This window comes from Periplaneta americana, chromosome 4 (assembly GCF_040183065.1).
Source record: "Periplaneta americana isolate PAMFEO1 chromosome 4, P.americana_PAMFEO1_priV1, whole genome shotgun sequence".
NCBI classification, from domain to species: Eukaryota; Metazoa; Arthropoda; class Insecta; order Blattodea; family Blattidae; genus Periplaneta; species Periplaneta americana.
Genome location: NC_091120.1, coordinates 120,824,679 through 120,938,598, shown reverse-complemented (window position 1 = coordinate 120,938,598; position 113,920 = coordinate 120,824,679). Strand labels below are relative to the sequence as shown.

Sequence of the window (113,920 nt, the reverse complement as noted above, 5' to 3'; positions counted from 1 at the left end):
AGGTTATACTATTGCATGTTATTGAAAGTCATACTACACATCATAGGATTTTGTAAAATTTTTAACTCCACAGAAATGCTACTGGGGAACAGAGACAATAAACAATTTTATACAATCAGAATATTATGAAATATACGAAATTACTAAAAAGGTAAGATTATGAAAAAAATTATTATGACATATATTCTTTAAATGCTATATGAATTAACACCATCCAATTTATTAAAGATAAACTCAATGTCATATTATGAATAAAAATACAATATTGATCGAATACTAACACTAGTATTAGAAAATACGAATAACATTAGTATTGAGATGTGAGTACACCATTCAATTAATGAAAGTTGTAGCCTACCAATAACAAATGAATAAAGAAAATACTGCTAAAATAACTGACAAGAACTTACATTATTTGGGGGAACTTTCGCACTCGTCATCCTTTGTTGTATACTCAAAATCACTATCTCTCAGCGACATTCGTGATACATTTTTCCACATATTAATATTAATTTGTCTGGTCCTTTGTTTCTAGATTTATTTAATCGGTCAGTATTTACTGTAGAGTCCACACCTGTGGAGTAACAGTCAGCGCGTCTGGCCGCGAAACCTGGTGACCCGGGTTCGAATCCCGGTCGGGGCAAGTTACCTGGTTGAGGTTTATTCCGGAGTCTTCCCTCAACCCAATACGAAAAAATGTTGGGTAACTTTCGGTGCTGGACCCCGGACTCATTTCACCGGCATTATCACCTTCATTTCATTAAGACGCTGAATAACCTAGATGTTGATACAGCGTCGTAAAATAACCCAATAAAGTAAAAAATAAAAATCTACTGTAGAAATCGTCACTGTCTTGCAGTCGTCCATTTTATGTAATAGATTAACCGAAATATAATACACAGAGTTTAAGTACCCAGTATTCGTAAAGAGAAAAAAATCCCGTGCAATAACTCCCGATACGATGTAAACAACTGGATACACTAGAAGTGACTAGTGACATAGACCGCTGTTCCAGCCAAGAAATTCATGGTTGTAACTCGTGTAGAAGCGTTTCTGATACAGATATTGAAAAACTATTTTTGTGGCAGCTGTGTAAGACTATACAGAGCATTATTCTATTAAAAGCTCGATTAAAAAAATTGTAACAGACCGTTAATCGGCCCAACGCTTCAATTATCATTTTCTTAGTTATATTTATAATGTGCCAAATGAAACAGTAAGCCCAGGTGCTTACCTAGCTACACGTTGGTCAGGAAACAGGAAGTTAGGAAGTGAGAAACCACGTGAGAAACGAAGAGTCGGAAAAAATCTGAAAATTTCGTCTCGAGTCACGAGCATAGACAAGGTCACGAGTCATCCAGCGAATGTGTCCATTCGGAATGGTCACTTCTGCAATCTACAGGCAAATACAAGAACTATATGCTTCCGGTTGTTGAAAGAGCTGTGCCGCGACCAGCTGTGTTAACTGAACTGAGCCTACCTTCAATACCAGCCGCTACACGAATCTGGCTGTTGCTTGAGCCGCACAAGGACCACTTCTGAAGTATTCACAATTTGATGAATTTTATAAACGCTGATTATTTTATACTCGAATTTTTGAATGATATATAAATAAAAAAATGTATATATTTAAATTGGACGAGAAGGAAACTTAAAATCCGTTTAGTTATTTAATATAAACAAAATATTAATGTGCGGGAAAAATTTGGTCGTTGTGCAACGCTGCAACATGATCAGCGGCCGCCACTGATTAGTGGTATATAGTAACACTTTACAACACAGCATTTTAGGAGACAAACTTATAGAAGACTGATTATCGACGCTATATAACTTAAGCAGAGTTACGAACATATGAAACTCACAAATGTTAAAAACCTTAGTGCGTTCAGAATTGTACTATGTTCGAAAATGTACGCCCTTACCTTTTACTTTCTACAGAAGATGTTAATAAGCGTTGTTCCTCGGCTTGTGTTTAATGCTGACATCTGTGAAACGAGTTTTCATTGTCTAGGAGGAGTACGTCTTCAGAATTTAATAAAATTTTGTGGTGAATTATTTCTTTTAGTCCATCCTTACTGTGCGGGTTTGACTTATACCTTTTAATTTTCTTCACGGATGAAAATCATTAGGAACTATGATCGGGAGCGGACTGGCCAAATATTAGTCCTATTTCGTAATTGCTCTCACTTGAAAAACTTGAGGTAAACATAATTTGACTCACGCTCTGTATGAACCATCGGGAATGCATTCGTAATAATAATAATAATAATAATAATAATAATAATAATAATAATAATAATAATAATAATAACAATAATTTTAATCTATCGACAGAACCTACCATTAGATTGTCGTTCATATAATATGTTAACATTTTATCATTAGCCTAAATTTCGAGTTTTTCTATTCAAAAATGAGAATTATAAGTTATTGTACAAATATTTAATCTACAGTAAAATGAGTTACTACTTGAAATGTTTGATGCACATTCTTGTTCCAAGAAAAATTTCTTATTTTTAATTATGCCGTATTGCCACATGAAGAAAAATTCTCGATCATAACTTTTAGAATGAGTGTATGTAAGTTTTCTACTTGTAGTTCTTCTTATGTCGTAATCTTATTATTCATTGGATAGTTCAACTTTATGAGCTTTAATAATGGTCTTGGGAATCTTACCTCCGTTGATTTCTAGTCTTTGGACACTCCTCTATCCCTTTAGAATCCGAACATTGCTGCAGTACATACATTGCTTTTCCATTGTTGGGCTTGATACTGAGACCATCCTAATAATAAGAGGACCGTAGGATCTATTCGCGGAAAGGTTATGGTTGTCCCATAAAAAAAGTAATTAGTTACTATTCACTAAATAATTTAATAACAAATACATATATGTGTAAACAAAAGGAGCATAAAAGTTCTAACAATGAATATAAAATACAATAAATGTAAAATGTTGTAAAAGGAAAATTAGCTTTAAAAATAATAACAAAAACAATGTCTAGGTAGCCTAAGAATAATTGGAATAATATCGCCAGAAACACGTATGCATTCACAAAATCAAATGTACACAGTATCTCTTGTTACAGTCCACCAAATCTTGAAAATAATATTAGGTAGATCGGGGAACAAACACACTGATGAAATAAAAAGTGTGGAGTAATCCGATCACAAGAGAAGATCCCGTGATTAATAATACAAACTGAGAATGGGAACACAACAAGTTAGTATCTTGTATAACAAATAGTCCGGGGGAAAACCACTCAATATGTGCTGTATTTTTGGTCTAGTGAAAATACTCACCATTGTGACAAAACTCTTAAAAATACTATTATGTTCTGTGGACAAAAACATTGATTATTCCCGTCATAGAAAACAATTATATCGGAATGAAAATAGTGTTAAATGAACATCCTCTTATTGTTATGAAGGCCGTCTTAAATAGACGTAGGGGAGAGTTGGTCAAAACGGGATACTTAACACGGAATCTTGTATATTTCCTGTTGAAGTGATAGGAAATAATTAAGTTTTTACTTATGAATCCACTATTCTATGTACTTTCATAATACATTTTGATTTTCACTTCTAATGATATAGCTAAACTGGGAAAACAATTTTCTTGGAAAGTGCGCAAGTATCCCGTTTTGGCCGACTAGTTGGGTAAAACAGGATACTTATTTAAAATAAAGAAAATATTGTTAAGGAACTGAAAAAAATGTGTGTGTTTTTATTATAATGCATAATAAACACACCAAAAAGTGTTTTGCATCACCTGTTAACCAGATCTTCAATAAAAGATAAAAAGAAGGAAAGCTAAGTAATGAAAATGTATTTATTTTTAACAGTTGTTGATAAAATTATAGCAATGTGTGGATGGCCAAATGGAAATTGAGTATTGGCTGGAGTACTTCAATAGAGAGTAGTGCTTCCTCTTGCATTGATATTGCTTGGATTCTTCGTGGTATACTGTCTAACACCACATTTATCAACTGTTGATCCATTCTGTCCCATTCTTCAACAGCAACTCTGCATAGGTCTTCGAGATTGCGTGAGGGGTCAGGGCGCGCAAGAATGGCTCTCTTTAGTTGAACCCAGACATGCTCAATTGGATTCATGTCTGGAGAACATGCGGGCCATTCAAACCTGGCAATTCCTTCACGATTATGAAAGTCATTGATAACAGCCGCACGATGGATTCTGGAATTATCGTCCATAAACATGAATCCTTTTGCGAAGTGCTGATTAAACGGTACTACTATGGCTTGAAGAATGTTGTCCCTATACTGTGGAGCCCTCAGCATTCCTTGGATCGACACCAATTTTGTCTGCGACCCCACATAATGCCACCCCAAAACATCACTGAGCCACTACCTTACTGCATTTGATTGTAGGGGTGTCTGAGTCGTGCAGCATTACCTGATTCTCTCCAAACACGTTGTCGATGATTATCTGGCACAAGGCATATTCGGTATTCGTCCGTGAATAGAACTTTCTGCCAGTTTTGTACAGTCAATTGGTGATGATTTCTTGCCCAGGTGTAACTTGTCCATGGTGCCTAGGTGTAAGAGTTGGGCCTCGCCATGGACGTCTGGAGTGCAGTCTGCTATCATGTAATCGGTTTCGTACAGTTTGATTGGATACGCATCTCCCTGTCGCAGTTTGAAAGTCATTGTTAATCATGCCAGCAGTATTCTCAGCGTTTCTCGTGGCAATAATTCGCAGATATCGGTCATCACATTCTGTTGTTGCACGTGGATGACCACTACGAGACATGTCGTCGACAATACCTGGGTTTCGGAAGCGATTCCAGGTTCGTACCACATCATTCTGGTTCAATCCTAAGCAGCTCGCTACTTCCCTTGAAGACAGTCCTTCCTGATATAGAGAAACAATCCTCGCACGGTTGAAGAAGTTCATAATTGACCGCCTTGCTATTGTTCAATCTCTTTAGAATGAAATAAAACTGTTTTACCCTGAGTTATTCGCTGAGAGATGAGATTTCTTGTACTTCTGTTTACATCTGTTTACTTTCTCAGTCGGTTTCTAGGATAGACTTCTACTGTTTCTCAACATTGTTTACGACAGTTAAAAGGATAGCTTTCAAATGTTTTATGGATATTTCTAGAAGTGGAGTGTAAATACTACTTCTACAGGTGATGCAAAACTTTTTTTGATGTATTAGTAGTACTAAAATATGTATGTGGGCTTAAATGAAGAATATCAGATTATTATATGTAAGGTCTATCCTGTTTGTTGACATTGATTCATAGTCCTAATGCAGAATTTTTCATTTACAAAAGCTACAGTAGAATTATTCGCAGTCTTCCGATTCTATACTACTGCACGCCTGATGAGCCCATTCTTGGCATTGAATACACTTATTTCATCATCCCTCTTCAGGTTTTGAATTAGGGAATTCGTCGTTGTCTTCATCCTCTTCTTCCTAACCACTGTCATTGTTGGTTGTCATAGCGAGAACATATTCAATTCAGAATTTAAAGTGAAATCCCACACATACAATGAAAGTTGGATAAAACGGGATACTATCCCGTTTTGCCAAACCATAGGGTATCCTGTTTTGTCCGACTAGGAGTTGTAAAGAAAAACATGGCGTCACAACAAAACGGTAAAAACTACAGCGGTTTTCTTTACAAAGAATTAAAGACTAATAATGTTTTATTTATATAAGAGACTTACCTCTTCAACTCTGCGAATTTAATCCCAGAATGTGCCAATTAAAATCAATCGAAGCAATTTAGTTAAGCAGCTGATTTTAAACTTTTCTCTACACAACAAAAATTAACGTGTTCGTTCTGCATGTGAGCACTGCATAATGTCCCCTTCTAGTCTAAGAACAAAGTCCTCGCATCATTCGGTAACTTGCAGCACTTTCCAACGAAATAAGTCGGGTATCCCGTTTTATCATACCATCCTATTTTATCCAACTCTCCCCTAGTCATTTATTTTCATTATACCTATTAGTCTGAGGCGGCGCTGATAAAACACATTCTTATTATAAAACTCGTTAAATATTAGTCCTAGCAAAATTTTACATAGAATAAAACTTATTGGAAAGTGTTTTTTTTTTCAGAAACTTTTGTATGCAACATTTTTCACAAAAAATCAACAATAAGCGAAATATTTCGGGCCCCTTATAACTCCCCTTTTAAATGAAGTATTTTGAATGATATAATATAGCCTAAAATCTAAGTTAGAACAAACTTAACTTATAATATTCCAACTTTCATATAAAACGTATCAGCCATTATCGCGTGAAAAGGTAACAAACATCCACACAGACAAAAATGTCAAAAAAGCAATTTTTGGTCTCAGGATGGTTAATTATACATGTTAACACCAATTATGTTTGGAAAAGTGAAAATTACCAGAAAAATTTCGGTTAGATATTTATTAGTAGTAGATTACTTGAAGTGTCAAACACTTACTGAGAGCATTGTTTACGGTTCTGTAACATTTCATTCCAATTACGAAGATATGTTGTACTAATAATTTAAATCTGAACTTTCGTGTAAAGTTAACACATCTCGTTTATAAATACTTTAATCGGGTACAGAGGGCGCAAATAATAACAAGCCATACAGTTCCCGTATGTAGCTATTCCTATAACATTTTTCAGAGCCGATACATGTAGCTTGTCAATTTTGGTAGCTACAGTCTCCTTTAACTAAATCCTATTTATCAAACAATTTTAATCATGTACAGAATTTTCTAGAAACAAATGAACATCTCTAGTGTAGTCATAGTTATCTATACCAATAATGAATCTGTAACCGAAATTTTTCTGGTAATTTTCACTTTTCCAAAAATAATTGTTGTTAACATGTATAATTAATCAGTTCTAAAAGTGCAGTCGAAGCGAGCAATCGAGTTATAAGCAGAGTTAAAAGTAGGTCAGTACTGTGAAGAAAGTATGGGCGATGAACTAACTTCATACAGGTCGCGTATAGGTAGATATAATGCAGTGAAGATCCGAAGAAGTACAAAAAATGGAAAGAAAGCAGTATCCGACAGAAATATAATATTTATGACAGCAACTGTTATATGAATACTATTAATAATTGGAAATGTGGAGCTAAATCCGGGACCTGGCAATAGAGAAGAAACAGACCATAATGAGAAGATGTTTCAAACCGAATGGATGAACTACATGAAGGAAACGAGGGAAGATAGACAAAAGGCAAGTGTTCTCCTAAATAAAGTTTCTAATGACATAGAGGAATTAGTCAATAGATATATGGATGTGAAAAATAAGATAAAAAGGTTATCCAGGAGCAGGCTACGCCAAAATCAATGATTAGAAAATGCGAAAGTGATAGTAGACTCAATAACATTGTAATCTACGGGGCTGAAGAGGACACTAAAGAAACAGGAATCGACAAGTGTTTACTAGTGCTACAATTATTAACCAAATATTTCAAACTAAACGTGGATATAAATGCAATAAACAACGCATATAGAGTCGGGAATGGAAAGAATAGACCAATACTAGTTAAATTCAATTGTTATTTCATTAAAGAACATATTGCAAATAGGAGACAATTTATAGGCACAAATATCTACATAGAAAATGATTTCGCAAACGATATAAGAGAGAAAAGAAAAAAAATAATTACACTGTTAAAAGGAGCTCGAAGCAAAGGATTTAGAGCAAACTTAATTAAAGACAAAATCAAGATCAACGGAAAGATAATCGGCTCAGATATCTGGAATAATTATAACATTGAGGACATACTTAGTAGCTGCAGCAGAAACAAGAATAAACAAAGCTATACAAATAGTAATAGAGCAGCATCTCCACATCAGCGAAACAGAAGAAGTAGTATAACACGTAACAGAAAAGATAGAAGCTTAGAGAGTACAAATCGGAATGGCAGCGGAGCAAGTAAGCATGAGCAATCCGACAAGATTAATATTAAAACTGGTGAATTTACAAGTGTGAACGCTATACTAGACTACCTTAGAAAAATTGAGAACTATTATTTCACAAATCTCTCAAGAAGAAACAAGAGTGAAGAAAGAAGATCGTGCAGGGAAGAAGATGCGGAAACCAGAGAAGAGGCGGCTTGTGGGGCGGTAACACAGACTGAGAGGCGATCGAGTGAAAGTGCTACAGATAGAAGCATCTATGGTTCATCCAAAAAGTGCAGTGAAAGTGAAAGTCGTGTACAAATATTGCAACAGTCTTTGGGTAGTTCGAGGCGCGCTAGAGGAAGTAACACACCAACACTGATGAAGTTAGCGAATTCTACCGAGGGAGATGAAGTTTAGGACGATCACTTAATTAGAGGTAAAAGGCCATATAGAAACATTAGCAGAAAAAATTATGAACAATAAAATACAAATAATGGTAGAAATACTGAATAAAACTATTTACTAAGAGGTAGGCAACAACAAAAACTTAACTTTCCTATAATCAAAAAAATATATATATATCTGAACAAGAAAGATGTATTTAGTAGTACAATTCTTTGTTTATAAAGACAACATCAAATTAATGTATATATTCAAGACTTTAAATTTCAATAAGATTACACATAAAATAAATTTAATAAAAAGTAGAATAGAATTAAACGAAAATGTGAGCATGGAAAAGAATGTTGTAACTGTAATTAATATGTCAAGTATGTTTGCATGTATGCTGCAAGATGTATAAATAAGCAAATAACTTGCTGACAAGCATGTAGCAGGAATTTAGACTGACCTACTGTACTCACTGAAAAATACCGATTTAGCTATTGCAGTGTGCTGGCTATTTGTCAATAACTGCTAACCTGAAGCAGTATGATAACACGGAATAATTAGTTAACATGCATAAGTGAACCTATAATTAAACATAAATATGAAAGTTATAGAATAAATTTAGATGTTTAAAGTAAAAAAGGAAAAAAGAAAAAATCATTTAAAAATGTTTATGGTAGAAAATTGTGAAGAGGAGCAGATAAATAAGTTTTAAAGTTTTAATGGTTATCACGATTGGTTTAAACAGGCACTAAAACTAGACGTAAGTGCAAGTTTGAACAACAAATTACTGAGATTTGCGATAAATTACTTAGTTTAGGAAATTGTATATTTATTATGTATATAGATCATTTTTTAAATTATTAAGTTTGTACTTTTGTGAACTAATATCAATAAATCTATCAAATCTATCATGTATAATTAATCATCCAAAAACCAAAACTTGCTGTTTTGAAATTTTTGTTTCATGTCTGTCTGTGTGTCCGTTCGTCTGTCTGTCTCTCTGGGTGTTTGTTACCTTTTCACGCGATAATGACTGAACCGATTTATATGAAAATTGGAATATGAAATAAGTTTGTTCTAACTTAGATTTTAGGCCATATGGTGTTCAAAATAGTTTATTTAGAGGAGGGTTATAAGGGGGCCTAAAATAAATAAATAATTCGAAATATCTGGCTTATTATTGATTTTTATGAAACATGTTACATTATAAATGTATATGATTTCCGATAAGTTTTATTCTAGGCAAAATCTTGATAGGGCTGATAATTAAAGAAATACACAAGTTTTAAAATAACAATGCGTTTTATCATCACGCACCTCAGACTAAGAAGCTTAAATGAAAACAAATGACTTCGTCTAAAAGGGGCCTTGCACGACAACAAACACAAAACTATTCATTTAACACTATTTTATACGTATATAATTCTGTAGTGCTCGGGAAAAGTAGCACAAGTAAAAAATATTAATTTTACAGGAGAAGGTAAAAACTGTCTTCATAACTGGTTTATGTCGATTTGATTTTCTTCTGTATTAATTATTCTAATAGGAGAAATATTTATGTATCTTTTCCCAAGCGAAAAGATTTTCCGCAAGTTGTATTAATAAAAAAAAATTGTAGAAACTGACTTATACCACTTTTCCCAAGCATTGCAGAATTATTCTATGATGGAAATATATAAATGTTTATCAATATTAACATACAGAAAATGTTTGTGTGTTTGTATGAAGTAATCTCATAAGCTACTTATTCGATTTGTATTATTATTATTATTATTATTATTATTATTATTATTATTATTATTTAACCATTTGAAAGTGTCGTCTCTAGATGGACATAATTCTATGTGATATTACGGTAAGTCCTGAGTGAATCGAGGACAGGTAAGATTAAAATCGATTCTTACGGACAGAAAACTTGATATCCTGGTGAAATATTATATTACTTGATTATTTAAACTTTATTTGGTCCACATAAAATACTCTAATTTTGCACATTTCAGTTTCCTTTTTGTCTACAGAACATAATAGTATTTTTAAGAGTTTTATTGTAAAGATGAGTATTTTCCTGGGACAAAAAATACAGCACATACTATAGCCTATGGAGTAAAAATCAGTATTTTATCGTTGAGTGCGCCAGAACTAAGTTATAACTCCCAAGAAATAGTGTTCCTGCGCTCATAATTTACCTATATTCGTGTCCTGTGTTTCTTAAAATAATATTTATGTACAGTTGTCAAAAAAAAAAAAGTGGCCGTACTCGTGAACAGCGAATATTTTCAAAGTCCACTTCGGTTCGCGGCGATGTTACACGATGCATGTGCTTGTACAAGCAGTTCCGGAACTATGAAAGTGTACCATATCTGCGCCTTGTAGATCAGCGGTAGAGTGCTTGTTTAATGATTCAAAGGTTGTGGGTTCGGGCCTTCTTCAAGTTTTCATTTTATTTTTTAATCGTTCTTTAGCGATGTAAATGATATTCAAATTATCATTTATATCCAGTTATCGTTCTTTATGGATATCACGTTATTTATATTTTGTTTTGGTTCTTTAGAGATATGAATAAAATTCAAATCATTATTTGTATTCTGTTATCGTTTTATAACGATATGAATAATAATTATTATTGTATTTCCAATGGGGGTTAGCCGTATTTTACATATGTATGTTAGGGCTATAGTTTTATACACAAAAAAAGATGAGCATAAAGAGAAATGGAAAAGAAAATTAAATTAGCTTACGCGATGTAAACAAAACATAACCAATCCGTAAATTAGGCATTGCGATTGCAAAACAAATATCATTTATCAATTTGAAACATACAAAAACATTAACAACACATACGTAACACTTCTATAACACAAATATGCAGCTTTCCGTACCATACATCATAAATTAGTACACAATAGTTACACAAACACAATCAAACTATAATTACGACATTGCGACGACATCAAGCATCCCATAACTGACTCACATACATAACAAATCAAGCATCTGTTGCAACACATACACTTCAACATAGTAACCACACTTTTAAAAGTTACAAATTTGGCTCCAAGAAGAATAAATAGGACGCTGTTACTAATTACTATTCTTCTACAATTTCTTAAATACATCTGTAATAAATCTGTGAAATTTCGATATGAATGATATTCACGTTTTTATATTGTTATCGTTCTTTAGCGATATAAATAATCTGTATTTTATGTAAGTAATTATTATAACACAAATAACCATCTTTCTTTGTAAAATAGGTTATTTTATTTAGATAATTAAATACGTATTATATAATATTTTATATTAATTAAACAAACCGATATTTATCATTTATATTCTGTTATCGTTCTTTAGTGATACTGTATAAATAATATTCAAGTTATTTATATTGTAATCGTTCTTTAGCGATATAAATAACGTAAATTTAATATTAGACTTGGAAAAATCCAGTTGCATAATACTGGCATTAGTTTTTCTTTTCGTATTATTACATTATACTATCTTGAACCACAATAAAATGAAAAGGAGTAACGAGGAATTGAACCTGAGACGTTGACATTTAAATTCCGACGTTCGTCCGCTGACCTACGAGACCAAAAGTGTGGAAACAGTTTCGGAAAAATTGGCCCAATCACACTCTATAAGATGTTGTGATGATTCGTAGTAGCTAGTCCAGGATGCTCGGGGCAAAGGCTAATTGAGATTTCCCGGTCTCTGATCGGGTCAAACATCCTGATAGAATTAATATTTAACCCTTGCCGTGACTTTCGGTGAAGTCCGGAGGGCCCAATTAGTCAAATCCATTTTCCTCATCTCCAGGCTTGGGCCCCCTGGAATTTAATAAGATGCGAAAGAAATAGTGGTGTACGGAAAGCAACGGGATGTTACCGCATTTAGACCTATCCTTCCCAAGAAAAACTGCGAATATGAACAAAGGAAGCTTTTAATAGAAGAAGAAGGATCTTCTGCGGACCTCTGGAAAAAGAACTAAGGAAGAGACTAGTGAAGTGCTTTGTGTGGAGTGTGGCATTGTATGGGGAAAGAACATGGACATTACGACGAAATGAAGAGAAACGAATTGAAGCATTTGAAATGTGGATGTGGAGAAGAACGGTGCGTGTGAAGTGGACAGACAGAACAAGAAATAAAATTGTGTTTGAAAAAGTGAGTGAAGAAAGAATGATGCTGAAACTGATTAGAAAGAGAAAAAGGAATTTGTTGGGTCTCTGGTTGAAAAGAATAACAGACGACATTAGGATATGTGGATCATATGCGGAGACTAAGAGGAAGGCAGAAAATAGGAAACATTGGAGATTGCTAGGTTTGCAATGAAAGACCTGCCCATGGACAGAACACTTATGTATGTATGTTCAGAATGCCTGGAATATCGTGTCTAAGAACAGTCGCTATTTGCAGAGACTAGTCAATTCCATGCCCACTCGACTGCAAGATGATCGAGATAAGAGGAAGATAGACTAAATATTGAATTGTGGCTTTTTGTTTTGTTTTTTGAACGCTTAATTGTTTGAATGTTTTAAGGCCGACGCCAGTAAATTAGTTTTTTTTATGCCACGAAAGATATTTTTATTGAGAATAAAATCTTTTTACTTTCCACTTGCAGCCACAATATCATAATGATAAAGTCATGGCATAATATATTAATGAACCTGATGTTAATTACTAAAATAATCATAAAAGAGAAAGGAGCCATTATGTATAGTTTGTCTCTCTCAAAAACAGAAGAAAAAAGAACATAAAAAGCACGAGGTTGTAGTCGAACGCAGGACCTCATGAATAAGAGGCCTGAACGCTACCATTACGCTATCGAATAACACACAGAATACTTTCAATTATAACTGTAGATATCAGGCAACGTGGTCCAACAACATGTAACATCGCCTGTCTCCGAATTGTAGCGAAGATACCCGAAGGGAACTTTGTTTCAGGAGAGCGGCCACTTTTTCTTTTGACAGCTGTACATACCACATTCATTTTCATCTCAGAGAATTGACGAACAACGAGACTGTATTGATTTAATATGCAGTAATATTAGGCGACCTTAGCTTAGCATTCCATTATTTTATAATCCAAATATTGATTAAGCTCATGCTCATTTGAATTGTGTTAAAATGAGTAAAATTAATAAACTATGCAATAAATGCAATTCAAAAAATGGCGTAACGAACCAAACGGATTATTTGCGCATTTGAAAATGTAGTTCATCCTGAGATTCAAGAGTCCCCAGAACCAATTGAAACCTTACTTATCGTAGTACATCCATTATCAGAACACTTTTTAAATAATAAAAAACAGTACAAAACCTTATTCCGAGTGGCATGGTTTGATGCAAAAGAAATACGTAAAATCAATTCTACGTCATTTAGGTTGATGTTCAAGCCTAGGCTTATCATTTAATTGGAAATCTTCTTCCAGCTGAGAGTACGGGCCTTCAGTTCTTATAAGTGCTTTTTTTCAGACGCTAACAAATTTTCTATAAAGTCTAATATCAATCTTAAAAGTAGAATTGATTGAACAACTCCAGAAAGTATTGCATAGTTTTTGATATAACTCTCAAATGATTCAGGGGCAAATGAATTACAACATACAAAAAGTTATTATTCACTAAGTAATTAAAAAACTGTATTTATATTTAAGTCAATATTTATTTCTAACATGTGCAGAGAAGCGCACGGGTATGGCTAGCATTAATAAAAACATTAAACTTTTACGGTTTAAACAGAATCCCTATATTATGTATAAACATTTATGTCCATATCATGGATTACAATGATGTCCATATAATAAGAATAAGAAGATAATATCTTCCTTCTTGTGCAAAACCGCATTAAATAAACGTAGAGACGTTTTCTTCCCACTTCATTGGATTAGTCTGATCAAGGTGGCACTGACTTATAAGATATACTGTTATTTTATTAGTTATCAGTATTGAAAAAATGAAGCAGGTCAACTCATAGTAATGTTTATACACATATACAGACTCCAGTAAACCCTAAAATTACAACAAAATTTATGAAAACGTGCTAATTATCTGACCAATAACACCAATAAAACTTCAATCTTGCCAGAATTTTGAATGTAGGTACAGCTGTCAAAAGAAAAAGTGGCTGCTCTCTAGATACTAAGTACCCTTCGGGTATCTCCGCTACAATTCGAACACAGTTGATGTTACATGTTGCTGGACCACGATGTCTGCTATATCCAGTTATAATTAAACTATTCTACGTGTTACACTTGTAGTGTAATCGTAGAGTTTCGGGCTGGTATTCGTGAGGTCGTGCGTTCGAAACCATCCAGTGCTTTTTATATTATTTTGTTTTTAAGGTAAAGAGAAAATATAATTGCTGCTGTGTCTTTTATGACTGTTTTAGTAGGCCTAATTAACATCGGGTTCATGAATGCGTTATGCCATGACTTTATCATTATTTATTATGGTTTATGGCTGCAAATGGAAAGAAAGAAGGAAAGAAAGAAAAAAAGAAAGAAAGAATGAAAGAATGGAAGAAAGAAACAAACAAACAAAGAACGAAAGAAAGAAAGAAAGCAAGAAAGAAAGAAAGAAAGAAAGAAAGAAAGAAAGAAAGCATAGAAAGAAAGAAAAATTTTATACTCAACAAAAATATCTTTCGTGGCATAAACAAAACAAGCAAACTGGCTTCTGTCTTAGAAAATTCAAACAATTAAAAGTTAAAAAATCAAACCAAAGCCACGATTGAATATTTAGTCCATCTTCCTCCAATCTCGATCACAATTTTTCAGTCCAGTGGACATGTCCTGGACGAGCTTCCACAAATCATTAGGATGTCTTGCAGGCGGATTGGGCCAAATTTTTCGCATATTATTATACTTTTTTTCCTTGTGCCCTGGTGGCTCAATTGGAAGAACGTCTGAATTCAGATGTCAACGTCTCAGGCTCAAATCCTCCTCGTTCATTTTCATTTTATTGTGTTACGGGATAGTATAATGTAATAATATGAGAAGGAAAGCTATCTTTAGCATTATGTAACTATATTTTTCCAAATCTAACATTAAATTTATATTATTTATAGAGCTAAATAACATAACAGAATATAAATGATAACTTTAATATTATTTATACCGCTATACCCTAGAATATAAATGATAACGTGAATATTACTTATATTGCTAAAAAACGATAGTAGGATATAAATGATAACTTGAATATTATTTATAACGCTAAAGAACTATAAGAGAATATAAATAATAACTTTGTTATTTATATCGGTAAAGTACGATAACAGAATATAAATGGTAACTTTAATATTATTTATTACGCTAAAGAACTACAACAGAATATAAGTGATAACTTGAATATTATTTATATCGCTAAAGAACGATAACAAAATAAAATGATAACTTAAACAAGGCTCGAACTCACAACTTTCCAATCCATAAGTGAACACACTACCGCTACTCTACGAGACGTAAGTATCGAATGTCTCTATAGTTCCGAAACTGCTTCTACAAACACAGTCATCGTGTAACATCACCGTCATCCGAAATGGACTTAGAAAATATTCGCTGTTCACGAGTGCGGCCACATTTTTTTGGCAGCTGTATAATACAATCTAATCAATTTAAAACTATGCAATGTGATGATAATAATCAATTCTACTACAACAAAATACTTATTTCCATTCACATGACGTATAAATCACAACAGTGGTTAAACAAACGTATAATTTAGAAATATAAATTGTGTGTGAAGAGTTCTACCTAAATTTAAGAAATGTCTCACTGATAACGTATATCCTAGATCATATATGTAACAGATAGATCATCGCTATGTTAAAATCGTTTGCACCAGGATCGCCATCCATCCGCCGTAAACGAACACGAGATTGCAGTACAGTCGCTAATGCAATTCAAATGGGAATTATGACGTGACTCCTTATGTAACAACTAGATAGCAGCGTTGTAAACCTGACAAAGTTGTTAACGTCAAAGCCTATAAGGCCGACCTATCTGGTGTATATATGATCTAGGCGTATATCTAAAGAAAATAGTGTTCACGAAAAATATCAAATGGTGTAAGCAATGGTCAATCAAACTTAACAAAATAAGGAATTAAGATCAAGATTCACCTTTATGACTTTTTCTACTTACAATAGTCAGCAATATCGGCGACTTAAGTGAAACCACCTTCTTCATTGCTACAATATAATGAAATTCGTGAGGATTACTCACCACATTTATTTGTCTGCAGCCATAACGTGGTGGCATTGAAAATAGTATATAGCCATATGGAAGCATAGGCTGTACACATATCACTGACATTCGATTCTTGATTTTTTATGCATGTGCAATAAAACTTCACTCTCAAGTCCGTAAGTTTTTATGGTTTTAATTATAAAGTTAACAATTTCGAGTGAATAGATAAACATTTATATACTCCCATCATAGAATATTATATCCGTATAAAAATGAATAACTTCCGTTTGTTGTCATGCAAGGCCCCTTATAGATGAAGCCATTTGTTTTCATTTCATTTAAGACGGCAAAGGCATAAAAACATTGTTATTTTAAAACTCATTTATCTCATTAAATATCAGTCCTATCAACATTTTTCATAGAATAAAACTTATCGGAAATCATTTTTAAAAACTTTTCTCATGTAACTTTTTCATGAAAACCAATAATAAGGGAGATATTTCGACTTATTTAATTCAGGCCCCCTTATAACTCCCCTTAAATAACATATTTTAAATGCCATATAGCCTAAAATCTAAGTTAGAACGAACTTAATTTATATTCCAATTTTCGGTTACAGATTTATTATTAATATAGATTTGTAAAATACCATGTCTTTTAAGATTGATAGTAGTCTATTTATTTACATTTCGACTGAACGTGAATGCCATTGCCAATAATTTTGCGCTCAAAGTATACATAGCAGAGTAAAAAACGACTGCTTCAGCGTACGTATTGGTAAAAGTAAATAATGATTGTCTATATTTCTTTCAAAAACGTTAGACTCACAAAACACATTTCTTTTTCTGGCAAACCTTGACAGTTACAGAAAAACTTTATTTGCCTTTTCTTCGGTTATTTATGTCCCATAATCAGTATTTTTGGCAGTTTATGACGTCTACACGCTGTATATATATCTGTGTTTGTGTCACGTAATTTTCCAGCTTTTTTGGAAGTAGATATTCTAGTTCCTAAAGATTTATTCACAATGAAAATAAAACAAAAACCTAATATAAATGCAGAAGATTGCGTCATGTTATTTAATGGGAGCGTGCACAATGATTTACATACACAGTGACATTAATATTACCGTTAGACGTTAACATGAAAGTTTGTAAACTCGAAACTTTTATGTTTATGCTTGTATGATACATAATCGTGGAGTGCTGAAATATAAAACAGAATATGGCGAAATTACGTCGTTTTCATATCCCAATAGCATGTTACTAATTATGTTTTCGGTTATGTTTATGTTCCAATCGTGAATGATGACATGACAGTTTGATTTTACGGTAGCATTTACATTCTTAAGTTAACGTTAACGTTATGTTTAATTTTCATTGTAAATGTATATTCAAATATGAAGCTCATGCATAGGAATTTATAACCCATCCTCACTTTTTGTAGAACAACTGAATCATTTGTATTTCTGAGTTAAATTTAATTACATTTTGTACTATTACTTTCATGTAATTTATTAGGAATGTTGTTTTTATATTATATTCGAGACATGGTGACAAACCGTAGCCTTGTTTTACTCCTTACATTCATTATGGAATTCACATTTGCTAGTGTAGGCCTATATGATTACTTGAGAGACGACATTGTTTAATGTTTTATATATCCAATAATTAATGAAACGCAGCTACATTTCGTTCTATATTAATTGAGGAATAAAAGAAATGTAATGTTTATGGTATTATAAAAATTATTGAATGCATTTGATAATTGGAACGTCTCAATTACTAGTCATACACAAAATAGCATATAATTGTCCTCCATATTTGGTACTTTATTCACACCTTGTATATTTCGTACATAGATCTACATGTAATTAATTTATGTATCTGAAAATTTTAATTTGTAGTTATTTTTTTACTACACAAATTAAGGTACTAAGATATTTTTACATTTGGCAGAGATTTACAGGTAATTTATCGCACTGTAGTTGTGTGATATCGGAGGTAGCTTACAGACAAAATTAATCAATGTCCAGTTTACGAAATGAACCTTCAGCACCGCCCATTGTTTCAGAAAACGGATGCTTTTTACCCTGACGCTTGCTTTCATCCACCTTCAACTTTTCCTGTTCTTGAAACCAAGTTGAGTATTCAATCATCACAGTCTTCACCTTGGCTGAAAATTGAAAATATTTTTACGTGAGTTACATGGGGAAAATATGTAGGGAATTGAATAATTGTAAAATATGTAAACCATTCGTATTTTCACATCTCTTCCATTTGGTTTCCTTAATGAATGCCGATTGTTTGTTCGTAATAATTTTTCGCGAATTTCATAAAAATAAGAATTTAATGTTTTACACAGATGTCAACAATACTTAATAGACATACATAGAAGGCATAGTTTGGAAATTAAAAGTAAACAGAAATATATAAATTACGAAAAACAATTTTACATACATAAATGAAATATTATGCACTGATAACAATAGTATTCTAAAAACAGAAGAGATAATTTTTTTACAATTAATTTATTAATATAAAGTGTATATTACAAAGGTCAACAGAGATTACATTACGATTTTTATGAACTGCGCCATGTTAACACTTTGTAAGGTGTCCATATTTAACAGTTAATACAGAAAAATCTTTGAAATTAAACACTCATTCAAAGTAAACTGACTTCACTAATGGTTAAGGTTTTAAAACAGCATTTTTAACATTTAAATGAGGAAATTCTGCATGTAATTTTACAACAAACTAAAAAGGTTAATTTGACAGGCTTTAACTTATAACTGTATCTTAATCTCAGGCTTCATGATGCCTGCAAACCACGTGGTTCCGAAAACTTCGCAGATGCACTGCGAATTAACATTTATAAAAGAACACACAATCACATATTCAAAGGAGTAACTATTCTTCCGTAAGAAAGTCTAAAATTTGAAGTTTTTTCCTAACATGTACATCAGTTTGTAGATATACCCTTCTGAGTTCTTTAATAAAGTCGGGTAAGGATTTTGTTTTCATTTGCAGCATATAATAAATAAAACCCATGACAAGCCACAATATACTAAAATAATGAGGAGTCTGTGGTAAGTCCAGGTAAAAACGATCCGCAGATTCGTGTTCGGGTTCGTTGCCTTATGCACATTATTTAACTGTTGCTGAAGCCATAGCCAAATACCCCTTGAAACATCTGAACATCTTGTTAGTCTGTGGCTAATTGTATCAATAGTCCCACATTTATTGCACTGTGGAATTGGAACAATGTGATACATATATTTTCTTTCTTCTGTCATAATTATCCCATTAATTAGCGCATATGACTCCCATTTCCAATTTGATGGTATATGCGGTATTTTAAAATATGACCAAATCTTCTTCCAGTTCTTATTAGGAAATTTAGATTGTACATTAGGTAAACACCTCACTTGATCTTGTAAATAGCTGTAGATCAGTTTAGTTGTTATTTGTTCTGGTGCAATATTTGTGTCTTCCAAAAATTTGTTGGCGTCAGTGGTGAGTTTTTTCAAAGACCTAGTCATACTGGATGCATGCAATGAAGAAACATAGTTATATATGAACACTAAGGTGTCTATACTGTGGTCAGCGCGTAATATATATTTTATAAAAAGAGCATCACATTTAGATTTTACATTAATTAACTGTAAATCTCCTTCCTTGATCGACAATCTGCATTGAGTTCGTGCGATACGAAATACGAAATCTTTCCACAAATAGAATCCTACCATCTTTTCAATTTGTTGAGCTGTCTGTTCGGGTATCGGAAGAACTTGTGCAAGGTACCATATTTTGGATAAAATAAACGTGTTTATATGCCACACTTTTTGAATAACATTCAAATTTCGACTGAGGTGTCTTTGGATTCCATACCTGATTTTGTTAACAATATCCTTCCAATTTATCTCAATAACATCCAAGATATTGGGTGTAAATAGTATCCCTAAAATTATCATTTCATTAACATCAGTAAATCGAGTTGTTATCGTTTGTCCTCTTGGAGTTAGGGCCATGAACGTACTCTTCGTAAAATTAATGACAGAGTTTGACGCATTTCCAAATACTTGTAGAACTTTTTGAATACGAGGAGGATCTGTTGTTTCTTTGCATAAAATAATCACATCGTCGGCATAGGCATAAACCGGGGGTATAGTCACCATCTGTCTGTTATTACACAAGGAAAAAGTCAGCATCCTCAGCAGTGGTTCTAATGCACATGTAAATAATATCATTGACATTGGACAGCCTTGACGTACGGATCTTTGTATGGCGATTGGTTTAGTAAAATACCCGTTTATTTGTACACGTGAATGCGCATTCTGATATAATTGTTTGAAGGTATTGATAAGTTTTATAGGTATATTCAATTTACATAACACTGCAAACAGATAGGAATGATTTATATTATCAAAGGCTTGCTCAAGATCTATGTTAAGTAACCCAGCAATATCATTATCTCCTTTTTTAAAAACCAAATCCCTAATAGTAGAGAGGATATTGGTGATCTTTCTTCCTGGCACTACACACGTTTGTCCTGTATCTATAAATTGAGGAAGCAGAGTTTTTAGTCTATTTGCAAAAATCTTCATTAGAATTTTGTAGTCGGCATTTAGAAGTGTAATCGGTCTATAGTCTTTAATCATTCCAGTGCATTGCTTTTTTGGAATAAGAATTACAATGCCCTCAGTATAGCTTGTACAGTCTAATTGATACTTAAATACTTCATTAAACACTTTTAAGAGTTGCTCTTTTACGAAGTCCCAATAAGCCTTGTAAAAATTATAGGTAATTCCATCTGGACCTGGAGCTGATTTGGAACTTGCAGAAAATATCGCTCTTATAATTTCCTCTTCAGTAATGGGTTGTTCTAATAGTTGTTGATCATCAAGTGATATGGCTCGTTGCAAATATTGAAGTACGCTATGTTGATCTTGCTCAGAGTGTCCTCTGTGGCGAAATCTTGCTTGGAAATATTTGAAAGCTTCTTCCAATATTAAGGGGGTAGCTGTGATATTTTGGTTATCTGGTGTTTTTAAATGATGTATAAACTTTGTTTGATCTTTATTTTTTTTCTGTAGCAATATGAAAAAGCGCGGCTTTTTCTTCAGAAATGATAGAACTATTGATGCTTCGTGTTAAGGAACCTTGAAATACACGTTCTTGAAGTAAGTTGAGTCTCCTCTTAGCAGCTTGCATGTGTTTAAAAACATCTTTACCGTCACATTGTAGTTGATAGATGTTCTGCAGAAATTGATAACGATAGAGCAGCTTGTTACGTGCAGTACGCGCCCTTTGTATTCCTTGGGATTTAAAAAAATTCTGAATAGCTGGTTTAACAATGTAGATCCATTTATGAAGAATGTTAGATGAAGACCGTCTCACTCTATCAGTCACTGCCTCCCAAAAAAATTTAAAATCTTCGGTAATTTTGTCATCACGTAATAACTGAGAGTTCAGTTTCCAATAACTTTTTCCGATCTGTGGTACATGATGAAGTTTTTCCACTTTCAACATTACGCAATCATGGTCAGTAAAGGAAACTGTAATCGTACTGACCGTTTTAAGTTTATCTGTTGAAGCTGCGTTCACGTAAATTCTGTCGATACGAGAAGCTGCATTCAGGTGATGATACGTACGAGTTGAAGGGTCATGCGGTCTAAGGCTATCGATGGATTATATTCTCCAGTTTGGTCTTTTGCATGGAGCACACAATTAAAATCTCCACCAAAAAATAGATGATCAAAATTATGTCTTACATAATAAGGTAATTCATGTGTAATAAAGCGTTCTCTTTCTGCTCTTTTATTCGGACCAGACGGGAGGTAAACATTTACGTATAGCGTATTATCATTTGTTAGCAGCGTTGTTATTCTGCCGCTTGGATGGATTTCGAATTGTTGAATTTCAATACTGGAACGATACACAATGGCAGTACCTCTTTGATTTTCCCCAGGGTTGCATATCGCATGAAACCGTGGACCCAGAAAATGCATATTATCCACATTTATTTCTTGTAACAAAAAAATATCGATATCATTGTCATTAATAAATCTTGTTAATTGCTGTTGTTTAGATCTACTGCGAAGAAGATTAACATTGAGAGTTGCCACTACATTTAAAGGGAGTGACATCAAAAATAAAATGCACAGGCAAAAATTCATTTTATAATAATACAACTAATTATAATATTATTACCCTTCCACTTTGGAAGTTACGGTTTGTTTCTTTTTTGCAAGACGAGGATCTCTTGAATTAACCTGCCTCTTTAAATACGGTCGAATTATTAAATCAGTCGTTTCACTCTCCATCAGCGTATACGGAAACATTGCATCATAAGAATCATCTGTTCCGTGTTCTTGATTCACCGTACAAATAGGAAGGTCATTCACACGATCGACAGGCATACTGTCTTTCGTGTCTTGTTGTGAGGTAGTTTGTATACTGACCTTGACATTGACATCGTGCGCAGAAGGATTATTCTGCGCTGAAGCGGTGTTTAGATGTGGGGGAGTGCCATCCTCGGGTATCTTGTCTGACGTTGTCTCTGTTGTTATGGTTGAACTGTTAACTGGTAAATCCATAACTTCAGATACGTCTTCTTTGTTTACTGATGACGTCGAAGCGGTAGCTTTAGTTTCCGTCGTATTGCTGGATATATTATTTTTGCTAACATCCACTTCCAGTTGTTGAGAATTATTATGCTCTCTTTCTGCAGGGTCGTGGTTATTTACATCCATCTGAAGCACAGATCGTCTCGCCGGCAGCGTCTCAGCTACCAACTTAGACCAAGCAGGTTGATCACTTTTATTACGAGAAATCATATTCGCGAGGTCTTTTTTGTTAGGACAATTGTTTCGCAGATGGTCAGTTTGATGACAGTATGAACAAGTAGTAGGTTGATTTTCATAACTTACTAAGGCTTTAAATCCACAATCATCAATGTATGAAGGGATATGCGTTTTCAGACACATTTTAACTGTGCGCACTCCAGTCTTAATCTTATATCTAAAAGCCTGTCCCCATGAATCATCTGTAACTGAATAAACCGTGCCGTATTTTTCAAGAACAATACTTATATTAGTATTAGAAAGTTCCGGAGGAAAGTTATAAATTTTGACAGATTTAATGCCGGGTCCTACTTTCTCTATTTTCACTTTGGTTCTCTGTCCATTAGAAAATGTGAACGATAACATTACTCACCTTTGGTTCTTTCTAATATTTCTTCAACAATGTTAGTGAAAGTACATTTAATGAAGACTTTCCGTGTCACTCCATTCAGTTGAATCATCTCTAGTTGTTTTTCCATTCGTCGGAGAGCTTCATAAATCCATTCGTGAAGTAAATATGGTTCTGGTCAAGGAATATCTTGCTCGGTGAAGGATATGACAAGCGTTTGTTTCCTTTCTATCATCATAATTCTTATCAAATAAATATCAGGAGACTTGGTCAAACGCAAACTTGTGCAGGAACACTTAACAAAAATAATCACAGTTTCACAGTTTATAACTCTCACAAGAGTCACTGTAATATAATATGTTACTTATGAAACTGAAACACTCACTATTCAGACAGTACAATCGCGTGCGTACGCTACCAAAGCTTGCTCGCAACTGGTAATTGAATACCTGCCCAGAATAATGTTGCATAATCTATTTTTAACGAATTTGAGTTAAAGAGAAAAAATGTTGCATATTCTACCATGTTAGAATTGTAGTCGCAGAATACCGAATTATTAAGTGTGGAAGATATTACAAGACTTTCAATTTGGGAGTCCCTAAAATATTGTTGCATATGATGAGAAACATGGCGGGCGTAAACAGCATTTCCCTACCGTAGGGCTAATTAAATCATTTTAATAAAGGAAAACATCGGACGGTAAATATACAGAATTGGAGGGCTGTGAAAAACAAAATGCTGAGGAACATCGTGAAGGAATATAAAACACGAAAGAACATTATAGTACCTCGGTACGAAGTATTTGTACAAACGTTGCATATCCAACATGGATTTTTATAAGTTACATAAGTTTATTTATTGTTGGCTTGTTTTTATTACATTTTAAACTTTAAATATTTAGGCCTAATGTGTCAATTTCTTCTGACATTGTGAGGCGTTTGTTTTAAAATAAATGTAGACCCCATTATTTTCCTGTCAAGTGACAGGAATTTCGCATTGATTCAAAAACGAAAGGGAGTATGCTCTTCATATGTTCCTGAACATTGGAAACATGTTATCGAGTCAGCAAACCCAAGTAAGCCATGTGTTATTAAGGAAATAGATGGAACACATTTTCTAGATATTTCGTTTCTGGAGAAAAATCTGAAGAAAAATGCAGATTGCAAAATTACATAATGAATGTGGCTACAAATATCTTCAGACGACCCTACTGTCCTCCGATTACGAATGGAACACAACGTATTAGAACACTGGAGTGTGTTTGATATAAGTGAACGTAAAAGAGGCAAAGGTAAAACGTATTAATCATTCCATATCGTTCCAGCCAAGCAACTCCGTCCAGCAGATGTAGATATTCTTCCAAGCACTAAAAAGGAGAAGATTGATCTGATGACCATGTGTGACTATTTGGATCCTCAGTATAGAGAATTCTACCAGAGCTTAAAAGTGCAAGAACACTGGTTAAAAAAACATAAAATTATTTTTGCTACAAATTTTTATGGGTATTCACTGAATTATATTATTTATAATAGCTCCTGTAAAGTAGCTCAAACGGATTATGCGACATTATTCTGGGGAGGCATTCAATTACACTAGCCTGCGAATTTCAACTTTGTGTTTGTTGCCTAAACTAAGTAATGTGATTTTATATAATGGCAATGTGCTGAATCCGAATTTTCAATCCGTTTTCTTCTATCACGTCAGGTTTGTTTGCAAAATCACTTTAAATGTATTTTATAAATACTTGAATTTCATCACAAACTTTTTCATTTCACATTTTTATTTCAAATTCAAAAACAGTATTTAAAAGACACAACTTGCTGAAATTATATGTATGATTGTTCATACATGTCACAAGAGTGTTTTTGTTTTGTTTTGTTTACTTCACTATTGGATGTATAAATTAGCACAATGTATCACACAAAAAATTACACAACTTGCTTCTTAGTTGAGAAAGTCCTCCTGTCCTATCACGCTTTAACATCCAACAGTAATCACCAAGCATACTGATACTCCCGCGTCCCTGGTACCTTCTTTCGAACTCCTGCAGATCCTTGTGAAATCGTTCATCTTACTCTTAGCTGAAAAATCCTAGATTTTCGGCGAAATAATATATCTGAGAAAACAGAAAATTTTGATACTCATGTTACAACCAAATTCCTTGTATGCTTCAAGCATGTTAGCCACAATATTTCGGTAATTAGGATCCTTGTTGCCAAGAAATTTTAAAACAACATCCATGCTGATTTCTCCTTTTCATCCATACTATTTCTAAATGCTGCACCAGACATGTTTTCTTATGTCAGGACCATTAAATATATATCTTTTTTCAGTTTGCTTCAGACAGTAGTTGAAATTTCTCACATATATACTTAAAACAGCCTCCTTCCTTATTGAAAGCTTTTACAAGCTGTTTCATTAAGCCAAGCTTGATGTGGAGAGATGCCAGCACAACTTTAGAAGAACTCACAAGGCTTTGGTTCACAACATTCCTACGACCGACTTCCAAATTTGTCGAGGTGGCCAGTCTTTCATAGTCCAGTGATCAACTCGTGCCCTACTATCCCACAGGCAAAGAATGCATGGAAATTTGGTAAAACCAGATTGTTGACCCAGCAACATAATAAGAACTTTGAAATCATCACAAACTTGCCAGTTGTGTTCCTATAGTCTAGTCGCAATAACAGCAGTTGCAAATTTGTGTATGATTTTTTGAGGATCACTGAATAGGCAACGGGCATTGAACCAAAAATGTTTCCGTTATGAAGGAGGAAATCCTTTAAACTTCGCTTGGATGCAGCAATGAAGAGTCTCCATTCATTTAGGTCATAGTTTGGAAGTCCAAGTTTTAGCATTAATTCTTTCACATTACTGCAATATACAAGATTATCATCTTCGGAGAAAAAGTATTTAAAACCTATTTCACGTTGTCAGTACCAATAGAAAGATGTTTGTTTAAGATTTTCTGGTCGCACAGGGATTGGTACATTAGGCACAGGTAAAATGGATGACCGAACAACTGAATACACGATTTGATTTTTATATTTAGAATCGTACCCCTTCACATCACACGAACAGAAGTAGCAGTCATTACTATGGTTCGACTGCTCTCTCCAAACCATAAGTACTCCAAAAGAATAGCAACGGTCTTCTCTAATTGATCAAATGACGAAGCTCTTCAGTGCATAATCTACATACTTTATGTGGTGCCCAAGCTTTACTTTGGTCTACAAGTTTTGATTCCAAAATAGGCATGGTATAGCTTTTTCACAAAATCTGTAATATTACACCTCTGCTTAGGCAATGTGTATATCCTACATAAGTTATATAACGAAAGTGGCCTCGATTATTTAGACATCCTCGATGCAACATGGTAAATACTTTCTTACTGAACTAAAAACTTTCAACATTCTACTCCACAATAAAGCTTCAAACTGATTTCGTTTCGTTTCCAGGTGAAACGCAGACTAATGAAATGTGAGAGGAACTACACAAGTTGAGTTCAGTCTCTCACCAAGGAGTGGCTGACATTTCTATCTTTCACAAATAAAAATAATGACAAGGCTGCAAGTTATTTCGCCCTAACTTCCTTATGTGCTTGCACTCCCTATCTGCTAAACAAACATCCAGTGTCCTTGGTTTTTAATATAGACACCTTAAAAATATGTTGAATACATTTGGTTTTCGTATCCTAACATACTAAACCTACATATGTTAAAGTATTACAGTTTAAAATATGAATTGTCGTAATATATTATAAGAAAATTAAAATAACAAAAAAATGGTACGTGATAGGAAATTTTTGGCTTTGAATTTGATTATAGGATGCTAATAATGCCCTAAAAACATTAAAACTTTTGAGGCAGGAATTTCATCGCAGACTAGTGTTATTAATCAAGAAAGATAATTATGCCGTTTATGTCAAATAAGCGAGAATTAGGAAGAAATGTAAAATCAGTCAGTTAATTTGAAATAGTAGATTAACTCTCCATTGAAGAACAAAAACAATATTTAAAAGCGAGTTATAGAACGAGTTTTAAACTTTATTAGGTACATAGAATGTTACGCATCTTCTATTATTCTTATATTTAGAAGTGAAGAATTAAATAGGTTAAATATTTTCAATTACTAAGTGGAGTTGATTTGATCCATTAAGGAAGAAGACACTAAAGAAGTGGTCAGATTATATCAAATAAAATTCCTACGACACTGCTTATTCAGTTTGGCTCTAAATTTGGAGCAGAAAAAATATTTCACTTCTGTTTAGTATATTCTGCTAGTATCCCAATCAGTTAAAAAAAATGTGATGAAATTCGAAGAGAACAGATAAGACTAGAACTGAATATAAATTAGGATATATAGTGGACAAAATTCTTGATGCATTTTAAAAATGAAAAGTACATATTTTACCAATACATTATTGAACATCAAAATTAAAGGAATGATTTACAAGACAAAAGGGAAATGAAATATTGGCTGGACACTTGTGCAGAGGAACGACTCTTCAGATTGAAACAGAACATAAATGGGAAATCACAACATTTTGTATAATACAAAACAACCTCACGTTCTTAGTTCTCAATGTTTGTAGTTCGGTTAGAGTGTGTTAGCAAAAATGCTAATTCAGTTTTCCAATATCCAGTACTCATATTATTGATTTATGCCTATGACTTTGTGGTGTGAATGCTAAAAATGCTATAGACATATATCGTGAGAAGATTTTCAGATCGTAGAACGCCTTCAAGTGGTGATTTTGTTCGCATGTTTCAGTCACTGAGGGATGCTAATTCAATCCCCAGTGTTGTGATGACATAATTATGAGCGTACTGTTCCTGAGAATGAAGAAGAAGCGAAAATATTCTTTGTATGGTGCAACGAAGAACACACACTAATACCAGGAGCATATTCAGACGACAGGATTCCCTCAAAGTAGGTTGTGAAGGACATTGAATGATGGGGGGATGCACCCTTATCATTTACGGTGAGTTCAACATTTTCAACTATGTCGAGCACTATGCAAGACGAATACAGTTTTATATATGTACATTAGAGGAGGCAAGACCTGTCCTGTGACTTTATCTTGTGCAGTGGCTGTATCACGAAAGGGTATGGGATGGAAAGTTAGATTTTAGCCCGAGTTGAATTTCCGTGTCGGTAGATTCGTACAATATTAAGAATCATGAAACAAACTCTCTTTCTGATATCTCATTCTTTCCCCTCTCTCGCAGCTCATATGCCAGGTCTTACCTCCTCCGTCTTTTACCCCCAGGAAAGACTGGATGCTCAATTTTACAGGAGGCTGAGTGAACCTCGGGGCCGTTCTGGAAGTTTGGCAACGAGAAAATCCGTCACCAGTTCATAGCCAGCTGCTCTACCAACTGAGCTGCCCGGCCGTCGGTACAACATCTGTATGTATCTATAAAAAATATTAGCCGAAGAGATTCGTTGACAGGAACAGAAGTTAGGGAATGCGGTGCACTCTGAATACGTGCATTGCTGAAGAAGGTGTGGTCTTTGAAAACAGCATTTAATACTGATTTTTCAAGTGAGTAATAACGTGAATATTCTTCACTGAATTTGTAATACACCCAGTATCATTTCTGTAGATAATTCGAATGCTTAAACCTTCATTCATTTCCACGTTTATGTTTAGCATTAAGAAGGATGAAACTCAATTTAAAAAATGGCCTACGTTTACATGAAGTTTTCTCATCACATTAAACCATTCATAGTGTTTTGTCCAAGGGCAGTCTCCAATCTTTCCTATTTTCTGCCTTCCTTCTGCTCCATGATCCAAATAACTTAATGTCGTCTGTCATCTGATATCTTCTTCTTGCATAATGACAGAATTTCCTTCTTTACTTCATCCAATCATTTCACTAATTCAAAGGGAATTCCTTCTACTCCTGATACTTTCCTATTCTTCATTTTCCTAAGAGCTAGTTTAACTTCTTCCCTTCGTCTTCTATAGCTAAGTCATTTTGGGAACTGCACCTACAAAACTTGAAGACTGTCATGCCTTCTTTCTTCGTTTGTACACATCTATGTTAATACAGTGTTCTCAGCATATTCCACGATATCTTGGTAACATCATCCTGCTACACGCATTTTAATGGCATATTGCTCAGACTGTCTTTTATACCTGTTTTTAATTTTTAACGATTGTGTTTAACTGGAATATCTTAAGTGTTCATTTTATGTTAATATGTTTTAATGTGACCTGAAGATGCCAAATTTATTGGCGAAAACGTTTGTCATAATTTGTAAATGTTACTTCATGTAATAACATAAAGGTTCAATGCATGTAATATTGTTAAGTAATTGACTGTAAAAACTTACACTATTTGATTTTTACAAATTTAGATAAAAATATGAGTTTACAACGCTCTTTCTTTGACGAGATTTAACACACTAATGACGGATTTTAAAACACAGTGCACCTCAAGTGGTAACAAGCAAGCAGAGTAGCCATTTGGCAATACCTCTTCTAATCCGACAAAGATACCACTTTGATGTTCCTTCATTTCGTGATATTGTTGCACCATATGCTTCAATTTTTGTTGTTCTTTGGGTGGTGTCCAGTGGTTTTGAGTAAAATTATTGTAATTTTCGATTGTACAAGAATATATACTTTGCGAATGGGATTAAGAAACTGTACGATATATGGGGAGAGTGGGTCGAAAGCAAAAGTCTCGCCGAAAAGTGGGTCGTGCCTTCAAACAGTTTGGAAACCAATGTATATGGCACGTAGTTGTAGGAAAAGATTCCAATGAGTATAACCGAGTGAAATGTTAAAGGTTTTTAAAGAGGAATGTTAGTATAGGGATTTTAATTATGTTAGCCAATTAAAATTTAAGAAAGATATTTTGATAAAATAATAATGCTCAACAGAATAATATCTTGAATATGTAGAACGAGTTAGATGTAATGTAGAAAGACGGAATTATATATCAATTTAGTTAGCAAGATTAGAATGCTGAAAGGAACTTAAGTGTGGAACGAACAGATGGTGGAGATTTAAGATAATTATAAACAAATTTGCTGTTTGAAATTAATAGCGAGAGCCGAAGAGTTATTAGTTTAACAGGCTGTCGGGATTGCATGTTAAATATAGGTATATGTAATAGAAAGTTATGGTGAAACCCGTGTAGCCTATATATGTTTTGGTACACCATAACTAATATAAATATTGATGACAAATACCTACCTACCTACCTGTCTGTCTGTCTGTCTGCCTGTCTGTACGTCCGTCCGTCCGTCTGTCTGTCTGTCTATCTATGGTACCTAGCTGAAATAGGATACACAGTTCATTTAAATAATGTGATAGATGATCCAAATTTCTCCCAAACACCATGTCTATGCAGGAATTGGCTTTGGTTGATAATACAACTCAAACCGATTGCATCTTGCATGAAAGTGACGAGTTCTGAATAAACAAACGAATTATCTATTAAATATTCTGTAAAATATTTATTTGCTTCTCTGTTACTGCATTTTGTTCTTGATTAGGTCTAGAGCTCATTTTTTCCGTTAAAACTTCTCTGTTGTTCTTCCATTCGTATTCTATATTTAATAATTCTATCAACTTCAGCTTTTTGTGCTGAAATTTGTTGTTGTTATTATTATTATCTTTTTATTTTTGCGTTTTCTGCTTTTGGGTTGTAATTCAGAATTGTTTTTGGTGCCGTTTACGTTTCGGCACTTTCTTTTTCGATATTCTCGCATGTATTGTAACATTGTTTCTTTGCTGCAATTAGCCATCTTTTAGTTTGTTTACGCCACCTACCATGACATCACATTCAATGCGATTCGAGGCTATTATCAATTAACGAGCCAAAAAAAAGATAGTGAAACCACTGCAATCTTAGTTCCGAATGATTTGACGCGAATACTTCATTAAATATTACTTCTTAGACATAGTGACCCTTCGATATAGATGTCTTTACGTTAAAATTGTCTGAATATAGTCCCTGATGAAATTTTGAGCCAATGGACCCTGAATTAATAAATGGATAGGAGAAATGGGAAGAGAAACATTTAAAAGACAGGCGAAAACGCGTCCTTGCAACGGAAATTGGAATGGAGAGAAAGTGTCTAAGTCAGCTCCATATATGTTGGCCACTTGTCTCACTTCGATTTTCTCTGTCCCATATGAAGAAACATTAAAGAGCTAGGGAAAAGCCGAAAATGAACGTAGGTACGGTAACCTAATAGCTATTCTACTCATTCATTTATTAGAGAATGGTGCGAGTCGGACCGTGTGGAAAACCACGAAGCACATTATGGACAGAATGCAGTGAGCGACCTGAGAAGTGACTATACAACTATTGCCTGTTCGAGTCGCAGGATCACGACTCTTCCCAGTCTATCATTCCCCGATATTATGTCTCGTTGTAAGCTACAATTCGGGCTATTATACACACCAGAGATTCTCTTCTTTATCCCTGCACGTCCTCAAATTTCGGGATTGGATGACGGGGCTGAATTCGATTTTCAGCAACTGAATAATTTATATTCATAATGAGGATGTCAAACATGTCCCACTCCCAACCAATCTCAAAGCCAGGAACACACATTCCTCTATCTCCTTAGTAAGTATACATACCCTCCCCACATTATGCCATTTTTATTAGAATCATCTCACAGTCAATTGGCTAGTCTCCTAAATTGAGACAACTCATCCTGCCTGTGGATTTCCTAAGACGTTAAGTCTAATGTCGGGCTAGGCCTTGAAAGAAATGAGCCTCGAATCTAATCTACTACCCTCTCCACATAAGTTTCGGAAATTTCCGAAGTTTCTGAAAATCGGAGTCTTAGTTTTCGTTCGTCGTCTTCGATACAAGAGCGAGCTTGCTCGAATGTGACTCGCACAGCACATGAGCTCAGATCTCTTCTCTTGAGAGGACTGAGGCCTCCAACGTCCCTCCGCTATCTATGCAGCCTTCTAACATATTAGGCGATCCTGTCCTGTTGCTGTTCTGTTGTGTTTTGGTCTCTACCCCTCATGTGCTAGCTATTTGCTTACATCCACTTGCGCCATTCTCTATTTTGCGCCATTCTCTATTTACTGGATACGGTAACTAATAGGTTACCTACGTAGGGTTGCCAGATCTACGGGCGCCGCTCGGAATGCCCGGTTTTATGAATATACCTCCTGCCGACAGAAAGCTTATGCCCGCGGAAATTGCATTTGAAATATTAATAATTATCAATGTTGTTGTGAAAATTCACTGTCCATCAAATAAGTTTAAAAATGAGCATCTGTGCCAGGCTTACAATGATGCAAGCATATAACTTTAAAAGTGAGCGTCTGTGGTAGTGTTGAAGTTTCAGCGAGCTTCTCTTTTCGCCAATCAGATACTAGTCTCTCACACTACGCCAACAATCACCAACAATGAAGGATAACGTAAATAGAAAACTAAAACAGATAATTTTGATATGATGATAATATATTTCAGAAATATGACTTCAAACAGCTACAGTATTTTCAATTAAATTTTGTCGTTAATAAAAGTTTTGTATCAGTATTTTAACGAAACCTGAATGCATACTAATGGAACAATTTCAAATTTAAAACTCAATATTAACTTCTTCACAAGTCAGTTCTTACAGCTTTTTTATAGTGCAGTGCAGTCTGTTATGCGAAGTGTGGGAATTTGTGCGACTTTTTTTTTTAATATTGTATTGTGTTCAATATGAATCCGGAAAAAAGATGCTTTAGTTCTTTTAGTTATGAACGGTTGACAAATGATAGGAACAAGGACTGGCTAGAAAAGGGAGAGGACGAACTTTCTTGCTTGTGTAAAGTGTGCAATGTTTCATTTACAGTAAAGTATTGATGACGATAAAGCTGTTAATAAACATTTTGAATCAGAGAGGCACAAAGAACATTACAGAGTACATAGTAGAAATAATTCTATTCTGATATTTATGCCCCCACAATATTCAGTTGAACATGATAAAGTTATAGCAACTGAGTTGGCTTTAACTTTTCACGGTGCAAAATATCACCACTCCTACAATTCACAAGATTGTGGTAATAAACTTCTCTTGTGTTTTCAATGACTCTTCAGTAGAGAAAAAAATAAGTTGTGCGCGAACCAAAAGTGAAGCTGTAGTTACAAGCGTTCTTTTACTTCGCATCATACACCCCCGTCAATTGCCTCAGTAGAATCGCCCACAACCATTTTGTAGTTATGTCAATATTGAAAATATGACAGAGTGATTTTTATGGATGGATACATTATTTCTCGTGGTGTATTTTCATGTCATTTGGTTGCCAGCCGTAGCCACAGCATATAAACAGTAAACGCACATTGAAATAAAGAAGTTTTGTAGAGCAACACGTCTGCTTGATCTACACGATTTGATTGAGTAATTTGCTTCTCAAAAGGCCAGAAGGAGAAACTGCTTGTTGAACTAAGCTTCACATTAAATTTATCTTAGGTATTATTGTGTAATTATAGCCTTAGTAAACTAGTAGTTGTATTGAATTTTTTTCACATCTGTTCACTTAATTGTGTTAAAAATGGAGTATTTTGCTATGCTAAATTGTTTTATTCAAATTAGATGTAAAACTAAAATAATGACAATATGAAAAAATGGCAGTAATAAAAGGGGCCCGATATTTTTGCTGGAGGCCCCAGCTGTAAAAAGTTTCGCCACTGGTTGGCAACATGCAAAATAAATTTAATTGTCGCTAAACAAATGACACGTAGCCTATAATGCGATATGTCATCTTTATGGGACGCATTAGTTTTGTTCCCGAGTCTAAAGGTGCCGCAAAAAGAAAACATTTTAGTAGAAATGAAGGCATTCAATGCAATCTGGGCCACCGAATGAGCGAGAAATTGTTACAGGATTTTCAGAACGTTTTCAAGGACCAGTACAAACAACGTTAAAGGTGGTTTTAGTTGAGGACAATAAAGTTATTATGTTGAAAGTTCGTAATTTTAACTTCACAATATATTGGGTCATTCTGTAATTGATTTTTTTCCATTATTTTAGCGAGTGCATTGTGTACATACACCCTTCCGAAAGAGAAAGTAATATCTTGTTTGTTTTAGAAAGTTAATACAATTATCGCACTTTATCTAAGTTTGATTTCTAAACGTACTTCTTGTGCTTCGATGTAAGAGAAAAATAATTTCCTTGCGAAATTGTTGTCGGGAGGCTTGGCCGATTGAAGTGGTCGTATGTTAGATTAACACAATCTCCAGGAGACTTGCTGATAACCTTTTTAAGGACTTGCTAGTTTATCCTATTTTTATCTACATTCGAGACGTAAAAATAAATACTGTAGCTCGACAATATACATTTCAAAATGCTCAGGAACCTTAGAGTTACTAAAGTGAACTAAACCGAAAACTCCTACTTGTCAGACTAGAGTGGGGTTTAACCGATTAAGTCATGTCGAACAATGACGTCATGCGAGAGTCCATAATGAAAGCGCTATCGTTTGAATGTTGTCTGGCTATATGCATTGTAGTTAAGATATCCAAATGCAGTTTATTTTGTTTTTCCTCATTTAGCCTGCAACATCCAAAATGTCGTCTAGTTTGCGACATTACACACATTTTCATTACGTATATTGTTCTTGTTTAGTCAACTGTCCGAAGAAAGATCTAAACCTCACAAATGATACCTAGAAGCACCGCCAATAAACGGTTACAAACGCTCGATCTCCCTGCTAATAATATTTGAGGTAATAATAATGCACGAAGTATAGCCTAGAAATTTAGCTATAGCTAAGCGCCACTTTCCTGACTATTGTTAGTGTTATATACGAGTCGGTACCATTTAGTATTGTATGTATTTTACTCTACTATATGCATGCGTACGCCTACTTGCTTACCATGAACAGCAACTGCACTTTCTGTCTTCCCTCCATATTCTTCTGGAAGACTTTCTAGAGGTATAAACTTTGCAATTTCTTTAGGAGGACCATGAAAATGTAACTGAAAAGAAAAGTAGACTTGATATGAAATGAAATAGCGTCATTTTGGGAGATCTGAACATTTGGGAGATGTCGACACTTTTAAGAAAAGTACCTAGCAATTGCTAGCACTGTTTCTAATGAAAAAATCGAACTACATTAATCTATGTTCACTGTCACTGTAATCTCCGTGTAAGTGAATCTCGTGGTTTCAAATTGTGTTTTATGTTCACAGAAGACAATAAACAGAATTATTATATTTACATATATATATATATATATATATATATATATATATATATATATAGGCTGTATAATGTATATGTATATAGTCTATAGCGAAGGCTATGTGTGTGTGTATTATGTCTAAGTAAGACTGGATTATAATGTGAAATATTCATACTCTGATACAAGAAGAATTACATTTCAAAGAAAATTATTGCAACTTAATTTTGTAAAACAACTTTAAACTCGGTATTAAATAACAAATATAAAATGTTACTTACCGGTACCGTAGTACTAGTAACTATATCATATTGACCAAAAGAGGAAAGATATTATATATACATATATATATATATATATATATATATATATATATAAAACAAAAAGTTATAACTGGCTTTTCTAAGGTTACCATGAAGATAAAGCCTACTGATCAATCCAAACAAAATAATATTTTAAATTTATGTATGCTAATAATTTTAATGCATTAGTATAATAACTGTTTTTGTTCTGTTTATGGATTTTATAGAATTAAAATGAGACTTTACAAGGTGATAGCAATGTCTATGCTAACTTATGCGATTAAAATTGAATATTATATCGAAAAAATAAGTGAAAAATCAAGTAAGCAGAAATAAAATTGTTAAGTTCTGTAAGATACATACTTTTAGGTAAAATTAGAAGTGCAACTATAAGCCTGCATAAAACAGGCTAAATATAAACTGGTACATTCTAGTTAATGAGGGGATAGGAAAGAATAATTGAATAAGATTGGTGGGAAAACTTGTTTTTTTTTTTTATTTTTTTGTAAAGAATGTTAAGAATGACTTTCCAACAGAATACTAAACGTAAATAAAGAAACCCAGAGTATATCGAGATTTCAGATGTTTCTGGTAAGATGGAAGGATGAACTCTTTTGAAGCTTGGGAGAAACCAGCAGACCTAAATCCATGACAAGTGTACGCAAGGAAACAGATTTCGCTTAGTACGACACCGTTCGAACAGTGACCTGGGCAAGTAACAGACCGTTGAGCGATGTTTCAGCTCGTCAAATTTGGACTTTCACATTGCATCACATTACATTGCAGATACTATATAATTTATTTGTGAAGGGTCATCACGATCGATGTAAGCTGGTGAAAAAATTGTATCATATACAATTTATTAGCTTACCTTACAATTAGACGGCGGGCTCTTGGGATATCTTTACGGCAACAACGGAGCTTAGATTTTATTTATTTTATTTTATTGGGTCATTTTACGACGTTCTATCAACATCTAGGTTATTTATCGTCTCAATGAAATGAAGGTGATAATGCCGGTAAAATGAGTCCGGAGTCCAGCACCGAAAGTTACCCAGCATTTGCTCGTATTGGGTTGAGGGAAATCGCCGGAAAAAACCACAACCAGGTAACTTGCCCCGACCGGGATTCGAACCCGGGCCACCTAGTTTCGCGGCCAGACGCGCTGACCGTTACTCCACACGTGTGGACACGGAGCTTACACATGTGACGATACTCTCGTAGGCTAGGTACATTTTGTTACGAACGCAAAATGACCTGGCAACCGTTCCGTTGCGCGCTGTAGGAACCGAACCTAAGCCAGCAGAGTACTGTGCACAGCATAGTGAACAGTTGTCTGACGTTAATGTCGAGGTTGTTTGTCACAGTGTTGACGTGTGCAGTAGAGCGTCTCGTTTAGGCACAGTGAAAACGTAAACAAAGTGCAGGTAACGTGTGGGGGAGGTCGAGCTGTACGATAAGCACGAATGTTATGTTATACGAATGTTATGTTTTATTTACGACGCTCGCAACTGCAGAGGTTATATCAGCGTCGCCGGATGTGCCGGAATTTTGTCCCGCAGGAGTTCTTTTACATGCCAGTAAATCTACTGACATGAGCCTGTCGCATTTAAGCACACTTAAAAGCCATCGACCTGGCCCGGGATCGAACCCGCAACCTTGGGCATAGAAGGCCAGCGCTATACCAACTTGCCAACCAGGTCGACGATAAGCACGAGAAATGCACAAGGTTTTAGTTACAATTAATTATATTAATTAACATTAATTGGCATTATATTTTCCAATAACACACAAAATAAAAGAACACAAATTGCATTACATTATCATATACACATTTTAACAAACAAGGAATTGTAATGTTGATATAATTCAATATACCAAATCAAATTTTGCTACTTAGTCTATATGATGTTGTTTTCAAGCTGCATTTTTACGGTCATGAATTTCATTCTCTGTATGACTAACATAATATCACCGTCCTCTGTACTGTACTTGAATAAATTGATCTTTGAGAAGGGATAATTATTATGTTTATGAAATAGTTTTGTCACTTCAGACCAATATACTGTAGTTTTGTTCATTCGACCACAGAAGACGGTGGTTTTATGTTAGTCATACAAAGAATTAAATTTATGATCGTAAAAAATGCTCCTTGAAAGCAACATCATATAAGTAGCAAAATTTGATTTGTTATATTGAATTATTTCAACATTACAATTGCTTGTTTGTTAAAACGTGTGTATGATAAAGTTATACAATTTGTGTTCTTTTGTTTTGTGTGTTTTTGGAAAATATAATTTCAATTAATGCTCCGCCATAAATATTGTAACTAAAACCTTGTGCATCCTTCGTGTTTATCGTACGGTTCGATCTCTCCCACACGTTACCTGCACTTTCTTTACGTTTTCAGTGTACCTAAACGAGACGCTATACTGTAGGCCTATATGGTAACGTGTACAAGAGTAATGTCGAAACACCAGTCGTATTACCATTGACATCCTGTGCTGTTGTACAGGTCGTTCTCAAAATATAAAAACTGTTTGAATGATCGCCGCAGGACGTTTCAGTTCGCAAATCTTCGGATGTATTTTGTTGTTCATTGTAATGCTGGCAACGAAACCGAAGAAGACGGAACCTTACATGTGTAAGGTATGTATTCATGTACTTTATTTTCAATCATAACCAGACTGTACTACCTTTGTTTATGTCCGCAATGTGTGCCCAGTACCGAGTGTGTAAAAGCCATAGTAAATGCTTGTGTACATTGATTACTGAAGTATCTCGGTTCCACCCTCTACTTATAATAAATGCTGTATCTGTCGTCTGTTGTGCATATAGCACGACACTTTTTGTACCATTATGTACTTTGAAGATTCGCTCTTGTAATGTGTACTGCAGTGCCACGGATTAAAGTGCACTGCACTGAATTGTATACTAAATGCTCCAACTATGACGTCTCATTATCTGTTCATACTCGTCTGTGACTCAGTGCTAGAGCGGGTTCGATCCCCGGCCAGGTCATGATGAAATTTGTGGTAGACAAAACAGACGTTGCAGAGTACTTTTCTCGCGGCTATTTCCGTTTTCCTCTATCATTCCACCAATATTCTCCACTTCATCTACATTTCCTCTCTTTCATCATCTACGTTTATTTCCCCTGTTTCGAACTTATGACCGATGCAGATTCGGTTGCTGGCCGTCACCGAACTTGGACCCCATGGGAAATGATCATTAGTTGTTGGTGATATTGTGGTCTTTACCCAGGGCTCATTGGACCTCGTGAAAACAGGGTTAGGGGACCGCGGTGATATTTACGTGGAAAAATAAAGGAATTCTCCAGACTGTACGGGAGTACGGAGTCGGCCCATAGGGGAATCTGAAGAGCGGGACGGCCTTATAGCATGTAGGCCTACATCATTCTATTCCGGGTAGCACAATGAGCCACCCAAGCAACCTACGTTTGAGGGCATTCCTAGCCCGTGTCCCTCTCTTTAATTGGGACTGATATACCCATATTATAGTACAAGTCTATACTACGCAACACCAAATCTTTTCACGCAATTTGAGGGGAAATGTACACACTATTTTCTCGGCGGTTCTTTCGATCTACTAGGGTATTCGATAAGCAATGGCAACAATGCTGGAAATCAGTGCTCCTATAGGTGATTTCTAATTAACCCTGCGTTGGTGATGTGGGGTTTGACACACCCCACCTTGCTTTATTTTTTGTTTGCTACTAATCACTCTGGTTTGTTACGTGGGGATTCATCTAGCTGCTTGCAATACTTCCTTCAGTATGTTTCATGTCATATTCAGTAAAAAGCCAAAAAATTAAATGGGGTACCTCAAACCCCACGTCACTACTGATGTAATTTTCTTTCAGGTCATCAGCGCAGGGTTAAGAAAAAATCATTGGTTTCATGCGACTTACCTAGTACAATGTAGAAGCTATGTGGCAGGTTGGCTTTTATATAGCAACTGATCATTTGATGGAATAGCCCCATATGCTCAATGCTTTTTTCTTAATGTGAAATATTCTACAGCGGTGACCATTGAAGTCTTGTCTACGAAATAGAACAGAGGTTGTTTCATAAATTTTGCAATATTGAAAGTCTCGAAATAGCCATATTTTTTAAAAATACAGTGGTTGTTTCTGATTTGTTGTAAACAATACAGCCCTAAAGATATGAACAAAGGTGCTTTATAAAAATCCAAAGTTGCAAGAAAAAAAAATGCAACTTAGTGCTTTAGAGCATTACAAGAAACATGTGGGAGAGAAGTTCTACCATACTAAACTATTGCAAGTTGGGTGCAAGCGAGACATTCGTTTTGAATCAAGAGTTGACATCCGAAGAGCTTAAATTGATCAGTGAAAGAGATATCCAAAAAAACTGCTGCAAATTGAGTCCGCCGTCTTCCAAGAATTTGACAACGTATTGCTGACATGGCAGGGGACTGTATTTGAAGTAGAGGTAATTTCAAAAGTAACCTAAATAAATCTAGTGTGAAACACTAACTATATTGCCATTACTTTTCGAATGCCCTAGTATAACAATAAAATGCCGACTGCATTTACCGAAGCGAAACCTGTTTCCCGGCGAAGACCATGTAGTCTATGTTGCCACTATTTCCGTTAAACCCACGCTTACATACGTACGCACATTTGTATGTGGTGTGCCAACAGAAAATGAATAAATTGTGTGTTGAGTGTAGTAAATCTGTGAAGAACCATACTTGACACTTACCATTTCCTTGATTTCATTTTTTAGGAATGGTTTTATCAGAAGCATTACTTTATCTATGAATGGTGCAGTGTTGATGACATGGACACCTTTCAGTGCTGAAGGTTGGCAATCCTGCAAACATGTTGAATGTTAATTAATGGCACATATTTAGAATCTATGACTTGTGCAAAGACTAGTCAGTTCAATGAACAGTCATAAAATTCATTATACAATCGAATCTTAACATAAGAAAATAAAATAAATTTCGATAGACTAAACATTTAATGAGAATAGCTAATTAAAGACTTTGGGGACAGTCAGAAATTACAGAAAATTGGAAAACGAGATCGAGAAAAATACCTAACTAAAAAATAGCAACTAAGCAGCTAGTAATCTTATTCTTGGAGTTACGGAGGAGAAAAATGAAGACATATACTTCTCATAGAAATAAGAATGGGAATTTTTATGTTATGAATTCTTTAGGCTATATCATAATTTCAAAATATAAACTTTTTTCCTTGATTTATGAAAACAACTTGTTAAGTAGAGTATGCAATTTTTTTAAATTGTCGTGAGAGAGCTGATAATATTGGACGAGTATTCAGTTCTAATATTAGGCCTACTTTACATTTCATGAAAATTAAATTATGGTTTATTTAACGACGATCGCAACTGCCGAGGTCATAATCAGCGTCGAAGGTGTGTCAGAATTTTGTCCCGCAGAAGTTCCTTTACATCTCAGTAAATCTACTGGCATGAACCTATAGCATTTAAGCACACTTAAATGTCACCGACCTGGACCGGGATCGAACCCGCAACCTCGAACACAGCGCTATACCGACTACGCTATCCAGGCCGGCTATACTTCATGAAAATCGCTGTACAAAATTGATAGCAATATGAAAAGTGTTAGCTAGTACTTTATTTTTGAAGAAATATACTAAGTGAGCATTTTTATTTATGTAACGTAAACAGCGGCGCTGCGATCTTCTATTGTTTCTCTGTGAGGAAGAGAAATACCGATAGTTAGGCCTAGTCTATGACTAGAATAAGAGAGCGATCGTACTGCACAAGTCACGTAACAGCAGTGCGCTGTGTATTAATAGACAACTGCCGTTCCACAATCAAAATGGTCTTGTAATATCTCAGATTCAATGTTTATTTTTATAATTTAAATGTCTTTTGTTGCTGTATTTCCGCAGCTTCATTTAAAGAAATGTTTTACACAAAGTATTAAGTTCCTAACATTGTTTAGGATTCCCAGATAAAAACACGTCGTCACTTACGCTTCACGCTTCAAGTTTGTCTTTTAATTTTCTAGCAGGATTATCCATATGTACTTCAGAGCGACTAAATTCTCTGCATTTGTAGAAGAAAAACATAAATTCTCGCTTTAGTATTGTAGCTATTAATTCGAACAATAATGTAACTTTATTGTCACAACAATAATCACCTTCTATAATTAAATTTAAACACTCCCGTCAACAATGGGATTTGCGCTCCACACAGCAACACAGTATTCGTTATTTCACTCCACAGACGACAATGACAATTCACTTGGATTATTGAAAACAACAATGTACTGCTAATCTCAACTAATGTTCACAAAGCACTATTTACAAAACAAAACTATCAGTTCTCAGTTCGTTTGCCTTTGCTAGTTATTCTAGCTCATTCACTCAAGTTCACAGTATCTCGAACCCGAGACTTTCAGAGACAGTCCACTGAACTTCGAACTCAGGTCCCCCAACTGCGGTCCACTGCACTCGAACCAAAGGCTCCGGATACGCCGCACTGGCCAGGACGCTCCCACAGTTGCGGACACACTCAAGTCGAACTCCGGTCTCGAAGCTGGCTTCACTGCTACACAAGACTGACTGGCTTGCTGACCAAAAACTGAACTCTCTTCTCCTCGCGTTCTGTATTTATTACTAAATTACGCGTTCTCGTCTTTTCGATTTCCAGACGGTTTGCTACAACAACCAGCTCGCGTAACTTCTCGAAACGGCCAGCCTTCCTTTACGTCCGTCGCAGTCGGTTTTCTTCCCCTCTCCCTTCGTCACGTGCCGCGCCGCCTCCTCGCGACCCCTCTCTTCTGCCGGACGCGCACGAAATTCCCCGAAGCGGCCAGGAACGCCGAGAGTATTTGGCCTACCGTCACAGTATAGAAAGCGTTTTTAATCGCACGATCACTGCTGAAGAAATATTCTGTCGTACTAATTGCCGGACACAACTGGAAACTGAACTTCCTTCCAATTGGGCTTGGTAACTATTAATTGCCTTGTGTTATCCCTATTTTATCTTGTTATTTCAGACCTTGATGTTACATTATATGGCGTGATGCACATAAGGGAAACTCATGATTAAAACTGTGACATGTAAGCACTAAAAATGAAAAATAGACAGGCAATAAGACACTAAAATGATTGAAATAGGCATTTATGTATACACTAATAGTATAAAATAGATAGTTAATAGGCACTTATTACAATTCAATTATTAAATATTTTCAATTTAATCTTGTCATGCTCTTATCAATGTGCAAAGTTACTGTTGTCGTGAAAACAATGCACAACAATAAATTTGTCTAAATTATCCATTGCAAAGGACGTTCTTCTATTTTTAAAAATGTTCTTAAACGTAGATAATGTTCTTTAAATCCCACAAGACGTGAGTGGAACATATTCAAACAAGTACCCAGATGCGGTTACGGTTCATTCAATTCCTGTACCTTTCGAAATAGTATAGCTGCTATTTTATACGGATAATAATAATAATAATAATAATAATAATAATAATAATAATAATAATAATGATAATAATAATAGCCTAATAATAATAACTTATTATTATAGCCTAATAATAATAAGTTATTATTATTTTTATTATTATTACTATTATTATTACTATTATTATTATTATTATTATTATTATTATTATTGTTATTATTATTATTATTATTATTATACATTCTATGATTGAGGTTATGGCTGATATGTACAGCTGTGAAAAAAAAAACAGTGGCAGCACTCGTGAACAGCGATTATTTTCTAAGTCCACTTCGGATCACAGTGATGTTACACGATGCAAGGCACTTGTACAAAGCGATTCGGATCTACGGAGTTCTTCGATATCTGCGTCTCGTAGGCCAGCGGTAGAGAGGTCACTTAATGATTCAAAAGTTGTAGGTTCGATTCTTGTTCAAGTTAGCATTTTATTTTGTTATCGTTCGTTAGCGATATAAATACCTTAATATCCAAGTTATCATTTGTATATTGTTACCGTTTTTAGTGATATAAATAATATTCAAGTTATAATTTATATTCTGTTATCGTTCTTTAGTGTTATAAATAATATTCAAGTTATAATTTATTTTGTTATCGTTTGTTAGCGACATAAATAATATTTGCGTTATCATTTTAATTTGTTATAGTCCGTTAGCGATATTAATAATATTCAAGTTATTATTTGTGTTCTGTTATCGTTCTTTAGCGATAAAAATAATATTGAAGTTATCATTTCATTTTGTTATCGTTCATTAGCGATAAGTATAAATCAATAATATTCAAGCTATCATTTATATTCAGTTACCGTTTTTTGAGCGATATAAATAATACTCAAGTTATCATATTTCATATTCTGTTATCGTTCTTTATTGTTATAACTAATATTCAAGTTATCATTTATATTCGTGTTATCGTTCTTTAGATTATAAATAGTATTCAATTTACCATTTTATTCTGTTATCGTTCTTTATCGATATAAATAATAATCTTCTGCTATAGTTCTTTAGCGTTATAAATAATATTTTAATTATCATTTTACTTTGTTATAGTTCGTTAGCGATATAAATAATATTCAAGTTATCATTTCTATTCTTTTATTGTTCTTTAGCGATGTATATAATATTCAAGTTATCATTTGCATTCCGTTATCGTTTTTAGCGATATGAATAATAATTCTAGTTATCATTTAAATTGTGTTATCGTTCTTTAGCGATATAAGTAATATAAATTTGATGCGGTCCGTAAGAGAAGGGCGATCCCGCCAAGCGTCGAATTTTTGTGTTTTTTACTCCTCCGAATATTTAAGACATATCTACAACATAAGCCTGGCAGACGTTGGCGGGCTCGCCCTTACTACATCGAAATTATCATTGTTTGTAAGGTTGGAGAAACTGCGTAGCCTGTGACAGTTTCATAATATTCATATTACTCCGTACGAGAATGGCGAATACGCCACTCTGTCTAGAGGCTCGAGCCATTCATTGTCTCAGTGTTGTTGCAACCACACAGATTAGTACAGGGACATCATTTCATTTTTACTAACATTTTTAATATTAACCTGGCTATACCTTTGGATTGCATTTGAGAAATGGAAACACCGTTTTCTACCTCCTTCCACGACTGGAGTTCGATGATACTGGCGTAAAATACAAACAAGTCACTCTATTAAGTATAGGAGGGAAGAAAAGTAGTTCATCCATTTACGTAAACTAGGAAATATCGCAATTTTGAGTTTGATAATTTTCATTAGGTTTTATTTAATCAAAATACAGTACAGTATTAACAATAAATGTTTTTACTCACGAACTGAGTTATCCATGTGAACGTATTCATTATGCAATGTATATTACACTGTCTACAGCACATTAGCGTACAATATGGAGAATGAAGTTAAAATGAAAAATAATCATAATATAGATAATTAAACACATTTTTGAAAATGGTGGCCGTTCATTTCGATACAGGCTTCAGTTCTTTTATACATTTTGTCGCACTATAGACTATTGCATCTAATTCCGATTACCAGTTTCGTCCTTCATATTTAGTAACTCATGTTGAAATAATTCTGTACCTACTCTATAAAAATTACCTTACGTACTGTAAATTCAATCTTCACTTCTGCCAGACCCGCACAGATTAAATTACTCAGACATGCTATCTACTGTCCGTCCAAGTGGTTTTGTCGCAGAATCGTAGAAAGGGGGGAAATCACGTGACAGTTAATTACTTAACGAGGCGCTTTTATTTAAGTTATTTTAAACAGTTGTATAATATTACGTAGACGTCCAATTAATTCCTAATTAATGTTTTCAGAAAAGAGCTAAGACAGCCCAGCCACTAGTCTTTACAGTGGAGCGAGCAGAAGCAGATGGGGAAAATCAGGATGCGACGTAGGTAAACGGACGACAGTACCTGTGCGAAAATATGGTTCAATTTTGGAAGTTTTCGTCACTGGAAAACGCGAACATATTTCTGGAACGTACTGTACTCAGTAACTCAGTACTGCTTACTATATGCGGGCTTGGTTCTGTGTGGAAGACAGTTGGAATTTATTTGTCTATAGTTGGAACTTAAGTAGAAGGGGTGGGAGTGAAGTACATTCAAAAACTCAGGTACAATAAAAATTGAAGTAAAAATAAAATGATCTCCCTGTACAACCATAGTGAGGAATTACGTCTATTAATGGACATTGTAATAGCATATTATGAGTAATAGTGACAGTGATAATCAACCAGGCATATCTATAGTCCCGACGCTGTTATTTCCGGCGTGACTCCGCCCCTTTGCTTACGTTTTAGAAAGTAAAGGCTCTATGAAGTCTAGGTAGGTAGTATCGTTCGCCATTTTTGTTCTCACATTACCGAGCTACCATACGAGGAATCTATTTGCCGCACTGTTAAACATGATCATGTCGTAGCTCCTATGATAATAAATCAAACACAATGTAATTCAGCAAATAATTGAGCTGCAAATAACGTCTTCGTGTGTTTTCTGCGAACGCCAAAAAAAAAAGCTAAAATGGCGGGCGATCATATTAAGTATTTATCGAGCCTTAAGAACTGAATCAGCGAATCACAAGACGCACACGTTTAAATGTAGGCGACCTGCAACGCGATTGGCTGCCGGAAATTAGAGCGACGGGACTATAGTTATTGTAGGAAATGTCAGAGGCATGTCGAAAAATGGATAAACGTACAAAGATTAAAAGGAACAAAGGTGAATCGTACATTATTACGAAAACATCTCGATATGTGCAAGCTAGCGGTACAGGCCGCCATGTACTTGTAGATGCTTCGACGCATTAGGTATGGAGAAAATACAACCTGTGTTTGGTAATTTTCGGGGAGTTGAGTGCTTATGATCTCCAGAATACCTATATTTCTAAGCTCGTAACCTATGTTGTTGTGAACAGATGTCGCTTTATGAACAGGCCGATCTCTCTCAGCTGGTTTTGCCAAAGAGGTATGTCACACCAATAAAGCTCACTTTTAAGTAACTAAAAGATCTGAAAGCTCTTCTTATCTATGTGCCACAGAATGTTTATGGACGACGTGATCACTTTTTGTAGCAAGGATAATAACATGATAGGCATCTACTTATTTTTGTTTATTAATAATTTCAGACACTTTGTAAATGTTACATCACAGTGCGATTAAGTGTTTTTATTTATTATTATTATTATTATTATTATTATTATTATTATTATTATTAATATTAATATTAATGTCTGCCACTATTGAGTTTATTCTACGCCTTTTGCTTTTTCTAATATACTGTTTTCAAATAATTCCCATAGTACTGATGAATTCAATCCAGTCTGCTGTCAAAAAATCTGAAAGTTAGAATTTATAAAATAGTTATATTACCGGTTCTTCTGTATGGTTGTGAAACTTGGACTCTCACTCTGAGAGAGGAACATAGGTTAAGGGTGTTTGAGAATAAGATGCTTGGGAAAATATTTGGGGCTAAGCGGGATGAAGTTACAGGAGAATGGAGAAAGTTACACAACGCAGAACTGCACGCATTGTATTCTTCTCCTGACATAATCAGGAACATTAAATCCAGACGTTTGAGATGGGCAGGGTTGTAGCACGTATGGGCGAATCCAGAAATGCATATAGAGTGTTAGTTGGGAGACCGGAGGGAAAAAGACCTTTAGGGAGGCCGAGACATAGATAGGAGGATAATATTAAAATGGATTTGAGGAAGGTGGGATATGATGATAGAGACTGGATTAATCTTGCACAGGATAGGGACCGATGGCGGGCTTATGTGAGGGCGGCAATGAACCTTCCGGTTCCTTAAAAGCCATTTGTAAGTACGAGTAAGTATTGATGAATTCAGAATGTCACCTATGATCACTGTTAAGATGGATTATTTAATTGCAGTTTTCAATAAAGGTATTCGTTTTTCAGTATACAAAGTAATTATCCTTATTTACAGAAGCTGATTCGCCCTTATCTCGTTTACAGGTAAAATACTTTGAACATTATCTATACGAGTACATTTGGCGCCCTTCTCTTACAGAACGCCTCATTTGAAATAATATAGTTACATAATAGTAGTGTTAGTTTTTGCTTCTTATATTATTACATTATACTATCCCGTAACAAAATAAAATAAAAAAGGAGTGACGAAGATTTGAATCTGAGACGTTGACATCTATATTCGAACGTTCTTCTAATGTTCCAACGTTCTTCCGACTGAGCTACGAAGGCACAAGTAAACTTCGGTTTTCTGCGAAGTGCGAGGTGCGAGGCCCGCTTCTCACAAATTTGTACTATACGAGAGACAATCGGTTCAGAAAAACCAAGGATTAAAGAAGCATATGCGGAAAAATTAGCCCAATACTCCTCCAAGACATCCTGATGATTTGTGGAAACTCGTCTAGGATGCCTGGGATGCCGAGGCTAAGAACTGAAAAGACTAGTCGTTTCCATGCCCATTCGACTGCAACACATGATCGAGATGGGAGGAATATGGATTAAATATTGAATCATGTTTTTAACTTTTAATTGTTTTAATTTTCTAGGGCAGACGCCAGTAAGTTTGTTTTGTTTATGTACGAAATATGTTTTTGTTCAGAGTATAATTTTTCTTCATTTTTCCAGTTGCACCCATAATGACATAATAAATAATGATGAAGACATGGCATAATACATTCATGAATCTGATGTTAATTACTGAAACAATCATACAAGAGACAGGAGCAATATATTTTCTCTCTCTCTTAAAAACCAAAAAAAAAAAAATATATATAAAAAGCACTACGGTGCGATAGCACACACGACCTCACAAATACCAGCCCGAAACGCTAACATTACTCTATAATAGTAAGACGGAGAATACTATGTTTATCATTGTAGATATCGGGCATCGTGGTCCAAAAACATTTAACATCGCCTGTCTCCGAATTGTAGCAGAAATACCCGAAGGGAACTTTAATTATAGAGACAGCTGTACATTGGCCAAGTACAAATGATCGGGATGAAATTCAAATACAAATTGCTCATCCATTTATACCCGAAACCACACATCCTGATGTCGATATTGCGATAGAAAAGCTGAAAAGTACAAGCCTCCACGTATCGATCAAATTCAAGCAGAATTAATACAAGAGGTTGGAAGCGCATTATCTAGCGAAATTTATAAGCTTGTACAGTTGTCAAAAAAAAAAAGTGGCCGCACTCGTGAACAGCGAATATTTTCAAAGTCCACTTCGGGTCGCGGCGATCTTACACGATGCATGTGCTTGTACAAGCAGCTCCGGAACTATAAAAGTGTTCCATATCTGCGCCTCGTAGACCAGCGGTAGAGTGCTTGTTTAATGATACAAAGGTTGTGGGTTCGGGCCTTCTTTAAGTTTTCATTTTATTTTTCAATCGTTCTTTAGCGATGTAAATGATATTCAAATTATCATTTATATCCAGTTATTATTCTTCATGGATATCACGTTATCTATATTTTGTTATCGTTCTTTAGAGATATGAATAAAATTCAAGTCATCATTTGTATTCTGTTATCGTTTTATAACGATATGAATAATAATAATTATTACTGTATCTCCAATGTGAGTTAGCCCTATTATACAAATGTATGTTAGGGCTATAGTTTCATACACAAAAAAAGATAAGCATATAGAGAAATGGAAAAGAAAATTAAATTAACTTACGCGATGTAAACAAAACATAAACAATCCGTAAATTAGGCATTGCGATTGCAAAACAAATATCAATTATCACTTTGAAACATACAAAAACATTAACAACACACATACGTAACACTTCTATAACACAAATATGCAGCTTTCCGTACCATACATCATAAATTAATTCACAATAGTCACACAAACACAATCAAACTATAATTACGACATTGCGACGACATCAAGCATCCCATAACTGACTCACATAACAAATTCAAGGATCCGTTGCAACACATACACTTCAACATAGTAACCACACTTTTAAAAGTTACAAATTTGGCTTCAAGAAGAATAAATAGGACACTGTTACTAATTACTATTCTTCTACAATTTCTTAAATACATTTGTAATAAATCAGTGAAATTCTTATATGAATAATATTCACGTTTTTTATATTGTTATCGTTCTTTAGCGATATAAATAATATTCAAGTTATCATTTAAATTCTTTTTCCTTCATTAGCATTATTTAATAATATTCAAGTTATTTATACTGTTATTGTTCTTTCGCAATATAAATAATCTGTATTTTATGTAAATAATTATTATAACACAAATAACTATCTTTCTTTGTAAAATAGGTTATTTTTTTTTAGATAATTAAATATGTATTACATAATATCTTATATTAATTAAACAAACCGATATTTATCATTTATATTCTGTTATCTTTCTTTAGTGATACTGTATAAATAATATTCAAGTTATTTATATTGTAATCGTTTTTTAGCGATATAAATAACCTAAATTTATTATTAGGTTTGGAAAAATCCAGTTGCATAATACTGGTATTAGTTTTTCTTTTTGTATTATTACATTATACTATCTTGAACCACAATAAAATGAAAAGGAGTAACGAGGAATTGAACCTGAGACGTTGACATCTAAATTCCGACGTTCGTCCGTTGAGCTACGAGGGCAAAAGTATAGAAACATTTTCGGAAAAAATTGGCCCAATCACACTCTATAAGATTTTCTGAATATTCGTAGAAGCTAGTCCAGGATGCGGGGGGCAAAGGCTAATTGAGATTTCCCGGTCTCTGATCGGGTCAAACATCCTGATAGAATTAATATTTAACCCTTGCCGTGACTTTCGGTGAAGTCCGGAGGGCCCAATTAGTCAAATCCACTCACCTCATCTCCACGCTTGGACCCCCTGGAATTTAATAAGATGCGAAAGAGATAGTGGTGTGCGGAAAGCAACGGGATGTTACCGCATTTAGGCCTATCCTTCCCAATAAAAATTGCAAACATAAACAAAGGATGCTTTTAATAGAAGAAGAAGGATCTTCTGCGGACCTCTGGAAAAAGAACTAAGGAAGAGACCAGTGAAGTGCTTTGTGTGGAGTGTGGCATTGTATGGGGAAGGAACATGGACATTACGACGAAATGAAGAGAAACGAATTGAAGCATTTGAAATGTGGATGTGGAGAAGAACGGTGCGTGTGAAGTGGACAGACAGAATAAGAAATAAAATTGTGTTTGAAAAAGTGAGTGAAGAAAGAATGATGCTGAAACTGATTAGAAAGAAAAAGGAATTGGTTGGGTCTCTGGTTGAAAAGAATAATATTCGACATTAGGATAAGTGGATCATATGCGGAGACTAAGAGGAAGGCAGAAAATAGGAAAGATTGGAGATTGCTAGGTTTGCAATGAAAGACCTGCCCATGGACAGAACACTTATGTATGTATGTTCAGAATGCCTGGAATATCCTGTCTAAGAACAGTCGCTATTTGCAAAGACTAGTCAATTCAATGCCCACTCGACTGCAAGATGATCGAGATAAGAGGAAGACAGACTAAATATTGAATAGTGGCTTTATGTTTAGTTTTTGAACGCTTAATTGTTTGAATGTTTTAAGGCCGACGCCAGTAATTTTTTGTTTATGCCACGAAAGATAATTTTATTGAGAATAAAATCTTTTTTTCTTTCCATTTGCAGCCACAATATCATAATGATAAAGTCATGGCATGAACCTGATGTTAATTACTAAAATAATCGTAAAAGAGAAAGGAACCATAATGTATAGTTTGTTTCTCTCAAAAACAGAACAAGAAAGAACATAAAAAGCACGAGATTGTAGTCGAACGCAGGACCTCATGAATAAGAGGCCTAAACGCTATCATTACGCTATCGAATAACACACAGAATACTTCAATTATAACTGTAGATATCAGGCAACGTGGTCCAACAACATGTAACATCGCCTGTCTCCGAATTGTAGCGAAGATACCCGAAGGGAACTTTGTTTCAGGAGAGCGGCCACTTTTTCTTTTGACAGCTGTACACTTAACGGCAAAAAGAATGGGCCGGCCGACAATTTCTAAGTTCCAGAAACATAACATTGCGCATGCTCGTCTCGTGAAAGCCATAGTTCACCAGATAACACATAATTAAACCATTTAAACTTGCTGTATTTTGCTTAAGAGTCTAAAATATGTATTAAAATCTAATGGGGGGGTTGATTCTAGATACATCAGGGCCCTTGAAGAGTGAAATAATAATAAAATTGATAAATACAAAATCAACCGGAGCGAATATGAACAGGAAAACCACGTATTATGCCGACCGATATTAACAGTCACAGTAGCGTCAGTCGTTACGGCATTGGTCTATAGTACATATTGCACAAGTTGGTACTAGTAACTCAAGGTTCGAATCTCCCCCAATCTTCTTCTTTTTATTACAAATTTGCCATTATATGTGTCTCGCATAGCTATAATTATGTGGCGATATCACTTAGAATATGCCCAAACTCTAATAAATAATAAACCTCTCTCTCTCTTTCAAGCAATACTGCTATCAGTTAATACAACGTTCTGTCTCGTCATTACGCTTGAAGATGGCACAGAAAAAATAATTCATTGCCCTGGTTCGCATAGGTTATTCTGCGTATGCTACTCTCCGACAGGACTTCGATTGGAGAAATGTTATTTTCTCCGTCAAGGTAATTGTCTCCAATAGCAACGATAGTACTGCACTTAGTTTGAATTAACAAGTCGGGTTGCGTGAGGGTTGCGTGTTGGGGTGGATGTCATACGATGGGGCAGGACTTCTGGAACGCATCCACGGGCGGTTTACGGTAGAAGTATACGAACACATTTTGGCAAATGTAATGATCCCTTCCGCCCGAAAACGATATCCAGAAGGAACACTTTTCTTCCAGCAGGATAATCATCCGATACACACCGCCAATCGGATTCAGAGATGGTTTACGAGGAGGCGTGATGTCGACCCAGTCGACTGGCCTCCAAATTCACCATATATATATCCAATTCAAAATTTGTGGGCTGTAGTCAAAAGGATTCTACGCTCTAATTGGGCAGAAGAACCACCCGTTCGGACACCTGAGGAATTGTGGGACAGAGTTCTATATGCGTGGGAGGAGCTGCCAAGAATCTAGACTGTTCCATATTCTTGTGGACTCCGTGCCTCGCAGAATGAGGGCAGTTGTTGACGTAGGTGGTTTCTGGACAACATACTAGTCCCCGCCACGTGCCTTATTTTGTTAATATATTAAAAAATGGTTTGTTTTTGTTAATTTAATTATTTATTTGCTTGATATGCGTCCGGTTTCTTAGGATGTGAAACATGTATTTTTGAAAACATAAAATTTACCTTGTCATACGTTAAAAGTGTTAAAATTGTTAAAAAAAAAAAAGGTATTTACCTTCGACAGACGGCCCGTTTCGACGCTATGTGTCGTCGTCCTCAGTGTCTCTTTAACCACTGGTGAGCTTGAATCTGCGATGTGCAGTTGTCGATGGTAGGGGTGGGGGTGTGTTGCTCCTATGGTGGGGGTTGGCTGTTTCTATGTTACGATTTATTATGACGTCAAATAATGTGTGCGTATCGAACTGCAGTTGTGTGTTAAGTATATATTGTGGGTATGCTATTGTATTCTTATATATTTCGTACTGTTCTAGGACGTTTAACTGTGAACTTTTTGGTGTGATGTGTAAAATTTCCATATCTGTTTCTATATTATTGTAGTCATGATTATTGTTGATAATGTGATCTGCATGATTTGATGTGATGTAGGATTTGGTTGTAGCTTTAATACGTTCATTATATCTTGTGTGAAAGGATCTTCCTGTCTGTCCTATGTAAAAATGTGGGCAACTATTGCATTTTAATTTGTAAACTCCAGTTGAATTATATTTATTTGAATGTTTAATGTGGTTATTTGACTATTTCTGTGTTGTATTATTTGTTTTGTATGCAATTTTGTACTTTAGTTTTCTGAATGAAGTTGCAATTTTGTGGGTATTGGTATTGTGATATGTTAATGTTATGTATTTATTCTCGCGTGCTGTTTGTGTTGGTTTATTCTGATTTTGTTTAGCCTTTTTTATTAGTGTGTCTATTACGTTAGGGTTGTATCCATTGTCTTGTGCCATATATTTTATTGTGTTTAATTCTTCAGTGTGGTTGTCATTGTTCATTGGTATATTAATTAATCTGTGTACGGAAAGCTGCATGTTTATGTTGTATGGGATGATTTGATGAATTGTGTATATGTGTTGTGGTTGTAGTGGGTTTCCTGTATATTTTGAATTCGTGTCTGTTATTTGTTTTGGTTATGGTGCTGTCTAAGAAGTTTATAGCTTGGTTATGTTCCATTTCTACTGTATACTTTAATTTGGGATGTATTATTAACTAGAATAATGCACCAGCATATAAATTAGCGAAATATGTAGACAACATTATAAGAAATAGTTTACAATTTGAAAACCCAACAACAATAATCAACACCACAGACCTAGTTAACAAAATAAAACACAAACACATTCCACACAATACAACACTATCATCATTTGACATCGTAAACCTATATACAAACATACCAGTAACAGAAACACTAGAAGTACTTCGGAAAATGCTTATCAAAATAACATACCACAGACTCACATTAACGAAATTATACACATCACAGAAATTATTACTAAACAAAATTATTTCACACATAACAATAAATACTATACACAAACTGAAGCATTACCAATGGGTTCAGCTATATCAAGTATATTAGCTGAAAACTTTATTCACAATATAGAACAAACACACATACTAAACACCGACAACAACAATCACGCAGAGAAAATAATGTACTGGCATCGATATGTAGATGACACAATAGTCTTATATAATGGAAACAAAAGACAAATAGAAAACCTACATGAACAACTCAACAAAATACATCCCAAATTAAAGTATACAGTGGAAATGGAATATAACCAAGCTATAAACTTCTTAGACATCACCATAACCAAAACAAATAACAGACACGAATTCAAAATATACAGGAAACCCACTACAACCACAACACTTATACACAATTCATCAAATCAACCCATACAACATAAACGTGCAGCTTTCCGTACAATGACACACAGATTAATTAATATACCAATGAACAATGACAACCACACTGAAGAATTAAACGCAATAAAATATACAGCACAAGACAATGGATACAGCCCTAACGTAATAGACACACTAATAAAAAAGGTAAAACAAAAACGGAGCAAACCAACACAAACAGCACGCGAGAATAAATACATAACATTAACATATCACAATACCAATACCCACAAAATTGCAACTTCATTCAGAAAACTAAAGTACAAAATTGCATACAAAACAAATAATACAACACAGAAATAGTCAAATAACCACATTAAACATTCAAATAAATATAATTCAACTGGAGTTTACAAATTAAAATGCAATAGTTGCCCACATTTTTACATAGGACAGACAGGAAGATCCTTTCATACAAGATATAATGAACGTATTAAAGCTGTAACCAAACCCTACATCATATCAAATTATGCAGATCACATTATCAACAATAATCATGACTACAATAATATAGAAACAGATATGGAAATTTTACACATCACACCAAAAAGTTCACAATTAAACATCCTAGAACAGTACGAAATATATAAGAATACAATAGCATACCCACAATATATACTTAACACACAACTGCAGTTCGATACGCACACATTATTTGACGTCATAATACATCATAACATAGAAACAGCCAACCCCCACCATAGGAGCAACACACCCCCACCCCTACCATCGACAACTGCACATCGCAGAGTCAAGATCACCAGTGGTTCAAGAGACACTGAGGACGACAACACATAGCGTCGAAACGGGCCGTCTGTCGAAGGTATATACCTTTTTTTAACAATTGTAACACTTTTAACGTATGACAAGGTAAATTTTATGTTTTTATCAAAGTGTTAACGAGAACTTTATCAATGAAGTATTTTTGTTTATACAGGTCAGGTCTCACCAATTAATAGCCCACAGGTGATGGGCAATAATATTTTCACAAGGCAGGCATAACGAAGTTTGTTAACAAAAGCAATTCCACATTTCAACTAATTAATTAAGTAAAATTTAAAATAAAGAAATAATAGTTTTGCCGTACCGGAAGGCGAACTCACAACCTCTGGTAAAGATGTCAGACTTCTTACCACTGGGTCATATACTGCTCGTAAGGTTTACTACATTATAGACGGACAACTTTCAATGAAGAGACACCTCGCAATGCCTTGCAGTGGATTACGTTTACACGAGTGAACCGCAGGATAGAATTTAGCATTTCTATCGGCCCATTCTTTTTGCCGCTAAGTGTACGTGTTATTTGGGAAAAGCAAATTGTACCTATTTTTAAGAAGGGGGCAAGACTATCTTTAGCAACTTTCGAGGAATATCACTTTTTTGACGTCGAATATAATATTCTCCAATATTCTTGTGAAAAGATTAACTCCATATTTAGATAAAATTATTGGGTACCATCAGTGTGGTTTTAGGCGTAATAGATCGACTACTGATCAGATTGTTTGTATTCGACAGATATTGGAAAAAAAAAATGGTAGTATTAGGTACAGTACATCAGTTATTCATAGACTTCAAAAATGCATATTACTCGGTTAAGAGTAAAGTATTATATAATATTCTAATGAATTTGATATTTCCGAGAAACTAGTTCGATTAATTAAAATGTTTTTCAGTGAAACGTACAGCACAGTCTATATCGGCCATATTCTGTCGGATGTTTTTCCAATTCACTACTGTCAAAGAAAAGAGATGTACTGTCACCTTTACGTTTTACCTTTGGTCTAGAATATGCCATTAGGAAAGTTCAGGATAACAGAGATGGTTTGAAATTGAACGAGTTACATCGGTTGCTTGTCTATGCGGATGACGTGAATATGTTAGAACAAAATCCACAAACGATTAGGGAAAACACAGAATTTTACTTGAAGCAAGTAAAGAGATAGGTTAGGAAGTAAATCCCAAAAGACTAAGTGTACAATTCTGTTTTGTGACCAGAATATTGTAAAAAAAGGGAATATAAAACTTGGAAATTTATCCTTTGAAAACGTGGAAGGATTCAAATACTTTGGAGCAACAGTAACAAATATAAATGACACTCGGGAGGAAATTAAACGCAGAATAAATATGGGAAATGCCTGTTAGTATTCGGGTAAGAAGCTTCGTCATCCAGTCTGCTCTCAAAAAATCTGAAAGTTAGAATTTATGAAACAGTTATATTACCGGTTGTTCTGTATGGTTGTGAAACTTGGACTCTCAGTTTGAGAGAGGAAAAGACGTTAAGGGTGTTTGAGAATTAGGTGCTTAGAAAAATATCTGGGGCTAAGAGGGATGAATGAAGAAAGTTATACAATGCAGAACTGCACGTAATTTATTCTTCACCTGACATGTAATTAGGAACATTAAATCCAGACGTTTGAGATGGGCAGAGCATGTAGCACGTATGGGTGAATCCAGAAATTCATATAGAATCTTAGTTGGGAAACCGGAAGGAAAAAGACCTTTGGGTGTCCGGTACGTAGATGAGAGGATAATATTAAAATAGATTTGAGCAGTGGCGTATACTAGTTAAAGGGTTTGGGCTACCGCTGACCCTATTATTACACAAAATATATCTAACAATTACTTTAATTTTAATTACTATGGTAAAATTAATAATACAAAATTATTACATTATGTTATATTATAAACTTTTTCTTTTGTAATTCCTTGGGCTACCGCCGGTAGCCCCGGTAGCCCGCAAAATACGCCCCTGGATTTGAGGGAGGTGGACCATGATTGTAGAGACTGGGTTAATCTTGCTCATAATAGGAACCTATGGCGGGCTTATGAGAGGGCGTAAATAATCCTCTGGGTTACTTAAAAGCCATAAGTAAGTAAGTATGTTTTCAATGGCTTTTTGGTGCCCTAAATAATTCATCTACTTGAAGCAAGTAAAGCGATAGGTTTGGAAGTAAACGCTAAAAAGACAAAGTATATGATTATATCTCGTGACTAGAATATTGAAAAAAAATTGAAATATAAAAATTAGAAATTTTTCGCTCCAAGTGGTGGAAAAGTTCAAATATCTTGGAGCAACAGTAACAAATATAAATGACACTCGGGAGGAAATTAAACGCAGTATAAATATGGGAAATGCCTGTTATTATTCGGTTTAGAAGATTTTGATATCTAGTCTGCTGTCAAAAAATCTGAAAGTTAGATTTTATAAAACAGTTGTATTACTTGTTCTGTATGGATGTGAAACTTGGACTCTCACTTTGAGAAAGGAAGAGAGATTAAGGGTGTTTGAGAATAAGATTCTTAGGAAAGTATTTGGGGCTAAGAGAGATGAAGTTAAAGAAGAATGGAGAAAGTTATACAATGCAGAATTGCACGCATTGTATTCTTCACCTGACATAATTAGGAACATTAAATCCAGACGTTTTAGATGGGTAGGGCATGTAGCACGTAATGGCGAATCGAGAAATGCATATAGAGTGTTAGTTGTGAGGCCGAAGGAAATGAAACCTTTGGGGAGGGCGAGACGTAGATGGGAGGATAATATTAAAATGGATTTGAGATAGGTGGGATATAATGACATAGACTGGATTCATCTTGCACAGGGGAGGGAACGATGGTGGTCTTTTGTAAGGGCGGCAATGAACCTGCGGGTTCCTTAAAAGCCATTTGTAAGTTGTAAATATTTCATCATTCTTTTATTGTTTACAGACTTTCATTTGTTTCACTGTAGAATTCATTGATTTCTTCTCTACACCAATACTTACACGAATTTCTGGGTCTAATGTCCATTTTAGTTTGAGGCGATAATATTATTGATTGTTGTTGACTTGAAGAAACTGGAATATTTGCAAAAATATTATACATATTTTCTCAATTCATGTGCATTATTAAGGTAATTAATCTTGAAGCACTCACACCAAACACGAAAAGTAATATTTAATAGACTTTACGACGAAGTGAACAGAAACGATTAGATGCATTTGAAATATGGATATGGAGAAGAATGGAGCGTGTGAAATGGACGGACAGAATTAGAAATGAAGCTGCGTTGAAAAGAGTGGGTGAAGGATAAATAATGCTGAAACTGATCAAGAAGAGAAAAAGGAATTGTTTGAGTCACTGGCTGAGAAGATATAACTAGAAGGCTGAAAAGGATCACTAGAAGGAATGGTGAACGGGAGAAGAGTTCGGGACAAAAGGAGATATCAGATGATAGACGACATTATAAGACAGAATTGCGCACAAACTTGCAATTAGTTTAATATAAGTTATTTCTCTTTACTATATTCCACCAATAACGTCGTTCTATTAGCACATTTACTAAAGTGTTATTTTGGACACGCTTCGTTGCACAGTTTGCACACGCATTCGGTGGAAGGTTCGCGGTATTCTGATCTTCTGCACAGTTTGTGATGAAAACCGTGACCTGCTAGTCTTGTTATTGCGGTTCATAACTTGTTGATCGTCCTTGACCAGTTTCGGTTGATCATCGCATCCGTTCCCTAGAACTCACTATTTCCGTCTTCTTCTCTTGCATGTCGTACGTAGTCGGGTTTCTGTTGCGGTAGATGTCAGCATGACCCTGATTCACAGTCTCTCTATCAGGTAAGATTCTCGCGCGAGTTCGTATACCATTCTGGAGGGTACATACTTTGAGATTCCCAGTGCTGCTTTTAATAACTTTGGTTTGACTTTCTCCATGGTCTACAGGTCACTGTAGTTTATCCGGGTCCATGTGATGTCCAGTCCATATTACAGTATAGGGAGTAACTTGGCGTAGAAAAGCTGGATGTCTGTTGAGTGTGCTAGTCCTGGCTTCAGCGTAGTAGTGAGGGCTATTTGTTGCTCTTGCCAGATGTAGTTCCTTGAGAGTACGGTTTCTTTGACAATGGCATTGGGCGTCGAACCACAGTTTAGCTTTTATCTGCGACACTTGTGATGTTGCCGAGCTGAGTTTTTGATCTTTGGTGTTTCATTTTGTGGACTGCGGGTAGGTGGATCTTGAAGGTGGTGACTATCGGAAGGTGTTTTCTGAGTGGGGTCAGAGGTGATGTAGCGAGGACCTCTTGTCTTTGTACTTCTATGTCGTTTCCTCTTACACATACCTAGTCTGCTCCTACTGCTGTCGCTTGAGACGATGTATGTTTTCTATTCAGCAATTTTAGGAGCGTGAAACCTTCTTTTTCTTGTGTTTATGTTAATATCCTGGTTCTCTTGTTGGTTTATTGTATCCGCAGTTGAAATAGCTTGCTAATATAGTTCTTTCATTTGATGAAGTACTTTTGATGAAGTTCATCGTTGTGTCCATGATTTGTGCGACATTCGTTTGATGCCTGAAATAGAGGATTATGATTGTGACTAAGTTGCTCTTCATGTTTACTATGTTTTCCAAAAAAATTTTGGCCTATTCTGGAGCTGGTATAACAGGATACTCCTCCTGGAGGCCTGCCCTCCGATTTCTGAATTGCTGGTGAGGGGTGGCGTATTTTCCTGTAATTTCGACAGATTCCTTTGCTAGGATTTCTGTAAAGACTAAAATATCGTAATTTTTATATCTTTTTCAAGACAATGCTCATTAAGTTTCTTTTGCCTTCTATATTCCGCAAAAACATACTCCATTTCGATCTTTCATTTTCTTGTCTATTTCGTGGCGTGGTGTGGATTCTAATCGAAGTGTGTCCCCCCGCCTCTCCGAAAGAAACGAAAGCACCTCATATTTTTATCTACTGGCCAAAACTCTTCCTTGCTTACCGTCTCGAGGGTGTTGAAAGGAATTCCTATCTTGAAAACCTTGGTGTTTCCTCTGCTTGGTAGTTCCTCGTATGTGAGTTCATCGGTGATTCCCTTCCTACTTAGAAAGATCTTTACTGGCTCGGAAGTTGATTTCTGTCTCAATCTTCCCACTAAGAGCGAGGCCTTTCTCTCTGCTGTCGCAGGACGTTGTCTTCCGTTCCAATGCCTGTCAACGTACCCAGACTTCTAGATTGTTGCTCTCTGCTCCTGGGTCTTGCTCCCGTCCATTACTCTTCGTCGCTGTTCTCCATTTTTCTTGGGCGTCATCTTCGATTCCAGTTGTGGTCATCCCGTGTCCCGCTCTTGTTATTGGTGGGAACTCTTCCCTTTCCGTGATGACAGAGTGTGTTGTTTCTACCGGCCTCTTCTTCTGCTCTGTCATCACTAGTGGTTTTAGGACTGGTGGTTTGTGCTTACGTGTCGCGTTTTGAATTTTTATCTCAATAAATTGCTGCGTCTAGCTTATTTTGTAGGACGTCGGCATGACTTTCGATTTTTTTTTTGCGTTAGCTCCTCTATTACGGGGTTTTTGGTTGTGATCTCGTCGGTTTTGTCATTAACTGTTGCGTTATTACCTCCTGGTCTATCATTTTCTGTAGCGCGGTTTTGCAGCATCTATAGAGTTTGGTTAGGTTACATGACGTGTTCTTGTACATTTTATCAAATTCTCTCTGTTTAAGATATGCGCAGGTTTTGTGGAACCATTAGTTACGCCAGCAGTCATCAACACACTGCACCCTCGGGCTAGCGTATCTTACCCGCGGAGAAGGCACTGCAATATGGTGCACTCGTAGCTGTTGGCGGGTATGCTCTCTACCTCTTCCTGCTGCACGACGGGCTACAACACGTTGCTCCAGCGAGTGGTGACGACCACTGTGTTACGCGTTCCTTCTTTCTCTTTTGTGTTTTCTTGTTGGTTGATCTTTGCCGACTGCAGCTTCTGGTGTTGTCCGCTTAGCGTCGCCTCTCTCCCGTTTCTCGCACGGACTCGGTTTCTCGTACAGTCACTGTAGTTTCTCGCTGTCAGCGCTTCCTCCTTTGCGTCAACATAAGGCGCCACTTGTTCTCCGCTTCGGCGTGGCACGTCTGTGTCCTCTTAAGCATTGGTTTTTCTGAACCGACGCATGCGACGTGCGAGGAGCGAGGCGGGCCCCGCACGTCGCATGCGTCGGTTGAGGAAAATCAAGGCTTTAGTTGCGGCTGTCTTCTTCCGTTATTTTTAGCTTTTTGTTTTCAGCTCACATTTCATCGCTCATAGACAACATTAAGATAGCCTATATGGATTTATTTTATTTGGTTATTTTACGACGCTGTATCAACATCTAGGTTCTTTAGCGTCTGAATGATATGAAGGTGATAATGCCGGTGAAATGAGTCCGGGGTCCAGCACCGAAAGTTACCCAGCATTTGCTCGTATTGGGTTGAGGGAAAACCCCGGAAAAAACCTCAACAAGGTAACTTGCCCCGACCGGGATTCGAACCCGGGCCACCTGGTTTCGCGGCCAGACGCGCTGACCGTTACTCCAAAGGTGTGGACGCCTATATGGATCATATGCGAAGACAAAGAGGAAGCCAAAAAATTGGAAAGATTGGAGAAAGCTGGATTTGCAGTAAAAGACCTGCCCTTGGGCAAAACATTACAATTGATTGAATTAATGAAGAGTTAATCATAATAGCGTATTTGTAAATAAATAATAAATAGTTATAGAATAACGAATTTATGGTCACTACTGAGTATTAAATGTACTCTGTGCACTCAATTTATATTAATATCACTGTAACAAAATAACAACATTTATAAACGGCGTCATCTACAGTAGCGTGCGAATTAATCCGAACAACGTAATTACTTATGCAAAAACACTCAAACGGGATTAAAAAAAAAAGGATCTAAGACATACCTCAGTAATCTATGTGGCCTCCCTTGTTCCTAATAACAGCTCTGAGACGATTTGGCATGGATTCCACTAATTTCCCACAAATATTCTTCATTTCTTCATCGCGAAATCATACTCCAATGAGGGCAGAAATCATCTTCTCCTTTTTAGAACAATCCATTTTTTGCATTCTTCTTTTGCAAATTGACCACAAGTTCTCAATGGGGTTGATGTCGGGTGAGTTGCCTGGCCGGGGGAGTACCTGAATATTCTTCTTGTTGAGGAATTCTGTAGTTTTTTGAGACGTATGGCATGGTGCCAGGTCTTATTGGAACACACCTCTGCCATCCGGAAATGATTTTTGCAGCTGGGGTACGATTCTGGTTTCCAATAAGTGAATATATTCGTCAGAATTCATCATTCCCTTGATAGGTATTAATGCCTCCAGGCCCTTCATGTGTAAAACAACCCCAAAACATTACTTTAGGGAGGTATTTGGGTGCTTGTTGGAGATGAGCTGCTGTTACTTTTTCGGATCCTTTCGTACGTAAGAAACACGGTGGCCGTGGATCTTGAAATGAGACTCATCGGAAAAAAGTACATTCTTCCAGTCATTCACTGTCCAGTGTTGATGTAATTTTGCCCACATTAAGCGTTTTTTGCACATAACAGGGGTTAGCAGTTGCGTCTTAATAGGCTTACGAGCCCTTCGTCCAGCTTCCAAAAACCTACGCCGCACTGTTGTGACGTGAATATTCGCCCCAGTGGTAGCCATTAACTCGCGGGTTAAGTCGACAGCAGTTAGTCTAGGATTTAATTTACTTTTCCTGACAATTAAACGATCATCTGCAGGTGAAGTCTTCCTTTTCCGGCCACAGTTTCCTTTTTTCTGGGGTGTGATGGATCCAGTCTCCCTGTATCGTTTTATGATCAAATTAACAGTAGCCAAACCGATGTGACATTCTGCAGCAATTTGCCTCTGTGTCATAGAAGAATGCTCTGCAAATGTTATAATTATAGACCGTTTTCGTGGCGTTGTATCCATTTGTGAATACAACAGAATGTACACAGGATTGCAGTATTAAGTCTTCAACACAACTGAAATGCTTAGAAGTACAAAACGACAGGCAAAATGTCGCATATTATAAAAAAAATAATGACAGACCTTCAACAATGGAATTACACGTACTACAGATGTCAATTAAAGCGGTATGAGCAGCTGTGAGGCCAACAATGACAGAAAATGTAAAAATATGTCGTGTTTGGATTAATTTGCACGCTACTGTAATTTTCACCAATCTTTGCAACTCTCACATTCTACAAACGTAGCTACCGACTATGACGCAATCTGATGTCAAGTGTTAAAACAACGAGATCTAATTACCATAGAAACGAGCTAAACATTGCCACAACATTAACCACAATAATCTTTCAATCACATTCTTTTTTAGTTCCTTCATTGATAATGGATGAAGGAAGGAACCGATTTTAAACTTTGAAAAGTTAAAAGACAGAAATAGACATTTATAGGTTTCATTATCAGAAATAGGAACTTATCACCAAAATAGACAATTTTAGGCACTATAGAATTGCAGTATCTTAATCCTAGGACTGTACAATCGATATTTAATTGAAGTGCCAAGAACTTTGAATAAAGGAATAAAATAGGCAAAAAGGACAAAGTCACAGCTCTAATCATAATATAGCTGCAGGAGTAATTGCCGCTTACAACCAAACATTCTCGTGGGGGCAGATAAAAAAGTTATTTTTATTCCACCATGTTAATAATGTCAAAACAAATGCGTATGCAAATATTGGTCACTCGAGCGCAATTACGAGGGCCGTAAAAAATAAGTTTTCCTGGGACCATTTACAGAATAAAAATACAATTTCATTGGCAAAATTTATTGGAACAGACACAACAATCATTGTTGAGGTATTACTCAACATATTCCCACCGGAACTGAGACATTTGTCACATCGTGGGATCGTCAGAGAGGTGCAGACGGCTGTCACACACTGGTTCCGATCACAGGCGGCAGACTTCTACGACGCAGGGATATAAAAGTTGATTGCACGGTATGACAAATGTCATTTCCGGTGGGGAAAATGTTGAAAAATAGCTTAAAAATTGCTCTATTTGTTTCAATAAATCTATCTAAGAAATTGTGTTTTCTTCATGTAAACTGCTCCAGGGAAACTTATGTTTTTACGGCCCTCGTGATTGCGCTCGATTGGTCAACGTTTGTGTAAGCACTTGTTTTAACATTATTAATATGTTGGAAGGAAAAAAAATAATTTCTTTGTCTGCTCCCATGAGAATGTTTGCTTGTTACGGGTGTGGAAATAAAACGGGACACTGTGTGACATAAATACTGCGAGTGTTAAATAACAATCTACCTTTGGAAATGCTGAGACATAGCTAGGAGGCTAATATTAATATGGATTAGAGGAAGGTAGGATATGATTGTAGAGACTGGATTAAACTTGCTCAGGATATAGACTGATGTGAGGACGGCAATGAACCTCCGGGTTCCTTAAAAGCCATTTGTAAGTAAATAAGTAAGTTAAATAATCATTATCGTAAATGAATTAACTATTATTGGAAGATGCTTTGTTACACAAGTGAAATTCTGCATGTTGCGTCACTAACATTCTCCTTTCAGCTTTTCTCTTCTTAATAATAGACTAACGGATTTTCTTTAAAATACACAATTGGTTACACATATTAAACCATTTCGAGAAGTTAAAGCATCAAAAATATAAAAGATGCATTATTGATATAAACGCTGTTTAACCAACGTAGACTTACTTTCCTTGAATGTTCAGAATATGCATCAGATCTCACAGCATTGACAGCTGGCTATAATCCTAATTAGTATGAAGTTATGTGATTGATTTGATATTTTTTCTTTTTTTTCAGTTGGTTATTTAACGACGCTGTATCAAATTCTAGGTTATTTAGCATCGATGATATTGGTGATAGCGAGACGGTATTTGGCGAGATGAGGCCGAGGATTCGTCATACATTACCTGGCATTCACCTTACGGTTGGGGAAAACCTCGGAAAAAACCCAACCAGGTAATTCGCCCAAGCGGGGATTGAACCCGCACCCGAGCGCAACTTCAGACAGGCAGGCAAGGGCTTTAACCGACTGAGCCACGCCGGTGACGTTGCTTTGAGAAAATAGTAAAGGAGTCAAATTACGCAATTTGGGATGCAAAGGTAAGAGGTATTTTCTTCCAATCCACCTACCAGGAAGCAGACCTTCAGGCTACGGATATTGCAAAAGAATCTATCAGAGCGTTGAAACCTATTTATAAGATAAAATCGCGGGTGCTCGTGTAAAAGGGGGTTAAGTATGATTTGTCTAAACTGGGATAAGTACAGATTTGAACTAGCCACAATTACTTTTCTCTTGTGTTAAAAGGGTTAAGTTATTCTTCCATTTATGATGCAGTTACAGTGCTCCATATTTTGTGACAAAGGAGTTTTGTTCAGTACTAAAGGAGAGAAGTTTACATACCTTGCAATTTGACTTAATCCCCTTTACACGAACATCCGCGAAATGTGCTGGGTTTGAGCATGTAAACAAATGTTTTAATACAGAAGTTATAAGAAGATCCATGATATGGAAAATTATGGTTATAAAATGTTAGCATGAATTTTTTCGAATTTTCGAATTTCATAAAATTTATTACATTATTCGCATTTTAATTTTTAGTCATCCACATTTGGTACAATAACAATTCCATCAATTCTCAGACTTTTAACTATTTTCAACTTTCGTTTCAGAAACTTCACTGAATATGTTTTTTTTTTAACCTGAATACGCCAAAACACACCCAGATCGTTTCAAGAGTATACTTAATGTTATTTTAATTGTATAATCACATAGACTATAAGATAGGTAAGTTTTTCTAGGATACAATAAGTGAATGGGTTGCAGTGTAGGCCTATTCGGAAATACAGCGAGGTAGATATGTGGAAGCACACTGGTTATGAGTAGGCATACTCAATACGAGTATCAACATGGATTGGACTTTTTCCGTGTCATACATAGAACATAGGGTCTATATAAAAAAGTTATAATCTATCTTCCTTGGTTTTTTAATAACTTATTTGGCGACACTGTATCAACTACGCCATTATCTAGAATGGATCGAATTAATTTTTATTTCGCTATATAACGGCACTGTATCAACTACTGGTTAATTTAGGGTCGATGGAATTGGTGATAGCGAGATGGTATTTTGGCGGGATGAATCTAAGAATTTGCAATGGGATTACCTAACATTCACGTTATAGTTGGAGAAAAACCTTATGAAAAGTGACAGGGTATTCATTAGATTCTTGTAATTGCGTGGAACGTTTGTGCTCACGATTGGTTATTATTGTAATATTTACATTTTAAAGAATCCGTCCTTATTTATAACGATTGTGAATATGATTGAGAGTGGAATAAATTTAATGAAATTTAAGTGTTTATGTGTTATTATTATTATTTTCCTTCGTTTATTTATGAAATATGTAGGCCTATCTCATATCTGCACAAGTATTTGGAATGAAATTACTGGTTTTCATCTGAATTGGTTTGTTGGAAAGCCGTTAGTATGCTTGTATGATACGAGAAATAACTGAAAAATAATTCATGAAAGAAACTCTTTAGTTCATTGTTGTAATAGTTTATTAGAAACCAACTAACTATATATATAATTAATTTAAATAATTTTAAATACCTGAACATAGTTCATGAATGTCTTGATTGCAGATACACTTGCTCTTGTAAAGTGACCAATGGTTGTACCCTTCATATCGAAGACAATAATATACCCAGGGTATAGTCCATCTTCTGCCAGATACACATCGAGGAACATGAAGAACATTTTGATAACTTCTACAAAGTTGAACTTCGCTGCATCGTAATCTACCAGTCGACACACCACCAATTTGTATCCTTCAGGTGAACTCCAGTTGACAGGGACCAAGTTGCTGCAGTGAAAAGTTCGTATTTATTACATCTATGTTACTACAATAGTGTGCACAGTATACATTAGCAAATGGTATATGACCCGCGACTCTATCACTGAAAGGGAGACAGCAAGTGATTTTTACTAGAACTGAAATAATAATGCATTTTCCATCTATCCATAGAGACAAAGAGTGACATCGAGTAATTTTCAAATGATAGAAGTACAGTAAAACTCGATTGCAACGTCATTGAAGGGGCCTCAAAAATTGTGTTACTAATGAATGTTGTCGTAATCGAGATGTATGATGTAGGTAGTAGCTAAGGGAGGTCACATATTTCAGGTTTTCGCAATCGCTTCATTCTCGATCCATTAAGTTCAAAATGCACTAACAATTCTGGTTGCGATTTTTTGTATCGTTTGGATATAGATCGGATTCACATCTCGCATTATTTATTTTCTTCCATTCTATTTATCGTATCACTTCCACTTTTTCTGTCATACTAAATACTTTTTTACTATGTTGTTTTTTACAAGTCTTCTGTACTGCTCTAGATAGATACGGATTTATTCAATAGCAGTGCTGACCTTACGCTCCCCTTCCCATATTTCCTCCTTTGAAATATGTTTTACTCCCTTCTATCTTGATCCCTTCAACCGTCATTTAAAGGATGTTTTTATGTTGAGGAAAAAGTAAATACATAGGTTGGATAAAAAGTAATGGCAACACTGCTGTCACGTGACGATGGTGCGTTCGAGAGCTGCCAGCTGTGTGGACATGGACAAGGACTGTTAGATGAGTTAGTGCAGCCAGCGGCGACAGTACTCTGTCAATCTACTACAGTGTGTAGAACGTTCACTTTCATAGGGATAGTGCCAGCGCCCTAAGACCATGCTTACAAAACTAGAGAAACGTTTCTGGATCAAAATTGAAATGGCACGAGGTCGTAGTGCACAAGAATGTTTTCAGGGACTGTGTGAAGCATGTGGCGATGCAGCGTTGCCATATCGCACAGTTGCACGATTGGTTAAAGCGTTCCGGGAAGGCCTTGTTGCACCGGTACCAAAGGGAAGGTGACGACTTTCTTGGACGAATCGTCGCTATGAACGAAACCTGGACTCGCTCGTATGAACCAAACTTGAAACGCCAATCAAATGAATGGAAGCATCCCGGTTCTCCTCGTCCAAAGAAAGTGCGCCCTACACAAAGTGCTGTGAAGGAGATGTTCATTGTGGCGTATGACATTGATGGGGTAATACTGCACCACGCTGTACCTCCAAGGCAGACGGAAAACGCGGACTACTGGAACATCCACCGTACTCACCCGATATGATCCATGCGATTACGATCTTTTCACCAAAGTGAAAGAACTACTGCGAGGGACCCGGTACAAACCAGAGATGAACTTATCCGTGCTTTAGGGCGGTCAGTACGGAACATCAACAAAGGTGGACGCGCTGATGGTGTACGAAGCCTTCCAAACATTTGGCAAAAGGTAATAAATAAGGGGGGGGCGACTATATAGAAGGTACGTAAATGTTGTACTCCTGTGAATAAAGCCATGTCAGAAATATCGAACTGTTGCCATTACCTTTTAACCAACCCAAGCAAAACAAGTATATTGTTTTCATTTACATTTTAATTGTAAAGAAGCTTGATTTAAAGAAGACCCCATGAACCTCTCCAATAGACGCACTCTTGTCTTGATGAATCCTGGAGCATGTATTTGCGGAATTTTTTCAATCATCCTTTTCGTAATTCTCCAGAAAAGCTTCCAAGGACCTATAGGAATATCCAAATATGTGTCAAAATTAACATATTTTTTTTAGCATACACTTCTTGGTATTGACTTTATTTGAGCGAAATTTCAAGGTCGTCAGGAAGAAAATAATTGCTTTGACGCCATTTTTAAATAGCCGCTGCGCTCCAGTCCCTTTACTCTGTGCTCAAATCAAACTTCTCCGTTGAATATCCGGAATTTGTTTATTTTACATTTTTCAACATTTAATATATTATGTAATATCTCTGACAATAATAGAGTAATTGAATCAAATTTTCAGGACTTATTCTTATATTACACATGAATAATTCTGTAAGAGAAAATTGACAAATTGCAAATTGAAGAATAACTTAAAATAAATCCTATATATATGCAGTTTTTCTTTCTGTTCATAAAAATACAAAATAAAAATAAAAATAAAAATATAAAATTTAAATTTTCTAAAAATCATCCAACAAAATTGATTAGCAGTCCTTTAGCTTCCATTTAAGATAAGATTTGTGATTCTGTGATACTCTTGAGAGCAGATATTTCATTATCTTTATAATACCACATAAATTTTTTTGCATTTTTTTATGTCTGTGACCATATCATAAAGAGCAAAATTAAAATATTTTATTTAAAAGGCTTCATACGTTGGTATGATACTGTGTTAGGAATATATAGGCTCTACTTAAAATAATATGATAAAAGAGATTTCTGTAAGTTCTTCCCCTTAAGTCTAAGCCTATCAGTAGGAATATTCTTTCTTATTAAGTTTGAATTGTTATCAGGGGACAGTGTTTTTATTTATTGTTAGTGAGAAGTCAAGCAGACATGTGCTATGATATATATTTCGTCACAGAAATTCTTACATGTAATGGTGGACCTCACATTTTGACGTATACGGTGCCACCATCAACAATCATTGCAAATAACATTTCTTTGCAGTATACTTTAATAAAACTACCCTAATCCCACTAGTTATCTTCCATCTTGCTGTTCAGTCCATCGTCTATTTGATACTTATTCTACCTTATTTTTGCTATTCATTATTTATTGACTAGTTGACTATACCTTACTGATTATACCGGTTCACTTCTACAGCCGATTTTTTATTCAGTTCACTCTTCCTTATAATAATTTATGTGCACCATCATTATTCCTACTATTCACACCTTCGTTACTCTGATGTTAATCTTTCCATCTACTCTTTTCTTTATCTTTTACTAGTTCACTAATATTGGTCACTTATTAACTCGAAAAGTACTATTCACTAGTCCTTTTTTACCCTAGTAAAACCAGTTCGTTATCATCACTGATCTCTACCTCTTTCACTGACCATTCCTCCCCCTCTTCGTAGTAAGCACTTCCTTCACCCGCTTGTCTTCCTTATACTATCAAATCTCGTCTCCCCCGTCATATTTTTCACCAATTTTCCTTATTCCCCACGACTCACTTAACGCTTGATTTAATTCCTCGAATTTGTTTACAATCATGTCTCTAAAATAGAGACGGGAACGATATATCGGTTTTACGAAATACCGATATTTTCGTTTTAATATATCGGTATATCGATATCGAAATTCTGATTCCATATATCGTACAATATATCGATTTTCTCATAAATTTATCGTTTTTTTTTGTATTTGTTTTTATGGAATTATTATGAACAAAAAAATCCACACTAGTTAACTCCGATAATTCCCTGAGAGATGACGTTAATGGAAGTGGGCAGTTATATAATTGTGCAACCTTGAAATATCCAATCAAATCAATGCCTTTCTCTGATTGGCTGGTCTGGAATTCGAATTCAAACTGTTTAATATGCAGTACCAAATTCAAAATGCAACGTATGCGAACGTGAGACTGAGACGGGAGGTTTATCTACTACTGTTTTAGTATGAATGTTCTTCAAGGCAACTGCCACTCTGAAAAGGAACCGTCTGACTTCAAACCTTTTATTTCTATGTTTTGAAATGGAAAGAGAAACTGTTGTCACGCCAGGAGAAGGCGGCTGAAGTACTTAGAAGGGGCGGAGGGGAAACAGTCGCGCATGCGCACTGCGCTGTTCACTGCAATATTCCTGTTTCACAAACATCTACTGCACGTATATTTGAGAGTGTCTGCGGGTCTGTGAAATAATAGTGGCGTTTGGTTGTGTTTTATTTGTTTCAACAAGAATAGTTTCAATATATCGCAAGTCTTTAATAATAGGTTTTTTTTCTGGTGTTAATATAGTTGATTATAATACAGTTAGTGGAGTTTTTATTATTGTATAGTGGCAGTTTAGGCTTACATAGCGGTTTATTAATTGCAAATAATTGTAAATATGTCGACAAAGAGGAAACAAGGATTGACAATCCATAGCGGAGAAAGAAATATTATTGCAAATGTGATAAAATGCTGTGATGAAGAAAAAGAACAACAATGTCTTAGCATTCCTGTTACGAAATCTGCAGAAAGGGCAAAAAAGTATTGTAATGTATCTATAAGAACGATACAGCGTATAAGGAAACAAATGAAAGACTACAAAGAAGAAGAAAGTGTTTTGTCGACACCTGAAAAAAAAAAAAAAACGGAAACGTCCAGACTATCGGAACGCAAATGTAGATGACTTTGACCGGAGAGTGATAAAGGACATAATTGAGAATTTTTATCTGAACAAGAAAGTAGTACCAAGCTGCAAGAAACTTTTGCCTGTGTTAAAAGACAGAATTAATTTAAAATGGAAGGCGACAACATTACGACGAATACTAAAGGAAATGGGTTTCAGATGGAAAAAGTGTGCATCGAGACGAAAATTTTTAATTGAAAGGGAAAACATTGTAAATTGGAGGTGTAAATACCTACAGACAATTAGAAAGCTTAGGGAAGAGGGTAAACCAATCTTGTACCTGGACGAGACATGGGTAGACACAAATTTGTTTCGCAAGTGCTGGCAGCATAAAGACGTTACTGGAGTTTTGACTACCGTTAATGCGTCTAACAGACTCATTGTTGTCCATTTGGGTGGGATTAATGGCTTTGTTGAAGGATGCGAATTAGTATACAAGTCGGGGACAGCAACAGGCGACTATCATGGACAGATGAACTCTAACAATTTCGAAACGTGGGTGATTGAAAAAGTTATTCCCAATCTGTCTACTCCATCTGTAATCGTCATGGACAATGCGCCCTATCATGGAAAACAATTAGATAAGGTACCAACCAAATCAGCGGTAAAAAAGGAAATGTTGGACTACCTGCGAAGGCATGGAGTGCCATGTGAAGAAAATATGAGGAAGTTCACTCTTTTTTCGTTAATTGAACAAATTCGTCCTAAGCAAAAAGTGTACCAAATAGATACGATATTTGCAAATCATGGTCACACTGTCGTCAGGTTACCACCGTATATGTGTGACCTAAGCGCTATTGAATTAGCTTGGAGTAGTGTTAAGAACTATGTAAGGTCACATAACACAACGGGTGATATGTCACTGAAAAGACTGCAAGAACTTGTGCAAGAAGGATTCAAATCTGTAACTAAAGAAGACTGGACTGGATACTGTAAACATGTGAGTGATATTGAAAACTACTACTGGGAGAAAGACGCAATAATGGAGGACGTTATAGACGAGTTCATCATTAATGTTGGCGACGCGGACACCAGTGACGATGACAGCAGTGATGAGAGTGATGATGACAGCCATAACGACAGCAACACCGAAGATGAAGATGAAGAATCTTTTATGTCTGACTTCGTTCCCCTGTAGCCAGGTAAGTGGACTGACGTTTTCAGGTCAGATTGTAGCGTGAAGTTCCCCCGTCCCGCCTATCCACTCCACCCGCCAACTCGTAGCGCGAAGGCAGTACTGACATTGTTTTATTATTATATATTTTAGTACATAAAAATTCTATCACCATCATTATCATCATCATCATCATCATCATCACCATCACCATTGATGTTTGGAATGTTGAAGTGTAACAATAACTTGCAAGGGAACTTACTATAGAAGGATTGTATCAAATCAATTGTGAAGTTTGTTAAAACTTGTAACATTCTATGTACTGTTTACATTATATTTAAAATGAATACAGTACTGTTTACTTACATTTAAAAATTAATACAAGAACTGTTAACTGACATATAAAAATGATTACGTTGTTATCTAGAAAAAAGCATTATATTTGTGTCTTGGATTGAATCCTGTATAAAATTAGAATAATCGAATCGTGAATTGGAATAAACTGACGGGGATCCTAAAGAAAATTGGCGTGGATTGGAAAGAAAGAAGACTTTTCAGTACTCTATAAATGAAACGAGTCGAAGGAGAAGAAATTTAATGTCAGAAACAAGTGAAATAGGGAGAAGATTACGACAAGGATGCCATTTATTACCTACTCTGGAGGATTTAGTGAAGAACTGTTTTCACAACATGGGAGGAGTGATAGTAGGAGGAAGAAGAATGAAGTGTTTAAGATCTGCTGATATGGCGTTGTTAGATGATACTGAGGGATTAGCTACTGGAGCTAAATGTCAGTTGTGAGCAGTATGGAATGAAGATAAATGCCAACAAGACGAAAACCATAGTCATAGGAAGAAAAGTAAAGAAGGTAAACTTGCGAATTCTAAATAAGGTAGTACTATAAGGAGTAACGTGTGCTGCTGCAAAGAAGTCAAAAAGAGAATAGCAATGGCAAAGGAAGCTTTTAATAGAAAAAGGTGCATCTTCTGCGGAAGAGACTAGTGAAGTGCTATGTGTGGAGTGTAGCATTGTATGGTGCAGAAACACGGGCATTACTACGAAGTGAAAAGAAGCGAATAGAAGCATTTGGAATGTGGATATGGAGAAGGATGGAGCGTGTGAAATTGATAGACAGAGTATGAAGCGAAGCTGTGTTGGAAAGAGTGCATGAAGAAAGAATGATGCTGAAACTGATCAGAAAGCGGAAAAGGAATTGGCTGGATCACTGGCTCAGAAGAAACTGCCTACTGAAGGATGCACTAGAAGGAATGGTGAACGGGAGAAGAGTTTGTGGCAGAAGAAGATATTAGATGATAGACGACATTAAGATATATGGATCATATGCGGAGACAAAGAGGAAGGCAGAAAGTAGAAAAGACTGGAAAATTCTGTGTTTGCAGTGAAAGACCTGCCTTTGGACAGAACACTATGAATGAATTAATGTTTCAATGTCAAATATTGACCCATATAGAGTTCACTTAACACTTTCCCATTGTATCATTGAAGCTCATCTTATCTCCACCATAATTTTGTTTTAGGTTAGGAACTACATACTAATTATGGTACTGAAAGTATATTGTTTATCATTGCAATTTTACATTTATTTTTTGACTCTTACGTTGATTTTAACAGTCGCATACCAATGCCCATTATTACACCAACTAATGCCAATGGTGGGGTCAGTGGCTGACCCCACGTATTTTACATTGTCTCTGAAGTTAAACTATATAAACTATATATTTTTGTAATCATAATGGCTTAAGGAACTTTATATCAACTTTATTGAATGTATTTTACTTTACAAAAATTTTTTTTGAACAGATACAAAAAAAAAATAATAAACATTCTGAGAGAAACATGTATTCGGATACAATATTACTTGCTTAAGATTTATGCAAACAAAAACAATAATTCAGAATCATACTGCGAACAGGTTCTAATATTTTTATTTTATTTTAGTAGGTTATTTTACGACACTTTATCAACATGTTAGGTTATTTAGCGTCTGGATGAGATGAAGGTGATAATACCGGTGGAATTTGTCCGGGTCCCATTACCGAAAGTTATCCACCATTTGCTCATTTTGGGTTGAGGGAAAAACTCCGAACAAACCTTAACCCAGTAACTTGTCCCGACCGGGAATCGAACCCGGGCCACTTGGTTTCGCGGCCAGACGTGCTAACCGTTACTCCACTGGTGTGGACAGGTGCTAATAGGAATGGACTCTTCTTTAGTCATATGAGCAGAACATATGTACTTATTACATGAAGTACAGGTCTTCATGTATTTGCGGTCCTTACTTCTTGGGCATAAATAACAACCGCCTTTGTTTGGAATATTTGTCACTGCATTACGAGTTACTTTTCTGTGTGGTTCTGAACGTACAGTTCCTCTGCTCACTGCACCTTGTTCTTGATTGAAATTATAACCAAATATACATAAAGCATCTAGGCCTATATACGTTGTGTATAGGCCAACCGAAATTTCAGCACGCTTCTTTATATTTATGATGCAAAGTTGTCGACTCAGTTCTTTCAAAAAAATTTTCTTCTGGAATCCTTTCTTTTTTTTTTTTTTTTTTTTTTTTTTTTTTTTTTTTTTGTACTGTTTAGTCCATTGATCGTTAGTTTCACGAAACAGTATATATGCATTATATGCTGCAATGTCAATGAGGCTGAATAGAACCGCCATTGGCCGTCGCCGTGTTCCTCGACAACAAGAACGTCACTTGTCAAGAACATCCACTCCTGCTTTAGTAGAACTGTAGAACAGGATTATATCTGGCTTATCGTCAGTCACCTTCATGTCACAATGTTGCGTGGAAAGGACTGTCACAACTTTTGCCTTTCTTTGGGACATAGCTGACCAAGGTGGTATCTTCAGTGAAGGCGAATCTAACTGTTCCAGGTTGGGCATTTTTCAAAGAAACGGGGCGAAGCTCTGTCGGTAAATCTCTTCTGTCAGTTCGCCAACTGTAGTTACTTTCTCCTTCAACAATTCCGTTGCAAGCAATATGGTTATGAATTTCCTGTCCATTGTGATGTTTCGTCCTGATTGTTCCAAGTTAGACATATGAACAAACTTTTTCACTACTTCAGGACCACTGTTATGATTTCTTTGCTCAGATTCAAACTATCCTGCATAAGGGTATACTGCGAGGTAGTAGTTTGTGTTGGAATCACAAAGAGGTTTACTTCTATCCCATATTTACTTGGTTTGGTTGGGATATATAACCTAAATGGACAGCACCCATGAAATGTTATTAGTTCTTAGTCAACAGTGACAGACTCGTTAGGGTTGTAAAACATAGGAAACTTTCTCATCACCATATTCCAAATATCTCTGATAGGAGCAAATTTATCTCTCTTCTTCAGATCTTCATGTGTAACTGAATTATCAAAACGCAGACATTTCAGTAACAATCTAAACCTGTGTTCTGAAAGTGTAGCTCTATAGAGTGGAAAATTTTCTTCACTATATAGCTCAGGAACACTGCCTTTATTTTGTCGATTCACCCCACAGTTTAGAAGAAGTCCAATAATACCTAAAATTTCCTCTTGGACAAAATCTTTCGAATTTCTAACACTGTCTTTATTTTATCGATTCACTCCACAGTTTAGAAGAAGTCCATAACACCTAAAATTTGCTCTTGGACAAAATCTTTCGAATTTCGTATAAATGCATCGGCACATGATTGCCTGAGTATTTCCAATCTCTGGTTCGTGTGGATCAAAAAAATATATTGAGCATCATGATCGAAATACATACAGAATGCTTCCCTTGGAGTGTCAGGCTTCACTCCCGGCTTAGGTCCTCCCTGCGTTCTCATGATGTTAGCGGAGTGACGCCTTCTCTTATTTGTACTGGTTCATTTTTCCATATATTACCAGATGTAACTGTCATATTTTCAGGGGATTGGTCGATTTTTGCTTTCGGACGTAGATGCCTTCATACGGGCTGAACTTCTAAAGCAATAAGTATTTACATGCATCACGTACGTAACCAGAAACCTATTACTTTCTGACCAGTAGTTTATTTACAAAAATAAAAATAGTGTTATTATACAAAGGAGTGAAGCAAACATTAGGCCTACCTTCTTCTTCCTCCGACTCACTACTTTCTCTTGAAATATTTTGACTTTTAGGCTCCTGAATAACATCTTCAGCTTCGCTACAAGAACTGTCAAATATCGCCTCATCAATGTCTGTCTCTGTCATATACTACTTCTTCTTAGTCATATTTACTGTTAAAGAAATAAATACAACCTCTTGGCTCCAATTATTACTGACACATAAATAGATATAAGAAATCCAATGAGCATGTACCGACAACAATCGCTATAACTCAACAATCGATTGCCGCCGAAAGTTAATTTTCTGCTACAGTGTGTACAACATAACAACAAAAAATGTCAGAAAAGCATAGCATAAATTTCCCAGTAATAAAAGAGAAATCATTAAAAATATTCTCTGGGGTCAGTAGCTGGCCCCCCCATTGGTATGCGACTGTTAATGCTAATAAGGAATAGACTATTAAAATTTAAGTAAGTTTATTGCAAAAAATGTACACCTTGCAAATGTGATTGCATTACTATCTATTAACAAATACCTTACTATAATAATACCGGACAGCTGTATACTAGCAGCATTAGCGTGAGTGCGAATATCGCGGACCTGAGATCTAGCGGAGAGGGATGGAATTACGTCCAATTATACAAATATTAACATAGCGAGATTCGGACTATTGTTTAAAACGTGAGTTACTAATGTGGAATTATATAATATGAAACACTTAAGAAATGTTGAATAATATTTAATGTAAAATTATTATCTTATATCAAAGCTGCATATTATGAGAAATATACTTCATATTACTTTCCGTAATTAATTGTTACATATTTTTTCTTTGGTTTACCGAGACAAAATCAATCTGATATTAGGAATGAATTTACAGTAATGTTTTATATACGCATTGCTGACAACTGCAAAGATAAAATTGATAGTAATCTGATGCTTGTAATAATTAGTAAATGGCATGTGGACAACAATAAAACTTAATTTCATAAAACCTTAAAATCCAATAAATTTTAACTTCTATTCATTTATTAGGTCTAACCAGTGGCGGTTCCTCGGGGGAGGGAAGGGAGGAACGTCTTCCTCACATTTTTCTTCTTTTGAAAGTAAATACCAAATGAAATATAAGCCTTGAAATTCGAGGAAGATTCGATAATTTTTAAGTTCACAGCTATAAGAAAACCTCGGTTAATCGAGTTTTAAACGACGCGCACTCATGTGCTGCTAGAAAACTGTGAGAAGGATGCGAGATTATTTGTGTGGAGGAAAGTCAATCCATTCCTCCTTTACTGCAGTTAACACACATAGACAACAGCGCGCTAGCGGCCAGAGAAAGAAGCAGAGTTTTAAAGCAAGTAAATGAACGGATAGGGAGGAGATCCTCCTCTGAATCAGTATATGGGCGGGAAATAGAAACCAACTGGTCTTGCAGAAAGCTTGCTACCGCTACCATGCTGCCATCTAACAATGCTGCATTCAACCAGACTATAATACATCTAGAAGGAGAGACAATAAAAGCAGTTTTAACGCAAAACTATGAAAGACAACATATAAACATTTTGAAAATTATAAATCAAAATATATTATTCATTGCACTTTATATAGGAGAGACCCGCGCAAAACGAATAACCCGGGTAAAGAGAATAATGGCTATTTCTTCCAAACGCCAACAGCTAGCGCTTTCTGCAATGTTGGGGAAGAATCCCAATCAGATTTTGCTGCTGGAAGTAACTTTTCGTCATTCTAGCTAGTGAGAGAAGGAGTCAGCGTGCGTTTAAAGAAAATTGACTGTTTTCTTAAAATATTTCAAGGTAAGATAAACGTAAGTACAACATACAACGCTGCAGAAACTTTTTGCTATGTGATATTAATATATAGGCGATACGATTACTTCTAAAGTGCTGTACTTACGAAGAAGGTTATTGACGTTTATGTTTGTATAACCTTAAATGAAAAGCGAAATGGCGTCTGCGGGCAAAGTGAATAGGGCAAAGTGGATAACTTATCCGCTTTGCCCTGCCACCTTTATTTGACTACATAAGTGTTAGCTGTATTTTTATATCTATTTGTCTATTGTAATAAAGCGTGTTAGATCATTTTACATAGTGGAGGCATTAAGTCACAATAATTAAATTATAAATCAGTAACATTGATCTTAATTTTTACTTTAAAAGGTCGTAATGTGTTTTTAGACGGTTTAATTTTTCAAACTCAAGACGGAACAAGTCAAATGGTCTGAAGGAGCCATGAAGAAAGCACTTGAAGAAATAAAATGTTCCAGTCAGTGGTTCTGCTATCTGGCCATACAACCATAATGTGTTTGTTGATGAATATTTTGCTCCAGATCAACTTACAGTTCGTCCACTTGAGACAGAAATCAGTGAAACGACATTTGGCTGAGATTTAACAAATTCTGCGGTGCCAGATTCTTCAGCGGCTGAAGAAACAGTTAATGCTCACTCAGAATCAACCACCTCTGTGATGTCGGCATCTTCAACAAAGATTGACGAAATATTCAATACATCAATTACACTCAGATTTTCAGTTTCAGTTACACCAAAACCCTCAACATCGCCAGCAGGAGAACCCTAGAGTCACTTCTTTTGATTTAGACCAGTGCCAAAAGTGGATGCTCGAAAGATACGAGCTAAACGAAGAAAAGGTCAGCGCTCTGAAATTCTTACATCTATACCGATTGAAAACATCGAAAGAGATGTAACTTATGGGCAGGAGCAAAAACAGAAGAAATCCAAGTCTTCAGTGCCAGTGAAACGTCGACTTGTTCAAATTTGTATTTTTTACTAATCTAACGTGCTGTAAAGGGCTGTAATAACATTTCTTATCGTCTAATATGACTCATTAACATCGTGCTTATGTGTTGATTTAATTTTATTATCAGTGAACAAAAATTAATTAGAAATGTGAAAATGGTATAGATATATTCACTTTGCCCGAGTACCCGGGCAAAGCGAATAATTAACTGTATTTTCTTTCTCAAATCAGATCACTGTCCGTAGGTACGGGAAACGAATTGCTGTTTTTAGATATGTGGACAACATGTGTCACAACCATTGTCATGAAGTTTTTAGTTCGGGAGCACCAAAATATAGCCTGTGGCATTGTTTATTCTTAGCTTATCCGCTTTGCCCGGGGTCCCCCAAGCTACTATTCATGGTTTGAAACTTTCGAGGATATCTGAAAATTGAAGTTGGATTTATATAAAAGAAAGAGGAAGTAGTTCTACGTTAGTATAGCAGATACTTTTGGGCCATGAAACTCACTTGCATTCATTGTCTACTAGACAGGACAACAGCCAAGTTGTCAGTTTTGCACAAATATCTTTGAAATTGAAACTACTGCAAACTACATTATTTTTAACATAAAAAAATTAATCGGCCACCGGCAGCTTTGAACAATAATGGTAGTATGACTTTACAAGAACTGACATTCTTCAGAAGCATGTGATACTGAACTTGTAAAATGTACATGTGACAACACAGACCACTTGGGTGGATGCAGTTTTCTCGCTTTCCTAACAGATTATTTCTCATTCTCATTTCCGTAAAACGGTTCCGGTTACGTGTTAATAGCTAGCCTCTTCCAACATGTGTGATGCTGTAGTGTGCGTGAAAAATGCTGCGAGGTTGTGATTTTCCTTGTAATTGTTAATTTGTGTAATTATTCAACAATGAATGGAAGTGAAAACATATGAAGTGTACACGGGAATAACGAACAAGGTCCATTCAGAATAATTTTGAGATAAATGAAATTTAAAGTTTGAGGACTTGAAACGTATAGTTTATTGTTAATTTATTGTTATTTTTTATCACACAAGAATGTAGCATTATAAAGCAAATATGTGACAAAATATTGTTTTGATTTTATGAATTACAACAATGCAAAACTGCAAAAAGTCTAGTTTGCTACGTTTTATAAACGGGAAGAACGAACAATGTTACAATTTAATTGAATATTTGTTGGGAATAGAATCAGGCATAATATTTTCAAACAATGTAGCACATGTTTACTTTCGTGTAGGGTACTCTTTTTAAACGTTACAAATATTGTTGACCCATTATAAATATTTTTATCTTTGAGTGTTCATTGTTCCAAATAATTATTGAAAAACAAATCTACACACTAATCTCATTGCACTGAATTTTGCATTGTGAATGAATATATTGAACTACAAAATCGTCTCATTCACTGTTATTGACTTCTTGTGACTCATTGATGGGAGGAAGACTGAAATATTCTCTAGCAGTTGGAGAACAAACATTTTTCAAAATTTGTAATTCCTTTTACTTTGCCTTGTAACTGTTTACAGTTTACAATGATGAATGGTTTGGTTTCCTCCTAGAATTCGCAATCTCTTGCCTCCAGTCATCGGGTACTTCACACCTTCCTCTCTGATTGATAAGTCCCATGTATTTGTCACATTGCAGGTACGAGTGGCCTCGAGTGGGAAATGTGATCCACTGAGCATCAAACCTCTTCTTAGTATGTACTACATAATGACAAAATCTAAATACCGTAAAGTTCCTATTTTGTCCGGAACAAGAATCGTAGAAGATACGGAGTTCACCAACGCAGCTCGGTACAATATTCATACAGTGGTGCCATAACTTAGGGCAAACGTCATCAGAGCCATTACTTTAAATATTTTGGTCATACATGTAGAAAACAAATCTTCCTGTTGACAGCGTATGTATGTTACAAGAATAAAAGGGCAACTGTCGACGATAATAGACCTCAATAGTTGAAATGTTTGGAACTGGTAATTCTTTTGGAAATCCATGCAGATAGCCTCTTTATACTCTGACTTCCTGGATTTTAGACGTGCAACACGTTTTACTGCGGATAGAGGAGACGGCCTCCAGATATAGAGGGTAGCTGCGAATATATTGAATAAGCAGTCGTGGACAGCCGATAAGGGGTGGTCCTCCAGCTTGGGGGTTGGGCGAAGGGCTAACAACCCATCACCGTAAAAAACAGCTTGTTACGTATCCCTATAATAAGCCTCGGAATAGGACTGATTCTCTGGCACGACCACAGCAAAGAAATAAGGTTTTGAGATTTGGCACTTGGAACGTAACTAGTCTTTATAGAACAGGAGGGGTAACATTAGTAGCAAAAGAACTAGCTAGATATAGAATAGACTTCGTAGGAGTACAAGAGGTTAGGTTAGATGGGAATGGCATATCACAAATAGGAGATTACTTGTTGTATTATGGGGAAGGAAACAATAATCACCAATTAGGAACAGGATTCTTTGTTCATAAAAGAATAAAATCAGCAGTAAAAAAGGTCGAATTTATCAGTGACAGGTTATCATATTTAGTACTTAAGGGTAGATGGTGCGACATCATAGTTATAAATGCTCACGCCCCTACAGAAGAGAAAGACGACCATATAAAGAATAGCTTCTATGAGGAATTGGAACATACTTTTGATCAGTTCCCTAGATATCACATGAAAATTTTATTGGGGGATTTCAATGCTAAAGTAGGACGGGAGGATATTTTTAGACCAACTATTGGAAAAGAGAGCCTACACGCAATTAGTAGTGACAATGGAGTTAGATTAGTCAACTTTGCCACATCGAAAAATTTAATTGTCAAAAGTACAACATTCCCCCATAAGGATATACATAAATATACTTGGACTTCTCCAGATGGATTGACACACAACCAAATAGATCACATCTTGATAGATAAACGGAGACATACTAGTATAGTAGATATTCGAACTTTCAGGGGTGCAGACTGTAATTCTGACCATTATTTGGTGATTGGAGAATTAAGAGAAAGATTATCAGTAGCCAAGCGAGTAGAGCAGCAAGTTAATATTACTAAATTCAATATTTTTAAATTAAAGGACGAGGAAGCTAAGCAAAATTATCAGGTCGAAATTTCGAATAGGTTTGCCACTTTAGAAAGTTCCGATGAAGTTGAGAAAGAATTAGATGTTAATAGCGTGTGGGAAAATATCAGAGATAGTATCAAAATTGCAGCTGAGCAGAGCATAGGTTATTATGAAACTAAGAAAAAGAAACCGTGGTTTGATGAAGATTGTTGCATGGTAGTAGAAAGAAGGAAACAGGCAAAATTGAAATTCTTACAGGATCCAGTTGAGGAGAAGAGAGATAATTATTTCAATGAAAGACGGGAAGCAAGTCGTACACTTAGGAATAAAAAGAGAGGTTACTTGAAGGAAAAACTGAATGAGGTAGAAACAAATAGTAAGAATAAAAACATTCGAGATTTATATAAGGGTATAAAGGAATTTAAGAACGGATATCAGCCAAGGGTAAACGTGATCAAGGATGAGAATGGTGACTTGCTTGCAGACTCTCCATCAATCCTAAACAGATGGAAAAACTATTTTGCGCAACTACTAAATGTACATAGGCCAAATAGAAATGATCGGGACGAAATTGAAATACAAACTGCTGAGCCATTTATACCCGAACCCACACTTTCAGAAGTCGAAATTGCGATAGAAAATCTGAAAAAGTACAAGTCTCCAGGTATCGATAAAATTCCAGCAGAATTAATACAAGAGGGTGGAAGTGCATTATATAGTGAAATTTATAAACTTGTACTTGCTATTTGGGAAAAGGAAATTGTACCAGAACAATGGAAGGAGTCCATAATTGTGCCTATTTTTAAAAAGGGGGACAAAACTAACTGTGGTAACTTTCGAGGAATATCACTTTTGATGACGTCGTACAAAATTTTGTCCAATATTCTTTTGAGAAGATTAACTCCGTATGTAGATGAAATTATTGGGGATCATCAGTGCGGTTTTCGGCGTAATAGATCGACTATTGATCAGATTTTTTGTATTCGACAGATACTGGAGAAAAAATGGGAGTATAAGGGTACAGTACTTCATTTATTCATAGATTTCAAAAAGGCATATGACTCGGTTAAGAGGGAAGTATTATATGATATTCTTATTGAATTTGGTATTCCCAAGAAACTAGTCCGATTAATTAAAATGTGTCTCAGTGAAACATACAGCAGAGTCCGTATAGGTCAGTTTCTATCTGATGCATTTCCAATTCACTGCGGGCTAAAGCAGGGAGATGCACTATCACCTTTACTTTTTAACTTCGCGCTTGAATATGCTATTAGGAAAGTTCAGGATAACAGGCAGGGTTTGGAATTGAACGGGTTACATCAGCTTCTTGTCTATGCGGATGACGTGAATATGTTAGGAGAAAATACACAAACGATTAGGGAAAACACGGAAATTTTACTTGAAGCAAGTAGAGCGATCGGTTTGGAAGTAAATCCCGAAAAGACAAAGTATATGATTATGTCTCGTGACCAGAATATTGTACGAAATGGAAATATAAAAATTGGAGATTTATCCTTCGAAGAGGTGGAAAAATTCAAATATCTTGGAGCAACAGTAACAAATATAAATGACACTCGGGAGGAAATCAAACGCAGAATAAATATGGGAAATGCGTGTTATTATTCGGTTGAGAAGCTCTTATCATCCAGTCTGCTGTCCAAAAATCTGAAAGTTAGAATTTATAAAACAGTTATATTACCGGTTCTTCTGTATGGTTGTGAAACTTGGACTCTCACTCTGAGAAAGGAACATAGGTTCAGGGTGTTTGAGAATAAGGTGCTTAGGAAAATATTTGGGGCTAAGCGGGATGAAGTTACAGGAGAATGGAGAAAGTTACACAACACAGAACTGCACGCATTGTATTCATCACCTGACATAATTAGGAACATTAAATCCAGACGTTTGAGATGGGCAGGGCATGTAGCACGTATGGGCGAATCCAGAAATGCATATAGAGTGTTAGTTGGGAGACCGGAGGGAAAAAGACCTTTAGGGAGGCCGAGACGTAGATGGGAGGATAATATTAAAATGGATTTGAGGGAGGTGGGATATGATGATAGAGACTGGATTAATCTTGCACAGGATAGGGACCGCTGGCGGGCTTATGTGAGGGCGGCAATGAACCTTCGGGTTCCTTAAAAGCCATTTGTAAGTAAGTAAGTAAGTAACACGTTTTACTTCATAAAACATCTGTCCTTTTCTCTTGTGCAATTCATTCTTCCAAATCAAATTTTGTTTCTCCTTTTCAAAATTACCTAATTTACTTGCATCTTTTTCATTGGAAAATTCTGATTTAATGTGTAAAATGTCAGCTAATGTTGTATTTAGTGACAAAAATTCCTCTGTATTGCTCATAAGACACAGGGTTCGCAGGAAATTTTTCTTAACTTAAGCAGCTTAGAAATATTCAAGTCCTCTGGAAGATACTACCTTCGGCTATCGTGACGAGATTAGTGGACTTTCTGACCTCTAAGTGATTGAATGTGCTGACAAATTTTAGATGAAATCTCTCCTTTCATTTGGTGAGGCCTGTTTCCATGTTAAACTCTTGTTTCTGCATGGGCTTTTCTAGTAGTAGCCAATTAAGTTTTCAAAGTGACTAAACGTCTGCCTGTTATTACACGTAGAGCAATAAATGCTTTATAGCAAACGGGGACATCAGTATTTTGCCCATCTTTGTTTATTCGCATTTTATACCTGTAAGAAAAATTATGAAAATCAGCTTCGGCTTGTGTTTTTCTGGATCTTCTTCTTTGCATAGGAAGTACCGAAATTAGTCCTGAAAGGTGAGCATTTTGAGTGTCATATGATGCCAACCCATTGAAATGATTAATAAGATAGCTTCTTTCACTTTGGCTTATTTTCTGAAAACACAGAAAACGAGAACATTTACATTCTTCTCCCATAATATGACTCATAGCACGAATTTTTTTATGCATCTGTAAGAGGTCCTATAACTTTTCTCTTCCTTGAATTTACAGAACATGGAATGGGTCCGGATAATTAATTTTCTCTAACGTCAGACATTATAAAAATAAATTGCACTAACCACAAACACTACAATATGTACCATAAAAGTATAGTAAAGGAAATAATTAATACCCTACCACAGACATCTGAACACTGGAACAGTACAGCTGTTTGTATTATGCAAACAAGTAGTTCTAATGAAAATTGATATAATTTATTGTCACATGGAATAACAGCTAAACATCATACAGTCATTTAATAATAATATTATTGTATAATACAGATCGTATTAGCATATGTAAAAATAAACTAACCATCAATGTGCTATGTCTCTAAGATAAAGTTTGTAACAGCTGTCTGCATTAGTTTCTGTGTTTAAAATGGATATTGTTCGTTCTTTCTTGGGATGGATGTGACATTGTTCATTCTTCCAAAGTATACAGAAACTTTAACGCAGAATACTGAGGACAATTTTCGTTCTTACATATAACCAATGCAGCCACATGAAAGTACTCGCCTTCTACTATCAGATGGCACTATTAACTCAATTTCGATTTTTGATGGGCATTGTTCGTTATTCCCTTGTACCCTTCATATTATATTTTGGACAATTTAGGAACCTCAGTTTACAAAAACAGATTATTGCTATATAAAAGGGACGGCCAATCCTAACACTACCTGGACTTACATGTATGCATGTAGGCTAATTTGTAGCATGTTTCTCTCAAGAAGGTGTCATTTTGCGCTGTTAACTTCTTTCCTCCTCTTAATAAATATGCAGGAGCCGCCACTGGGTCTGACTAAAAAAAAACTAATTTTTATTTTTCTATTATCATAAAGACGAAGGATTTAGGCCTACTAAAGTATGTTGTTGACTCACGTTTTATGAACTGTCGGAAATCGAAAGTACGATTTGGACCAATTTTTAATGCTACAATTGTCACAATTATAAACAGCACCCTGACATTTTAACACAGCACTAATTAATAAAACTATTAACTAGCCCAGCAACAATATACATTGCAGTTGATTACAGCTTGTTTCGCGAGTATCTCCACACCAGCAGGTAGGTAGCAGCACCAGCGTCGTTCGCACGTAAAACTGCTAGCTGTCCGGTATTATTATAGTAAGGTATTTGCTATTAATTTGCTAACGGAATAGCGATATATCGTTAATCGTTTCCATATACACCGCTATATTTTCTGCAATATATCGCTTTAGATATAACAACATCATATCTAAAAAATTACGATTTTTCAGGAGAGCAGTTTAAAGATTTCATTTCTCTATAACTATAGTAAGAAATGCATTTAAAATGTGACAGGAATATATTTGGCTGAAGAAACTTATTGTTTTAATACAGAAATATAGAATTATTTAAAAAAAAAATGTGCACATTTTTAGAGCTATTTATTTACCAACATTACAACTTGTGACATTCTTGCTACAATAATTATCTTCATACAGTGACATAACTCAAAATGTGACATTGTCGTCAGTGAAAATAATACACTTAACAATTAAGTTTGCGTCATAACGGAAAATACGCCATTCTTAACAGTGAAGAAAACTGCGTTCAACAATAATATGTTTGCGTCATAATGCAGTTATCTACTTAAAAATACCAGTACAGTAAGAAAATGAAAGGATAAGTAGATAACTTAAAGTGAGATCCTCATGTACAGTAGTATACAGAATTGAATTAAACATTTAAATGCTACTGAAAATGTAATCAAAACCGTGTATAATGAAAAACTAAAGTATTTCCCTTGTTTTAACATATTTTCCATTTATAATATCAATGATTAAATTCTCTTTAAATCAATCTTGTAAACTTCGAGGAATAAACAAGAAACTAAAACCCGGACATAACTATTATTATCACTATCTTTCAATTAAAGAATGGACTGCGTCACCTTCGTTCTGAGTATGGCCTTAACTAGGTAATTGTGAGTGATGGACTTGATGCCTAGGTACCGCACGGCATACAAATAGAGCGCCAACATGAATTTATTCTTCTGCTGACCGACACAATTGTCTGAGTAAAACATAAAATCTGTATCGCTTGTAGTAGCTTTCTTTTTCAAATACAGATAAACGCAAGTATCCAGTTCATTAACGCCTCGATGACCATTTGATTCATCCCAGACAAAAAAATTCACAGGAACCGGTTTTGAGACCATATATTGTAAAATTAAGCACATTTAAATTTGACGTGTAATAGAAAACGGAAGTGTCTCCTTTTTGTAATTGCATTACTGCCTGTAGATCATACAATGCCAAAATACTTTCGAAATTCTCCTTGTCGTGTCTTTTTTCAGCTATTGACATTTCCTTTTCCTGTAAATGTTCATCGTATTTCGTTTTCAGTAGTTCCTTTTTACTCTCATTTTCATTTTCATAGGCAACACAAGTTACACACTTATCTTTCTTAGGAGTAAAAAACGAAATATTGTACTCTTTGGTAAAGACTCGTTGAAATATCGAGTAGCTTGCAGGTGGCTCCCTTTTCTGTTCACAAATGGCTTTTTAGTCCCTGTGTATGTCGGCAAGTGACTTACTGCCATCAATGAATTGTCTTGTTGTATGTGCCCGAGTATAATGGCTCTCTATTTTTGGAATCGATTCTATGTGCTGTCGAATCCCTTCACGTATACCTGGATCGAGGGTTCGATGTTTCTCATGTTTCCCCTAAGGTCCAGTTCAATTACTGTGCCAGCTACCCTATTCCGTTTGTTTTGAACAGTCCGAATTGGACGGTCATTAATACGGGCTAGAGTATTTTTGAAAAATAGCTTACAGACTCTGATTTTCTGAATATTTTTTTCTGAAATAGAAAGTATTATTATGTTGCCGTTGACTCCTCGTGCCCCCAGCACGGGTATAACGATATCTTGGTACAATAGTCTGCACTGAATTGTTAATGTATTCCCTTTGCTTGTTGATATCCCCTAGAGACCAATATTTTGAAAATAACTGAAGTCTCTCTTCATCTGTAAACTTGTTTGGACACTTAAGTTTGCACTTTTGTGTACAGGGTGGTTTAATTTTTCTTTGTTCTCTTATAATTTTATTTGTTGAATGCGTTTCATATGCTTGTCCACTATTTCTGGATTTTTTTCAGAATATTCCTTTTCCATTGGTCAACGTTCCTCTTACGTTTTACTCCTTTTTTCACGTGACTTACCATAATGGAGACATCTTGGGTACTTTATTTTGAATTGTTCGACTCCAAAGAACTGTTTAACTGTCCGTCTAACAACATAGAATTAGTTTTTTCCTGCATCCGAGTACGACTGTTATCCTCACTGCTACTACTACTACCCCCTACTTCTTCGTCACTTTTTGGTTCGTAAGTAACATCATCCAAAGAATCGTCAAATACTTCAGAAGTTGTATCGTCAGATGATGACGAAGAATCAGACGACGAACTCGTGTAGGATGAAGAACTGGACATTTGTGAACAAGAATTGTTTACAGTAGCCACAGGAAGTGGAATGTTAGAAACCAGATCATCTATAGGAAAAATAAAAAAATAGGATTGTTGAATTATGGTTCCACTATTATTCAATCGCCCCGATTTCAATTCCCACTGCCCAATGTTCAATATGACTATGGGCTGGTATGTTTCAATTAGTGGTAATATTATCTTAAAATATTATTATAACCAAAGCCCGGATCCAACAAAAATTTCCTAATAAACTCAAGTTTGAAAAAATAATAATAATTTTAATACTAAAAAATTTACAAACCAAATCCCTTCGGCTGCATTTGCTTAGTGGGTTCATTTTCCACGACAATTGATTCCTGTTCTTCAGCCAAGGATTGATTCGGACTATCAGACATATTATCAACATTTCGCTCGTTTTCTGCCATAACTAATGAAGCTAATATTTTTCCTCGAGAAAACATTATAACCTACAAAAAAAAATAAATAAAAAAAAATATAAAAAAATAAAATCAGTGATGACTGAGTGAAGTAAAGTAACTTAAATCAAAACTATGATAATACTTTTCTGACAACAGTGACATAACTTCAAAAAAATCAAGGTACTTTTACATCTTCGAACTACCCTTCACAACAATACTGACACAATTCCATTTAATACATCATGGATAGTCGAGATAAGCAAGGATGTTTATTGACAATAACGTCATAAGATGAAATAGTACACTTAGAAAATTGATTCTTCAGATCAATAATGTCATATTTCAGAATATAGAGTTAGATTAGTGTATTTGCTGAACAGTGTCATAAGTCTCAATAATGCGTTATTCATGTATAAATAATTATACTTACTTCTTTTAAGCACCGTCACATAACACAAGACACTTTTGAATTTGAGAACAACACCATTCTTGCGCAGCGTCACTCGCACAACTGAAATAATACAGTATTGCTACTAACAAAGAAACGGAACTGCCATGGCACAAGAATGACACTACTGTTCTCTGGCAGCGAAATAATCAAAATTCAGGTGTGACGTTCTTGCAGTTGAAAGACTACAAGAAAAGAAACCGAACCACGCGAATAACTCGAAAATGCTGATTTTTTAGATATGACGTTGTTGTATTTAATGAGCGATATATCGTTTATCGAAATTAGGTTTGCAATATAGGCTATTTGCAATATCAACATATTGGTATTTAAATTATTTCCTCCATCTCTACTCTAAAATCTTTAAAGTTCCCAACAATATCACCAGAAAACACTGCATCAGAGTATTTTAATTATTTCTTTCACTCCCATCCTTATTACTACCACTTCACGTTGCTTCCATCTCCATGTCGAATCATCATGTTTATACTTCCTCGTTTGTCATCAATGAGTCCTTAACCTTGTTACTATCTCCTGTTGCCGTGCAGTGACTTTCGACTATCTTCTGTACCGTTCTTACTGTTGGGATGATTTTCTCCACCATTCCTGTTCTTTCTCTCGGTTTAAATGGTTATTTCGACTGTCGGATGTCTTACTATTTATTCCCTCAGCAAACCTGACCTTTTCTCCCTTGGAATCTGTTCGCTGTTCACATTCGTTCTTCTCTTCGGTGCCTGTAATTCAAATTTAGGGTACCATTTGTTCTTTAAGCAAAACTTCAGATCATAAAATTTACCATTCACTTTAAGCTTGTCTACACCTGTGGAGTATCGGTTAGCGCGTCTGGTCGCGAAACCAGGTGGCCCGGGTTCGATTCTCGGTCGAGACAAGTTACCTGGTTGAGGTTTTTCCGGGGTTTCCCTCAACCCAATATGAGGAAATGCTAGGTAACTATCGGTGCTGGACCCTGGACTCTTTTCACCGACATTATCACCTTCATCTCATTCAGACGCTAACCTAAGATGTTGATAAACCTACTAAAATTAAAAAAAAAAAAAAACTTTCAGCTTATCGTCGTACATTTTAGCAAAATGTACTTTCAATCTTGCTGCTTTCATATAAGGTAGTAGCCGCTTTCTTCTATTTCTTACTTCAAATGACATATCTACTTCTATTCTCACTCCTGAATTATTAAGCTTTCTTCGTTTATTCAGAATAACTGTCCTTATTCTTGTATTTTTTAAGCTAGAAAATTGGCATGTTGGACCCTCTTCCGATTCTGTACGAATGGTCAACATCTTCGTCCCTCAATTCCACATTGAAGATCATTCTGCACATATCGTTTACTATCTCCAAGGTTTCCATCTCTTTTTCGCGCCCCGTTTTTTAACGCCAAAAATTATTAAGTTCTTTTTTCTCATAATTCGACCGTAATCACTCATTTTCTTCTTCAATTTAATGCTCTCGGTTATCAATTCCTCTATCTTCTCGTTGATGCTTTCTACCTTTCCGTTTAAATTTTCAAAGGTCAGATTGTTTGTTGGTGCTTTACCTGTTTCACTCCTGTACTAAACTTCATATCCTCTCTCCTCATATCATTAGTAGCCACTCTTCCATTTGCCTATCCGTACTTCACTTCTTCCTAAATTCCAACTCAGGTCAAAGACCTTTCTACTTGACAAAGCGGAGTGTTGTGTACGTACACGTGACTGCTTTCGACGGAATTCTACTGTAGACTGCGAAGCGAACATTTTTCTGAAGCATCATTGTCTAGAAGTCGAGATCATTTCATAAAAACTCTGTTTCAAAATACGAAACAAATATAGTATGTTTTACAAATTAGTGGCAAGATTTTCCCTTACACAATGTGAAAATTGGTCTTTGCCATGTGATTAGAGCGCATGGAATTGGTGGGCCAAAATTTTACATATTTCGAAAGATGTATTAACACTATATTAACTCGGTCGCCCATAGGGGGTGCGGGTGGGTGGTCCAGGGGCAAGGATGGGGGCGGTCCGATTTGTTTTATATTGTTTAGGAAGAGTAGGCTAAGACACAAAATATTCACAAAACCTTTCTTACATGAAAGAAGAATTATTCTGTTAAATCACATATTATTATTTTTTAATTAAATATACATCTATTACAATTATTACAATCAGAAAACTACAACAATATATATATATATATATATATATATATATATATATATATATATATAAATATATATATATAGGTATTAAATGTAATAAAAATAAAGATACATAAAAAAATTATTATAGGGTAAACATTGGTAATTTCGTGATAATTTCATGAAAACCAATTAAAAATGGAAATGTGTAAATATATCCTTATTCCGATTTTTTCATCTAAAAGACGATATCTTGCTGTACAAATCTGGAGACATAAAAGATTGGATACGTTCTTGAATATGTGCGAAAAACCACTTTTACAACTTAAGCTAAAAGGTTGGTTATTTCGTGATAACCTTGGTAATTTCGTGATATTGCATTGATAATTTCGTGAGAGGTAGAAGAATTGTGGAAAAATTCATTAAAGTAAAATGAAATTCTCGTTTATTGTTACAAGACTTCAAACATAGTAATTCCGTCTAATATTCATAGCAAGAAAATATAGAAATAGGCCTACATATCAACACATAATAAGAATGAAATCAAAGTAAAAATTGAGATTGAAAAGGGATCTTCTTTGCCCTGAAAGGGTGAACACTTTTATTACGGACTTTACTATAGCCTATATTACTAGGGTAACTCCAAAAGTAATGCATAACGTTTGTTTAAAAATTATATTTTTATCCTACAGCTTTGCTATTTTCACAGAATGTACGTAGATGCATCCTTAAGGAACAAAATGCCACTTTTCCACATAATCCTCGTCCCTTTCAACTGCCATACGTAACCTAGGAACGAGAGCCTGTAGACCAGCACGGTAAAAGGCTGGACCAACACGTCTGAGCCACTCTTAGCAGTGTGCACAAGGGAGTCATCTTCTAACCTCGTTCCGCGAAGGGATCCTTCCAAAGTTTACCAAAGAGATGGTAATCGCAAGGTGACAGTTCAGGACTGTAAGGCGGATGTTTTAGTGTTGTCTATCCGAATTTTCTGATCTGGTCTGTGGTCTTGTGACTGACATATGGCTGTGCGTTGTCGTGCAATAGCAGAACATCCTGCTTCTCCCGATGTCGTCGAACACGACTCGGTCGAACTAGAAGTTTCTTGAAATTTGCAACATACCCGTCAGAATTAATGGTGGTTCCGTGTGGCATGATGTCCACAAGCAAGAGTCCTTCTGAATCGAAAAACACAGTAGCCATAACGTTTCTTGCCGAAGGTGTACTTTTGAATTTCTATTTCTTTGGTGAATTTGCATGATGCCACTCTATTGTCTGCCTCTGTCTCCGGTCCAAAATGGTGGAGCCATGTTCCATCTTCTGTCACAATTCTTGCAAGTAAGTCATCTAGCACTTATCTTTGACACTTAGCATGATAACAAATCAAGCAGAAGCTACACTGAACCCATTGCGTCTCCGTTTTCTTTTTTTTTTTTTTTATCACATCTTGTCTTCAGATTTCTAAAATGCCTATTGTAATACATTTCATACTATTTTAAAAATTGTAACACTTAATGCTCAACAAAATTTTACCCCAAACAGCTAAAATTTCTATCAGTAAAGCTAAGCCTATATGGCCACTACAGCTGAATCTAAAATTCCAAAAACATTTCCTAAAATTTCATGAAGATACAATAAATCTTTGTACCAAATATCATATGCTTACCTTTAGTAATAAGCCTGTAATGTAATTACAAACATCCACAAAATTTGTATGCCTGAGAAGTCGACGCAAACTTGCTCTCTCCAAACATAAAAGCTCACTGAAGCAACTACAATAGTCACACAGAGCTTAGCTGTATGTTTCTGGAAACTGGACAACATATGCAATCCTCTGGCGGAAATTTGGATTTCGTAACACCATTGGTTAGTTCACAAAAGAGCAAAGAAAAAGTATCACGAAATAACCACTGCCATGAAATTACCAATGTTTACCCTATACATTAAACAAGAATGAACATGTTAAATATTTGAATAAAACAGAAATGAAAATTAAAGTGTTTACGGTACTATCTTATAAGGAAACGCTCGTTGTCGGGAGTTCAAAACCGCACTGTATATAAGTATAAAGAAAAAGAAGAAGAAGAAGAAGAAGAAGATAAAATAGACAATTAATGTAAGCAATAAAATAGCACAGATTACAAAAACAAGAGCCTATTTGTTAAAAAACAATCACAATTGAAAACGTTTATTACCAATATTCACAAGTATATAAGACTAATATTTAGTAATTAATACTAACTCTTTGTGAAGTTCCCTTAATAATTTCTTTAATTTTCATTTTAAATTTAATCATACTTATGTAAGTTAAAATAAGGTACTGAGAAATTAATTTGTTGTAGAGATTTAAGCCATAGTTGAAGCCATGTTTAATACAAGCAGCCTATGAATTTTCGGATTCTGTAAAATGAAATAATATGTTTCTTCTCGTATTATAATTATGCCAATATGAGATGAAATTTTTCTTGTTCTTATGAAAGAAAGTTAATAATGTAGACTATATTTATATATCTGCTCCAATTTGAAAACGTTAAAATTTAAATAAAGAAATTTAGTAAGATAATAAAAGACTTTCTCAGACAAATTTTGATTATTCTCTTTTGTAGTAAATCTAGCGGCTTTCTTACACATTTAGAAACACTGCCCCAACCAATAATGCCATAACTTAATACAGATTCCACCAATGATAAATTAATTAATCTTAAATTATTATTAGGGATGTAAGAACGAAATAAAATAAATCTATATATAATTTTGCGTAATAGAAATAGCAATTTATTTTTTCAACAGGTTTTAAGAAGTAGGCTACTATTCAAGGGTTAAGACCAAAATATCCTACAGTACTTCTCAAGAGCTTTATTCATTCACAGCACAGGAGTAGTAAAGCTTCAAGTTAGGATTTAAGCCTTCGAGTCTGTCCTTCAGAAAAAAAAAAAAAAAAGAGCTTCTATAAATTTAATATTTCAGTTAGGATACTACTGAGCAACAATTAAGGCTACATTACACTGACTTATTTTTCTTACAAGTATTTCCAACTTTATTTTTACTAAAATATGCCTGCATTTATTGCTATTTTTAAAATTACATCTTATTTCTTTACTGATTTTAAGGCTGATTATTACACGAGTTTACATACTGAGGTTTTTTTTTTTTTTTTCTTGTCCAAGTAATACTTCAATTTTAGTAATAAACAAGGCTACCATACATTGTAATAAAATTTCCTTAGCTTCTTGTTTTAAATAGGTGTTGTATTTAAATTACAGAATTTCAATGTTTATTGAAATATTAGGAAGGGAGGTGGGCCCTGACTAATGTTTGTGGGGCGGCCGTAAGTGAATATTATAGATAACATAAAAATTGCGGCTGTTTCATTTAAGAGAACTCAACAGTGTACACATTTTAATTTTATTATTGATCAAGTCACGTACGATTAACCTTGTAATCGTGCACCGATAATTGTGGTCGCTTCGATCATTATCACGCTAGATTACAATGGAAGCCAACATTCTTGTTGAAAATTCCGACGTTATGAAACGAGAACTTCATTGTGTTACGGAGAACATTTTTACAAGGTATGGGACCACCTAAGAAGCGACTCGTCACTTTTAGATTGCATTGTAAATTGAGACAAATTAAGAACGGAAAATCAGCCAACAGTTTATCGAAGAACGGCGCCATTTGATGTCTGAGAGAAGGGAACGCAAGCCGGTAATGGTCTCCAAGTACTGGGGACACGTTTTACTTTTGACTGAATGACAGGTTTTAATTAGAATTTATAATAAATTCACATGCGAGTGAGATATTATTTACTGTCGTAATGACATAATTTTCCAACAATTCGATGGTGTTTGGGTAAAGGGAGATAAGTCATGAAAATGAGTTTTGAGATGAATACGAATTAAACTTTTAATCCTTATTGTAAATAATTTTCTACACAAATAAAACACATGAAATTATTTTGTTTTTTGTACATCCTCATGTAGAATTTAATTTATGTATTCATCTGGGGGAAAAAACTCTATTTGCACAAAAAAATGACTTAACCCTGTTTTCCTGAATACCATCGAATTGAGCACTGTGTTATTAAGCAATGCTCGTAACTGTGATGTAGTATCTGCTTACCATATATTCAGAACGGATTGGGTCTCAGGTGAAGATGGATCTCTCTTGGAAAATATGTCGGGTGAATGAGTTCGTAGAGTGTAGTAATTTTCCATAGTTTCTTTGCATTTCGTCAATTGGTAATCGCAGGAGTTCAGGAACAAGTACAGATGTTCATCTAAAGTAAGAGAAGAATACAGACTCTATTGTTATTACACAAGCAACACACTTCGTAACAAATAGGCTATTATAGGTAGGGTAAGGAAAAGTATTTTCGTGATATAGGTATATTCGCGATAATTTTTACAAAAGCTTTCAAGAACATGCCTACTGTAGAAAATACTTCTAGGCGTCTGCTATAGTAATACTGCATTGTTTCACGGATGGCGAAACATGGTTGATTTCATCTTTGTTTGTGCTGGTCATGACAGAAAGTTGTATTGTGCGCTGCGTATACTCTTAAGAATTTCGGTAGTTTTTGAACTGTTTGTAGTGTTGCAGTGATTACTGAGCACATATTTCAAGTAAGACGTCCATACTTGTACTATATTGTAGTACTCGAGTTCCTCTAACTATACATATATTTAGATGATATTATTGATGTATATTGCGTCAATTAAGGTTAGGAAATGGATAAGATTTCTTAGCTTTTTTCACGCGAAAGTGATGGCGGTCGAACAAGCCTCATTATTTCGGCCCATAGCAAGGTTTCTGCACCTTTGCCAGAAATATTTATTGGTTGGTTTTCGCCTTCAAAACATACAGAAAACCAACCACCACACAACACATCTAATCGCCCCACACAACACAAACATGCTGCATTCAGGACAATGCTACACAGATTACTCAACATACCCATGAGCCAACAACAATACAATGAAGAAGTGAACACAATCAAATACATAGCACAAGAGAATGGTTACAACCCAAATATAATAGACAACACCATAAGGAAGACAAAACAAAAACTCAACAAACACAAAAACACACAAAACACAAGAACACAAGAAATACCTCACACTAACATACGAAAACAAAAACACACACAAGATCGCATCCTCATTCAGAAAATAGAAATACCACATAGCATACAGAACAGAAAACACACTACAAAGATATCTCAACACACAAACAACACAAACAAATAAATACAACCACACAGGCGTATACAAACTCACATGCAATAGTTGCGACACTTTCTACATTGGACAGACAGGCAGATCATTCCAAACTCGATACAAAGAACACATTAAAGCAATAACCAGAGGACATAATACATCTACATATGCCGAACACGTAACTAATGCTAACCACACATACAATAACATAAGTACAGACATGGAAATCCTACACATACAACCCAAAAACCAAAAACTCAACACACTAAAACAAGTGAAATATACAGACACACTAAAACACACCCTAATCAAATTCTCAACACACAGATCAATTTCAGAACACACACACTATTTGACACAACTCTTCATCACACGAACGCACCCACAAAACAGGCAGCGAAGTTGAGATAGCGCCGAGATCTAGTAGGCTCTGAGGATGGTGTAAGCCACACATGCTTACGTAATTAACACGAGTAAGATCGCCATTTAATCAATTATTTATATTCAAGTGTTAAAAGTAGTGTACGAAAGATGCAACATGGATATATTTTGTATTACATATATGTTTGAAAATTTAAACTGCATTTAATTTCTACACTGCCCATATTACCCTTACAGTGGAGATAATATGGGCACTTGCAAGATTCTAGTAAAAAGCATAAATATGCGACATAAAAGAATAATTTTAGCATTTGAATGAGTTATATCTTTTAAAATAGATATACTCCAAAATGTTTCAGGTTTTCAAGCTGTTATCGTTACTCAAGTGCAAGATAAAGGCCTAGAATAAAATGTCTTATGGTACCCATATTTGTCTAACTTCACCTATATTTGTCATACTTTACTGGCTGTAAAATCCATAATGATTTTGATAACTATGTGAAAGTGGCCATACTTCTTCACTAACATAGGCTATGAAATAGAAGTATGCAAAATTTCAGCCTCCTACCACAAGTAGTTTCTGATAAAAATGTTCCCAAGCTTTTAACGTAAATTTAATTAATATCTTTCAGGTTTAAAAATCTTTATAAAATAAAGTATCCTATATGAGACATAAAGTTAATCTAAAAACCAAAATATACTTGCAAATATTGTATGTATGCTGTAAAAATTGTAAATTGATAGATTCATAAGTTGAAGAGCAATAGCAAAATTTCTTCACTTATTTCACTTACATACAACAGCCATACTCTCAGACTATCCAGTCCACTAGAGTGGTAGTGCTCAAAAAATTACGACAGAAACGAGGACACTAGAGTATGGCAATGGTACGTCTTTTGAAATGTCGGATAAGAGAAGAAAACAATTAAAATAGTGTCTTGAAACTAGATGTATTTGATGAGATTGTAGTGCGAAGTATAGGCTAGTGTAATAATTTATATATATATATCGGAGAAACGCGTTCCAACAGTCACTGCATTAAGAATGAAACTGAAGGACGAAATTGGCTTTAATAGGGGCAGTATTAATATGAGAACTCTGCAAAAAAAAGAGACTTTCTTGGAAGTTAGGCCATTATTAATTGTAAAATACGATACCGGTATTCGATATTAGGCAGAAGAGGATGAACTACCCGAGGCGAATTCATAATTACCGAGCTGAGAGAAGAAGTATTGTGTATCCCTTCTGCACAACCTTGGAGCGACGACTCAACATGGATTTCTAGCGTCGGTATCAAAGGAACAGCGCCTAATAATTATACACACTGGAGGTGAGGAAAGATTTTTTCCTCAAATGCCCTACTAATTTGGAAAGCTCGTCTGTTATCTGAGGATTAATATACTCAAATGAATCGAATTGGCGCCCTCTCTGTGAAAATGTTAAAAAGAGATTGAAAATTATTATATGGAAACCGAGTTATTTTCTGATGAGGTCATAGACCCCATTATCATAAACCTAGTGATAATGAAGGTTATGGTGATTTCATGACGATGAAATGGATGGGATAGCAGAGCTGAGGATTCGAACTAGGGGCCTAAGATAAGACGATTAATGTTTTCAATTGGATGATTAGAGCGCACATTTTGTCTTTTTTTTTACTCAGTTCTCTCCTCCTTCAAAGTGACGTCATCCAGTCTTTCAGATCTTCAGCGCGAGTTGTACTGCTAGTGCCATTACCAAGCCAATGTTCTTTCTATCGATTGCAATGATATCAGTACGTTTATTGGAACTCTCGTGTGAGATACATGGTACTTCTTCATATATTTTAACATTTTCAGATTTTCTAAGGCTGACTACACGGTGTTATAATTTCTTAATAGCTCTCTTTGAGACAAAAAAAAACCAATAGGAGTATGCAGTTTTCCGTACAAAACTTATTTTTCTAGCTTAATATAATTTTTGTTCACAAAATAGCCTATGTGACCAGGATTTGTCCAAACTATTAGGTCTATGAACTTATACTGAAGAAATAATAATATTTCGAATGCACTACTATGTCAAAAATAACTTCAATGACCCTATGACTTACTGCGATGGTTGACGCCGTTTTTCTGAAACAAACTATTCGGAGTCAATTTTCAGTCTTATTACAGAAAGAGGTATGCATAACTCTAGAATGGAATTGTCAACATTACTTCTCGTTTTCTATTTAATTAATGTCACTGTCAAAAAACAGTATCACGCACATAAGTACTGACAAATGAACACAACATCCTGAGAGGATAATTACGAAGTTCAGGATACCGTTCTTCTGATAACATCCTTCAAATTCTTCTTGTAGGTATTCACTTTTCTTACTATGATTGTGGTTTGGAATGCAAAGAGTGAAAACCCCATACTCGACTACTAATAAATAATGTCCAACTAATGACAACACTAGCGTCTTATAATAATACATAATATGTTTGTAATAGTGACTTCTATCCAAGAGCCTGGCCATGTTCGAAATAATATAGGTCTAGATGTAAACTCGTAACTGTCACATTGTTGTTGACGGTAAAACTTATGTGTTGTGCCTTAGGTATCAATGTATTCAGAATATGAAACTAAATTCGGTCTTAGTTGTTGATAATGCTTGTTATCGTAATCTGAAAAAATAGATAAAGTTAACTTTTAAGAGTATTACGACTGAAATAAAACAATGACTCCCGGACAAACAAATTGTTATTGAAGACAAAGTGTTGAAAGTTGAGCTGAGCGACCTTTTGAAAGAACACAAATCCAGGACGACATCTTATGTAATAGATGAAATATTAAATGCGCATAACACTATGCTGGATTACCACCCTCTCATTCGGTCTAGGAATCAATTGAAATGAATTGGGAAATTTTATGAAATAATTATGGCAGTAAATAATACATTTAAAATGCATGACATAGAAAGTTTGTGTAGACACCGTTCCTCAGCAACTTGAGTATAAGAGTGGGCTAACCTGTTTGAGAAACTGATTGAAAGAGAATACAAATATTATTAACATAACTGCAGGTATTGTTGAAGAAAATATTAAATAAGTTGTAATTCAGGATCCTGAAATCGATGACAGTAATAGTGATGATAGTGGCACAGATGTAGACATTGACGGTGGTGATTACGAGGTGAAATTTGTAGAGTGGAAGTAGAGAATAAGATGAATTTAATATAGCTATAATAAATTTATTTAACATATTTTAGGTTATATTAATTGTAATATATATATATATATATATATATAATAACTCATAAACCCTGTAAAGAAAACAATTCATTCTAACTTACTTCGCATGTAACAAGTGGATTGAGCAAGTCCTGCGCGTTCATTTATCGCGTGATTATCTACACATCAAGCAATAAGGCCAGATTCAACATTCGAACGGCCTTACTCTAAAACAGTGTGTACAGCTCTTTCTTAGATTTATATTTAAACTAATTGTGAAAATTCTAATTGCCAAGAAGTTTTGCGCTATTTATACAGCTGACAATGGCAATAACTCCACTCATATCAAAGACATCTCTAAGAATACGGTATAATATGTTAAGTGTGGTTTCTAGACTCAATTTCCTTTCAAAAGCCCTCAGTAAAAGTAGAAACTATAAAGCTACCTTTAAATTATTGTAGAGATGGTTTCAGATTTTCACATTTCATAACACAATTTATTACCTTACCGAGCGTTCTATTTGTTTTTAAAACTAAGTTCGGAAAGTGTTAGGTATGAGATGGATTTATAGAGACGAGCAACGGAAAGATAAGAATGCTGAAAAGGAAAAAATTAGATAAATCATGGACGTCTCTTTTGTTATTGTATGAGGTATTGGAACTGGATAGCTGGGTATGATTTGGAACCTTACAGAGAACTTGAAGTTTCCTACAACACCTAAGAAGAAACTAGAAAAAATATGAAGATAAGAGATGTACTCTAATATCTATGGACAGGTAGAGAGTAGCAGAGATCGAAAATCAGAAGACTTGAAATGTTAATGAAATCTGCATCTGTCCACAGGGCAAACTGCCGTTCCCTGATTATGAACAAATGTAACTTAATAACTATTTCGGATAGAAAAATGAAACTTGCATCATTACATTGTCCGATTCATAGAGTTCTCTTTCTTTATACGTAGCACTACAGTACTGTACGGTTTAGTATCAAGATGGCGTCTATGCAGGTAAACGTTTTATGGTACTATGAAATGGGGTAGCTCATTACCAGGGAAAGGATTTATATGTAAATACATATTTACTTATAAAGCTAATATAATTTATATTTTGCATTATCTTTATGTTTCACAATGTGTAGGGTTGAAAAATCCTACTTTTATTTTCCATATTTTTCCATATTTTAGAGTTTAGTACATATTTTCGTTAATTTCCATATATTTTCCATATTTCATATAAAACAGTCCATATTATATTAGGTTTAACAATAAAACAAAACAAAATTCCATTAACTTTTAAAAATACATTTCAACAATAGAGATTTAAACACATGTTCAGTAATCCCTTTAACATCAGAGTTATTTGAAAATTAGCAGTCCTATCAACAATGGGAAAGTAAGTTACAAAACTGTATTAATTTAATTTAAAATTTTTAACAGACTTCAGTTGTGCAGCTCAACAGTTAAATGCCAGTCAGAGTACACATAGGTTCAGTTTTGTAAATCATACTATAAAGACGGTAAATATGCCAAAAGTACGTCATTCAGTCAATTTAAAATCAAAACTAACAAGTTACATTTCAGAATTTAAAGAAGATGGTTTATCAACTGACAATAAAATATTATTTTGTAATTTGTGTCAGTGTGCAGTATCATCTACACAAAAGTTCCTGGTGCAACAACACATTACAACTAGTAAACATCAGGCCAACAAACAACTAAATTCCAAGCAGAGACAATTGTTTTTAACACAACCAACAACATCGAATGTAAGATCTGAGTTTAACATCGACCTGTGCCGTTCTCTCATCTCTGCTGATATTCCTCTCTACAAACTAAAGAATAAGGTCTTCAGGGAATTCCTTGAAAAATATACTCAACATACAATCCCGGATGAGTCAACACTTAGGAAGACGTATGCTCCATCCATCTACGATGAGACAATACAGAAGATAAGAGATGAAATTAAAGATAGTTCAATTTGGGTTTCCATTGATGAGACTCCCGACAAAGAAGGTAGACTTGTTGGTAATGTAGTTATCGGTTTGTTAAGTGAACAATATTCTGAACGAATTCTTTTACATTGTGATGTTCTAGAAAAGTGCAATAACAAAACTATAGTTAAACTGTTCAACGAAGCTATGGGTATCCTGTGGCCAAAGGGTATTATGTACGATAATGTGTTATTCTTTATTAGCGATGCTGCCCCTTATATGGTCAAAGCTGGACAAGCATTATCTGTTGTATATCCTAAATTGACTCATTTTACTTGTGTGGCGCATGCATTTCATCGTGTGGCAGAAGTGGTCAGAGACAATTTCCCTAAAGTAGATTTGTTGATTTCATCAGTGAAAAAAGTATTTCTCAAAGCTCCCAGTAGAGTTAACGTGTTGAAAGAAATGTACCCTGAAATTCCATTGCCACCAAAGCCAATTTTAACTAGATGGGGTACATGGCTAGAAGCAGTTGAATATTATGCCGAACATATAGACTCTATTAACAATGTTCTCCTTGCATTGGACTCTGAAGATGCAGTCTCAATTGATACTGCGAAAACAGTTACCTGTGACATAAGTGTGAAGAATGACTTAGCTCACATTCAGCATACATTTTCATGCATCATAAAAACGCTCAAAAGTCTCCAAAATAGGCACCTTTCACTATCTGAAAGTTTTGAAATTATAAATAGTACTGTGGAACAACTGAATCGTGGTAGAGGTAAAGTTGCAGATGCAGTAAGAGCTAAGGTGGACACTGTACTTTCAAAAAACCCTGGATATGAAGAACTACAAAAGGTTGTTGCTGTGATGAGTGGTGAATCAACAGTGAAGATTAACTTGGACTTATCCCCAGCAGACATTGTGAAATTGAATTATGTACCAGTTACTTCTTGTGACGTCGAACGCTCTTTTAGTCAGTATAAATCTATCCTCAGAGACAATAGAAGAAGATTCACTTTTCAGCACTTGAAAGAAATGTTTGTAACCTATTGTTATGGTAACAGACAATAAAAATTGTGTTTTGTTGAAACTACATTGGAAGATAAGGTACGTCCATTATATTTTTTGTTTAGTTTGATTAAAATGTACCAATATTTAACGTACATAGTCATTTTTTTATAATTTTAAGTCCATATTTAATTCCATATTTTGGTAAAAATCCATATTTAATTCCATATTTTGGTAAAAATAACTACATATATATTTACATATTTCATATATTTTTAGTCCATATAAATCCGTTCCCTGCTCATTACAGTTCAGTGATACTTCCAGAGGGAGTATGAACGAAATTCATCGTTTATTAAGATCAGCAAAGTGTAATATATAAAGTTTAGAAAGATTGGAAGTATTAGAAACCAGAGAAATGGTAGACCTGGAGTGAGAGATGAGGAGATGAGACTGTTGATGCTGTACGCACGGCTTCTGAACACTGACATAAAAAATCAACGCGTGGTGTCTCAAATGAACTTTGCATACCCCAGAATACTATGATTAAAATTTTGCTAAAACGGTTGGAGTTCCACGTGTACAAAGTGCAAATCATGCAAATTTTGTTGCCAGACGACAGTCCCCGAAGTGCTGCCCTTCCTGCGGACATTCTGGAACAAACTGAACAACACAATAACTACCTTAAACAAGTTTGCTTTTCTGATGGGTCAATCTTCCATACCTCCGGAAAAGTCAACAGACACAATGTTCGGATTTGGTGGGTCGGAAAAGCAAGATTGGCGAAAACATGGTGTGAAATCGGGTATCGATTAAGCGTTCTCCGGACAAAAATCGGAGCACATGTTGAAGTATGTGTTTGAAAACTTTGTGAGTTGAGGTATCATTTGCTGGAAACCGCATGTCCGTATCTAGCGTACTTTTTCGGTCATAAATGTTTATAATCAGGGAAGGACTGTTCACTGTGTAGGATACGAATGAATGCGGACATAAACAGGCTACGTGTGTTGCAATCTTTAGTAGGTAACTATTTCGAGTTCTTATATAATTTAAAAGAGAGTTACCTGATACTGCTGGTAAATGTGGCTGACCTTTCAGCCAGTCTCGTAAATGTTTCACATCTGCCTCACGGCCTTTGGGAGCTTGAAATGATCCGGGTTTGAAATAGTGTGTTGCCATATTTCTAGCATATGCTTGCTACTGATCTGAGTATAACACACTAATGTTCTGTAAGAACGGAATAATCACACTTTCTCGATATGTATTTCTTCTGGCTGGTTCTGGCTCGTATATAAGAACCCAATAAATTAAGATGATAAGATCCGATAAACTATAATTATCAGAAAAAACTTGAGATAAGATTTTGTATTTTAAATTGCCTTCGTGCAGTGTTTGGTAATTGAGGACAGGAGAGATATTACTAATACATCACTCTGCCATTACTTAAGAGATAAATTGGTTAAGTGCGACAAGAGTGAAGATATAGAACGATAAGGCATATTCCCAGTATTAGCGAGGGACGTAGCTGGCTGTTAATCATTACTTTTCCATTACACAAAATAAGAAGAATATATTACGATACTTAAAAAAATAGATAGGAATATTTCACACGACAATCACCCTACCGATATTTTTTTTTTGGTATGCCATGTGTTTGTACCATTCGTTCTTCTGTCCACTCTCTTGTCTTTGTTTGGAGTTTTGTTTTCCTGGATCACTGAACTAATTTGATAATTATCGATTTAATATTTACGAAATAATTAATTCACAAGTATGTGAGTCGAACATGCAGACTCTTTGGGAGAGTTTATTAGAAGCTTTGAGATGTGTTAGCAGATGTGAAACGGAACAAATCTCGCCAACATGTAGAAACCTTAACCGACGACTCTCCTTTACGAAGCTATATAACTTTAGATGTACCTCCCACAGGTTTGGGAAGTTACGAGTAAAAATTAATTTCTAGACGACGCGACGCGTGAAATACGCATAAAATGCACCATTTACGTCATAAATGTAAAAAAAAATGTAATAAACATGCTAAAATAAACGAAGTGTTACATTCTTACTTGAGTTCCCAGGCTTCCAGCTTTCATTAGCTTACTTGCGGTAATTCAATGGAACTTTTCACATTAAGTCTTCTTTCCTCTATCCTTGAAACGATACGACAACACCACACAGTTTCTTCGCGTGTTACTTAGCTACTTGTTTACGCAGGTACACATTCCATAGTTTAGGGCCGACTTGTTAATTATCAAAGGCTGTCGACGGTTTTCATCATGCACATGTTGTCATTTTGTTCCCCATGATTCCTACCGGATTCTTTTTTCCTTATATTTTTTGCTGAACTCTTTATATAATTGCAGTAATGGATAGTGTATTTGTGTGTAATGCTGACTTCATTTATTTTCCATTGACCGAAGAAGCCCATTCATAGAGGTCATTATTATTGAAAGAGAAAACGAACATATTTGTGTTCCTTTTGAGAACCCACACCTAGTTTCGCTTCAGTAGAACGCTACTTGTCCTTGAAAGTCCCATTTCCTTAACGTATACTTGTACCATTTGACACCTTATATCATTCCTTCTTTCTCAAAGTTTGTATTACACTTACCTGAAAATTGCCTATTAATTTTTACCTGATAGAACAATATGTAAGTAGAGAATCAGTAGAGGATATTTATTTGTAGGCTACCGAAATTATAAACCAAGTGAAATAGTAAAGCCATACTTACATTTTAATGTAAAATAATGCCTCAAATTGATATCCTATTTTAAATACAATTTTAAAAAATTGCTTAAACTGCCGTAATAAATAACGGCAAACTTAGGCATATGAGGTCTGATTTATAAAATACAAGGAAGAAAGGAGACCTGTAAGCATATAACTTTACTATTGATGATAGTGATGGATGTAAAATTTTTATTTTTTCTTTCAATTAGTTATTTTTAATTATTTTAAATGATGTTTCAGATTTCTATAAAACATGAAGTTACGTAAATGATCGAAGTGACTTAAGATAACTTATATTTACATTTACACTACTAGGAGATAACCACTGTCTCGTAGTAGATGACGTTATTCAGATAATGACATTAGAGATTATATAATCTAAAGTCAATTTTGAAGTCATAGATACAATGTAAGAGTAGCCCGAAGGGGAGATCTAAATTACAAATAGTACGTAATAGGAAAAAGCAACTAAACTTTATAAATTACTATCTTCAGATTACACAATTGCCGGTATTACAAACTTTCGCACTGATATTGCAGTATCAGTAATCTGTCATCGAAATATGTATAGTTATTGCTTAGAGATAGCAACTTGAGTAATATTCAAAATAAATATGATTTGCAACTCTTATTTCATGACATTACACAATAAGTAATGGATTTTTTTTTCAAGAACAAGTTAGGATTATTTATTTCCTTATATGTTAGCTATGCTTTATATATTCCAGGCACTAAATTGTCATCACCATATACTCGTAGATGAAACAGTTTTCTGCAAATATATGTAATTTTAACATTTGCTGATGAGTTATAATGAGTAAAACGCTTATAGCAATTTGTAAAAAAACGTCATATTATTGAATGGAGCATGAAAAAGTAGGAGTCTTGTAATAATCAATTATAAACAAACTACATATCTGCAAGAAGCTTAAGGACTCCTTTGCCATAAAAAATATCTGTACACATATATACAGCTTTGAGAGAGTAAACATATTTTAAATAAATGGGTTCCATAATTACCTCCAATAATGAAACGAGTCCCGAGATTAGTGCAAGTTTGATGGGATCATTAAAATAGACCAAAATTCCTTCCAGGAAGAATAACAATTATATCCTTAGTAGATGAAACTTCAATTATTCCAGTGTCGCTGTACAGTTGTCAAAAAAAAAAAAAAAGTGGCCGCACTCTAAGTCCACTTCGGGTCACGGCGATGTTACACGATGCATGTGCTTGTACAAGCAGTTCCGGAACTATAGAAATATTCCATATGTGCGTCTCGTAGACCAGTGGTAGAATGCTTGCTTAATGTTTAGAAGGTTGTGGGTTAGGGCATTCCTCAAGCTTTCATTTTATTTTTTAATCGTTCTTTAGCGATATAAACAATATTCAAATTGTCATTTATATTCTGTTATCGTTCTTTATCGATATCAAGTTACTTATATTTTGTTATCGTTCTTTTAGTGATATAAATAATATTCAAGTTATAATTCTTTGTATTCTGTTATCGTTCTTTAGAGATATAAACAATATTCAAGTCATCATTTGTATTCTGCTATCGTTCTTTAACGATGTGAATAATATTCACGTTTTTTATTTTCTGTTACCTTTCTTTAGCGATATAAATAATATTCAAGTTATCATTTATATTCTGTTTTCGTCCTTTAGCATTATAATAATATTCAAGTTATTTATATTCTGTTATTGTTCTTTCGCGATATAAATAATCTGTATTTTATGTAAGTAATTATTATAATACAAATAAGCATTTTTCTCTGTAAAATAGGTTATTTTATTTAAATAATTAAATATGTTATATAATAATGTCTTATATTAATTAAACAAACCGATATTTATCATTTATATTCTGTTATCGTTCTTTAGTGATACTGTATAATTAATATTCAACTTATTTATATTGTTATCGTTGTTTAGCGACAAAATAATATTCAAGTTATAATTTATATTCAGTTATCGTTCTTTAGCGATATAAATAACATAAATTTAATATTAGGTTTGGAACAATACAGTTGCATAATACTGGTATTAGTTTTTCTTTTTATATCATTCCATTATACTATCTTGAACCACAATAAAATGAAAGTAGTGACGAGGAATTGAACCTGAGACGTAAACATCTAAATTTCGACGTTTTTCCGCTGAGCTACGAGGGCACAAGTGTGGAAATATTTGCGGAAAAATTGGCTCAATCCCCCTCCAAGACTTTCTGATGACTTGTAGAAGCTAGTCCAGGATGCGGGGGGCAAAGGCTAATTGGATTTCCCAGTCTCTGATCAGGTCAAACATCCTGATAGAACTAATATTTAACCCTTGCGGTGAATTTCGGTGAAGTCCGGAGGGCCCAATTAGTCAAATGCACTCTCCTCATCTCCACGCTTGGGCTCCCTGGGATGTAATAATATATAAAAGAGACAGTGGTGTGCGGAAAGCAACGGTAAGTTACCGCATTTATCCTTCCCAAAAAAACTGCAAACATGAGCAAAGAAAGCTTTTAATAGAAAAAGGAGCATCTTCTGCGGACCTCTGGAAAAAGAAGTAAGGAAGAGACCAGTGAAGTACTTTGTGTGGAGTGTGGCATTGTATGGGGAAGAAACATGGACATTACGATGAAATGAAGATACACGAATAGAAGCATTTGAAATGTGGATGTGGAGAAGAACGGGGCTTGTGAACTGGACAGACAGAATAAGAAATGAAGTTGTGTTGGAAAATGTGGGTGAAGAAAGAATGACGCTGAAACTGATTAGAAAGAGAAAAAGAAATTGGTTGGGTCTCTGGTTGAGAAGAATAATAGACGACATTAGGATATGTGGATCATATGCGGAGACTAAGAGGAAGGCAGAAAATAGGAAAGATTGGAGAATGCTGGGTTTGTAATGAAAGACCTCCCCATGGGCAGAACGCTTATGTAGGTATTTTCAGAATGCCTGGAATGTCGTGTCTAAGAACAGTTGCTATTTGCAAAGACTAGTCGATTCCTTGCCCATTCGACTGCAAGATGTGTTCGAGATAAGGCGAAGATAGACTAAATATTGAATCGTGGCTATTTGTTTTGTTTTTTGAACGCTTAATTGTTTGAATGTTCTAAGGCAGACGCCAGTAAGTTTGTTTTGTTTATGCCACGAAAGATATTTTTGTTGAGAATAAAATCTTTTTTCTTTCCATTTGCAGCCACAATGTTATAATGATAAAGTCATGGCATAACACATTAATGAACCTGATGTTAATTACTAATATAATCGTAAAAGAGAAAGGAGTAATTATGTATATTTTGTCTCTCTCTCTTAAAAGCAAAACAAAAAAGAACATAGAATTCACGAGGTTGTATTCGAACGCAGGACCTCACGAATAATAGGCCGGAACGCTACCATTACTCTATCGAGTAGCATACAGAATACTTTCGTTATAACTGTGGATATCAATCAACGTGGTCCAACAACATGTAACATCGCCTGTCTCCGAATTGTAGCGAAGATACCCGAAGGGAACTTAGCTTCAAATGAGCGGCCACTTTTTTTTTTTTTTGACAACTGTAGGCTACATCAGAAAAAATGAACGATGTCAGAAGTGACTGAACAGCATCTTAAAAATCTTAAAAAAAAATCGAACACAAGATTTATGGCCCACTTAATGAAGAATGATTCTGGCTAATAAGATACAATTGAGGGTTCTATACATTGTTGCTAGAGCTAGATAAAATCTTGTAATAAAGTTTACATGGAGCATGTAATGAGTTTGGCTGAAAGATTCATGCCCAAGTTGTATTATTTTACTTAATCCGAGAGACAGCAGACGACGTGAGCACCCAAACTTGAGAGGGTTCAATTGTGTGGCACATGATCTAGATCGGCGTTTCTCTAATTATGGTCCACGGACCACAAGTGGTTCTCGAGGTGTGCCTTTGTGACCCTCTGAGGTTGACGTATTTGGTAAAACCCAGCATTTGTCCTAGAAAGACGCAAAAAGACCATTCCATAGTTGAGAACAACAAAGAAACCTTTTAGGTGTTTTCTTGATAAGACCCTGGGATAGTTTTCATTCCTCACAAGTATTACCTGGAATCAGTGATCATAACAGTGTTCAACTCGAGCTAAACTGGCTTCAGACAAATTTCCGAATAGGTATCACTTGGAAAATATGGCAGTATAACAAAACAGACATAAACGGTTTGCAAGGTTACCTTATAGATCAACATAACAAATTCTTAGACTAGGGCACAAACATGGATCAAGTATGGGAAAATTTTAAACGAATATTAACCGAGGCCACCTACAAATACGTGCCATACAAAATAGTAAAAAGTAATTCAGACCCGGAATATTATATAAAATATGTCAGACAACTTAAGAAAAAGGCTAGGCGAGCGTACAACAAAAGGAATGTGAGCTTAGAAAATTACCAGAAATTCCAGGACCTTACGAAACAGTTAGAAAGAGAAAAGAAAAAGGCAGAAGCGAACTACATGCAAAATTTATTGAAAGAAGGTGAAAATAACTGGGGTAGGTTTTATAATTACATGCGCAGATGAAGGGAAAATCGGGAATCAATACCAGTTTTGAGAGACGCTAATGACCAAATAATTACAGGGGACAAACAAAAAGCAGACTTACTAAACTCAAAATTTATTTCTATTTTCAATAAAAAGGAAAGAGAGATTACAATCGATGAAAGTGAATGCACAGAGATGTTCGAAATAACGGCTAAAGATGTTCGGAACAGAATAAAGAGACTACAAAACCGAAAATCGCGCGGTCCAGACGATATTCCCACAGAAATTATAAAGTTAGGAGGTGAAGCCATGATCCCGTACTTAATGCGAATTTTTAATATATCAATAAATAATTGTAGTATCCCAGACGACTGGAAATCGGCTATCATAATCCCCATATATAAAGCAGGAGACAAATGCGATGCGAACAATTACAGACCTGTCAGTCTCACATCAGTTATCTGCAAAATAATGGAGCATCTAATAACACAATATATTCGCAACATTTTAGGAAATAACGAATGGCTGAACAAAAATCAACACGGCTTCAGACCAGGATACTCTTGCGAAAGTCAAATCACATCCTTAATACAAGATTTATCCGATGAAATTGATAGACGGAGTTGTGATCGATTTCGCTAAAGCTTTCGACGTAGTGCCTCACGAAAAACTTTTTAGAGAAACTAAGCAGGCTTCCAATAGATAATCGAGTAGTAAGATGGATAAATAAATTCTTAGAGAACAGAACCCAAAAAGTCAGACTAGGAAAAGAAATATCGGAACTAGGAAATGTAACATCAGGCGTGCCTCAAGAGGCGGTCCTTGCACCTCTATTGTTTCTTATATATATATATATATATATATATATATATATATATATATATATATATAATTATAAACGATATAAATAGAAATACTACGTCTCAGATAAGGTTATTCGCGGACGGCTGTATAATATATAGACAAATTAATGATGAATCCGATATCGCCGCCTTACAAAACGATCTTAACGTTATTGAAACGTGGACGACAGAAAATAAAATGAAAATCAATGTCAGTAAAAGTAAGTCAATATCCTTCTGTAGAACGCATAAATAAATTTGTCTCGGATATCAGCTGAATGGTACATCGGTGCCACAAGTGAACACTTGTAAATACCTAGGTATATATTTAAGTAACAAACTGGGTTGGGAGGAACAAGTCACTAATACTACAAGGAAAGCCTGGAAAGCACTACATTTCTCTATGCGTATTCTGAAGAAATCTAACTGAAAGTCAAAAGAATTAGCGTATAAAACTCTTGTTCGCCCAATTATGGAATATGGAGCAGTAGGTTGGGATCCGTACAGACAAAACCAAATCGATTCAATAGAAAAGGTCCAACGCAAGGCAGCAAAATATGTTAAAATGGGGAAGGGACATGGTGAGGAGATAGTAAAAGATTTAGGGTGGGAACTTTTCAAGTAAAGGCGACGAAAAACCAGACTCACTGCATTGTTCAAGGCACAAATGGGACAGAAAGCATGGACCGATATCAATGCTAGATTAGCAACACCATCATACTTAGGGAGGACTGATCATATTAGGAAGTTTAAATGTAGAAAACAAAGAACGGACGTGGCAAAATTTTCCTTTGTTAATAGCACAATAGTAGACTGGAACAGTTTACCTGCGGCAATCTTTCAGGGTGGTCCTCTTAAAATCAATACATTTAAGGAAAGGTTGAGAAGATTAGAATGAAAATTTAATTTGAAGTGCAGTGTAATTATTTAAGTAGTGTCATGTAATTAATTGAGTTGATATATAATTAAGTTGATATGTAATTAATTAAGATGATATTTAATTTAGTTGATATGCAAATAAATTAAGGTGATAAGTAATTAATTAAGATGATATGTAATTAAGTTCGTATGTAATTAATTAAGGTGATATGTAATTACTTAAATTGGTAATAGTTGGGTGAAATAGAAGTACTTATAAGTTAGATTTACTTTTGCTTATCGTAGGCATTATTATAGAATAGTTTTTATTTATAGCCCTAGGTTTATTGCATCTACTATTTATAGATTTACGTTTATTTTATTTTATTTCATTTACGTTTATTTTATTTTATTTCATTTACGTTTATTTTATTTTATTTCATGTAATTGTAATTATTGTATATTATATATCACTACCACCGGGTGTATACCCAATTGTAGTGTTAATAAATACATACATACATATATACATATTTCCGTTGCAAAGGTTTTCTTTCGTAAAATCATACGT

General features: G+C 35.2%; 1 protein-coding gene across 1 annotated transcript; it reads right to left on the bottom strand.

Moving 5' to 3' along the window:
* Positions 1–18,253: 18,253 nt before the first annotated feature.
* LOC138698160 (alpha-tocopherol transfer protein-like) lies at positions 18,254–105,705 on the bottom strand. The gene is made up of 6 exons (XM_069823910.1): positions 105,475–105,705; positions 96,795–96,951; positions 67,594–67,846; positions 40,850–40,960; positions 35,497–35,599; positions 18,254–18,621 (listed from the first exon to the last, which is right to left on the bottom strand). The coding sequence occupies exons 1-6, from the start codon at positions 105,587–105,589 to the stop codon at positions 18,467–18,469; spliced, it is 894 nt and encodes a 297-aa protein (XP_069680011.1). The 5' UTR covers positions 105,590–105,705; the 3' UTR covers positions 18,254–18,466.
* Between the last annotated feature and the right edge of the window lie 8,215 nt (positions 105,706–113,920).

What these genes read in the sequence shown, in the direction of transcription:
- LOC138698160 (XM_069823910.1), bottom strand. Translation starts at nt 105,589, where the DNA reads ATGGCAACACACTATTTCAAACCCGGATCATTTCAAGCTCCCAAAGGC. An exon ending in CAATCCGTTCTGAATATATG is followed by an intron (nt 67,847 to 96,794) that starts GTAAGCAGATAC and finishes TTTTCACTGCAG; the next exon opens with CAACTTGGTCCCTGTCAACT. An exon ending in CATTCATGAACTATGTTCAG is followed by an intron (nt 40,961 to 67,593) that starts GTATTTAAAATT and finishes ACATGTTTGCAG; the next exon opens with GATTGCCAACCTTCAGCACT.